We start from the raw sequence: 110,574 nt of genomic DNA, 5'->3' as shown, positions 1-110,574 counted from the left end.
TACATATCTGTAGTATACAGATTTTTTTTTTATTTGGTAGAATTTTACAATCAATTCTCATTGAGAATTATAAGTAAATTATTCTGGCGTGTTACTACAACTTGGATAATAAGTGTTTATCGTATGTTTGATTCTAGTTGAATCTAATGCTTAAATCTAAAGGGTAATGTCCTTTTAGTCTGCGGATCTGATCCGTCGTGTCAAGTAATTGGCTCACTAATGGGTTTTAGTGGATGTTAACTCTTATGTTATATCTGTTACTGAATTTGGATATTTCTTCTTTAACTGTAGGTATCTTAATTGTATACAGATGATTACAATTAAATCGACACGACGAAAAGGAAAGTAATGTTTCTACCTAATAATAGAAATCGATATTAATTTTCTCAAAAACGACCAAAACTAATTTTCTTCTTCTAATCTAACTTTGACAGGTTTGATAGCTTTGTTTTAAGTATCGACAACATACATACGATTCTTGATCGACAGTAATTTTATCCAATGTTCAAAGTCTACTGTACTGGATCCACTCTGCTATTATCGAAGCGTGTGCACCGGTAGTTTCTGATTTAAGACGACAGCGAACGCGTCGCGTCCCGCTACTTCCGGTTCGACGTCCGATAACTCGATCGTAAATTTCGCCAGCGAGTCACCCCCGCGCGAATTCGCAGCTCGTAAAGCAACACGTACGCGTGTTATAATCGTGACTGTATTGCCTGCTATGTATTCCACTCGGTTCTGTTTTGTTCTCTTCCATTCGCCGGTGTGCATCGACTTGCCCGGAAATTACTCTGTTCTCCGCGTGACGCGGCATTTCTCCCGAGGCACGTGCGAATTTATTCCGCCATTAAATATTGCAGACGCTCGTTGAATCGTGTGTCACGATTCTGTCACCGATCTGTCACCAAGTTCTATCCAAGTTTAGTCTGGTAAACTGCTCTACCACGTTAGGAGATAAACGTGGAAGTAATAAATGTGGAAGTGATAAGCGATGAACGCTGAGAGATTGATAAGACGAGAAAGGAATGTCAAAGAAAACGGTGGATACAAATTAGAAAAGACGAATTAACAGACGCGAACAGAAGGAGGGTTTGAAGACGATGGACGCTGCACGAGGCGATCGTAATTATTTTTTCAACACACAAACGAGCACGAAAGCGAACCGAAGGTACGAAAGGAAGAGGAGTGAATTATTAACGTACGGTGAGGTCAACGATGTGCATCCAACTGTCCGTTGATGCAGCTTAGTCCCTTTTCCTCTCGGTTTCTTCTCCTTTCCCCTCGCCTTTTTCAACGAACAAATGCGAAATTCTTCCAGATAGAACGTATCGTCTAGGAATCGAGGAAGAAGCAGCACGGTCGAGGGCACAGCTACTGAGATAATCATCTGATCGATGATTCTTTTTTCTCTTTCCTTTGTTTGCACATTTGTAACCACACGGTTTCCTCGACTTTGATATTTATTATATCATTGGTGTTAAGAGTATCAGAATTTCCTCCAATCGATACTACTCTCGTGTAAATGCTCTTCTAATACACCTCTTTACAACTTCGAAACCTTTTTCACATCTTACAAACAATTGCTAAAATATAATCTATTTTACTATTATACTTTTATTTTAATTGCCTATTTATGTAGTTTATATTTCTATCATTCGCGTATTAGCATAATGAATTCGTTAGCCAAGCACGATTAAAGTTAATGGTAGCGACTTTATGTAATCAGACGTTACACGCTGTCCAACAGTGAAATAATTACGTAAGCATCGACAAAATGTTTCGAAAATTTATAACGACGATCATGAGCTCGCGTATGCGGGGAAAGCTAGCGACAAAAGTACGAATTTATTGTTCCATTATGTCCAATATATATCGTCCAATTATGTCTGAAAATATATTACTATTACGCTTAACCACGTAATTACCGGGCGGACGCAAACGAAACGTAATGGGCCGTACGATTAACTTGCGTAATGCGAAGAAAAATTTGCAAAAAAAGTGAATGATTTACGCAAACTATGTAACAGTTCTGAGTTTTTCTTGGAACAACGATCGTAGAACATTTCCATGTTACCGTTTAATTCCTTATTCATCGACTTTTTATTTAGAATGAAAAACAAAAGTGGCGCCGCATAAGAGAAAATTGCTGGCAGAATTCAACACCGAGGAGTATGTTTGTCTCTGCTCAGTGAATTGGAACTTTTATGAGAACTGTTCAAAAGATTTATTATAGTGGAGATTACACCGAGTATTGGGTGTTTTAATCGCATTAAAAACCGCTTTATGATTTATATTATTTTACTGAAATTAAGGAATAATCTTGACGATAACTTCTCATACGATGATCGTATCGATTCTTCGTAGCAACATTTTCATTAAAATATCGAAGAATCAAGTTCTTCAAGATCCGAGAAACTAGAAATCATAAACAAGCGGAAGAGATCATTCATACGCCAATGCGGCGCCAGGATTAGGCGAACGAGAATACCCACAGGTGAATAGTGTTCAAGATGAAAAGGAACAGGTTCACGAAGGGGGTTGGCCGGTAATCCTGTACGTCATCGATAATAATTTTGAGTGCTCCGGAGATTATTATACACTGTACACTGTACTAGTTTCAAGGGACACTTCCAAATTACACCTCGAGATAATAAATTATGAAAGGAAAACGTAATAAAATCGCTGCCAGGATGTCTCGATGTCGTGATGTATAGAATATCGTATAAAAAAAGAGCGGAAATAATTACATAAGACATTGCAAGGATAGTAATTGAACTTCAAAATTACATAGTAATTTCGAGTAAACATATTTCAATATACTTCATTATGTAAACAATATATTTGTTTTTACGTTAAGTCGCATCTGATTCATAATAGATAATTTGTTAGAAGATTAATTGCACTTTATATATGTAAACTGCCACTTTAGAAACAAATTGTAGCATATGGAAGTTGAATTGAATTTCTATCGACGCTCTAACCTTTTGAAAGATACGAACACATATGAGAAAACCTAATACATATTCCTTCGATTCAAGCGCTATTTCAAAAAATACAAAACTGTAATATACGAGCATTACACTTTTCAGAGATTTCAAAATATGTTCCAAGTATTCTCTATCCCGTTTAATATCTGCAACTATACTCTAGATAAAAACGACCGAGAGATAAGAAACTCCTTTTAGCTTTGATGAATTCGTTCCTAAAAGAATTAAACCCTCGGAACAATAGAAATAAATGAAATAAAATAAATAAAGAACCACGAATAAAATTAGACCAAAGGAACATGAATCGTGAAATCCACCTTCTGCAATTTCCCAAAAAATTCAAATAAATTCCACAGCTTGCACCATCGCAATTCACTGAATTCAACGTAGAAACCCTACTTATTGGAAAAAAAATCCCTTCTTACGCCACTGTAATAAACACCGGCTGAATCGGGTGTCAGATGAGGTGCTGCCACCTGAGCAGGAAAATCCGCAGGTGGACGAATCGGGTGTGCATGGGACGTCGTGAAAACAAGCAGGTCCACGTAAGAGGGTTGCCGGTTGGTTCCCCCACCATGAGACCCAATTCACCATGGTGGGGGTTTCTCGACGCATGCGCACGGTGTCCTGGGTCCTGTGACCGAGAGCAGCGGCCAGTTCGGGGGCCCAAAGTCTGTTTCCATCGCGAGGGAAGGCCTCGGATCGCGCTCGTCTCGTCAGCGTCCGGTCAGTCCGTGTTTTCCCGCGTTTCTTTCGTCACGTCGCGATTTTTCACCCCGAAATTGGTCGTCGTAAACTGCTCGCGCGAGTGTACACGTGATCCAAAGGATATCAGAGAGAGACACTCACGGTGAAACTTGTTCAATACGTTTCAAAGGATCCAGAAACGATCGTTGTGTTTACCAGTGTGCCAAGTGTCATGGGGATCTAGGAACGCCGGCGAGGGTGAGTCTGTTCGCGCTACTGGAAATTTTGCGTTCTACGATAAATTCTCGGATACTCTGCAATTGAGATTGAGAATGTTTAACGAGTGATCGATATTGGTGATCGTTAATTTTATTGGAACAGGAAGACGTGTGTTTTTCTGTCATGTTGAAGGTAGATCCTTTGAGAAAAATCAGTCGTGGTACAAGTTGGTCGATGTATGTACATATATACATTAATTATAGGGATGTTCGTATCAGATAGTAGGCTGAGAGTAGGTGTTGCCGTTATGCTCGTAACAGCAGGCACCCTACGGAAACGAGTTAAGGTCTAGGAATTAATTTCATTGAGTTCCCTGCTGCAAATGAGTTGCGCTGTAACAAAGAAAGTGGCTGGCAGGAGCACTGACCGGTTATTCGAATGCACGATACGGTGATAAAGTCGACGATCTTTCGCTTCTAAACGCCCTTTGTTCAGTCTGTGTTGCATAAAAATGCAAAGTGCGTTAGATCGAACAGACTATATAGAGACGTAGAAGTCTCTTTACACGGAATGATTATAGCGTGGCTAAAAATAGACAGTCTCGTGTCATGGAAAATCTTAATTAGGGTCGTAATGTCAAACCAAACGATGCGAGTTACTGTTGCGATTAGTATTTATAAGAAAATCGGAAAGCTGTTGGAGACAATTTTCTCTCTCGCGATAGCTTTAATGATACTTCAAATCTAATAATTATCTGCATAATTACACTACGTGGTCTGATAATCGTAAGTTCCATTTAATTAGTTGTTATAGTAGGATTTTAAAAAGATCCTAACCATAAAAATTAATATCACGAAGCTCGTAAACTTAAATAATTAAAGAACATTTTTTTAAAGCAATACATAGGAATGTAACAAAAATAGGAGATGTTCTTAAACGTTACTATTTCCCCAGTAATTTAATTTAAGACGAAGGTCTATAAAATTTACTTTCAAGCTTACCGGGCGTCATCATCTGGCCTTAAATAACTGCTTATAAACCTCTCCAATGATCAACGATCCAAGACGACTCTTACTACTTCCTTAAGATTCTCAAGGACACTTGAAGTAGAATTTCAAGATATAGAACAGATGCCGAAGATCATTTCGATTACATTTTAAGATTGTTTCATTGATCTTTCCAACGTTAATGAACAAGTTCAATGACAAGTCTTTTTAAATTGATCAATGAAATTGTCCGTATTGTTCGATAAACAGCTATGACGAAGTTACGGCTTTGCATGGGTTAGGCAGACGATCGGAGGATCGGTTAGGACATTTGAAATTGTGATTCCAGGCGTGTCCGGGAAGGGGAGGTTAGGCCGAACGGACGGACGTGCTCCTTTCTACGTGCGCGTCTGTACAGATGGAGTCATGCTAGGCTAATACGCCGAACGAATGCGTCGCGGCTAGATGGTGGAATCTTAAGTGTCTTCTAAGTGTTCTGAGATCTCTTTCGTAGGATAAAGAACCCAACAGTGCATAGACTTTAGAGAAATTATCGTATGTGTGCCATGGCTAGGGGAAGCAATTACCGGAATCGGATGCTTATATCTTCTTATACTTTCTTCGATTCGCTTCATTTGTTCGAATGGGTAGAATTTTTGGACGGCGGAAACATTTACGTAATTTTCTCGTTTTGAACTCGAGAGCGTGTATATGAAATTTTTAGAGATATTTGCAAAAGTTGTATAATACTTGAACCTGTTGAATTCTTTGAGCTATTTCCGATTCAATCGCATGTTTCTATGGCTAAAATGTTTCTTTAAATTTGAAGATAAAACAGAGGAATCGTTATTGATACGTGTAATCTCACGTAATCTCTGCATAGAATGTTTTCAAAACGTTAATAGTTTTTATCTGCCGAAACAGGAGTGAGATCGAGGCTTAAAAAATTCGAGAAATACAACGCGGTTAATGACGTTGCCAATTTCCTTAGAGAAGTTTCAGTGGATTTTAGGCTAATTAAGAAAAAGCTTTTCTTGGCTATTGACAATTATACCCATTAAGTAGAGTCTACATCGATGGCAATTAGCGGGAAATCAAGATTTTCTTAAATATTGGTAATTATCTGCTTGTAAATGAATCCCAGGTACGGCGTAATTCGTTGAAAATTAAGATTTTCTTGGCTATGGTAATTATCTGTCAGAGTGAGTTGTAAGTTGTTGCTCAGTTTCTACATTATCTTTATATATCCCTATGTACAGATCTACGTGTATAGTAGATACGCGCAGTAAATTTAACTTGAATATCTTATCAGAAGGAAAGGATAATTTTCACATGGAATTGGTCGACGAGATGAATTTAAATATTCCACTTCTATAAAAGATAGGAAATATATCTTATCGTATTTGGTATCTGTGATCTTCGTAATACAGAAATCAATCAAAAATTGATCCATCTTGTCTCACTGCATGTTCCAACCACCCACTGAATATCCGTCGCACTATATCACGAGGCGATCCTGCAGAAACAAAAATTTCCTCGCCATTCACGCCGACACCATTATTCATCAATCGTGTTCCTGGCGAAATTTCGCCAGGCTTTGGACTCGAGGCCGGTCCGTGGCTCGCTCAATCGTTTCCATGTGTTTTGCATATGAGATCGAAAGTGTATACGTGGTGCACACGGAACGTGGGGAAACGCTTTGTCGTATTGGTGGCGTGCACGTGTGTGTAGAGTAGCCATGAAATGCAGTCGAACCGGCTGTAGAAGACGCGTGCATCGTGGCCCAGGCAGAGCTGTGAGCTTCGTGGGTCCAGTGTTCACGGGACACGCTGGTTGCGGATTTTTTAAAGATCTTCCTTGTTACGGATCGGAAACGGGGGTTCGAACGTAAATAAAAGATCCGCGGTTCGCCTTGATGTCTGAAATTCCATCGACCTCCACGTTAACTCGCGCGCGCGAGTTTCACATGGTGAAAAGGCTTTCGTCGAATTCATTAGGAAAAGGAAATACCCTGACGAATCTGTGGTTTGCTCACGATGTTTGCGCTTCTCCTTCTTTTCCGTTTATTCCAAGCCTTTTTAATTATTCTTCTTGGTTCCTTGAAAATGATTTTGACTCTTAAAGAAATGTCATTGAAGCAGCTTCTCGTCTTAAAAATAACCACTGTTTCCAACAAAATCTCTCGTTCGACCGATTTCTCAACTTTTCAACGAATTCTACCTCTAACGAAACACTACCGAACCAATTCTTCGAATAAAAGCTAAAAGTTTCGAACGATTCGCTTTACACACATACGTAAGACGGCTGTCTTTATGCGTTGTTTTGTAGTACGGTCGAAACGCCACGAAGCAGCAAAGAAAACGAGAAGAGAAGAGAGTGAAAAGAAAGAAAGAAAGAAAGAAAGAAAGAAGAGAACGAACCGACTAAGAAAGGCGACGTAGGAAAGTCGTTGCACTGCGAACAGCTCAAGATCCATGATGCTGCGCCACGCGGCGAACAATGGACTCTGACGTCACTTCGAGGCTACACCTGCGGCGCTACACTTGTATGTGCAACGAGCCACCGACAAACCACCCCGCGGTGCGTGCTCCGATTCACAGCGGCCTGTTCGATTTCAAAACGGCCACCGGATCGAAAATAGCTGGCTACGTGCGTATGTGCCTTGCCACGGTTATGCTTCGCTGTTTATCGAACACCGCGAGTAATACGAGCTCCGTTCTTGCCTCGAAGGAGAAAACGAGACTCGATCTCACAATTCTAGAACGTTACGATCGGTCTCTCGAGATGTTAGAAACGAGGATTTTAATTGTACGTAGATTTTTTAACGATGTAAGCGGGGAATTCAATTTTAGGTCTTTTTGATATGAGAAGTTGAAATTCTAATTACCTAAAAAGGTACTCGAACGTTAATTTTCACAAATACAATACGAATAATTCTGCAACGGGAACTGTAAATGGAAAATGTACGAAGAAACCCTTCGTATTTGCTTGTTTTCTTTCCTCGAAAATAAGCATCCATTATACCGATCCAGAACGATTTACGGTACACTTTTGCAAGTGAAGCAATCAAACTTCATTTCGTCCGTTACGTTGGCTAAAAGAGTGAACCGACTTTCGTCCGTACGCTAACGAGGAAAATGATTTCTGTGGGGACTTTCATAACGATGAAACGATTTCAACGAATATAATGATCGGTCACAATCGTGGCTCGTACCGTTCGATTATGTAAAAGTTCGTATAAAGACCGTGTCGAATTGTGATCTGTGCGCCACGGAACGTGTTCCATACGCAATACTATTTACGTAAGCACGCACATGCGACGATCAATCGCAAAAGGAACATTTATTAACATCGATGCATCTGTAAATGGAAAGCGCCATCATCCAAACGCGTTGCACGTAATGTTTTATAATAAACGTTATCACGTTTGTTATGTCATGAGATAGTCGGTTGACGTGAATTATTTGTAACTACGATAAACGTTTATTTTTCGTTAGAGATATTTCTAGTTACAAATGGTTACGGATAAATTGTAATTTAAAATAAACGATTTTCATTTATTTTATGTAATATATGCACATATATATGCATTTACAATTTCGACAATTATGTTGAGGGTATTCGATGTATAAACAGAGAAAACACGTGGATAAATTGTAAGGCAGAAAATATATTTAAATAGAAGTGTAATTATAAGTAAGAATACAATTTGAGCTGGTCCAGATCCGCACGCTAGCTATGTTACCCAATAACTGAAAATCCCGAAGCCAACGTCGCCTGTCTACCGTTTACGGTTTGTTTTCGTCGCAGTCTTTTGTCTACACGCTGTCGATGACTTCAGTGCTTGAGAAAACTAAAAAGACCAGATGTAGAGTTTTCTTAGAAGTGATGACCACTTCAACAGATTCGATAAACATCTCATTTTTTCTTTCATTTTTCACTCGAAAGACCTACATTTTTTAGTAATTTCAATCTCCTGTTCTTACAAATACTTTTTAGAAGTAGAACAGAGAATATTTTTCAGCTATTTTAATTTAAAAAGTTTAGTCTAATTTAATCTTGAAATTGTTTAAACGACCGCAATTTCTGAATCGCGCGATATTATATTTTCAACCAGGACAGGTATCTGATCTTTCGAGCTTCTTGGATACGTTCAATCCGCATTCTTCATCCTGTTCGGTATGCTGTTCGTATCCTGTTCGACAATACGCAAGTAATCAAACCGATAAACGTTTAGTCATTTATAACGCGTTACTTTATCTCGCAATTATGGCTGATTCGCATGATTTTCCTTTGAAAAAGGCAGTAAAAAGGCCCGAGCGAATAACGAAGGGCTTTCAAGTAAGACACGAATCGATTCATTGTAGTTCTAAAATATTCATCAACGATCATATGTTTTCACGTATGTGGAGAAATACCCAACGATCGAGTAAGAAGACTTTCATTTAATCTCCGATCTCGAATTCTGAAATTTTTCATTATTAATTTTGTATTGATTATTTTTAATCGATAATTTGATAGACTCATTCAAATATCGATAATATCATAATTATCTAAATACATAATTTGATACATTCAAAGTTGAGATATTCTCTATCGTTAAAAAATCTTATCCAGAACATCTTCGACCCGACAAACACGAAATGTTTTTCTGCTATTTCACAGGGAGATCCACTCAATCGGTTTCATTTTACACGTAAACCGTTGAACTCGAAAGATCGTCCTCCTTTTCTGAAAAGAGATCTTATCCGACTCGAGTTTAAGACGTCCTCTTTTTATCAAATTCTACGCAAACAACTTTTTAAAGTCAAAACGATTCCTACGTAGAAAGAAACGTCGATCCAAACGATAGATGAGCGAAGACGGTCCGAGACGTACGATCACATTTTTCGCGTATCGTTGTAGGACACGACGTTTTTCGTACGTATCGATCGAGTAAGGGGAGACTTTCACCATTTAAAATTCGTCCGGCTGGCAGAGACGAGTCATCGTTCAGCCAGTTCCACCGACCGGATCGAGAAGGAGGCCTCGCTAAATACCTTATTACTTTTGAATTAACATATCGGTACCAAGGTAACAGGACTTCTTCGAGAGCTCGGTCGCGGATTCTTCGGCGATCGTTGGACCGGCAGGAGCCGCTATTTTTTGGGTCACCAGAGAGATTCCCCTTGTTTGACGTTTACACTTTCAACACGTTGATCGCCACGTGAATTTTTGGTATATGTACATTTTGCCCTGCGAGCAAATCCAATAAATCGAAATATGCTGCAGCGTAACATTTAACTCGTGCACTCTTTTTCACGCAAAGTTACCTAAACTATTATCGAACCATCGTTGAAAATTTTTTACACGCAACAATTTCACTGTTTGAGAATATCTTCACGCGTCGTTTCATTCTGTCGTTTAACGAAATAAACGACGCGTTTGAAATGAAGTCGAAATGAAATCCACTTGAAATCGCACGAGTAAGACAAGCGATCGCTGTCAAGTCAGTGACGGAGAAAAGGTACGCGGCTGAAAAGAAATCCGCGGAAATCGGGACGAGTCGAATTGAGAACACGCGTTCCAAGAATACTCGGACACCTTCGGTATCATTAGAACAAACTGTTGTCTTCGTAGATTTAACTCGTCTCTATTTAATCAGTTACCTTACTACGGTGGGAAATTATACCTGTTGTTAATATTTCAAACTTTTGCATAAATTTCAGTGTGAAATCGTAAACGATATCCAAAGAATGGAAATTCGAAGCGATTAGATCGTGCGATATTTTCGCTAAATATTTTCAGAAAATAAAGATATTAGGGAAGATATAAAAACCTGATGCTAGGGTTCAACTTTAATTCTGAAATATTAGATATTCTCTCGATCACAGAAAAATAACAGCGGCCTGTCGAACTCACTTTCATCGAAGACACGCTAAATGGACTGAAAGAAAAATCTTGTTCCATTCCATTGTCTCATCGAGACAATGAAAAAAAAATCGGCTCGTCGAAACGAGACAAGGATAGAACGATACGCAGAAACGAATATCCATCGCGCATCACGAAACGAAACGGCAATTACCATAGTCGGATAGGGGAGACACTAAGCTGAAAAACGGCGAGTCGTACTCGAAAGTAACCAGCTGCGTTGATAGAAACTCAAATGAAAGCTGCTAAGTGAGTAATCAAGCAACAGGAGGATTTCTTCTGTCCATCCATGGGGCGCAACAGGTTTTTCTCCCGCCTAGAAATCCCCCAGTCACGAGGTCTATTCGTGATCGATCCTTTTAGTCGTGATATTCGAGAAGACAAGGGAAACGTTCGTTTTAGTTATATTGTCTATTATGAATAATTTTAAATTTTACACAGATGCCGCGTATGGAGGCTTTGCAACATATATGACAATTTACGCTCGAGAACGTTCGTTCTTTCGAAGAAGAAACGTTCGAGGATTCAGCATGATTATATTCGATGAGTTTTATCGCTTTAATTTATTTGGCAATATCGTTGAAATTGTTTAGCGTAACGAATAATCGTTTCGTTCGTATAACTTTCAATTAAATTCATTCGTAGAATTTTTCCCAAATATTTCAACTCGTACTCAAACGGTTCGACCACGTAAAGCCACAAGAACAGGTTGTGAAAGGCCGAAGGATCTCATTCCACAACCGCGACCTCCGATAACTATACAGTATAAGCAACTAGACCAGCGGACAATCGTTGTCCTCGAACGGTTCAATTAGACGAAGAGACAGTTAGGTTGCGTTGTCGGTTGATTACGATTGCATCAACATCTTCCTGTCTGTACGCGTTGTGGTGCTCTCGTTTCCATCTGGTTCCGTGACGTTCCAGTTTCCGTGGAAACGGTAATCGTTGTTCGACGCGAGGGGTGTCAGGAAGAAGACGAGAAGAAAGAAGAAAAACAAAGGGAAACGTCCTTGACGATACCGTTAGGGCAAAAAAAGGTTGATCAAGTCGCGTTCACACTTGCCACGAGTCGAAATCGGAATGTTAATGGCGGCGTTTCAGCTTCCTGTTGAGTTAGCGCTTCTAAGGAATCGTGTTTTCCGCATTCAAATCGAACGATGTAAACATAAATGGAAAAACAAACGAATAATTATATAAAACATCGGCGGTAATAAAATGTTGCCATTAAATTGATTATCGCCAATTGATCTGTACGATTCGAACATCTAATAATCACGTTTTACGCTAATATTAATCTCTTTGACGAGATAATTACCATACAATTGTCAACATTTTCAAGAGTTAACGAAACCATCAATAAGAAGCACGACACAAAAGCACGATCCCTGAGATAACATAGAACATAATTACGTGGTTTAAGTAACGAAATTATCATTAAGAGTAATTGAACAATGAAAGATACTTAGCAAGTAATGAACGTTTAATCGCCAAGGAAAAGTGATCACTGAATTTCGCTGCAAATTACTTCTGATTAATTAGAATCTGATAAGTATACCGCCAACTACGACTCTCGTCTCTAATTATACTAATCATTGAGTGACTTCCAACTCTCTCATTTCCTTCCTCTCTTAATTTTACCTGTTTGCTTGTCTAACGATCAAGAATGTCGTTGATTGTCCGACTAATCGTATCTAACCGGATCGTACGAATCGTTTGATCGAACAACAGGAAGAAATTGACCTCGATGATGTCATGGAAACTACGTAGAGAAAGATGTTCAGCTTTCCTCGCGATAATACGCGACTGTTTCTGATTAATCGACGATTTCTTGTTCTCGTATCCTTCTTCTGGCATCAATGTCGCCGTACATGATCGAACGTTTCACATAAGAAAGAGCTAATGAAATACGAGGAAAGTATAAAAATTTGGTCGTGAAATATCTACCTTATCTATTTGAAATATCTACTCTGTGAAAAATTTACCTATGTTCTACCAAACGAAAGAGAATAAAGCTGATCGAATGAATTAAATTAACCTTTCCATAGTGGAATTGTCGCGGTTACATCGATGTAGCCGTCCTTGATGATGCAGCCGAGATTCCATTAAAGGTTGAGCCGAGCTTTCTCCGAGCATAAGTCATTCCGAATTCCTGGCAATCGCGAACGAGCACGGTAACCACAACTCGAAAGTGCATTCGAATTCCTGCTTTTCCCCTTGCACGCGAAAATTATCGAGAATTTTCCTTTTACCACATAAACTGTTTCTGTTTCTTTTTCTAACGAAGAAAGTTTCGCTTTTACGTATACAGTTCCCAGGATGATTAAAATCGATCGAACTTCGTAGTTGCTTTCATGCAGAGTTACTTTCGATTATTTATTTCCTGTATTATTCATAAAAGAGAATAAAGATATCGGATAGGATACGTAAAATAATACGTTTTACGAAGCATCGATAGGTATAAGAAATTTACCATTGCGGATAATTGGCGTGAAATTTAATGGTGTAGTATTTTTAGTTGCTTTATTATCTACCCGGTGACTCTGTGTTTTCATGTGTAAATCATTTTTCTGTGGGTGAACGCCGATGGTAGCAAATAATACAACTCATTATTATTGTAAAAGAAGTTTATTAGGAAATGATTAATAAGCTAGTTAACGCCAAATTTATGAAGCGTCAAACAGCAGGCGTTGCAGAATTATAAACGGGTCACTTTGGTTTTGTCTAACACGCGATATTATCATTTTTCCCTGGCTTCATTTTTTAATTCCATTCCACCTCTTTAACGTTATATCGCGATATGTATATTTTCCATATTTTATTTTATTTATTTATCACGATGTCGCTACGCGATTCTGAAACTAGTACCGCAGAAAGCGATCTATTTAACTTTCAATTTTCAAATTAATGCAAAATACTGCGACTGTTGGAGGATTAACTTAAGAAAACGAAATTTATATCTGTTGTTGGTATAATAATTGACTTATATAAATAATTGGTCAATTTATGGGCAAAATGATAGTTATTTATTATCGTTCATTTACGTAACGGTTACGATGTTATAATTTATATATATTTTTCTTGTCACTTATTATACGGACAATCCATCACGGCTGTCTTCCTACTTTCAAAATATCTTTCTATTTTTAATTCGCGTAACTGTAATTGCCCGCATGTTCTTATTCCCCTAACAGGTCAACCGTTGATGACGGAAGTTCAACAAACGTGCACGACGCACCTAGTTATTTCGATTGTATAACCTACTCTCGTCTTTCGCGACCACCTCTCGTGCAGGCATTCAAGATCGTTCCACATATTCCCACAGGAATTCCCTCGAAATGCCATTCTTTCCTTTACAATACGTTATCACAGAAGAGACCTCGATTATAGTACCAAACCAGCCTATTCTACCCTCTTGAGGAACGCCGGATAACCAAACTGCTTTCCCAGCGATAAAACCAACGTTTCATTGCTTTCAACTCTTTACAACAGCCGACCGATATTCATCCTGGCGGGATTACCCGGATTGCTAATCTCCTTCGACGTTGGTAGATAAAATTTTATACATAGAATCCGCGTAAGAAAGCGCGGTTTAATATCGCAAAATTAATATATTCGTAAAAATTCGCATAGATGTCTCGTAGTCTAACAGCGAACATCCTAAACGTATCGAGTACAAGGATTCGCCACTTCCAAAGAAGCTGACGCGCAAAGTCCATAGACCGCCGTACCTTCCAGGCGGATCCAATTCATAGAAACCATGGTCGAAGGTGATCTTTCGCGTCTGGAACTTTTTAGTCTCTCGAATCTTGGCGCGATCTCTCCTCTTTCTCTCGACCAACGGCTCGAGCAACGTGGACAAGAGGTCCATTGTCGGATCGGCTGAGATCGTATTGTCAGTCGTGGGGAACTGAATTCTCTGGCCAGTGGAATGAAACTGTAACGCCAGCTCGGTTGTTGGACCGCATGCCTACAGCCGATCGGACATTGGCAGCATGCAAGTGAAAGTGTCGCCCGGGTCCCATTCTCTGTACGCTGAAACGCGCACGGTTCGCGTGTACACACGCCTGCCTGTTGCTAGAAATCCGCCATGCCTGTCTCTGTTGCCATAGCGAGCTAGTCGAGCACTATGATACCATCCTGTATTCCTGTTCCTGTTCTCGCGTTCCGCCCGGTATCGCGTGTCCATATGCAACCATGGTGAGAAAAGTGGACCCGGCTCGACGAAAAGGTGTTGATCTTCTCCCATAAAAGCGGTCGGGTTCGATGCACCGATGGTGTACGTGTGCTGCTTTAACCCGTAACGTAACGTACATGCAATTTTCTCCAGCCAACCAGTTGAAAATGCACAATTTTATTCTTAGCGGAATTATTTTTTGGTTAAATAATACATCAATAATAAAGAATAATGCAATACCGTAGCTTGCGTTTTCAATAGAATGGAACGCAAGCTATGAAGTGAAAGAAAGCAAGTGTTTCTATAAATACGGAAACGCTATCGTTTGTTACTACAAAGAATGGTTCGCTGCTCCTATGCGCACGTTAAAAGATTAGATAGCCTGTTGCAGGGATATTAGAGGTAGTGTATGGTTTTCGAGAATGCGATAGAAAGGATAAGAAGGTTTTGTAGGATCATAGGGCTTCTTGGACGAGGTTTTGTTTCTTCGTTTTAGGGAGCGATTTTGGTTAGATGGAATTATTGGGCGGTAGTGTAATTTTAGATCCATACTTCAGGTACGGTTCATACTTCATTTCATGGCTATTGAATATCGCGAAGGAATCCGGAGAACAGTAAAGAACAAAATTACTAGTATTCGGAATTTCCTATCGTCCCCTGCGTTAGGATGATCGATTCGTTGAAATGATCGTGTTCAAACTCGGACAATATGTTACACTAATCTATAGCAATTTCACCTCCAACTCCGTTTCACAATCTCTCCTTTCGCAATATCCATCGTATGACCACACGGTCGTACGAACCAGTTCCAGATCAACGTTTGCTTGTTCCGTCGAATACGAAAGTATTAGGATAGCTGAACGATAACGGAAGTAAAATTACTCGTACTGAAGAAGGCGCAAAATTAATTCTCTCGATCAGCGTTATACCCTACAAAGTTTGTGGAAGTAAGAGGAGAAGGGCGGCGATTCGAAAGCCTGTTCGACATCGAGTCATAAATTCTGAACGATCGCTTTCCATAATAGTAGCGCAGTTTTGCTGATCTTAGATGAATATGGCGGTAATGATAAATGATCCAATCCGAATTGCATTAAATTACTTTCTATCGAGGAAAAAATATTTTTCTTCTTATATTTGGATTTGTAGTAATTGGCAAACTACGGATGTTCGTGTATCTACGAGAAATTGGAAAATACAGAAAATGCGCGTGATACGACGTAAAAATATATAAAATATCCAAGCTACGATGTTCTTTTGTAATATTCGCTAGAGGCGGTAATTTTCTATCCAGATAATTTCCATTTTTTTTTTTTTTTTTTTTTTTTTTAACGATTCGTACAAATACGAATTTACATAATTATCTACGGTCTAGTAATTAGAAATGAAAGATATGCCGTATAAATAGCGTGGTTATCTTGCTAAATAAATGGAAATTTCTTTTACCGAAGGTTTCTTCGTCGAATTCTAACGTAGAAACTGGTTCAAAAAAAAAAAAAAAAAAAAAAAGAAAAAAAAATAAAGAACAAACGTTAAGGAAGTCGGAAATCAGTGATTCGAGTGGCAGATTTAATTCCAGACGCGACCGATGCAACTCGAATCGAATTCCAAGTGTAATCCACTTAAGAAACACCCTGCGAGACGACGTTCTCCGAGCGATTTACAGAATATGCAAGCGGCATAACGCCTACAACCGTGCTGGATTGCACGCTCACGGACGGCCTTGAAAATTGCGAAACCGCTCGAAGCGGAAACCGAAAGCGCAACCTCGAGGCTCCATAGAACGGTTTCTAAACTCTCGGCGTCGTGAGCGACTCCCTGTCTCCTACGAACGTGTTGCACTCGTCTGTTTCGTTAGGAACTATTTTATTACGACAAAAGGACGTGCAAAACGGTTAACGATCTTCGATCTGGAAGAAATAATTGGATGAGCCGGTATTATTAACGTGCAAACGTAATACTCGTGAGAGCTATTGTTTTATGTTGAGACCGGATCCCGATGGCTATTTCAGATTCTTATAATAGACTACATAATATAACGAGGTTACTGCATCGATTGATGCGGTTGCGTACAGGGCCGTATGCATTTTAGATCTTTTTCAAATTAAATTGGGAATAAAGTATCGGATTGTCCGCAATATTTGTAACGTGAGTAGCAGCAACGAAGGAAAAAAAGGAAAAATGATTAGTTCAACGATAAAAATAGTAATAGGCATGTGGAGAAGAAGTAACAAACTATGAAGACTATGAAAATGTGAAAGCACAAAAAATAAATAAATACACGACCAGCAGATTACAAAGCTATTCTCGAATGTGAACGTCCTTCGAATTCCTAGGATAATCTCAGGAAAATTGAACCAGATCACAAAGATTAGATAATGTTACTGTTATGTACGAGAATAATTATTGTAAATCAAGGCAGTGCACTCCGATGGAACGGTGCCAAGAATCTCGACACGCAGTTATAATGGAAAATTCATTGGTCGAGAGAGGAAAAGAACGAAGCTGGATCTCAGATGCGAATAGCCGATAGGAAGACAAATTGTTTCCACGTGAATCAGCCATGAATCCAATGTGGACATATGGAATCCAGTCGTGTGTAGTGCGTGTGTAAACTCTGGCACACCATTTGCAATATTCCAATACGTTTCGTTCGTAGCGTAAAATAATATATAATAATATTATCTCAATCGTGCGAAAGGTTCCAGTTTTGATTTATCTATAAAGTTGCTGGAAACTTGGTCGCAGCCAGCGTCAAGTATAGTTTCGTATTGGCGAGCAAAAGTTAGCTATCGAACTCGAGGAAGCCTTCGTTATTCATGAAGCTAGGTCGCCTTGTGCGGGCACGACGATTAATTAACACCGGTGATTACTAATTAGAGAGCACACTGTGTGCGAGATGGCGTTTAATATTAACAATGCTAACGATTCCCAACAACTCGTACACATTTAAATACAAAATCCTCTTCTGTTCGTTAAACACAAACGAATCGAACGTGAAAAACAAATTTATGCGGTACGCTGGAACATTCGCCTATTATTCTCGATGGTTGAAATTCTATGGAAAAACCATGCTCGATTCATTGAGCTTATGGTCGCTACCATTCGTAATCGAGATGGTCATGAATATTGAGTAGATAACAGGGAATTGTTTCTCGCGTGCACGCGCGTTTTAATTTCGTTCCATTTATTTATGAGCTAACTGTGTTTCGTAATAGTTTATTAGCTGAATTCGTGTATTTTGTGTTTTATATTGCCCCCGTATTTGGTAGAAATTAATTATTCTGTATAGAAATTGTTTGAGATAATATCGCGAAAATATTAATTGGGAAATTTAGATAGTAGCGCTACAAATGACGAAATTTTCTGACGATTATAGTTACGACGATATCAATTACGATTACATTTATATCAGTTACGATTTGATTTTCTCTACCAGAAACAATTTTCTTTGTCAAATCGATAAACTTTCTTCTAATAAGACTTCTTTTTATTATTATTATTTAATTTGTACTTTACAATTTGTCCAGCTGGACATTCGGTAAATTTTTCCAACTTAATTGCTAAATAACACGTGGATGGCTACTCCCAGCGGGATACCATCTTCGAGTTTGACTATTTTATTTCTTTAGTGAGGTCAGCGGGATGTTTCCTTTTTAGTCTTCTTTCTATGAGAGTAATAAGACTTGGACAGCGTAATTACAAAGAATTTACGTACAAGTACAGGTTTAAAGAAAATTCCATTACTTAGAAACGGATTTCATTACATAGAAACAGATTTCATTAGTGAATGAAGGCGTAGCGGCGATTTCAAGGCCGCTTTCACCTTCCTCAACGAAATACCATATTTTTCTACCCTCTGGTTAATGAAGAGTCGATTCAAGGTCATTAAGTAAAAGGCACTTAACAGTTCACGGTTCTTACCAACTGCACGAGGAAAATGTGACGAAGTACTGTTACACATGAATCAAACATGTTAATGGAATAGCTTTGACCGAGCCTACGGAGAATATCTGATAAATTATAAAATGGGAAGATAATTACCTAGAAGATAAATAATACTGCAATGGCAATGAACGTTTCACTCATTCGCAAACCGATTGTAAGTTTGTTTAATCGAACGTGTAACGCGATCTTTCTTTCGTACGACATTTGTGGAAGCTCGTTAATTGATACAACAAAACCACGATACACTCAACAAGGAAACTCGTAGAAAGATAGTTGAAATCCCTAGAACATTTTGTCTTAGGACACTAGAATGTCCAACAGTTAATAAACAATAAATTACGAGAGAAAGATAGCTCGACAGCTGCAATTTTTTAATTTCTACAACCGATAAATCATTAACTAAATAATTTCTCTTTATTATACCCACTTCCTTGTGAACGTACAATTGCCAAATGTATGTCACGTTTATTGATCAACGAACCTTAACCGTTTACCTATCGACATTCTGTAAGTACAAAATTAGATAGTTCAGACAGTTTTAATCCATCGTAAACTGAAATTCGCTTGACATTTTGTAGCTGTTCCGTTTTATTGTCCGCGTGTTGGCCAAGCCATTGAATTAGTCACGTTCGTTTTTAAAATACCCCTCTGTGTTCATCGGTGGTCGACTTTGGTCTAGCAGAGAGAAAGGTCAGTTCCAAGAACCGTAAATTCTATACCTAATACCAGAATCCCGAAATATATCGGTTACATAGTTTGGGAATCGCCCTAACACGTACCCTACTTCTCGTTATTGCCATGTGCTCGCCATCACAGTCTGCTTACGGTGTCACGTGTTTCTTCTACCGTGACGACGTCTTAATTTCTGGCAGGACCCTACTTTGGAGTTAGTTGGAGAAATTAAATGTTGACAGACGAAACGAGCGCTTTTTTCTTAAACGACTGTAGAAAGATACAGTTTATTTATTAGAAGTTTCCTTTGGATATATCGAAAGATGATAAGTATCGACCAACGCCGCCAGATAGAAACGCAGATTGTGATCCATCGGTGAGTCACGCGCCGGTTTAAACGAGTTAAATATCAATGCCTGTTTGTTATGAAAAGGCCGCTAGAAATGGTTAATATTTAATCGATACTGTCAAAAAAGAAAGCTTATTAAAGAACCCTATCCTTTAGCTTTTTACTCAAAATCCAGCCTGACATGTTTAACTTCTAAATAAGATCAGAATAATCTCTATGTTTCTCCTATCGCTTTCCCTATAAATATCCCTTTCAAAGTACTAAGTATCCCTGGCATCGAGGTCTTTGTTAAGTTTCACGCTAATTTTCTACGGTATTGGCATGGTAACTGTCCGTATTATCACAGAACTACCGCGATTGTATGTGGTACGCCGGTTACATAACCCTGGCATTCGTGCGATGAAAACGAAGGAAACGATGAACCGCGGCGCGGGAGAAGAAGTTAATTGAAAATGGCAAAGTACGTTCGTTCGGATTGATCGCGAGGCAGCAGGTTACGAGCCGTTTCTCATACGTCAACGAACTTCTATCGTTCATAACTTAACGGTAAATTATTAGTCCTTCGTTTCTAAAGAAGAACGAAGCGAACTGCTTGCTCTGCCGGAACAGAAGCGTGGCTAACAATAAGAAAGGTGCAGGATATTTCACGCGTCGTCATGCTACACAAAGAGCTGGAAAGATGATTAGATAAAGGAATGCGGACTATTTCTGGATTGATTGTTTCTGATGGATCGAACGCAAAACAGTATTATACGTAATAGAAGCATGATCGTCGAGAAATTTATTACAAACGAATATTATAAATAAAAAGAAAAATCAACTTAACCACGACATTTACTTCCATTCTTCTCTAACAAATAACGTTTATTCCTTTAGATAGAATATGCTTTTTTCAACCGACTCTCTCTTTCTCACGCATGAACGACCTTTCAGTGGCATTTCCACGACATTTTTCCGTGCATATTTCGCGCGTGCACTATCCAACGACGCAAGAATGTTGCATCGACGGCTATGAACGAACGCGGAAGCGTTTTCTGGAAAGTACGTCGAATCGTGTAGCGGTGTGACGAACGGTGCTCGCGTTCAATCATCGCCGGGGCAACAGGCCGCAAGAAAGATAATTCCTCGATTAGGAATCGACCGTTTGTCTCGTGTTACCTCGACCGTGAAATGGCAATTTTCAAGGCTACCATGGGTGTTCCAGTCCCGATGATACGTTCCTGGGCAAAAAGAACCCTCATGTAAATTGTGTGTCGTTCGCTTGCGGTATACCTCGAGGAACGTTGATCTCTTAATATCGACGTTGATGCACCAACAGATACAGATTTATGATGGAAAAACATGGTGGAAACGTCGTTGTTCAAATTGGTTTTTCGAACCGATGGTATACGAGAGATTCTGGAAAATTTTATAACGCGACAACTCGAAAGAAGAAGGCAACGCACATGTTTTCTTTCGGTGCCTGTGTATATATTAGAGCGTGTATATGCGCTCGAATATAGTAGATTTACGACGAGATCGCAGAGAATATACAATGGAAACGTTATTATTAAAAGCGATCTTTTTTTAACACGACGCATACGTAAAAGGTTCCAGAGAGAGTTGTACAAAGTGTCAACTTGAAAGCGTCGCGACGAAGATGATGTAAAAAATGTTTCTAACGCGCTTGAAGCGTGTAAATTCTTAAAAAAAACGCCGGTGTGAAAATCGTTCCTTTTTTTAAACGTAATGGTATCAAGCAGCTCAAAAGAGTTTCGTTACGTTTTAATTTTTAAAACCGTCACGTCGAAGACGACGTAAAAACTGTTTTCTTTTTCTTTTTTAAACGATCGGAGCGTGTAACGTGGGAACGAAAGAGTAGAAACGCGAAAGAGTCTTTACGAGTCGCTGGCTCTTCTCATTTTGCGAGAGATGAGAATAAGACGAGAACTGAATAAAGAGAGATTCTCTGTTGCGCTTAAAATATGGACTTCTCGGCGTAATTGAAGATTGTCTTTTGCATAAAACAAGCGAGAAAACGTTAGAATTAACAGTTATAACGTGTATCGTTCGTTTCAATGGATTTACCGCTTGGATCGCAACGACGATCACTTTCAAAACATTTTTCTTATTTCTTTTCGATGTTTCTTCTCGTTTTGACATTTTTATGGAATCTAAATGCGAAATGAAATTCGAAATTTTTGACGGGTTCGCATATAGAATAACGAAATGACGATTTTAAATGGCAGACGTAGTTTAAGGAGGCTTAACGAGTCGGCAGAATTTCAACGAAGCGTAATTGAACAGGAAGACTACGTTTAATTATGCCGAATATTTATCAGCTTGACGTCACAGTCGACGATATCTCTTCGCGAGTTTAGAATTATCTAAAATTAAAAATTATAAGTTGAAAAATTTGTTGTATGTTCCCGCGTAGCTATTCTCATTATTCAAACACATTTGCAATCGATAGAACGTTTAGAGCTATGCTTAACAGCTCCTATGCATTTTAAATAAGAAATCTAATGCTTTCACTATTCGAATTCCTATAGGCAAGTACCTAATGCGATTCTGAATTTCCAATTACCAGTTACGTTTCATAGAACATCGGTAAAATACAAATATATAGCCGAATGTTGAGAAACAACGGTGATATTTTTGTAATTCTTAAAAAGAATGAAATTTTTAGGACGATATAAACGTATTATTATTAAGTTTTACAATTAGTTGCAACAAATTTTTGTCACATCATTGGGTCGTAGCCTGACGCGAATATAAAATTCTGACTAACAGCTGTTCCGATATTTATGAATATTGATAAACCTTTCTCGTGAGAATTTTTTCGAAACTTCAGTAATGTGATAGGACTCTGTTCGATTAATAAGCGAAGGCGGCATTACACCTTCATCCTGAATGAAATCGAAAACGATCGTCAAGAGCCCCGCCTATCTAGCATTCGCGCGCTAGACTCGTCCAACATGTAGCAAGGTCGTTTTGTCTTTTCCTCTCTCTCTCTGCTTTAGTCAGTGTGCACTTTCATTTCGAGGCAAACCGTCGGTGTCTTTCGCGACCGTTTATGGCTATTAAATTAAATTCCACGTCCGTCAGCCAGTTGGAGTCGTAGCCGGTCGAACTGCAGAATGCAGAATGCACGTACGAAAGCGTATGCGCGCCTGGCCATTAGTCAAGTTTTATCGGAATCGCGGCTAAACTACTGTCCAGACCTCGGAAGAGAAATTCTCGGCTGTTTCGCGCGACCAGCGCGCGTTCACTTTACGTTCAGAAGCTTTATTAGGTTGTCCAAAAAGTTTCTTTCGTTTCATAAGGTGATAATAGATGAACAACAATTTCTGTTTTATACTGTTTTATTGGATTAGGTACGATCCACTTCGTTCTATTTCTATTATTACGTTCGTGCGTAATTCAATAAACTAATATAAAAGAAAAAACATTGTGCGTGTATTATTTCCTTATAAAACGAAAGAAACTTTTCAGACAACCTAATATTTTGGCTCGATAATAATTCGAACGATGGCAATCCTCTGGGATTCTGAACCGGTATCATCGGGCGATGAAATATTACAAGTTATCGATGCTAATAAATTTTCTTACACGAAAGTAGGAAGTTCGGGAATAAAGCGAGATAAAATTTCACGAGATTCGCAGATTACGAGTTACAAGTCGAACGATCGTTCTATTTAACTTAAAATTGTAAAATTGTAGAAGCTGTTTGCACGACGGAAGTTTGTAATCTACAACTTATCGTCGGTGAATTATTATTGCTAATATTAGTTAGTATAGTCTGTAATTTGTGACTGACCAATTATTACGGAGAAAGAAAGGATAGAAAATATGGGACATAAATCGGAAGAATTTATGACTTCTTTGAACAGGTTTTGGTGGCCTGTTTGAATGGAGTAGCCATGGTCGAGCATTTGGACTTTCACAAGTCGAATAATTTCATACTCGTTGCGTGATCGATTTCGCCAATATTATCTCCGAACTTTCAATAGAATGTTTTTCGTTGTCCAAACTATTCATATACAGCTTCTAAGAAACTTCAAACTTTTGCAGCTTTTTACCATCGAACGTAATATAGCGCTTTCGACTGCTATTTTACGCGTTTTAATAATATTTCTGTATTATATTAAAGATGAACAAAAGTGTCCTCGTATTTATAAGCGGCAATGTAAGTATATTTCCAGAAGAGAAGGGAATCGAACTTGGAATTGCATAGCTTATCGCAATGTTGTGACGTACAGTTGTGATTTCTCGTTGAATTATTTATTACGAAAGTTTATAGCCGCGTGTAGCGAATCTAAGGACCCAAAGTCGATTGCGCTGCATAGTTTTTTATGCAATATGCTCGCGTATTTGATATCGATCTAATTATTATTCCCATACACGCGGAAAACGCAGTATTTCTTTCGATCAACGGTGAAAGTCGTATTGTTACGAAATTTGGTCGATACGTTTGCGCAAATGAGTTTGATATTCGGAAACTGACAGGCGATAGATGGACGAAAGACTATAGAAAGGTGAGGTCGAATCCTTCGCTAGGTTAGCAATATTCGTGTTCACTCTCATTGATTCGTATCGGTTAAGTTGTTTTCTAGTTGAGCTATCAATCAAATTTCAATAAGAAAATGGATACGTTTAAACTGACATAAATGTTACGCACGAAAGAAACAACCATTTTCCGTAATTCTTATTAAATAATAATTCTACAAATAATAATTTTTGTTATCACAGACCACGGATAATATGGTCTTCAAATCTGCAATTTGATTAACAATAAATTGTGATGTATCTTTTTATAACAACGAGAAAGGTTTACATTTATCTATCTTATATGTATGCGGTGCATCTAATGTTTTAGTATCGAATAGGTTACAAAATTCTAGGCTTTAAATGTATTTCTAGAGGAACTATAGCAAGTGGTAGTTTCATCACTGCATAGTGCATATAGTGTATGATTCGGTGACAAATAGAGCTTAAATTCTAGCCGCAGTATGTTCCATCTACACTCAAACACACGCAGGACATATTTACATATCCGCTGTATCATACTGTCCGACGACGAATGGTTCTTAGATTCCAGATACGGTATACCTCTTGGGACACTCCGATGTACAATTTCTGTACATCCCTGATGCATATTGTGGAATCTAAAGATCTATGTACTTCTAAAAGTATTACATAAAGGAAAAGTATAAAAGAAATGTAAAAGGAGAACGAATAGAAATGTAAAGTGGTCGAAACCTACACGCATTAATAACAAGACAAACTTCCAATCAACTAGTACATTTATATGACATTGTATAAAATTAAATCTACCTTCAAAACTGTTTAAAGGAGAACGATCGCCCTAGAAATATCTCTATCTCTACCTATTTATCAAACAGCCCAAAGACATCTCGAGAGAAACGTACACATCTTAATGACAAAAAGATCGGAAGCAAGTGGTATTATATGTTTGAAAAACCACACCTGGTACATGACGCTTGCATATTTACTCCGCATATTACGCACCGCCATGTTATGGACGAACACGAACGCATACAAACGGGTACCCACGCGTGTTCCTGAAGCATGCAAGGGAGATCTTTGACGTGTGTGGGTTGGCAAGGCCCCTGGAGGCTGTACAACGAGCTACCGGCACTGCGAGTCTACCTGTCCCACTTTCTAATCAAACTGATCCAGCCTGGTCCAGCTTGCTCGGTTTCTGTCTACAGATCGGATGTTCTTTCGAATATCTCCCTTGGCTAAAGACTACCGAACCGCTCCAATTCTATCAGCGAATCGTATTTCCAGCTGTTTACGCTTTCCGTGTGAGAATATTCGATAAAGCGTATATTCTTGAAAGAAAGAAACGATCGATTAAAGCGAACGCGAATCAAGTTGGAAATGTACTTGAGGTGGGACTTTGATAACTTCTAAGTAACTTCGTGTCGATATCAATCTGCTCGGTAATTTGCTACTTTAAAGGCATCCTTTGAACGAAGATTCTCCGGATATATAAATTTCCGGGTGATTACGAAGAATCGGACTCACCAAGATAGATATTAGTCATTGGGATTCCTTCATGAAACAACAATTCTTATTCCTTCCGTCATGCAAGTACATACGACTGGCAGAATCATAGCAAAAGGAAACTAGCTGACTAGATTGGAATTCCCAATAAAAAGGATGGATTGTATCCTGATAATTAATTGGTGCGTAACCAACGGTTTCAAGAAACGAACGAATTACATACAAATTGCATTAGAAAATAAAAAATTTCTTGAAATAGACGCAACGTGTTTTTCTCGAATCGTTGAACAGGATATCTCTGATCGATGTAACTAATTGCCCATTTAAGTATAACTTCTTCGCATGCTGCTTCTTTATTGCAGCGGCAAACTGGGAAAATATGTTTAACAGCAAACGCAAAACATCCTCTGTGAAAAAGATCGTCCGTTATGAATTTTGTTTAAGCACGAGCGAAACGTAGGTAGCCACTTGGAATCGTCGGAACGGTGATTTACTTGCAGACAGGGAAAGAATTATTTTACAATTAATCTTTATTCTCGATTCGACTGATGAGTTTCAGGAATGTTAAAAACGGTTCCTTATTCTTTATTTGCGATTAGAAGGTAAGTTTTTATGCACTTTAATGAATTAATTTAGAATTAACGACGGTGTATCTTATAACGAATTCCAGTATGAAATTTCCTATTATGTAAGTATTTGTAATTTTGTCGCAGAAATTTAGAACACGGAAATTAACAAACGCAAGCATTTAAACATTTAGACATTCGAGAATCGAGGAATTTCAAAATTTAAAGATTCGATAAGTCAATAATTTGGAGGTCCAGAAGTATTACACAAATTCAAGCGTTTAAAAATTTAGGAACTGGAGAAATAAACATTTTGGAACTAAGAAAATAAGGACAGTTAAAAGTTAAAACTCCATAAACTAAAAATCTGCAAACTTTTACTAAACATTGACAATATGGTCAAAGTACGGTCGATATGCATGCGTTCCGACACGCCACAGCTCATAATTCTTTCCAAGGAGAAAGGAATTGGTTAACTAAACTCGCTTTCCATGTACAATGCCGACGATTTAATTAAAATTATAAACTATCGCAACTCGTTGACTTCCTGTGTACTTTACGAACACCTTTCGCGAGTTGTTAATTTTTAACTAAAAACCCATTACAACGAATCCTTGAAATAATCTACTACACCAGTTAAAAACAGATGGAGGCTGGTAAGTGAGCAGTTTGAAAATAATTTCGCTTATAGACCACTATTTCCTACTAAACAGTAATTTATCTCTCAAGCACAATTAATCGAGATATTCTTGAAGATCTTTTATGACTTTAAATTAATCGTTTCACTTCGTTATGATTAATACGAAGATAACGGATATTAAATGGACAAAATGTTCTTTGAAAATTTAAATTGAAGACATTACATTTATCGGAAGAATCTTTCCCACTGCTAATACATTCAAGATAATTAAGATATGTATTTTTTAATTTGCTCGCGGTATTACAAATTATGCACGGCTACTGAAATATCTTAAGCCGTTCGTGCCTATTTTTATCGCTCCGTGTTTCCTCGTCGATTGGCATTTCTGATTAGCGAAGAAGAATGTTTATCTTTGTACATGTGTCTCGATACTTTTCGCTCTTCGTTTCGAAAGGTTTGAATGTTTAAAATATTGGCAGGATGGATCTACGAATGCCACTTCCATCAGCGAAAAGATTATCTGCCCGGAGAGGAAAAGAATTTTGCTAAAAACAAAATAAGAACTCGTTTAAAAGAAAAATCGGAGATAGGGTTCGAGTACCGAGCCCAAAACGATCGAAGAACTTTAATGGCGAAAAATTGGCCGCAAATTAGCGTCATTTTGATATCGTGACATCGGTGTGCGTGTGCAACGAACCTAACAGAACCTAACGAAATAATGAGTATGCGCATAATTATTGATTTCAGTGAAGCAGCGAGGCTGATTCCATCAAAGAATTCAACCTTCATTACACTTAGCCACGCACATCGCTTCGAAAGTAACGCGAACAGTGTTGCAATTAGAAACGTAATTTGAAAGGGAAACTGCTATTTTGAAAACTAAAACGACACTACGAATGAGATCCCTTCGCCTCTGCATACCACTCTATGTTAAATTCGAACATTTCTATTCGCTCGAGATCGCGATACTAACATAACGGCCAAGGTAAGGGAAAATAAAGTTGTGATTCAACTTTTGACGAAGATACGAAGTTTACAAATTTCTATATTTTACAGAAAAAGTTTGATTTGGCATAATAGTTTCGTTTATCGTTGCGTAATCAATAGACCGAGGTAATTCGTCCCTAGAATTACGAACACTAATAACGATGATATTATTAATAATATATTTGGAAACGTCCATTTGTATATTAAATGTCGATTCGATAGCTGGTGTCTTTAATTGAGAAACGACCGGTTGCTACGGTAAATAACCAGGTTCAGTGATTTACTTCAGCGTTGATTCGCTATTTCCAGGATTCTAGATGAACAGAGTTACATAATTGTCCCGGCAAAGATATTTAACAACTTGGCCATTTGCGATAGCCGACAATAATAAAGAACAAGTTCTGTTACCAAGCGCCATATCGGCACAGGTTGTTCGGAACTTTTCCCTTGGCAAATATAGTTCTACTCTAGACGCGTGTGCATAACCGGCCGGAATGCGAATACCTTTTTTCTTCTTTCATTCTTTTTTATTCCATCGCAAAACGACCAACATGCCGGTGTTTTATTTATACGCTCGAAAGGCTACGCACGTCCATGCTTATGAGCAGCGTATATTGTTCATGCGTGACATGTAGGTAGACACCGACGTAGATATGTAAAAATTCAGGGCGATCATGCGTAACAATGATTCAATGTGATTTCTACCACCGTACGGATGTAAATAACGAAGATGCAGGAAATTCTATTCTCGTCCATTCCATTTCAATATATAAAATTACCCTTCTCATTAAAATTAGAGCGTAACACTCGAGAAAAAGTTGATCGTTTTAACGTGCAATTAAACGAAGGAATTTTAACGTATAATTTCATAAACTACCAGAGTATTTTAGAGTAGGCGTATGAAACGGTGCCTCGATCACTTCCTACCGCGATAACGTAACGTATCATTGTTCTTTGTCGGATTCATGGTATTCGCGCGTCAACGTTCTTTGGAGACTTCAACGCGTGGTAGACGAGTAACCAGTGATTTCAATGACGAGTTCATTACAGACCGCGACAATAGATTTTCAACGTTGTTTAATACGACGAGGAAGCTCCCATTTTTCACAACTCCAAGACATATTTATTCTCTTATTTTTGATAAAATTTGTTTCACTTCTCATATTTTTTTTTTAATGAGCGTTGCAAACACAAGTATGTACAATATTTGTATAGACAAAGAACATATAATCAGATTATTTTTCACATACATTTTGTTTGTTTCTCTATCCCCCGAACAATCGAGTGAGCGGAAGTTGCTTAATCCGATCTGAACGAACAATCGGAAATATTGTATCATACTTTATGATCAACATCGCGTAAATTTTGACATTATTTATAAGGAAATTTCATTTCTGCTTTTACTAACCAAGTTATCCACGCTGCAGTTCATTAACGCTTCGTTGTAAATTTATCCTGCAATTTAAAAGAAATTTCACCTGGACATCGCCTGCCATTGAATGCTGCGTTCAGTGTGCCATCGGTGACCCACGATACTTTCCACAAGCAAAACTTTCATCGTATGAACTCAATTTGAATTCTCCTATCCAACAGCGGAATGTAATAAAGTAAACAGAATATAACGATATAAATCATACATTATAACACAACTTCCCTAATTCTAAAGTCTTAGTCATTTTCTAGAAATATCTTACAATAACGATATTCTCATCAATAGTATTTTATAAATTCTAATGATAAATATTTTATATAATGTTCAATAACGTCTATTCAGAAGTTATAATTTTAATTTCACGCTTATCTATCTATTTATAACATGTCGATACAAAGACGTTTTCATCGCTATATACGTGGATCATTAGACGTTTCCAGAAACATTCGAAAACTATCGAGGATTTAACGCAGCTGCTAATCGAAGACAAGATTTGAACCGACTGACGAGTAAAGGCGATAAACTCGACGAGAGAGAAAATAATGTCGCTCGATGTAAATTAATCGTTCATCCATGAAGTTTACCTTGTTGATGCTGGTTTATAGATACGTAATTACGAGCAAAAGTGACCTCGTAAATTCGGATTATTTCTAGTTCGATGTTGTCGTATGCTAATTCGAAGGAGAGATTGCAATTCTGTTAGTAGACTCGATTGAATGTCATGATAGTTCGAGTTACTTTTACTCTTTGTTTGCCATTAAATTTGTCGAACGTGTATGGAGTTAGTTAAACAGGTTGCTTTTGCGTTTTATTAAATTATTGATTTAAACTTATATATCAACAATACGTCATAGAGTGATCCTATATGTTAATGTATAGAAATTTTCTGTTTTAGAATATACGAAAAATTAAGTAGCTATCGAAGCTGATGCAAATTTGATATTTGTCGCAATATCGGATAAGGGTTATTGAAATTTATTGTTGCAAAATTATTGTTGAAAATGACAACGTGAGTTCGTGCTCGTCATCCATATGCAGATGCGTTAGTTATAAGAAATAGTAACTAGAGGATGATCCTAGTTACAATCGATGGATTTAATCGATAGGCTTAAGATGCCTTTTTGTTTTTATCCCTAGTTTTTGTAAGCGCGTGCAATAAAGGTTTTTTTGGCTCAGAACGGTGTGATAGATTTATCCATTCAATAAAATAATAACTATTCTGATCTTACCTCTGAGTATAGAAATAACAACAATTATCATTTGCCATTTACTACGCATAGATATTTTTAACAGCCTTTGTGTGAATGATTTATAATCTCGGTACTCGTAGAAATCGAAGCTAAGATAATGGAATAGATAAATATTTCTTAATTTCGATTCATCACACATCGATCACTCTGAGACTCACCTCTATTCGTGTCACTCACTTTCAGTCAGCCACGATTCCCGCTTGCAGCACACGCACGGAATTTTCTCAACTTCTAAAACGAAGCAATCGTTCTTTTTAAAATTTCTTTCATTCATAAAAGAATATTTTTTAGTAAGTAATTTTTATTAAGATACATAAAATAACGATGTATAATATTAGTAATGTAGAGGTTTTAAAAAATGATATTATTTAAAATTATTGATACAAAACGAAATTGGTTTTTTTGTTTATGCTATATCATATTAATGATCTACGTTTTAATGATAAAATATTCAAGGCTGAAATCAAGTTTATCGCTATCGATAGTTCAACGTTGTTAACTCGACTCATAAAACCGGAACTTCGAGTCCTTGCATCTATCTGTTGACTGTTAGACTTGACCATGCTACGATATGTGTCATTTTATAAGAATATACATATACAAATATACATATATATACAAATATATATATATATACTCGGAATATTAAAGTTCAATAGCATGTTACTTTGCTGTAAAAATAATGTAGATTAATTATAGATTGGAGTAAATTATTGCTTGAATAACCTGATTTAATATGTTTTGCGAAGGAGAAGAACTTATTTTATTCTCATTCTATAATTAACAGCCTGTACTACTCTATAGTAATTTATAATTTAAAATGAAAATATACGATATTATAATATTGTTGCCTCGGGAAAATTCGCCGCGAGACCTGTTTTTATTTACACGGTGTTACTTTAACAGCGTATAACACAAATAAGTAGATAATACAATGCGCATCCACACTCGTCGGTGGTTGGACAGCGCCTCTCTTTTTAAATATTCGCGGACGTTGATAAAATGCATGATAACTTCATATCGTCGTAACAATATGTTGGAAAATTTTCTATTTTTCTACAATATGTCGCTGCTGTTCGTTTATAGGCACGATTTGATTATGTCATTGAGGCGAAACTTTATACTGATCCGTCCTCTTGCAAACCAGATGATACAGATTATTCGAGTATTATTACATCGGACGTATCCAACTGCGTTTTACGAAAAACATATTTGTATTGAAAGAACGAAAAATAATTGCATCGGAGTACTTAGTTGGAGCTTCAATTTTGTGCTTTTCTTCGTTTTCTATAATTTCATACGTGCCAGATTCTAGGCATCGATTAAAACCAAAATATCTACTTGAAATTTTAACCAAAATTAGGTCCTATTTTCTACGATGACAGCCCCAAGCAACAATAATGCTGCTTCGATCACGAGCACGATATTAATTCTGAAATTGCTAAACGGTACCAAACATCTGGTAGATTAAAGTTCCCCAGAAAATGAACCGCGATCTCGGTCAGAGAGCAATTCCATTGCACAGAGACAGGTACACGAGCACGTTGCGTGGGTGTACGTATTGTCTCGCGAGGAATGTAGAAAGTAAAGTATCTTGGGTAACACAAGACCCCTTCCTTCTTTGTAGAAGCAAGAGTATAGGTTGTCGAGTGGCGAGGATGCGCCTTGCAGAGTCCAACACTATCATCATCATCATCATCATCATCATCCAGGCTGTCGACCGGCTTCGTGCGGTAGAAAGGTCATTCGGAACGGCTGACTGCGAGCACAGCCGGTGCATTCATTAGAAAACAACATTTACTTAGGCTAATTCCAAATTTTCTTACGTTTATTATGAAAATTTTGAGAAATGTTGTATTTTTTTGTGAGAGAGTCACGTGTATGCGTGAGAGAGAGAGAGAGAGAGAGAGAGAAGTGGTTTTTGATGTAGGAAGTGGAAGAAATGTCAGAGGGCAAAATCGAATAATTTTATGATCGCTGTTCTTTGTAGATTAATGTTACGAAAGTGTCTGTATATCAGATATGGATACTTTCGTTTAACAATCCATTGTAAAAATTAGTCTGAAACCTGAGCGTGTCTAGAAATTAAATTTCGACATTTTTCTAACAATTCCAGTTTGCCAGTTAAAAATAAAACTAGAGCCAAAGGATAATCATTGGCTAACATTGAAGACGATCCAACAGTAGACGTCTTGTTTTATTTAAGGACTTCAACATACATGCTTTAACAAAAATAAAATTAAAATGGCGAAACGTAATTTGCAAGTCTATAATTAACTGGAATTCACGAAGAAAACAGATTCAACTGAAAATTAAATTTCAACAATGTAGTATCAGTGTCTTGGACATAAATATACCTATAGTTCGAAGGAACTTATCATTTAAAATTAGAAACGACCCAACAGTGGATATCGTAAAATATTTGAAGAAAATCAAAGATTTAATTTCACTTTAATACAAATAATTTGGAGACGACATATATATTCAAATTGCAAAATGTAATACTCTCGTTGAATTAATAATATACCACAGAATGTACTATAGACGAAATAAATTTCAAGTAGAAAATATAAAATTAGTCGGTGATTTTGAGGAAGATCGGATCGATGCGCTGTAAAGTAAACCTCTGACATTTAGGAAATCCTAGAGAGCACCGTTGCACAATACATGCATCGACAAGCGCATAGAATGTTACTCTGTCTTTTGTGGCACGTGTAATTTATGCGTGCGCAGACTAGTTTTTAACACGTTCTTTCTTTTTCCAAAGTTTCACTCGTAGCCAAACTTCCATGGCACTGTGCATCGAATCTATTAGAATGACTGTTATTTACAAGCTTTCACCGCTTTTACTTTCCTCCTATGCATCGAAATCGTCGATTAAAAATCGATATTCTTACCATCGTGAAATTATATTCAACCATCAATCGAAAATGCTAAAACTTTTTTACTACGTTATATTACATTAGAATTCTGCGCTTCATCAGGCTGTCAATCTTTTCCCAAAATTTATGCGAAAAATGTAGCCTCTCTCTTTCTCTGTCTCTCTGTCTCTCTCAAATAATTATCTCGACAGCCAATTTGAAACCGGTAGAACACCTTTTTGAGACCTTGGCTATCCCCGAATCTTTTATTTCGATTTTATTCCTAGACTGCGTATATTTATGCAAATATATATTTGTATGAACACAACTAAAGAAATAGAATCTATGGAGAGATTCGCTTCATCCATTAAATATCATGGTAAGTATTATACTTTGGATATTCGATCAAAGATCGAGAATAATAAATTTTTGAGGAAATAAAATTCGGAAATTTGTCAAATTTGACCAATCGTAATTTTTTTATTCCTCGTTTTCTCTTTTTAAGCTCTGGAGTGTCTCTCTGGCTTCGCTTATTAGGCTGTATGTTTTTACACGTTTAAATTTCTGATAATTACATAAAAGTCCGCATCCATTGTCGAATAATACGATATCGCAACAACGAATAATAAATAAATAGTTACAAATATAAAGAAAAGTAGGGAAAGAGTGGGCAATTATAAACGTTCGTTGTTTAAACGGTGGAAAATTGCATTTAAAAGTTAATTACCGGTTGGTCTAGGCAGCTCGTTAAGCAATGATTACCGTGCAGTCGCGTGTAATTAAAAAGCACGACTGTTGGCACACTTTTGACGCACACCTCGAAAAATAGCCAGTTTTTCATTGTTATCCTCGTTCGAGGGTAACGTACAATAGGGTGGTTATGTTATCGGGAACCATGAAATTGAACGGTTACGACGGTTGTAATTAAGCATACAATAGTTTGTAACCGGTCGTTCGTTTGCCTTTCAGACACTATGAAATTTTGCGCTTGAACAATGCCAGTAATTATGGATTCCTAGGGATTTTCTTCCTGCGTTTATCCGTCTGAGATCGGTTAAACTGACGAACAGCTTTGATATTATCTTTCGAGAGGATATCGTGGTTTATAATTTTAGGATCGAACGATTATTTTTGATAAAAATATTTTCACTGATTGGTTACCAGGTATTTTATCAACGGAGAAATTGTCGAACGATGATATTATTTTATAGAAATTTCTACAAAGATAAATTTAATATTCACAAACGCCTAATAATATAACTTTTTATTTTGTCACTTCGCTTTCACTCTCTATGTAGCGGTGATATTTACCATGCAAAATTAAATACGTTCGAATCTACCGATCGCTGTTGACCCAGTCACCGTACTTCACAGTCCGTATTCCAAGGATAAAAAAATCGCTACGATCGTATCAAAATGGCGCGAGTGACGGGGAGCACCGGTTCCGGCTGTTTTCTCACTGTCCAGATTCCTTCGAAATCAGTAGAACGTTGCAGGCGCCTGAAACAACCGTCTAAAACAAAATCTTCTTGGAATCGTTTCCAATCTCCGAGGAACGTTTTGCACGCGGCTTGTACCAAAAGACGGATCGTGTAATTGCGTGTGAAACGATCGTAGGAACTCGCATGGAAGTAAAGGAACTTGGAACGGTGGGCGTGCGGCCAGGAAAAGGGTGGATAGTTACAGTCGCGTTTCAACGTTTCTCTAATGGTCATTCTCTACGGTACTGGCTTTGTCTAATAATACCGACGCTGGTGTATAGATTCACGTAAGATAATATCCTCTTCTCGAATGACGAGAATTCCACCCGAGGAAAACTCGTCGAGATCACGGAATCCGCTGTAATGAAACGTTCGCTTCGCCAAGCCGGAATCGCGCTCGCTTTCCTCCCACTTTGCTTCCTATTCTTTTTTCTCTTTCGTTTACATACAGTGACCGACACGAATATTTCGACGATTACTATAAAATCTTTCGTGCGTACTCTGCCGATCATAATCTTCAAATTCTCCATTCGCGATCTTCATCCTCCGGTTACTTCTGACTGTTCGTGAAAAAAAAGTCAGCTGACAGACAGTAATTATGTCAAAACTAATATTGTACTTTTAACGTGTTTACTTCGGTAATATTTCTGAAATTTCGAAAAACTTGTTACCAAACGTCGGAAAATTCTGCCATTGCCGTAATAACAAGCCATCGTTATTTTAACAATTATCGCTATTAAATTTCCAGACAAAAGGCTGGTTTCACGAAAATATCTCGTTTTAGTAGTTTCACTCATCTGCATGCCAGTTTCTTTCGTTTCACTTGCGATGAAGTCCAGGCTCGTACATAGATCGTTCGCATTCGAGTAATTATTAGCAGTCGATCGACTCGCGATCTTTCAGGTACGTCGAGATCTCAGTTTCTCTCTTTGCCTCGGGCGTACTCGCACGCGAGACAATACGGCCCAGCATTTTTGCACGCGCGTGCTTGTGCGACGCTCGAACGCCTTCGCGCTTTCTTTCGTCGCGCTCCTCGTTACGTCATTGCTCGTCGCTTAACATCGCTAGGATTCCTCTTCTATGAGGCGTGTCTCCTATTCACTCGCCATTTACAACGTCGGCCGTAAAAAAAAAGAAGGAAAAGTAGGATGAATATTTTAAGAATTCGCTAGGAGAATGCGAAGGTTTCAAAGGAATTATTAGATATTAAAAACTTATTGATATAATCAAGATAAGAAATTTAAGTAACCTACGATCTAAAAAAAAAAAAAAAAAAGAGAGATAAAAAAGCTAATATGAAAGAGTTCCTGAAATACGTTCGATATTCGTAATTATTCGATAATAACTACGAAACAAAAGATTGTGCGAATGTATAACAATTAGAATTACCAAAAGAAACGATCATAATGGAAACGAACTGGTTTCTAAAGGAAACCATTATCCTCGACTAACGATTTCCAAGTTCCAGAAACGGTTTCGAGATTCGTCGTTAAAGGACATTCTCCGAGTGGACATTGATTACAATTTACGAGGTTCGCCTGCTGATAATGTTTCGCTCTGGCGAGTCCGAAGACTTTCACCTTGATCGTAATCGACAGGAAACCTTGCGCAACATTTCTGCATTATCTATGCATACCAACCGTCCGATCAAAAACGAAATTCAACCACGCTCTATTAGCACACCCTCTCTGTCTGCTGTACGATAGAGTTCGGTATTTTTCACGCGTCGATCGTTCGCGGAAATTCGGCGCGTTTCGACAGGCGATCGCTCGTGCGTGCAGCGAATTCACGAATAGTTACGTCGATTCGTTTTCTTCTTATTTCATTCGTGTTTTGTAGTTTGCCAGATTCGAATACAACGTACACACACACATATCTATATATCTATATATACAACAGTATCGAGAGATTCGAAAGAATCACATTCTCCATCAACGACATAACCTACCTAACCGACCGAAATAACAAACCAAGATTTCGATTTCTCTTTTCACAAGCTTCTTCCATCAGAAACTCACAAAACATATCCAGCTGTGGGACTTGGCCGGACCTCTAACCCGTGGAATCGTGATCCGCGATTACGTTACCAATTACGATGAGCCGGCAGTTAAATGGAAAACGGCGACCAAACCAGTGGGATTATGTCACTTGAGAAGAGCGGAGCTTTGGCGAAGTCGACCTGGGTGGACGCTGAACGCGAGCTCTCCGAGGAGAGGACTCCACTCTGGCCCCGGGGTGAATCAGTCCTTTGTGCTTGCCTCTCTCAGGGTCAACCGCTTTCGGTGCAGTATATGCCTGCAACGTTTACACGTACACGCGCGAACACGACCGTCCGTCTGACCGTAGTATATAGGGTGTCCCGTAAGTTCTAATCAAAATTTCTACCCCTCAGAGGTGAAGAAATTTCAATTTAAATTCTTGCCACTGGAAGATTTAATTCATCGAAATGCCTATCTACGAGACATAACAGAGTTGCGATTTTACTCGAGTAATCGGTGAATTTTAAATTTCGCCGTGTATATAGTACTTCGTGCTCGGTAACATTGATCCTACGCTTTCTTCTGTGTCTCGCCACTTTCGATATCGTTTTTTAAGTTCCGAGGCGGAACTCGAACCTTTCGTCGGAGGATGAAAAAGATATATATATTATATTCCGAAGAACCTTTATGTATCTTCCAGCTAAAGATACTATCACCTGAGATTGAGTGAGTAATTTAACGAAAATAAAATAGCAATGTAGCTTTTTAGGCTTGTGCTGTGTACTAGGTTGTCCGAAAAGTATCTTTCTATCGCAAACGTGGTTTCTACAACAGCGCACCTTCGTACAAACGTGAAAGCAAGTCTGTGAAATGTCGCGGTGTTTATCTCAACAGAACAAAATAGATCGAACGTAATTCGACAAAATAATATAAAACAAAAAACGTTGTGCGTCTACTGTTTCCTCATAAAACGAAAGAAACTTCTCGGACAACCTAATACATCCTAGTGGCAAGGATTTTTCATCCTTCCCTTATCGCCGGAGGAAGTACCAGCGTCGTAGCGCTTTTTTCGCTCAACACAAAGGGCTTCTGCGTTGTTGGATTAAATTTGATCCAGACTACACGAAATAGCTAACAGCAAACCATTATACTGTAGAATTTTCAGCTGCAGTTATATAGCTTCTCTTTAAAGATGGCAGGGTAATATGTACTTTTTTGTAAGTGTAGCTTAAATCAATTGTATGAGTTTCTTTCTTAGATTGGTTTGTATCAAATTATGAGGTTTAATTCTTGGTGATTTTCAAATTGTCATAATGAAAGGGTTCCCGACAGAGACAAAGATCGTGCCGCTCGAGAGCGGCTTTTTAGGAGCCGTAACTTATTCTGCTCCCTTTTTTGTCTCGAGCCTTTTCGTTGGCGCGACGTTTCAGCAAAATCGAGGGAAAAAAAAGACCAGAGGAGACCGTGACTCCCGCTAAAGGGCGCTGGGAGGTTCGCAGGAAACGAAACAGTGGCGAAGAAGGAATACCGAGAGCTTAGACGAGGAACCGATACGGTGTATTCTTAAAAATATCGCAAATTTTCAAATTACAATTTTTAGTTCGGGCTACAAGGAATTCCAAATTTTCTGCTTGAAAATTTTTATTTCAAATTGTTTTGTTTCAAATCTTCCATTCAAAATTGAAAGTCGTTTAATATTCCCGAATGAAACGTAAAAAGCGAAAGACATATTTGATACGGGAAGAAAAAAATGTAATTCGACCTTGAAACAAGATTTTACTTTTACCACAAAAAGTCTCTCGGTCTTCTTGCAACGAAAAGACGAGATTATACAAATTATAAGGAATCGTGGAAAGATAAATCCTATTGAAAAACGAAGTCGTCTAGAAGATAAGGATATGTAGAGTGTAAGACGCAAGAAACGTGTGGACAGGATGTCTCACGGTTCTCACGTCCGTCTCGTTCATCTTGCGCGAAGTTTTGAAAATTGCTTCACCACTGACGTCATCACACCGGACTGACGTTAGCGTCTGCAAGCATTTGGCGTGTTTCTTGCGCGGATGCAATTTGATGCACTTTAACCCTTTGCGACCAGAATTTTCTTTGATTATGGGAAAAAGGAATCACAATTCGAAAAGAAATCAGAAAACAGTTGCTCTCGTAAGGAACGAACTATTGAAATCAAAACTCGCGATCGTTTCAACTGGTTGGGATTGTAAGTATACGTAATAGTTTTCTTAATTTTATATTATGAAATATATATTTGATATATATATATATATGAAATTCACAATGTGTTACACTCTGATTATTTACAATATTTTAATCTCAGGTAAAAGTGTATCCTAATTATTCGTTCGTCTAAGATCTATTTCTGTTACATAATTCTAAAGTCATCAATTAAGACAATTACACGTGCACTGATTACCATATTGCAATTACTACCAAACATCTAGAATATTTTTGCATAATATCGTTATAATTATGCGAATACAAAGAACTTGAACATAATTCCCGAAGCAAACCTAACCTCAAGTGGTCTTATCCCTTAACGATTCCCTCTTCTAACGCGATGGCTGATAAACAAGCGCCTGTCCGTAGTTAGAAAGCCCTATCCGCCGCGATCGCAATATATATATAGAGAAGAAAAGAATTATAGGATTTAATTAAACTGCAGTACAGACACCGTGACCATTATATGACGGTGTAATTGGTATCACGTCCAGGTTGATAGGAGCAGCAGTTGCGAGCCTGCGATAATAATAAACGCGATTCTACGATCCGCCTAAGGCCACCTAGCGATAACTCGAAAACACGTTGATCGATGTTGTATATATAAAATTAAAAATTAAACAAAAAGAGAAACGATTAAATATTAATGGAACGATAAAAAGTGTCTCTCTCAACCATGTAACCGTAGGCCGCGTCGATAAAATAGGAAGTTAACAAGTAAACAGAACGGCGGATGATATTACAGAATGTTTCTCTTTTAATTGAAAAGTTTAATCGTAAGATCGATGCATCGAGTAACTGAAACGCTTGTGAATCTGAAAAATTTCGGTCACTGTAGTTCGTTGTTTATTGAATTTAGTGAATTTTCAAGTAACAACTTAAATAGACGACCGCATTAATGAATGGCGTATAAAGTGGAAAATAAACGAGCGAACAATCGGAGAATGATGAATAATGCTGGAGAATATATTCTTTTTAATTGAAAGTTGAAAGGAATTTATTGTGAGATTTAACATTTTCAATCGCATTGAGCAATCGAAACGCAACGAACGTGGAAAATTCGGTCTCTTTCTTTCATCGACTGTACATTGAATTTCGTCAGCAAAAAAGATCGGATCGACTTACGCCCAGTTTCTCCGACGATAAATTACACACCACAATCCGAAATCGGTCATCGAGAAGCTGCTTACTCAACGAAGAGACGGAAACTACGAAATGCGTTTCCGATATCGATTACAATGCTCGTTGAAGGGCGCAGCGATTTTTCTGCGTGAAGTGACATGGCAGATTATTTTTTAAGAGAATTTAACAGCGAACAAAAAAGATTTCGCTATTAAAATATTTAAATTAAAAAAATTGTATAGCATATTATCTATTTGATATTATGCAAATTGCAGAATATTATTTGGTATATTATAATATAAATAATCGTATATCATAAATTTTAAGATACTTGATTAATATTAATAGCTATGCTTTAGCGAACACGTGAGTCAACAGTTTTTAATGATACCAGTTAAAAGATTGTATCACCTTGACATAAAAAGAGAAATTAATTGAAATCAAAACAGAAATCTCATTACAACTCGAAAATAAAATAAATAATTTACCACTGGCTCTGTACGTTTTCCAGCAACTGCACTTCATTCTCCATCTTTCAAAACGGAACACTCTACATCACTGCCATTCCCTAATGGATTTCCTTATGTAACTCGATTTCTTTCTATGCATCATCAGCAGATCCGAAAAAAATCAACTCAATCAGATGAAACAGACATTTTTCACATATAACGCAGCATCAATCTTCTTCTTCGACCGTACCTTAACTAAAACAGTCTGACAATGCTACAATAAAATCTCCAAACTCTTTTAGATACAAAGGTCAAGAAACGTTTTAACTACTATACACGATGGAGCAGTGATCATAATAATAACCGGGCAGAAGGTGATTCCACGTGAAGAAATAAATAAAAAAAGTGGAATAAAATTCTTCCGTTCAAGGTCTCATTTTCAAGAAAACAAAGTTTAAACCTGTCTAACTACGAACTGGTTTGGTACATACCTCCATGCGCATGATACATTTTCGAATTTATTTTTCTCGAAAATAGGACCATCTTACGAAAACGTAGTATATTAAATTTTTTACTTATTTTCATATTGATAATTTTTTACTCTTGTTCATCGGTCCGGAATTTGCCAAATTGAAGTTTGCTCGTCAAATCTGCAAAGTCGAGCTTTCAGAATACGGAACCTCGGATGAAACAAACGTTACATCGAACCTTTTTCTTATATTTTCACGTGGAATCACCCTCTGCCCGATTGTTCCACGATTACGATCCCATCCTGTATATGCAAGAAAGCTTGTTCTTCAAGTCTTTTGTTTTACGCGTTTGACAATTAAGAAGTAAAAACAAATTTGCTATCATTTTGCAGAATACTTATATTTACGATATAACGTTGACAATGCAGATTCTCGTCAAGTATGAAATATAAATGGTCAAAAATTTGCTGTACTCGACTATTCTCGTCTTTCAACGGCATTCTTATTTCTTGAAATTTTTCTATTTTACAGAATCGAGACGCATGAGAGTCGATACCGGGTGATCGTGATCACCTGAGGGCCCAGCAGTTTTCGGCGAGGCATATCACGAGATGGCGGACGATGGTATAGATAATCCGGCGTTCGCCAACGAGGATGATTGCGCGACCGATTTGAAACAGGACAATGACCAACATCAAGTGACCTTGGACCAGGATCACAAGACGGAGGACGGTCCTGTGGAGAATGGGCATCATCGGACGCAATTTGTGTCGCAGCAATACGTGGAGGCCGGAAGGACCAGCCCTGATTCACATTACAGAACCGAGACAAAGATCGAGCTGCCCGACAGCAACGACAAGACCGTCGTCGAGCCGAAGATGAACGGCGTTCATGGGAATGGAAATAACAATGACGCTAGTTTCTTGAATAACAGCGCGACCAGCGTGCAGATCAATGGTAAGTTTCTTATTAATAATTGTTAATTGTTCCCAGATTTCCTTACATGTTAATTTACTAATAATATTAGCGAACAGATTTTTATATTTGTACAATTGCATCGTTGAATATATCTTAAATCTTCGATTGGATCGAGGTTCGGTATGAAACGTTTTAATGTGAAATGTTAGAATTTCATTATTATCTGAAACCTACTGAAAAACAAACTCGATACTTCATCCAATTCACACGGAAAAACTAATCGACGATGAAAAGCCTGCTAAACGATCGTTGCCACGGTTCGTTCAATTCCATTTTCTTTTTTTATCCACTTCTGCAACATGTTTCAAGAGAGATCGTTTAAGAAGCAACAAAACGAGAGAAGGGAAAAGAACGAAAAAGGTGCGGACTTTACGTAAGCGGAGACCGCAGGCTCTACGTCCAACACGGAGAAAATTCTTCGCGACAAAAAGCGAACACGTGGCGACCTGCGTTGCATTTTTCCTCTCGTTTTGCACGCAGAAAGAGCCGCGTGCAATCCCCGTGACGCAAAGCGTAACCGCGATCGACCGCTTTTCTACGACCAAGTTCTGTCCACGATTAGGAAAACGATCGTTCGAGAATCACATAAATTTCATTTACATGCGTTCGATGAATAAAACATTAGCTGGAAGTGAACGATGAGACATAGATAACAATTGTTAGACTGCAACTTAGTCGCTTCGATTGAACCAGAATTATTTATTCTAAGCACGAAATTTTACATTTTAAGACTAGAATTATTTAATACGATTGCAGTAAGTTGATTAATTGAATTTCTTTACGAAAGTTTGAACGTATCGTCTCTGCAATTTATTACGTTTAAGTTATTCTAAGTCTATTGAACGAATTAAGAAATTTGGATTTTATTCCTCAAGTAAAATTCAACGTTAAAATGATACATATAATGATCAGTATGATATGAATGGAATATTAGGCCGAGCAAAAAGTTCTCTGACTGTCTTTGAGAAAATTTGTAATCTCACGTGTAAGTATAAAAAATACTTTATTGTATAATAAATGGAATATTCTTTAGTAATTTCTATTTGAAGGACGTATAATTCATATAAAAATAAATCAGTTGTTGGGAATTTTGTAATATCTGTAGAAAATGATAAAATTTTTCTTTATCAGATCGAATAGCAATATCTATTTCAAGTTTCAAACATGCATGAAACTTGAAAGCAAAGAAGAACGTTATAGAAATGGTGGTCGCTGTTACTGAAATTTGCGTTGATCGCTCGATTTTACCAGATATGATCAGGACGAGCCGAACTTTCGATCGTTAATTACTACCACCACCACCACCACCAACAATACGGACAGTTCTCGAAGAAAAAGTTGTTCGAGGTCGGTGAAACGCAGAAAGTATATGAAAGGTCTCCTACATAATTGCTAAAGCTTGTAAAATACGTAAAATAATTGTAAAAAATGTACATTTACGTTTGAGACAATGGGTCCCTAAATCGTTTGTTAAAAATGGCTCGATAAAGTAGCATGGCAAACAAAGGAATTGTTATCTGTGATGAAAATCTTCCAAACATTGTCATAGATTTAGAACCTTCTCGAATTAACTTTCACTCGATAAATGAATTATTGTATTCTATGTAATATTTGTCTTGAAACGTGAAACAAGCCGCTAAAACCAACTTTTCCATTATATAATTGTTAGTATAAAAAGTTAAAGGATATGTCAACTATTCCCAGGATATGTCAATTATTTTCCGCCCATATAATGCAACATACTTTCTTTGCTACGCAAAGTTATGATCGAAGGACGTTACTCAATAAAAGTATATTGACTTTTGAACTACGTCCGAGTAAACATGTAATTAACCAACTTTTTTCTCTATAAACAACGACTTTGCAGCACGCGAGGTTCCGCCCCATAAATAAATACTTTAATACCACGTGTAATTTCCACACCTGTAAATTACATAACCCCTAAGGCACTATAACGCATGCATGTGATTGAGTATAAGTTTGAGATCACTATACTCACAGTTGTACTAAAAAAAAAAAGAAGAAATCTATTTGAAAAATGACTGATAGCCATGAATGTGTAATATATTATTACTTATTAATTACATAAAATAATGTCTAGTTAGGTTACATAAATGATACTTCATGTCTTGGAACTGTGACTTAACGATCATTTTATAACACCATTAAATAATGGTTAATAGCTCTTAAATACTAAAGTTCCACAAATCTAATAATGAAACGGGGTTTTCCGGTCTTCTTCACCGATTTTTCCCTGATATATGAGGAAGAGTAGAATATTTACATGGATAAAGGCTCGCTTTTTTTGTTGCATTAGAATATATTTCTTCACTTTGAATTCTTTGGTACACCTGAACACCTTGAAATTTGACAAGTCACCGATTGAAATTTCTTTCAATGAAAATTCGACGCTGATCTCAATTTCTACAATCGACATTTTAATAATTTCCTATTATCGATAGACACTGGAAAAAAGGAGCAAATCGAAGCCGTAAACTTGGAACTGGTCTCGATGAGGCCTTACGCGGGCAACAATCTACAGACAAAGGGTCAAGAGGCTTGCGAGGTGCCAGCTGATCCCTACGAAGAGTACTTCGTTCCAGTAAACGAGCATCGAAAGTACATCAGGTAACGAACGGCTGAAAAATATTCTTCTACTCTCTGTGTTCTCTTCCTGGCTACTGTTTAACATTCGATCGTGTTCACCAGTCCGGGGCGTTGCGAGATCGCTCGATTTTTTTAACGAAGAAATATGATAAACGAATATCAAGAAGATTGAGCAGAATAGAATAACCAAGCGGATGCATTAATTTTTTTTGAAAATAATCCTCTAGTTCGCATAAACATGAAACCTGATTTCGTTGGCATTTTAATATTCATCTCGTGTCTTTTACGCGTCCTCCATTTCTCCGTCTGCCGCACACGTTAATGTATTACTAGATTTTACGCGTTTACAGTGGAATCTAAATTAAGCAAGCCCGAATTTAAAGCGTTTCGGAAACAAGCTCCTCAAATAAGAATTTACAAAGCTCGTTAATGTTTCAACAATCGAGAAGTAGCACCATTAATTTTCCGTATTGATAAATACCAATAGAATTAAACAATTAGTATTCTCGTAATTAGTAAAATACACGATAGAACAAACCATAAACAGAAATCGATAATTATTTTAATATCGCACAATTCATTCCAAATAAAAAAATGATTCAAATAATTGCGAATATATAGTAATAAAGAAAATGCAAATTAAAATGAAACAAAAATATTGCGGATACTGGCGGAGCGAACAAAGGTCCTCGGATGTTGCGGATTACATTCACCGATGAAGGAGTTTGCGAAACGAACGTGTCACAATGTTTCATAGCAGAACGCAGGAGTGACCGTCTTTCGTCAGAAATAGAACTATGCATTGACCACGAATTATTTTATACTCCATTATGAATAATTTTTATTCCGATTACCTTAGTGATAACAACAATGATAATAATTTTTGGCGATGTTCCCATGGCGGCAACAAAAATAAAAAGATTTATGTTATAAGAAGGCAACCACAAAACTATTCACAGTATAACGAAACATCAAATATTTCCGTCTCTTTGTGTCTGACACTAAGACCATTTTGCGCGATTAAAGTAACGTTATTAATGAAATATTGCAAGTTATCGATATTGGTACATTTTCTTGTATATGCAACAAATTTTGATAATGAAAGAAATAAAATTTTACAAATTCCGGGTTGTATAATTATCCTATACGACGTAAAATTGTAAAATTATGAGAAAGAATGTGAAATACAAGAAATTTTTACGCCGGAGATATAAATGTTTCTTAAATTGTTCATTCTGAATTCTTCGTCATTTTATTACACAATTTTTTAAACAATATTTTAGTCTGCAAGAACTGAGTAGTGTTGCGTAGTTGTTCCTTTCTTTCTTTGTTTTTTATTGCTTGCTTCTCGTTTGAGATTAGCGTCGAGATGATTTAAAAAGCATATGCATTTCAAAGATCTTTTTAGAAAAAGTTACAACAAGTTGATTTATGCTGTTTGCCCGTTTAGCACGGTCATATGAAATACCTTCGCGAGGCTACGAGTTATATGCGAATGTTATCAACTTGCTAGAAGAGCAAGTAGTGTGTTCGTAAGAGAGAAGTGCACGGAGAAATAGTTGGAACATTATTTTTCGTACGGAGCATATACGAACAATGTTTATTAATTGTGATTTTCATAAATAACTTTTCACTTTTGATAGTCTTTCTATCATCTTCCTTTCTCATAGTGCATTGCATCATTAGAGATGAATGAACCAGAATCAATATAAAAATGATCCGAGATAAAAGCATTATGTAGGATATCTAATTTATCTTGAGGAAGAATAGTACAAATACTTTTGTTTATAATAGCGATAACATCTAATGTTATAGTAATAACATCTAATACAAATTTTTGTCACTTATATCACTCCCCCTGTGACGTTCTCAAATATGAATATCAAATCTCACAATATCACTTATGCAAAATCCCAGCTCACAAAACCCGATAAAAGGACAAAAACCAAAGATGGAATTTCTCTTACAACAATACCTTCGCCCATTAATGCACATCAAAATTAATCAAAATTTCTGTCAATAAATCAGGGTTAACGATAAAAGATGATGAAAGATATAGAGAAACAAAGTCTTCGAACCTGCATCTGATCGCACAAACCATGAAACAGAGTACATGCTCCATGCGAGATCGTTCGCCTAGCGGCCTAGCGTAACGTTAGAGCCACAGCATTCAGCTTCACCGCCGCTGACCGCGAGGTTACAGCTCACACGAAACAAACACATACATATATACACAGATACAGGCACACAGAGACATACGTACATATACGTATAACATAGAGGCCAGCAGCAAGCTGAGTAGAGAGTTAGAGACGGTGTTTTCTGTTGTCACGATACCTAGCAGGGGTCCCGAGGCCGAGGTTGAAACAACCGTGGCTGGAGTGCGTTTTGATTTGGGCCCCGGCGTCGGCCGTGAGGGACTCAGCCTGAGAGACCCTGCCGCCGGACTGGTCGACTATTCCCACTGGCTGACAGCCCTCAGGTACATTGAAGGATGCTTACGAGGATGAGGAACGGGGCAGAGAGAAGCTGCTGATCGATGAACGAAATGGTGGATGCGCACGATTCGCGAACTAACCCGCTTACACCCCTGCTACTCGCCCTATTTTTCTTGTATTTTTCCCTTTTTTTAATCAACGATAGCAATGGCTGAGCCTGACGATACATGTATATGTATAAGCGACAGAATGCCACAAGCAATTCACAAATTTCCACCTTGCAAAATGCACCGGGATGATATACTAGAAAACAGCTACGATGGATAGGCTGAAGAATGTCAGTCTGTTATACTTTTCTTTCTTTTCTTTTTTTTTTTTTTTTTGTATGCCTGTGACAGGTGCTTCAGGATTCACGAATCTTGTAATTGCTACACATAGCATCATCATCATCATCATCATCATCATCATCATCATCATCATCATCAAAGAGTCGATACACTCTAATAGACATTTATTCGCAAAGAAACGATTACAACACTACCTCAGAAGCAGACTCCCCACGCGTGGACACTGACCGCTAATATTCGATCGTCGCGATAAAACGGACTTCGATTGATTCGAAAACCGAAAATGATTTTTGAATCAAAGTTTAAGAGTCGAGAGGGTTGAAAGAACACGATGGATTATGGGTATGGAAGAACTTTAGTTCCGGAATAAAGATTAGATGATCGCGATGAGTCATTTAGAATATGGTGTCTGTTCGTCTAGGGAAGCTTCTAATACCATGGTCGCTGAAGAAGGTCTCGGAACACTGACAAGCACAGTGCTGTATAAAATACGCTTCTTTTGGGTCTAGGATGGGGGTGAATTGATAAAGTTCGTAACTATTGTTGTTAACTATGGGTGAAACTGTGTTACAGAGGCGAGAAACTTTATGTAACGAAGGACAAGAGATCAAGGAGTTCGTACTGGAGAAGGATGGCTTGCTGGGGATGTGGACTGATGGTTCTACTGGTAGCGGTCATCATTGCCATTTTGGCCGCAAGTAAGAGTCTTTTGAAGCATATAGTTTCTCTAAACTCTTTTAAATTATTCATTTTTGAAGATGCGAAATGTAATATATAGTTAGAAAAAATTTTTTTAAGTTTTGAAATCCTACATAACTAAATAAAGGATTGATTCTTCCCTAGCTGGAGTGATCCTAACGCAAGAAGCATCAGAACCCTTGGAAAATCTCCAGCAAACCAATTCCCGGCAATTTGGTGACGTACGAACCGCAGGAAGTCAAGAGTACGTGAAAGATCCGCCATCGAGTCCGCCACCTGCGACTTCAAGCTTCCCACCCTGGCCAACTACCGATGAAACCATTTACAACACCGTTCCAAGTGCCTTAGACGGTATATTAAAACTAGACGACTTCCATTGGGACAATGATTTCAGCAATCCAAAGTCGAGAGTGTACAGACAAGTCAGTTCAGAGATAGAAGAAAATTTGAGGAATATGTTACAACAGCCCCCAAACAATACAACAGTCATCAAGGTATACGACATAAACAGGGATGGTGAAGTGAGGTTTAGGATAAGCTATCCGTCACGTTCAATGCCCGAAGAAATGCAACAGCTGATCGAGCAAACGCTACAGAAGAGTGGCAACATAATTGGACAATATCATTTGAATAGTTTAAGAGTGAATAAATTGGTTGATCAGTGTCAGAGTGGAAATCTCCAGTGTTCAGAAAGGTGCGAATACGATTACTCTAAAGGTCTGTTTGTTTGCTCCTGTGGAGTTGGAAAGGTATTGGACAGTGATGAAAAGAACTGCATTGATGAAAATGATTTGAGTAATGTAGAAATGGATGATGAGATACCGGAATCTAATACGGAAGTGGTGCACGATTATGTTCAGGGAAGGAGTAGAGGCCCTGGTACTGTATTTGAACCTAGAAGGCCTGATAATTGGGATCATTTGGACTTCACTACCGAGTCAACGCATAATAGACATGCCTCACCGCAAGGTAATGAACATGAGTTTCATGTACAACCACATGATTCTTCGCCGGGACCAGAGCCTACACAGATGACTACGACAGAACAGAATCGTGAGTTTAATGGGGAATCTGATCCAATAAACTGGATGCATGATCATTCATCACATGGTCACTCGACTCCTGACCATTCAACACATGATCAATCAAATCATGATCATTCAGCACATGAGCATTCGGAATACGATTATTCTACTCATGATCATTCAGCACATGACCACTCGATACATGACCAATCAGAAGATGACCATTCGATGCGCGAATATTCGAGTGAGTACCCTACCGAACCAAAAATTGAACCAGAATCTAGTTCTAAACCGGAACCATCTGTAGAACCAGAACCTTCTGCGGAACCAGAACCTTCTGCGGAACCAGAACCATCTGCGGAACCTGAACCTTCTGCGGAACCTGAACCTTCTGCGGAACCAGAACCTTCTGCGGAACCAGAACCTTCTGCGGAACCAGAACCTTCTGCGGAACCAAAACCTTCTGCGGAACCAGAACCTTCTGCGAAACCAGAACCTTCTGCGAAACCAGAACCTTCTGCGGAACCTGAACCTTCTGCGGAACCAGAACCTTCTGCGGAACCAGAACCTTCTGCGGAACCAGAACCTTCTGCGGAACCAGAACCTTCTGCGGAACCAGAACCATCTGCGGAACCAGAACCTTCTGCGGAACCAGAACCTTCTGCGGAACCAGAACCTTCTGCGGAACCAGAACCTTCTGCGGAACCAGAACCTTCTGCGGAACCAGAACCTTCTGCGGAACCAGAACCTTCTGCGGAACCAGAACCTTCTGCGGAACCAGAATCTTCTGCGGAACCAGAACCTTCTGCGGAACCAGAACCTTCTGCGGAACCTGAACCTTCTACGGAACCTGAACCTTCTGCGGAACCTGAACCATCTGCTGAGCCTGAACCTTCTGCTGAGCTAAAGCCAAATGTTGAACCCGAATTTCCTGTTGAGCCAGAGCCTTCTACAGAGCCAGAACCATCTGCAGAGCCAGAGCCTTCTGTACAGCCAGAATCTACCTCCCAACCAGAATCTCCTGCAGAGGCAGAGCCTTCTTCTCAATCAGGGTCTCCTGCAGAACCAAAGTTTTCTTCTGAATCAGAGTCTTCTACGGAACCAATGCCTTCTTCTCAACCAGAGTCTCCTGCAGAAGCAGAACTTCCTTCTCAATCAGAGCCTCCTACAGAGCCAGAGCCTGCTGCAGAGCCAGAGTCCTCTTCTCAACCAGAGCCTGCTGCAGAGTCAGAGCCCTCTTCTCAACCAGAACCTTCTGCAGAACCAGAGCCCTCTTCTCAACCAGAACTTTCTGCAGAACCAGTCCTTTCTTCTGAACCAGAGTCTCCTGCGGTGACAGAATCTACTTCTCAAACAGAACCTCCCACTAAACCAAAGTCTACAACTAAATTAGAAGTAAACAATATGGAATCTCCTAACACAGAAACTATGGCCAATATTGAACCAGAGTCTTCTGCTGAATCCAAACCTTCAATTGAAGTGGAATCTTCCCTTAAACATCAGTCATCAGCTGAAGCAGAATCTTCAACTGAAGTAACACCAATTGCTGAACCAAACCCTACTAATGACTCAGAATCGTCAACAAAATCTGCAGTAACTGAACATCCTGTATTATCTTCTCAGCCAGATTTTACTGCCAGACCTGAAAAACTTGGAACTGAGACTGCTATTGAACATGAATCACCAATTTCATCATCCACAGAACCCGAATTTCCCATCGATGAAAAGTCTCATCAAAATGTACCTATTATAGAACATTCTACCGAAATACAAAACACAATGAGGCCAATAGAGTCCGCAGAAGAAACTCCTGGTAAAACAGAATCCTCTACTGAATCTGCGACTATGAATAAAATGTCTGTTGAAACAATTACCGAATCAACTTACACTGAATTACCTAGTATGACGAAGGAAGCAGAATCTCCAGTTGAATTTTCGACTACAATATCTATGATCGAGAAAGAAATGGTAAATACTTTTACACCTAACGCTCCTATAAATATAGGGTCAGAAACTACAATATCAATGATGCCTGAAGTGACCACATTGCCAAGTAATGAGAAATCTGTCGATGAAATAGCAAGTAATGATACACCCTTACCAGTGATACCTTTGATGCCTGATACCGAAGAGGCTGTAATGTCAAATCATTCCGAGGATCACTTTGAATCAACTGTTACGACAATGGATACGACAATGGTGAAGGATGATAATAAAGATAAAATAACAACAATGACCTCTATTAAGATGGATATAGAAGAAACAGCGAAGGTTGAACACGGCACTGAGACTAACATGTCACAGGATGAAGCAACTGAAGCTACTACAATGAATATAAGTAAGGAGGAGTCTGAAATTATGAACTCTTCGTCCGAATCTAATTCCGTCTCCCTGTCTAGCACACAGTCCTCAGTTTCTGAGGAATTCACTCTAAAACCTGAAACGACTCCTCTTGTAGTAGATAACAAATCAGAAAACGTTACTGAAATAAATACCATCGTAGAGAACAGTACTACAGAAGCAAGTAACGAAGTACCTAAATCAATATTATCTGGCGAATCTTCAGTTGTGCCAGAATCACTTATGCATGAAACCAACGAAACTAACATCATTGAGCACATGCCAACGACTGTCTTTCCTAAATTACCAAAAAATTTTGGTCACAATGTAGAACCTTTGTTAGAACCTCTTAAAAACAATACAGGAGAGGAACACATTATGTTAATTCCAAAAACTGAATATACAGCAGAAATACATGATCCTCATGCGATAATTCCTCAACTAATTCCTGAACAAAGCGTCCAATCTTCTAATACATCCTCAAGCGGTGTTCCTGAAGGTTCAATTGTAGAAAATAAAATTCAATCTTCTACAGAAGCTATTCAAACAGTTCTACACCGTTCCACGATTCATCCTGAACAGAATGTAGTTTCTTCAGGCGATCCCCTTCGTTATGAAGACAATTTAGATCATTCAACCAATCATCCTCTGCATCCAGCAATGTTCCCTGAAAATGCAATCGAACAAACTACAGAGAAATTTGATCCAGCTTATGATAAACACGTAGATGATATGTCTCCCTTCTTGCCAGATATTCAAAAGGAAAAAGAAGTGAAGAAAGCCCCCAGATTGGATAAAGATGAGCAGGATGTACCCAATCCTTTCGAAGGACACGTCGAAGATGTTGTTACTTACAAATCCACGGAACAAAGTATGAATGACACTAACGTGAAGGATTCTCTAAATGATGTTCACGTAGAAACACATGATGTCAAAATACCTGAAGAACAGGAAGAGGAAAAGAATAGTGTGAAAAATGTGATGACTGGAAATGAAGTGGGTCGTGGTTTCAAGAGTGATGGTTTGGACGTTGTTGAAATTAATAACACGGAGTCTGGAATTCAAAATGGACTACATAATTATGATATTAATAAGCCAACTGAGGATGAAGAGTATGCTATAAATGAGAAGGAGAGTAGAGAAGGTTCCGAGGAAGATGAAGAGGCGTTAAGAGTAATACCATTGGAGGAACAGTTCAAGGAAACTGAAACCGCTGTGAATAATGCAGATAAGAATAAATCAGGAACCACAACAGAATCTAACGTAGTTACCACTATTCCAACGGAAGAAAACGAAAAACAATCAAAAGATTCTATGAATAATGTTACTGCTTCTGAGAAACCTGAAGAAAACGCAGTAGAAGATCAATATAACGATATAAACGATGATACTTTGTCTAAAGGGTATCAACAGGATGACTCGGAGATACGAGGGAAAGTTAAGGATGAATCTGATAAATTAGTAACAAATGATGACGAGAAATCGTCCAAGATGACAGATATACCTTACACAAACGATAACGTGAACGTTACCACGAATGATACTGAAAGTGTCCCAGATAACCATACAGAGGATGCTAAATTAACCACACAAATACCAGTGTTACCATTGGAGATACAGCAAGAAATGTCTACAACTGAAAAAATCGAAAGCACAACTGTAACTGAAGAGAATCCTCGAAAAGACAATAATACAGAACATGAGAATAGCGTTCAGGTTAGTATGGAGGATACCACGACAGTTCAGGTACCGACAACTCACATGATGCCATTAGAAACCAAAACCACTGCTCAGGTACCAATATTGCCAGAAGAACTGCAAACTACTGAAAGTGACGTATTGTTAACCACCTCCACAATGAAGCCAGACGCTGAAGTGAAAACTAGTGATTTAGAAAATGTACGTTCTAATAATACGGAAGTTGAACAGACGGACTCTTCAAAACCCAATACTGATGAGATGAATAATAATTCGGCTGAAGATTTGGTAACTAGTGGTGATGAAAAAGTGAATGCTCAGAATGGCACTGCAGTCGATCTGATGACCAGTGCAGTGGAACATGTAAACAACACAAGTATTAATAACACATTGTTAGAACCAAATATTTCAGTACTAGATAATACAAGTGAGGAAAATGTGACTACAATGAACGCAGAGAAAAATATGCAGAAGAATTTAACAGAAGATTCAACGGAAGTACATAAACAGACGTCTGAGAGTTCCAGTACGACAGAGGATATTAGACCAGTTACCGAGATATTGGAAGATGACACCGAACCTATAGGATTCGATTATAAAATACATTTTATCACCACTACACCTAAGACTATGTTACCCAACTTGGATGCGGACGAATTGTCGGAAGAAAGCTTAAGAGTGATTCCATTGGAGAAGAGTTTGGAAGTGAAGAAGAAGTCAGTGGACAAGAAAGTTATTGATAAATACAAACACAAGAAAGAGAAGGAATTAAATTTGGAAGAGGACGAGGGTGAAAATATATCAACAGAGATTCCAGAATCGGCTACGGTATTCTCTACTGAAATACCACAAATATTTGCTGAAAAGGAAAAAGCTCAAGAAGAGAACCATACTGCGACTAATACAGACATCCACGTAGAAGAAAATTCTGCACCTGTTCCACAATTGAAGATCATCGAAACGACCAGCGGATCAAACCAAATAAATGTACAAACGTCCGAAACCTCTTCTAATGAAAAAGAGAGTCTGAATGACAAAACAAGCATAACAGTCCCAGACAGTTCAAAGAAGTATCCTAGCTTCATACCGGTTTCGGAGAAGATAGAAGAGCCAGAACCGGTTACAGAGCCATTCGTAGTTCTCCGAAACTTCAATTTCCATCGATCAGGCGTAGATTTTACAACAGAAAATCCAGTCATCAATGGACCATCTAACGAAGGCCATACAGCTATAGAACCAGGACAAGTGATTGAAATAAATGGAGAACCGAACCAGACAGGTTCACAGTCTTCAGTATTTCCTTCGAATCAATCGTCAATAGTGTCGACTGCACAGGAAGCAAATCACGTTGCGAAAGAGAGCATCGACACGACAGTTCCACCGTCCACGCAAACTAAATTACCGGATGCAGTTGTGGAAAGTACTAGCCATATCGATGTTTCTTTCCTCAATATCCCTCCAAGTACTGTTTTCTCAAAATGTACAACTGGCCAGTTCCAATGTGTCAATGGAACATCCAGGGATGGCGCATACTGCGTGAAACTATCAGCGAAATGCGACTCTGAGAATGATTGTTCCGATGGTTCGGATGAATTAAATTGTAAGGAGGAAGGTTGTCCAGGAAACTTTCAGTGCGCAAGCGGTCAATGTCTAAAGCGAGACCTGGTGTGCAATAAAATTGTCGACTGTGATGATGGAAGTGATGAAAAGAATTGCGAAGAATGGAAGTGTCAATTCGATGAATTTAGATGTCCCAGTGGTAAGTTTTTGGAATGTATACTATCAGTCATAAATACACTGTGTGTACTCGAATGAAGTACTGAAGTACTGAAACGACTTCCTAACTAGAAAATAAAAGTAATGGAAAACACACAATTTATGCTAAATATCAATAACTATCTTAATACTTGTGGACCGTGATATTTTTATATGAAGGATCATTAAATGCAAATTAGAAGGACAATTATCGGTGGAAAAAAGTGAAAGGAAAAACTTGGTATAATATACGATCGACTTAATGGCTTCTCGTTTAATATTCAATACAGGTTTCGTAATAATTTGAACGAAGAATGTTCTAATATCGGACGAGATGTTTCTTTCCTAGCACGGGTTATCGGTGTCACTAGTTATCATTCGAGCAAATTGCTTCATCTTTTAGAGTATTTGGAACTACCGGATGCTTCTCGAAATTGTAAAAATAGATTGAAAGAAGCTCTGTCTGTTCTGTAATAAATTGTGGCTATTTGTTTTATCTACTCGACTGACAACCCATTTAATTTGTTTCGCAAGTATCGTGTTTACTCTGAGATATATTTTTAAATCTACGGTAGACTAATCTAGGACAAAAGTTGTTCTTATTTAATGTAGGATCAAATTCATCGTCAATTTCACCTTCAAAATTAATTTGTCATTTTTATTCCTGAATTATATAGAACTTGACATTAAGTTGAATCATCAAAAAATAACAAATAAATAATAATACAATAATAATAATACAATAGAACACGAATTTTTTACAACTTATGTAGTATCGTAAATATAATAATTAGTTTATTAATAATAAATGGATTAAACAGAAAACAATGGTTATTCAACATGAACTAATCGTAACAATGTATTATAATTAATTAACAACTCTCGTCAACACAGATTCAACTCTCTTTCGACAACGCTAACAACACTATCTCGACAATGCAATCCGCACTCTCTGGCTTCTCAACTCATACTGCCGTTAATTCGTTTATATCCCTTAGCAACCCTTTGTCTTTTGTCTTAGCCTCGTATCTTTTGTTTAAACCCCATCATGCACATGCTCGGCAACCGCTTGTTTATAATTCGCACGACACCCCCCCCAGGCCCCTCGTCCACGATACTACACTTATATTATAATTATTTCTAATTTTAGGAAGATGCATCCCAGGCATCTGGCAATGCGATGGTCGACCAGACTGCGAGGATCACCGAGATGAATACAATTGTGCCGAAAGTTGTGGAAACAACGAGTATCTTTGCCCAACAGAAAAATGGTGCATACCATTAACGTGGCACTGCAACGGGATTAGAGAATGTGCTAATGGAGAGGACGAAAAATTATGCGATTGCGCTCTTGATCAGTTCAAGTGTCAAACAGGCGGATGTGTGCCTGAAAATCAAGTCTGTGATGGGATAGAACATTGTCCTGATCATTCTGACGAATGGAATTGTTTAATGACAAATATGACTATGGAGAAAAAGTCATCAGATGGACAAGGAGAAGATAACATCGAGAATAGTGGTGTTCAAGAATTTGGTGGAAGTTCTTTATTAAAAATAAGGTAAAAAAAATGTTGAAATTGAAATTACAAATCTTGGATTAAAAATCGAATAATCAAAAAAAAAAAAATCCGAAGAATTTTTAATTGAGACTGGAATTCATTACTTTCTTGTTGAGAAAGTATAGAAATGGCATAGTGATCTTTTTAATATTCTAACGTATTTTATTCCGTTTCAATATTAGAAGTAATCTGTTGTAGCCGAACAAGACCAGATCAGCTCCTCTCTTCACGTTTCAAACCATTCCATTCATAAAGTATATCTAGCCTTATCAAATATCAGTGTTTAACTAACTCCAAGGGCAGTCTGTGAATTTTTAATCTACCGCTATCGACAAGTAAAACATTTAGCTTAATGAAATCTCATTTCACAATTCTATTCCAAGGCTTAATTCAATAATTTTAAATTTAATTAGATTTCTAATCATCTGATTAAACAAATAATATTTATCCATCTGTATCAGTTAAACTTAAAAAGCTATTATTGTTAATTAAATTAAGAAAATTTCTAATCATCTGATTAAACAAATAATATTTATCCATCTGTATCAGTTGAACTTAAGAAGCTATTATTGTTAATTAAATTAAGAAAATAACAAATCAAGTAGGACGTTGTATTTTTCCAGACAATACAACGATGAGTATCGTCTTGTGTGCTCCGACGGATGGAGCGAAGAATTTAGCAACTCTTACTGCCGATCTCTAGGATTTGCTGGTTCTGAGAGCACAGAGCTCCAGACATGGGATAAAATCCAGAAGATACTCAGACTAAAGTTGAATCCTAACCATCGTGCGCCATTAGTCACAAATTTGGAACAAGTGGAATTCTGCATCTCCGACAAGGTCGTGCAGATATCTTGCCAAGAATTTTCTTGCGGTTCTGACTATGGCGAAGGACCAACTGCCAGATTGGTTGGCGGAACACCAGCCAGCGAAGGACAATGGTCCAGCGTGGCCTTGCTAAAGGAACCTAAACACGGTGCTGCTTGCACGGCAAGCATATTGGGACCTATGCATGTGCTTGCCAGTTATTCCTGTATTCACAGGTAAATCATTCGATTAAGAGATTCATAATCTAAAAAAAAAAAAAAAGAAAACAAAAATTCAAGGAAATCATTTCTTTTTTATTGTCAACACTAGCAATAATAATAATAAGTCTTTTCGAATAATTTGATATAACACATTTTTCAATTTTTAAAAGTACAAATTGAAGATTTGGAAAATTTACAGTTAATTCCATTAACTGTTATTTCGAAGATTTCTTGCTTCAATGGTTTAACAGAAAGTGGATTAAATACAGAATTTTTCTCCGAAGATGGACTAGATTATCGATCCGAATTCGAATCTCGAACGGAATTTAATTACAAAGATATATTTTTTATTTTGTTTAGATATAAGCAAAGTAGTGGGTGGCAACTTTTCACCGGTGAAAACCTATTAAAAGCACATCCCGTGAGGAACATCATTCCCTACCCGCAAGTGAAATACAATCAATTTTTATACAACAATGATATCGCGTTAGTTGAGCTCGAGAAGCCTCTAACTTTCTCAAGGAACGTCAGCGCCGTTTGTCTTCCGAAACATCCTATTCAAGTTCGTATTACGAATATTTGGTATCAAGAATATATTTGAAAATAGGTAAAGTGTTTAAAATATATGTGCATTTTTTATTAATTTTAGCCGAGACAGATATGCGTCATGGCAGGATGGGGATTCTCTGCGAATGGCGAAGTGGATTTACAAAAATATTTGAACTTCCTACCATTGCCAACGTTAGACTCTGAGAAGTGCAATGCAACTAGCCATTATGCAGGGTTCATCACAAAGGACAATATATGTGCTGGATTTACTGATACGAATAAAGGACCTTGCTACGTAAGATTTCTAATTTTCTCATATTAAAAAGAGTGTAACGAAAATAACAATATCTATCAGCCTATGAAGTTTCTTTTAAATTATTAACCCAAGTGTCTTGTACTTTCCTAACTTGCATTTTCTAACTCTATCTTTCAACAAACTGAATAATTCATTTATGTTGATATCTATATTCTTATTTTGTTTTTCTCTCAGAACGACGAAGGAGCACCTCTAATGTGTGAAACTGGCGGAGGATCGGTCAGATGGGAAATTCAAGGGCTACTGAGTCACCATAGCAGATGTTCGAGAGGTCATCCGGCAATTTACTCTAGCGTGGAACCAGCATTATCTTGGTTGCGAAACTCCGTACCCGCTTTGCAAACGCAAAGTTAAAGTGCTATAAACGTGATTACGTTCTTTTCACGAGGATGCGCGAGCATTAGATGAATTTTAATTTGATTTAAAACGAATCGACGACAACGATACACTGGAACGAACGAACAGTAGAAGCGAAATAAAGAAATTCATTGGAAGGGGAACTATCCGGTAGAATGTCGAAGTTCCTGTTAAAATTCACGAGACATAAAAACTATGTACTTAATTTGTATCCGTCTGTATTTTCCAAACGGTATGTTCCTATTTAAATGCAAAGAACGCGTTCAACAGATAATAATACAATCGCGGCCATAATTGATTCTACATGAGAAAAAAGTGTTCTGAATCGTGATCTTTTTTCCTGTCTCTATAATACCGATTAATAGGTAGTGCAATATTCCGTGGCGAGTTTTTGCGCTATATATAAGAAATAAAATTTATGACGGAGGTACATATAATTGGCGATACATGATATTTACAATTAAGACGTTTGTAAATACTGTATAAAGTGACTGTTTAATATGCTTAACGTTGTAAGAGATTTTTTTACAAGTTAGCGAAATAGGTCTCCTAAGAATGCTGTTCTATACATATGAAAAGATGTGGAACGTTTAATACACTCGTTTACTCTGCTGAATAATCAACAGGTTTCATGTAACAACTATTTCTAATGAATTCTTGCTGACATACACTTTGCAGTTTATTATGTCAGAGAGATATTAACAAAGGTCTAGTGTTACTAATTAGTGTAATGTCCATCCTCTTATTAGATTCAAAAGAGTAACAGCAATATTTATTGGAAACGAGAGACCATCAGATAAATACACCCAGTTATTCAATCAACAGTTTGTCTCAGAGATCCTAAAGAAGGATTCCTGAAATGAACGACGGTATAGGTTAAGAAATAGATAGGGTTATATAAATGTATATAATATATAAGTGTTTTAATAAAATACATTGTTATGAAGAGATACAATAATAAAATATGTTTATGTATGCATAGTCATTGATGAATGCGTAAGTATTTTTACATGCTAAGATAAAAATAAATGTATTTTAAATGAATACAAAGCTGTTTTATTTTAAATATAAATAATTTTATTCGTGAAATAATAAATAACAATTTTTCTTATGAATTATTTATGCAATCCTTTCTTAATCTAATTGTTTTTTGGGTATTTTTGCTATTTCAGCTGCTGTCACAATAGCATCTATAGTAATCAATGATTTTGAAATACTAGTTATCACTTCATTGTACTTGGAAAAAACTTCATTTATATGATTATTTAATCCTTGAGTATCTTCATATAATTTAAGATATGATAGATTCAAATCGTTGAGTTTATTTGTCAATTCTGGAACATTTTTTAAACGATCAGTTTCTAACACGGGCACTAGTTCTTGCACCTGTTTCAACATTTCATAATTTTGCTTGATTTCTGGTGCCATTGCTAGTAACAATTGAACTTTAGCCTCTATTGGTATTTCAGAACTTTCAATTATCGGATCTAGATAATTATTTAATTCTGGTAATCGTTTTATCATTAGATTTGCTTTTTCTCGTCCCGACATTGCAGATGAGATCAGCGTATTCACATGTAAAATATTATCGACTACGGGATTCTCCAATGAAATATCATTAGTTTCATTTTTCTTTGCAAGTCCATATATCTGTTTTTCTAATTCCATAACCCTATCCTCGAGCAACTCGATGGTTGTCATTCTAAATGTCAAACAAAAAATCATTATGAATTGCTTATGCATATATTTCCATTAATGATCCATGAATTAATAAATAAATACAAGGTTAACATAATGGACTATAAATTTCTAAAAAATACTTATCTGTATGTGTCTTGTCAGAAAAATAGAAAGAATAAAATAGAATCAAGAGTGAAACTTTGTACTCATAACTATTTTCATTGTATTTTTAGCTATAATAATTAATATATAAGCAACAATTAAATCGAATATTGCTTCAGATATTTATTAACACGTCACCAACGTACAACTTCCTAATTAATTTAAAAAAGTTTGCAATAAATATTATAATTTTATATAACAAAATACTTACTTGTAAAAATTTAAGAGTTCCAAAAATATAACCAATTTACACAACAAACTTGTATGATGTGACAGTAACTCAAGATAGAAATTTTGACAGATGAAATTAGGTTATAACAGATTATAGGCTAAGTATGTAAGTATATACTCGACTACAATCTGAAGTGATGCAATATGTAGTCGCTTCCATTTGTATTGCAACTTACTTCACAGTGATCGAAAAAAGGCGCTAAGCTGATGTATTGATAATTTTGAATTTTTATGTAATTAAACCCTATTAACCTCATTACCGTCTAATATTATTTAAACATAATAAACGATCAAATGTATATTATAGCTTTCATATAAATAATATATACAACGCCCAAATTTCTTTAAAATCAAACATCGATATGATCATTTCACCGCGCAGATACCAACAATTTCTTACAAATAAATTCGGATAAAAACTATCATACATTCAATATGTAAAGAATAAAACATACATATATCTTAATTTTCTCTATAGAAAGGAGATATTCATAAAAAAAAACAATCATAATCATTAACGTTTCCGAAAATGACCATTCATAGCACGCAGCTGTGAAACTTACCCGAAACCCTCGATGCAAAAAGACAAAAGATATTGCTTTAAATAGATGCACGATGGTAGAGTGCATAAGTATGCGTATATAGGTGGCTGCAGCCGTGTACACTCGGTAAGTTCGCACTTTTAAATAAACTCACGATCTCCCCTCTTCACTTAGAGAAACTGTTACAGACGAATACCAGACAATGTCCATAAGAGAATCGCGGCGGGGCGACGCGACGATTGTATGACGAAGGCGCGTGGTAGGGATACGGAGTATCTGTCATGGCCGACGTTCTCTGGGAGAGTAGTTTTGGTCAGGCCGCATCGGCGAGCGGTACGCGGTGTGTTTAGTGGTGAAAAAAAACATGGGGCGCGATAATGGGCAGACGGTCAAGCGAAGAAGGCGTTAGCGTACTCTCGGTCCTGGTAAAGGACGATTTATGCGAGAGGTCCGCGACGATGGAGTCACGAGCACGGAGGACTCGGTTACGTAGCGTTGTAGGGATATGTTTGTTTCTCGCGCTCACGGGCATCATTTATCTCGGCTACTTCTGCCCCGATCACGTCTGTGCTCTCACGAGCCGCGAGATCAAGGAGTCCGTGAGATTGTCCGAGGGTCTGTCCGCTGGTCCCGGCTCCGGTTTGTCTTCCGTTTCCGTCGAATTCGACAAAAATGGCCTGCTCTCGGTACATCCTGCCTTTAGATTGCAGAGTATTCAAGGGAGCCTTGGTTACGACGATGTGTTTACCAATGATACCTTTCAGTTTGACATCAACGGTCACGATGTCATCGTTTTCTTGCACATTCAGAAAACTGGTAAGTTGGGTTTGCATTGTTGTTTAATTCATCTCTTTTTTTTGTCTTAGCTGTCCATGTGTGTCAGTCCTCCCCATTTTATTTTTGTTGAATGCAGTTTATGAAAAAAGTGTAATTAATATTTTTATGACAATAAAATTTTGTTATATGTAAAAATATTTATTTCTGTCAAGATATAAATTTCTTTTTCCATGACTGTTATGTTTATTTATATGTTTAACAAAGTTTGATTATCTGCAAATTTGCTGATAACAGAAAAATTGGATACAATTACATAGACCAGCTACTGCAGAGATTATAGACTGCATAAACATATTTTTGATTGATTTTTCACTTTTCTTCGGACTAATCCTATGGTAACCAATCCTATGGCTTAATAAAAACAATGCAACATCCCTTCTGACCATTGTACAACTGAATCTTTGCATTATTCATTAGACACTGTGAAACCTTCAAGCTGTATCTTAGAAGGAGAAAGAACAATTCAGGGATGTTGCCCTGTTTAATATGCTATGCATGCATATCTGTGTTTCCTTTTTGTTTTCCATGTGCATACCTCCCATAAGCTTCTCTTTATCAACATACAGAATAATAGAATATGCATGTCATGAACGTTTGTTTAAATTATTAATATATATATATATATATATATATATATATATAAAGTAATAAGAGTACTAAGAAAGTTAAAATATTTGAAAATTATATTTGTTAATTTTTTAATGTTTCTTTATGTTACAGGAGGTACATTGTTTGGAAAACATTTAGTTAGAGATTTAGATCTGCAAAGACCATGTTCTTGTCAAAGAAGACGCAAGCGTTGTTTTTGTTTCCGTCCAAATCGCAATGAAAATTGGCTTTTTTCACGATATTCTACCGGTTGGAAGTGTGGTCTACATGCTGACTGGACAGAATTGACTAGCTGTGTTGATACAGAATTAAATAAAATTGAAGGGGATGGCATAAAACGTAGATACTTTTATATAACTATAATAAGGGATCCTGTTGCACGGTATCTGTCTGAGTTTAGACACGTACAAAGGGGTGCAACATGGAGAGGAGCTCGTCATTGGTGTGGAGGAACTCAAGCAAATATACCACAGTGTTATCCTGGATCTAGTTGGCAAGGGGTATCTTTGGAACAGGTAATATTATATTTATTGATTTTATTGATATTTGGTAATCTGTAAGCATTTTATATATTAGTATTCTTATGAATTCATCATAGTGATCTCTTTCATAAGTAAAACATTAAGTATGTTATCTGAAAGGCTTTCACATTTAGAAACACATTAAGATAAAGTATTTCTCCTTATCTTTATTTTTCTTTCTCTAAATAGATACAATTTTTCCTTCTTGTATAGATATGTTCTCTGCTATAAAAGCAGTAATTATTTCATTGATATAATATTGTAAAACATAAGAATTTATTTACATTGGTTCTGGATAATAAATATCATAAACATAAAAAAGCTATATAATGATAATAGGACAAAATTTTATTTAAAATTTAAACCTTTTTGACAACATTTATGTAGTTTATGGCGTGTCCATATAATTTGGCAAGTAACCGTCAAACAAGAATGTTGGCTGATCTATCAATTGTTGGTTGTTACAATTCTACGCTCAGCAGCTTGGAGAGAGATCGTCTCATGTTGGCTAGTGCTAAGCACAATTTGCAATTCATGCCTTTCTTCATGTTGACTGAATACCAGAAAGTAAGAACTAATTTTTTTGTTAATAATTAAATGCATGTTCATATATGTTGTACTGCCTGTATGTTTATATATTCTAGCATTGCCATTTTGTTAGTACTGTAATAATCTTTATAAATATCGCTAAGAAATTATCTTTAATTTTAGTTGTCATTTTGCAATATAAGAAAATTTAAACCAATCTATTGATTAAAATTTTTTTAATATTTTATTGTATCATATTAACACTTATTTTATTGTTTTTAATTTATTCGTAAATTTTTGTTTGTCAACTATTTAAATTTTGGAAGTTATTATTTTGGCTACTAAGTTGCTTGGACCGCCTGTATTAATAAGACATTTTATGTTTTACCTAACAATTATCTCTTGGAAAGTAGCTCTTAATGTAAATATTTATCTTACCTACCCGTACATGGACGATAAATATGCTTGTAAATATTCCACGCTTTTAACGTTCCGGTCTTAAAAAGATCTTTCCTCATTTAAAATGCATGTTGACGAAAATTATATTTTTATATCATTGTTATTTAATGCATCTAACATATTCATAATATTTGATAAAAAAAAGTAATAGAAAGTATAAAAAGTAAAAAAAAAAAAAAAGAAAAAGTATAGAAAGATTCTGAAAATCGACTTAATACGAAAAATACGAAACGAAGCGATTATATAAGTTCTGCTTTATGTAAGTTAATACGTTTTTACCACTGTTTGTACTATCAAACTCTGATCTTCTAATACGTCGTAGTTCATAAATTGTCACGCTATTGATAACTTAATGCTAACTAATATGTATGCATTTTATTAAAACGCATTTAAATTGCATTAGATTATTACGCTACTACTTAATAGGAGAAAATTGTATGTCACAGATTTTTGCTTATCATACAAAAAGAATAATGTTTTATTAAAAAAAAACATTTAAAAATGTTTTATTTGTATATGCTTCCCTTAACAAAAAAAATTAAAAATTAGTACAACTGTTAAACTACGCGAAAATCTTTAAAATCCTCTTTAATTTTTTAAACTTAGTTATTCCAATGTATATATATTTCTAGAAATGACTTTTGAAAAAGTTAAAAAATTTAAAAGAAATTATTATCGATTTGCTTTTATACGAGTTGAAATTTTCAATTTCCTCGCGAAATTTGCGCGCTATATAAAAAATTCATTTAGTCGATTTTCATTTTATACGTTTATCTACGTGCGTACATGTTATAAAATTAACTTAAAACTGAATAGGTGGGACAGTATTCCTTTGAAGAAACATTCGGAATGAGATTTGCCGTTGCGTTTGAACAACATAACGCGACGTTAAGCGCTGCCACAATGGCTACCCTAAGCACGGAGCAGTTAGATGCTGTGCGTAGATTAAACAGACTGGATCTAGAACTGTATGATTTCGCAAAAAATCTTGCGTTCCAAAGGTTCAAACGACTTAGAGATCGCGATCCATACTTCGTACAACGATTTCAACACCTTGGAGAATTACCTTCTAGGCAAAGTGCAACGGAATTCAATTGGGATTCTGTCATAGAAGATACTACAGATGTTGAATGATATGTAAGTATGTTACTGATAGATAATATCGATGCTTTGCATTCATGGCCGAGCGAGAAAAATGTTGCTCTGAATCTGAGTATCTCAGGGAATCATCCTTGAAAGAAAAAAGAAATTTTACATAGAATTATTATATGCGGCGGTGGTCTGCATAGAACTTACCAAAAGTGTTTATAGAAAATAATGTGGATAAGACCAAAGAGAGCCCAGAGAGGATCTTGGAATAAATCCTTGGAATCCTCTTTCGGTAGCTATATATGAAATGAAATATATAATCACACAAATTTTATGATTTATATAATGTTCATAATTTTTTTTAAAGAGTTCTTCCATTTAATGCAATTTTTGCTTAAAATATATCACATTTAAACTTTGACTTTGTTAATGTTTTTACTTCGTATAAGATAAAAGCTTGCAAACAGATTTTTTTAATGTGTATTACGAAGTCAATTCTAGGGAAAAGATACTATAATTATTTCTTGAATGCATACTTACTACTTACATGAAAAAATCTAATAGGATTAGGAAAAAATGTTAACTTTAATATGTTTTGCAAAAATATAAATGTCTAGTATTTCATATGATACTCAATATTTTATATGTATCTGTTTTAATATTCTTCAAAAGTGATAAAAATTAGTTCTATAATTTAGTAATAAAAATTGAAGCCGTGAATTCCAAAATAGCACCAGTCTATCAATCAATATTTCGAGAAAATCAATCTTCTTTTGTTTATTTTTCTTAATTCATTATCGATTTTGTTGATTTTTTGTTGTAAGTATCAATTGTACGTACATTTTCATTATATATATGTATATATATATATATCTTTTTTAATCGTTATTAAATAATCATGTTCTTTGTAAGAAGTTTCGTAAAACCGTAAACTTGTGCTGTTTTGGAAATTATCGAATAATTTATTATTGTACTTTCAGCCAACTTATTAAAAAAATGGTATTTAACAAAAAAACATGTTTATTCACCGACCCAAATTTTACTGCATGAGTCATCATTCTAGATTTCTCAGTGAATCTATATTTCTGTAATAAGTTTTCGAAGCATGTGCGATGATTTGAGTTCACCGGCTGGCACTCTGCAAGTTTTAATGACATCTTATCTTTATAAGCATTCTGCGCGCTAAAAGTTGAAACTGGTGTTTTCTTTAAATTAGAATAACTGCGTGATTAGTTGCTCATCGATATGTCGTCGTTGAAAATTGTCGTGCAGGATGGCATATTTTCATTGTTTAAAAATGTTATTATACAGATTTGAGTAAACTAAAAACAATTATGTCAATGACTCATATAATGTCAAACAGTGGACTTATGCTGCTTTGGAATTCATGGCTTCAATTACTAATATGAATTGATACATAATCTTCTTGCTTTATTTTTTCGTTTCTACGATTAAATTTACTTTCAACACATACCGTATATGATGTAAATTCTACAATAGTGGTATCTTTAATCGTTATTCTATAGCAAATTAAAAGTATCATTTAAGAAATGTAATTATGCCTGCTTCTGTTTAAAAAGAATTAAAAAAAAATGAAATATTTCTTGCTTTAAAATTACATCTGAGGTTATAAATTAGATTACGATCGATATTCCTAATTAACACGTGAAAGAGATAATAAAAGTGACATAATATACAGCATGTATAAAAATCTCTATTTATAGCGGTTTTCAATGGAAGGATAAATATTACAAATTAATTTTGTAAATATATCTAAAAGTCTATATTTTTTAATAGAATCATTTGCAGTGTTATTTGAATAAAGTGGTAATAGGATTAATAAAAGCGATTTATATAGCTTAAGTGATAAACTGTTCGTGTGAATGTTGGAATGAATGATCATTGGATAAACGTGTTTAATATTAGATGCTGATTATTTGTCAGTGTAACTGTTCACAAAGATCATGTTGTTTTAGCACACATTCCTTTCAGTTAAATTGTTTTAATTTGTTACTTACATGCAAACATTGAAAGAGTCGTATTTACAGCTTAATCAATCTTTCGTTCAAAGGTAATAATTATTGCATTACAAAATTAAGTAAATCGCGTTAAGTTGAAAAGATCATGTACTTGTTTAATGTGTTAGAATCACACGTGCAATAAGACTCAATGGGTTACCATTATAAATATTTCATCCAGTCATCAAATAAATGTAATATATTCTATGTACATTAGATATATTTAGATAACTAGCATTAAATCATTACGAAGCAAGATGCAAAAGCTCTCTTTAGCAGCGTATTCGTCGATTACGTAAGTGATCCACGAACGTTTCCAAACTTCTTCAGCGATTAATAGAAATGCGTGGCACACGTAAACTTTCACAAATGTTCAGAAACGTTCGTGAGCGTTGCTGATGTCGTCGTATAATTACATTTCAAATGAAATTCGTTATCATTTGTGTCTAGTGCAAAAAAAGAGAACATCATCGACGAAAAATGTTCACGGATGTTGTTGTTGTTCGTTAGCATTTATGTGGACCAGTGTTCATCATAAATGCTATGTAATATAATGCTTATGTAATATCTCCAAATGCTCACAAACATTTATGAACATTGTATGCGTCCGGTGAATACGTGGGTTTTAACGTGTACCATTAGTCTTCTGTATGATTACCACGTTTATATTGTAAGTTGAATCATAAAATGAGTGCCATGAGTGATATAAAACAAATGGATCTGTTCTTTTAGCTTTGCTATTAGAAATGATTTATATTAACTGGAAAAGTATATCGTCTTTTCTAACGTTCTTAAATTTCAGGCTTTCTATGGCCTATGTTAAATGTGTTTCTTTTTTGTTGACTTGTGGTTGATAGTAGTATCAATTTAATTTTTGACAAAACGAAGTATAATGTTTTTGGAGTATTATTTAAAAGTGTAGACAAGAATTAATTTGGTACTATTATCATTCAGACGTGAACAACTTATGGGCAATCTATTTATAAATATATATATAATATTAAGTATGTAATATGATTAACGATAATGATCATTTAAAAGTAACGTTAAGGACCAAAGATTTAATAAGTTTTTACAAAAATGCAGAGAGCTTGTTAAAAGCAATTGTAAAAAGGAAACTTTTATATGTTCTTAAACAGAGTGATCATTATAATTGCAATAAGTGAAAAGATGTATTTCAAGATCTTTCCACTTGATATATAGGTACAATAATATAATTAGAAGGTATCTACTTGGATGAAAACACAAATGATTGTTTAAGCAACTGATGCACAGGAACAGATTTTTAGCAATATATCGCTATTTTCGCATACTTGCCTTCGCTATACGCTAACATCTTTGAAATAATTTAGAAATGATCGAACTTAAATTACACAGGGTGTGCAGTATTTTAAAATTAACATCACACATTTAGGAACGTCGTGTATATTATTTTATCGAATCTTTTAAGTTTCACTAATTACATGTATCTCTGCCATTTTTTCATCGTGTTAGTATGTTTATCTCATTACGTGTGCAACAGGATGCTTGTGACTATAACATTTATGGGGTTGATAGTTACTTGCATTATCAGCATTGTAAAAATGAACTCATACTCGTCAGATTAGCGTGAATGAAAGGCTAGCTTTAATATGTAATATGAAATTTTTAGCATGAATTTAAGTTGTAATAAAAAAAAAAGAATAATGAGGACAAAAATCCATGACAGTAGCCTAATAAAGCAAAATATAGGCCTAAGCCAATGGTACCTTATGTAAGCCAGCCAGTGTACATACCATACCATTAAATCATTAAGGAACAATAAATTGTTGTGTACACAATATTATATACAATCTTATACAGACATATATATATATATATATTATATAAAAATATTATATGTAAGTTGTACACATATTTAAAATTATGTTATTTGATTATTAAACAATTATACAAAAACTATATATATGTAGTTATATTAAAATATACCAAATTCAAATTAGCCTAAGTTACATTTGTTAATATTATTCATTATAGTATTATAAGCATTAATTCTTATAGATATTATTCTATAGGAATAATAAAAAAGAAAGATAAAGGCAAGATATAAATTAAAATGTTTATTTTGCAATTGTTAATTAAATATATTTGTACATTATTAAGAGAAATATTTCTTATTCATAATGCTATATTTTAAGGATTTCTGTCTAGATAAGAATAATTTTTGATTCCATATTTTAATGTTAGACAGATATAGGATGGACATATAATGCTTTGAGTGCCAAGGTATAAAGAGATTGACACTTATAATAGGTAGGAATGTCTTTGCTAGAGTAATGATTGCTCTAGCATAATTTTTTCAAAACCTGTGGGTGGGGGATGAGTAAAGTTATCCAAAATTAAGTCTAAAATGGCCCCATCATCCACTATAAAGGAAGATTATTTTTTTTTAAACTTGTTAAAACATTACTATATTCTTTTAGTTTGAAAATAATTACCATAGAGTACTGGATACACGGTTCCCTTTATACCCATTACTGGAGCACCTATCGGTTTTCCATTTAAGTAGAAATTAAGTTCTATGTGGTCATAAGACACACCCTGATGAACAAAAGGTTATTAATTTATGAACTGATATATCCTCCAGTAATTTATACTTACGATAATATCTCCTTCTTGGACTGGACTTTGAATCTTATGTATTTCTTGCTGATTATGCCTTACAATAGAATCAAAATTAAGAGCCCAACTTTCTTTATCATTTCCTCCAGTTGTAACGTTCAGATCTGTAGATCTAGTGGCTAATCCAATGGCCCATATACCACCTTGTTGTATTTTAATTTCAAAATAACTTTTACTTTGGACAAGAGGAGCATTTGTTAAGGCACCACCACGACCACACACTCTTAGACCATTTTTTACTATCACAACTTCATGTCCTACACCAATTGGGTAATATTTTGCTTAAGCACTGCTATTTCTCGTAAAATTTCTTATCGTTAATATAGATTACGTAAAAACAGAACTCTCGTTATGACCGGAATACATAAATATCATCAGTGACACTAAGTGCATATCCTTATCTTGCGGAACGGTTAAAAACGTAAATTTTATGCAAATACAATGATATGAATACTATTAACATTCTCAAACACTATTATTAACGTTATTTCAGTAATAGAAGGTAAAAATTACCCATGTAGGATGTATCTAAAGATATAGGATTTGGTCCTCTCTTCTGTGTTTGAGTTGCGGCGAAGCCAAGGCCGTCAAAACAGTTTCTCAAACAGCAAAACATCATCTTTGTCTCCTTTCCTTTTTGGTTTGTTTAGATGAACGCACAAAACATTGTGACACTGTTAGGAGAAAAACCCCTTTTTTCTCCCGTATAATGAAACGAACGGATCGCGTTATTTACTTCGATTACGCCGAAAATATTACACACCATACAGCGCGTAGATATGATAGTCAGTTAGTGCTGTGTGTATTTCAACGTAGAGATTGCACTTTAAGCTTCAGTGTGTAGGTAGATGCGTAGATGACAGAAAATGGCTTCCTCCCAAATTTATGCAATCAATATTAATTTTTTATTTACGTTTTACAGGTATGTTTCATTTTTTATTTAATATAATATCAGGAACTGCTTTTAATTTTAAATATTGTCGCATTAACTAAAATATACTACATATATTACATGTATGAAATTTAAGGTTATATTTAACCATCTTATAATTTACAACTCTGTTGGAATCAAATTCAAGCGTTAAGTTTTTAGATTAAAGCGTAATTACAATTGAAACTTGATTTAATATTAAAATTGAATAGGTTTAACATTTATGAAATATCTTAGACAGTAATAAAAAATAAACGAGAAAACAAGAAAAGAGAGAAAAACATTACATTTAGTACCAAACGGTTATTTATTTACTTATTTTATACAACAGAAAAATGTATTTATATCCGACTGGGGTACAGCATCTGTAATAAAATAACAATATTAGCAAATTCATACTTATATATTACTTAACTAGGTGAATCATTAAACAATTTACAATTCTGATACGGTGGCCCATAGCTTTAGCTGGCAGATTCTTCTTAAACTTAGCACGTACTGAACCACTGGTTCCATGTGGCCGGGTTACTTTACCCCAAATAGCCCTAACTTTTGTTTTCCTGCTTTTCTTGCCAGGAACAGGTGTCTTATTTTTTGCCTATGAACGATTAACATATCACGATTACAACATTGCTCGACTTATATCCATGACTATATATCAATTCATATTCTCACGTACCACAGTATGAAATTGAAATAAAAGAATTAATGGAAACGTAATAGAAGTTACCTTATATACATAAACACATCGTTTTCCTACATAAAAATCTGAATCCCCTTTAGTCCTAGCTCCTTCAACTTTAAGTAACGCTGTGTGTTCATGTTGATTACGAAGCCCTCGTTTATATCCTGTGAAAATGGCCTTTGCATAAAGACGTCCGTGTCTTTTGAAAGGTCTCTTTTTCAAAGGAGGAGGCTCTACTGGCTTCTCCTTTGGTTTCTTGACTGCTTTTGTTTTCGCCTTTGATTCAGCAGGTGTATCTGCCATTTCTAACAGAAGAAATCACATTTGTAAAATTCGGAATTATATTGCAATAATAAATTTTATTGCGCAAAAAATCCATCTTTGATTAAAATAATCACACGGTATGACATAATTACTAAATAAGATCTAAAATTAATGCACTGTTGTAGGTTATGTTAAAGTAATATTTAAATTCTAGACAAGAAACAAAACAAAATTTCACTTTAGTATTAAAACAAAATGTTTGTAACACGAACTTTTTATAGAATTCAAAAAAAAAGAAAAATTCAGAAAAAGTATCTAGCGTTAAAATATTGGAATTTCACAGCTTTTGTTGTTATACGGCTAGAAAAACCATGCAGAGATAGAGTCTTAATCCATTGAGATCAATACGAAATAAGTCGAATATGACACTGAGAATAATTATACGGCGTTACGAAACAATTAACAACAATTTGTAACTATTATTAATCTGTCAATTTCATTAATTGTATATATTTTAAATAATAAATACGAGAGTCTGACATTACGAAACGTACCGTACGTATATCGTGAACTAAAAGAAACAGGAAACTGTAGCCCTCTTACGACAAGAATATAAAATACTCTGCTCGATTATATAGCATGTGATATTATCAATCGAGTACTAGTTTTGTGCAAAAACAGCAGATACCGTTGAGTGTTTCATAACGTGGCAAACGGTGTAAATTAATAAAGATTTAAATCGGATTTAATCATGATTTAATACTCGATTATTGTTTGAAATTATATAGTAATTATAACAGACGAGAATGGGATTGTTCATCAATTAAGAAACAGCCACGATGTAGGTAAACATTCAAGTTTGTGTGAAATTAAGAACGTAGAAAATCTTCATATATTATTATTTTAGTAAGTAATAACCTATAAATTTTGAAATTTTATTACAAGCTATACATTTAGGGACTTTTTGAATATTTTTCTCTTAACTTGTTTCGCAGTTCAACAATTTATTATTTGTTGAATTATAGTTGATTATACGTACGTATATGATACATTATATACAATATATTATATCATGAATGGAACGAATACGTACATAAAATTTTACAAGACACCAGATTTGTACTACATGTACGTCGTTGGTACGATTACTATACGAGTTTAATAATTTAAGTTTTAATTCTGAATATTAACGATTTATGTTAAGAATGATGATTTATATTACATATCTAACAAGCTCTAGTCATACTCGGTATTTTATGAAAATAATAAGCATTTCAATGCATATATATATATAATCATATATAAAAAGATCGATCATCCATTGTTTGAACTCGTCTTTATTTAAATCGGCATGCTTACGCGATATTTCTTATATTTTTTCTAAATCATGCTAATATTTTTTAGAATAGAAGATATTTCAATTCTTCACATCTACCTAGAATTTCCGATTCGATCAAGAAATTAAAATTCAGGGTTCACTTGGAAGTAAGTGTTTTGGAATTAATGGTTAATATCTTGCAACGTGCATAGAGTATGTCTAAAATATACGAATAGAATTTAGACGTTTGCTTTATAATATATCCAAGGTATGTTAAAACGATGCAGAAGATCACAGATGAAGTTCTTCACCGCGGCAATGCGAATATTATTCCTTCCATAACCATTTGAAAATTCCTCTTTTGTAGTTTCCATGTTTTTCGTTGAATTCTCGCGTCGCTTCGCCAAGCACAAAGCGCAAATGAGATATCGCACGACGCTCTTTGCGCGCATTTTTCTACGTGATTAAAGTCAAGAATATTGTGTACACTCCAAATAACGGACGCTTTGTTCCGCGAAATTAGCACGTACTGGCGAGCCAATTCAGCGACATGGACGCGTCCCGCGGAAACCGGGGAGAGAATGGTATGAAAGCAACGATTCATCGATTTTATAGTACAACCCTTTTTGCCCTCGCTGAGATCGAATATATCGCAGCGCAAGTAACTGGTTTGTTATTTCGTAATACGTAGTACGCAGTCCCGAGCGATACCAAAATCACAATGAGAAACGAGGGAGGCTAAATTTCGTGAAAATCCGCAGTTCGTTGTAAAAATCGTTGCAAGGCTACAAATCTCTAATTAACCACTGAGAAGAGAAGCTCTCGAACTTTATCCCATCTTACGGGAATCATTAAACTAAAGCAAACTACTCGACACTTTCCAAACATTCGCACAAACCTCGCTCCGAAACAACGAAAAATTCCACTTTGCCTTCGCCAGCCGATGGAAAAAAGCGCGAAGAACAAGAACAACATGAAAACGGAGAATATTTCGTTTCCAATGAGAGTCCGCTCTTTACGATTCGCATTGTTCGCAGACGTGCTCGAGCGTTTTACGCCGATGGAGCGTACTTAAAACCACCGATATAAAGGCGTACGTTTATTTTTTGCGTTAAATCTGGCAGCTGAGCCCTTCGACAGTCCTGCGAACCCGTCCAATTCAATTCACGCTCCTTCCTTTCGATTCCTTTCGTTACGTCTTTTCGATCTTAGGGTGGGATCTCTCGTAAGCGCGAGCGTCTAGACGCTTACATTCGCTGCTTTCGATTCGACGCAGCGTTCTTGGCAGAAGAGAATTTTTTAACGTAAACATCCAAAGATCGATTAATGCATATGCGCGTAACAATTTGTATATTCGATTACTTCGACGTGTTCGTATTCGGAACGACAGTTCATCGGAACACGTATACACTGTAACGGTAACGCATAGACAAACGCGTCTGACGTTTATGAGAAATCCTAGCTTTATTTCTTCGCGACGACAGTTTCTTCGCGTCGCGACAGCCTAACCCCCTCAGATATAATATTTTAGGATAAAAGCCGGCCAGGGAAGAAGTAAAATCGCAGAACAACGCTAGGTCGGTGGATTTATGTCGTTCGTGCGCGGGTCAAGAACAAGATTTACGATCGAAGGGCCGCCCATTGCGGCGATCTCGAGGATGGCATTCAGAATCGCGAGAATCATCGGGGAATGTTCATCATGCTCACCGTTTCTCTAAATTTCTTTGATACATAAGACAGCATTCTATGAACTTCGTGGTTCACCGAGGAGGAGAAATAGTTTTGGTGAAGTAAGTTTGGAACTCGGATTTTTGTCGAGCATCTTGCGATCTCTGAATTACTTCCGGTTGGTTACGTCGTTGCATTGTGGTTAAAAGCGGGTTGCACGTGTTCGAAATGGTGGAAGTAGCTTAAGAAGATACATACGTTGAAGGCACGTATGTGTAAGTAATGGTGCTGGTAATGGGAATTTGTTGTGTAATATAGTTGCGTGGGTGTATGGAAGAATGGAAGCGTAGAACGTGATAGTTTGGGTGAAAGACGAAGGTTGATGTATTAAGGCCTACTTTGTTACTACTGTGAGATCCAAACTTGGTTTACATGGAAATAATTTTCAGTTACGATATATCTTATCTTAAATGGGTTATTCGTTTATTACATATTGTTATAAATTATATATTAACAATTATATCATCGTCGTGATATAATCTGCTATTATTAAAATATTACGAGCTATAAATTATCTTTGGTCCGTCGTTTGAGAAATTGTTCATTTATTTTTGTCACCGATACATATAATTTTCATCTGTACGTGTAACATCAACTCTTTCTTTTAATTTATATATCTTTAATTCGTTTTACGATAATTTACCATCTATTCGTAAATTAAAAAACGATCGTTTCGCAATCTACGTACGCGTGGCGTGCCAAAAATCTCCTAAAACTCACATCTCACAAACCGAAAACCCAGGAGAATCGTTTAAAAACATCTCTCAAAATAAAAGAATCGGCAATAACGAAAAAAATCCAGATATTTCTATTACTTATATTTACAGTCAACACCAATATTCCATTCTATTTCGCGAACAATTTTAAACTGTAATCACTACCATAGACACCCTGTGAATTACATTCATAAGTTATTCAGTTCAATGTCCAATACTGTCAATATTCCCGATTCATCGCGAAACCTGTACACTAAACAGAAAGCCAGCTAGCTCAAACGACCTGATACAATAGCGCTTCTATTACGATTAAACAATATAAGCGCATCTTTCTCTGCTCCAAGACTGCGCTGCGATGGCAGCCTTCAATTTCACGCGTCGAACGTGTCAACGTTTGGATCGATCAATACAATCGCTGGCGATCTCGTTCCATCGGCAGGCATATCGAAGTCTCGCGTGAACGTCGCGGGAGCGGCGAACTGTTTGCTGAAGTTCTCGTTTCTCGTCAGGCTGAATCAAAGAGTGAGAAATATATACAGGGTGTCGCATATTCGTGGCTCTTCGGCTTTCCAAGGGACAGGTGAAAAAGCGAACTGAAGCGTTTACGAAAGGTCGGAACAAGATGCTACTGACAATACGATTGAAATTCGAAGAATCGCAAACATATAAACGTTGATTACAGACAAAAGTGTTCTGCGCCTATTTTGCGACAACCTGTAGAGAGAGAAAGAGAGAGAGAGAGAGAAGAGCATCAAGACGCGGATACACACGTATCAGATTCGGCGCTCGTTTTATGCGTTACACAGTGGCGAATAATCGGAGCGGAAATTCAGCAGGCATTGTTTCTGCTGGCGCAGTTCACTCGACGCCGCAGACTCTGTCATTCGAGCCGGTCGTTCCTGCTCGTCATCGTCATTATCATTGTTATCAACCCCCTCCGCTCGACATCGTCGTCGTCTGCGCCCGCTAGATACGCGACAAATGACGATTTCACCGGCTGAAACAGAGAGAACCTATTTTATTTTTCTTCTGGCGGTTGTTCTCTTCTTCTTTCGGTTTCTATCTCCCTGCGGTGATCGTTTTCTCCTCGATATCTCGTCTTCCCGTCGATCGTCTTTATCTCGCTCGCCGCAAGAGAACTTTTTGCGGTTGCTCTTGGATCACACGTCGTTAAGTTAAGGTTTAAGCACGATCCTCGCTGATTTTCGGCTGATTTTCAAAGTCGATTTTCGGTTGATTCGAAAGCCATTTCTGATTGCCAGAGGAACGAGTTCGTAGGTACAGTTGTATCTCGTGTTTCGAGGGATCGCGCGGTAATTCGGCGAAAGAAGGAGTAGAATGATCGTGAATCGTAGGAATTTTTATTCCGCTTTTCTCGGTGAAAGTTAAGGACAGGATTATCGCGCGATCCCGACACTAAAAATGTAAAATTTGTAAAAGTAGACCTTAGTACGAGGCAATGTAATTCTACACGATCCTATTCAACTATAGGAAACTAATCTAGTTACTGTTATGTAACAATTACCGTGCACTCGCATCTTCCATTTAATTAGCGAACACACGCTCTTACGTTGTCTCCGAACATTTGACCTAAAATTATCATTAAATTATTACGTCCCATAGCCATCGTAAATGTTTCAAATCTAAAAGGTACACCGCCTTTCAAAGTATGCAACCATTTCGATCTTCGAATTCACGTTCTAAATTCTCCTTGCTTCTAACACCATCGGCACCCTCGTTCTCCCACAATCGTAGTTCAGCCCTGTTCGATTCATTGAACCTGTCTTCGTCGCTCTTCGATCGTCCCGTCTCCGTTGGGATGCTTTTGTGCGTCTCCGTCCCACCCTCTCGAGGGACGCAGGAAACAATGTCATCTATCTTCCGCTGTGATCCACGTCCGGTGCATCGTGGCGAAATTACCGGTACTAATACACAGTACCGTGGTGTCGCCGGGCCACGTGCATTCACGGCATTCACACACGTAGCCGGCCCAACTGGTCCAGATGTACCTACTTATCTGCGTGTATCCTCCCCCGGCGCCGCTTTTCCGGAACCACGAGGTGACGCCAGCAGGACGCCATGTTGTCGCGAGACACCTGATAGTGTTGCATTTCCGCGGAGACGTACCTGTGGTTCTGGATCGCGTCTCTTTTTCTCTTTTTCGTCGATGCGACGTTGTGGTCGCGCGATTGTTTGCGATCCCAGAGTGATTTATGGTGGTTGATAGAGGAGGGAGGAGAGGTGAAAGGAACGTCATGAGATAGGGACAGAAGTTTGGTTACAGGATATTGGGTTTGTCCGTACATCGAGTTGAAGTATTTTAGTTGGAATTCGTAGTTGAAGTTTGAAATTAAATGCACGCGCTGTACACAATAATATGCGATACACGTGTTTCGTTTATTTCAGTCGAATGAAAATTTATAGCCAATAAATTCGATGATTCTTCGATATAGTCGATCAATTTCGACCATACGATTCGTTGATGATTCTTCGATGTTTCGGTGTGATTTATCACGTTCAATGAGAGGATGAGAGGAATTTGCAAGGAAAAAGAGATGGATCGAATATCGGTAAACGATTTGAAAATCTGAGCAAATTGCAGTCCGCTGTATATCGTATTGAAATATTTCGTATACACGAGTTCGCATGATATTAGCATCCACGCAACTTTTAAATAACTTGTCTCACGCAAAGTTTCGAGAATGTAGTTTTTCGAGCAGAAGCGCCCTAAAAGTAACTAACTGCGCGCTCTAAAAGGAACTAACCTAATTTCTGCTTTGAAGAGGCAGGAGTAGAATTCTTTAGGCACTCCTGTTGAATTTATCGTCGAATGTAATGTCCTGGCATTATATATACGGCACGGAAGGGCTTCGTACGTTCACAATTTTATCTATCCATCTTTATGGGCACTTCTCCTTGTCTTAAAAGCACCTGAGAGAAGTTCGTAAAGGCCGTGCACGTAAAGTTTCCACTAAGATAATGGCCATGATACGACTTTATCATGAAGTAGTTGTGTTACTTAAAAATTCTCATATTGCGGACAAGTGTTTCCTTGCTGTTGTCATGGCCTAACGTCTCCTGATTGCGGCTATTTCGACAAGAATTCGCGAAAGAATATTATCGTCTAAATAGTTCACGCAGGAGAAATAGAATTTCCTTAAATTTGACTAAACTTGAGGAATTTTACTAAACAGTCTTAGTAGTAAACTTAGAATAAAAATCGAAAGAAGACGAAACGATAGTATTTTATAATCAACCGTTAAGCAGCGACAGTCTTCTGAAAGTTCTCTTTTAGTAGCTCGAAGTATAGAGTCGAGAATAATAATTGTTAATGGGTTGTTTTATGCAGGTGCTTAATTTCCTGTAGCAACTTTCTCGACTAACTTTGCTGTCGTTATAATTTTTAATTTAATTAATCAGAAACTTCTTGCACGAAACGCGAGTAATGCTCTTTTGATTTTTCGAAGAACCGTAACCTGAAATTAGAGATGCCAAGAAACAGTCATAGTTATCATTAATGCGAACCTCGAAACTTAATATTTATCGAAAAAGAGAAATAGTCATCTTATCCATATGATTTGACCAAATACCCTGCTTTACTAATACAGCGTATAATCGACTGTTCAAACTTTGTAAGCTTCCAGTACAGTCAAAAGAAAATAAATCTACGTCTCTTTAGCTGCAGTCACGTTTCAGGGATGAAATTACAGTGTCAAAGGATCAAACATCGATAACGAACGTTCGTACGATAAATATCCTACCAAAACCATAGCCATTTCGCGTTCAATTCTACAAACGGCATCCAGAAACGAGTCGCATCGCGATAAAACGTATATACTTAAAAGCAAAGGGAAAGGGATAAAGATATAAATCGGTCGGCAGTATGTACAACCGACGATGCCAGCCAAGATAGATTCAAGGGACGAATCCCTCTAACCTTGCATTTCCGCTCGCCTGCTCCTTGTGGACAGTTCGAACCGGGATCCATCAGCCAGATCACAGCCAGGATCGATAATACCATCGGCGGATACATGGACGAGCTGTCATAAACTTAAAAAGAGTATGTCGGGCACGTATGACGAGAACCATCGGGATCCATATGCGGCTATACTTCTTCGTACGTGCCACGAGGTAGATGGTAGCGTGTAGGGCGGAAGTGGAAGGCACCGCAGGCCTCGAGAAAGCTCGAAAAAGAAAATGCGAGTTACATTTCTTTTCTGTGCCCCCGAGAGATTCAATATTTCACCCCTTAGCGTCGGTAAAAGATCCTTACGCTCCAACTTTCTACGAGAAATTCACCCTTTCCCACCTCAGTTTCTTCGTGTCCGCCCTTCCGGTTCTCGCGTACATGCACACGTACGTTCGCACATGTGTGCACGTTTGTAGCGATCGGAAGTTTGAACAGAAGTCTCGTTCGCGCTAGTAACTTCCGTTTGATTCGTTTCGTGACCCAGATAGGCGCGAGACGATGATTTAATTTCTACGTTCGAACGGTACTCGCGTGCTTTTCGAAGAATTTGGGAATTACGACGGTGGTCTTAGGAGATTGGTCAGGCGTTTCTTCATCTTACGTAGCGTTTAAACGGTTCCTTTTCCCGTAAGTTGATAAAAAAGTTCGGTAATTCTACTTGTATATAATTCAACGAAGGGTAAAAATTCACGCACACGTTCTTACTACGCTGCAAACACGAAAGAACGAAGGAAACTTCGCCAAACGTTTCCACCGTCTGAACAACGATTCATGAATACTCCCACTTACTCGTTCAACCCCAACAAAACAACACGCGAAGCAACATTTCACTCCCATAAACTGAAACTTCTTCCCGGTATATACCGTGTATCTATATCGCTTTGCAGCACCATTTTGCTCACCGTAATCGTTACAGGTTGATTTATCGACACGTGGCTTCAAATGCGATTATATCGCCGTTCAACTCTTCCGGTTGTAAGAAACGTTCTACAGCGGTACGAGGAAACGGATGAACCTAGTGCCACGTATTCCGGTCTCGTGCAACCGTTTAACGTTCTTACCACACTAGGTGCAGGCTACAGTTGTAGTTTGCTTATTCGGCTAGGAATTATAGGAATTTCGGCGCACCCTTTCGCCCTGTGTTCCCTGCCATTCATTCGCAGTCAGTCCATTGGCGAATAAGTACGAGTTTCCAACAACCAGCTCTCACGGTTCAACGTCGAAATTAATAGTGGACCGTTGTTAAAAGTAGAGGGGCGAGCATGCGATCAATTCTAGAGTTCCACTGATAAGAATAACGTTCGCGAGCATCTGTAATCGTGTTATACGGCCGATCCTCTGATTTTTCAGGATTTTGAGGATATCGCGTGTACAGGCTTATCGTGTTGCAATTTGTCGTTGTTCGTTAGGGGAGTTTCGTTGAAAGAGATTTTTATACAGCGTGAGTATCGGTCGAGAGATTCGCATCTACGAACGAAATAATGTTTTCTAAGTTACAAATAATAAATAATAATATTTACCTTAAATCCTGATTATCTGTTATTCTTTCATGTATTTCTATGGACGTTTCGTAAAAATTGATACCACGACCATAGATAAAAGTTACTGTATTCCCTGGATATACCGTGATCTATGGCGAACTTTTTGGAACTACGACCTCCGCAACGCGAGGTTAAAGCATATTGTTGTAGGGTAATGTTTCTTTTTAAGAGAAGGGAAGTAGTTCTTGGCAAACGGAGACATCGCGAGGCAAAAGCAAGTGTCTGGCTCGGATCGAGTTAAGAGGAGGATAGACTCGTTGGTTGCTCCAGGCATGACATTATAAAGGAACGATAAAACGTCGCTGAAATAGGTAGATATGTTTCCAGCCGACTCGTATGCTTTATTAAACGAAAGGACGATCTTTTTTGCTTCTTACTGTTCGAGTATAGGACACCTCTTAAGATTATCCTCTCTGAATTTGCTCGAAAGAATCGAAAATAGCATGTTACAAGCATTTCACGATCTCATTCACGATCGTTTCAACTTCATCAACTTAATTTTTTAACGCTCGACTTGCGTCAAGGTCTGCTTTATTTCTTTTCTGTTGTTCAAACGATCGAAATGTAAGTAGTTCGCTAGTTCGCTGTGTTTCAACTCCCACTCTTTACACGCTTCATAGTGATTTCAATCGATCAGACAGCGTTGTCCAAGTCGTCGTCCAAGTACTGGTTCGCTTCCTGGATGCTCAAAGAGCCGTTCGAATAACACGATACTCCGATTCCGCCGCGGGAAATGGAACATATTGTCGTTGCAGGCATAATATTTGGCGTGGTAGCCATAATAAGATCAGAACACGCTACCCCGAGGACATCGAGGGCAACTTGCGCCTTCCGTTGCTACCTTACATAATAGCGAACCTCTACGTTCTGACGTAATTAGCGCAGTAACAGTGGCAATTGAAACGGGCTCGTTTAAAACGGAATATTCTAAAGATTATGAGACGAACGAAGATATTCGATATGTTCGAAGGATTAAACGAAAAGAATTTGGACTTTCGTGGATCTTCGATGAGAATTTTCGCGCGGTACTGTCGAACTCTGAACTCTGAACGTCGATCGACGATTCATTAATTTCTCCCGTTCGTTCTTTTCTCCTGATAAATCGAATGTCTTTCTTTTTAACAGTTACACTTACCTTTGAGCTCGTCTTTTTTTATTTTTTTCTCTATGCTCGTTCTCTCAACTCGTTCATATCCTCGTTGCTAGACAGTGTGTTCCTTTCTCCGTAAATCCTTTTCTTCTTTTTTCTTCTTACGGTTCTATCGTTTGTTCTCGTCTTTTTTCTTTTTTTTTTAATTCGAAAGCATAGCGGAGGTTGGCCACGGAATAAAAAAAGATGGCTGGTAATTTACGACGGTTCTGCCGTGACACTTTACGCGCGTAGCATTGCTCGTCCGTTCTATTTATAAAGCGAATATCATACATCACGATTTCTTCAATTACCGAGCGGATTTTATGGCTGCCGCGCTGCTTTGTGGCGATTCGAACCACCGGATGTTCGTGCAGCTTTCATGGCCACGCGATGTTCCACGACACCGCCCGAAAAATCTTTGAAATCCTTCGAAGGGTTACAGTGCGCCGTACGTCATACTTTCGAAAGATTGATGATTTCCTGCAAACTATCTAGTTTATCCGGTTTCCGGACGATGTTACAATTAGTTACGATACTAAGATCGCGTGTATCGGGAAAAATCGACGCCTTGAGAAATTATTCTCCCTCCGTTGTTTTATCTTCGGAACTTGGATTCTCAAAAATCTGTAAAACCTACAAAGAATTTTCCTTTTTAACATTCTCCGTCCCCTCGGAAGACGATAGACGTAAAACGAAGTACGAAAGAAAAGAATTGTTTTGTCGGGCATTCTACCTTTCTTTTGTTTTTTGACATCTTTTGTCGGGTGTCTGGACTTTTTCTAAAACACCTTGATCTTATCTATATTCCTGCAACTTCGAACTGTCCTCTTCCGAAATGCAGGATTTCAGCCTCGAGTTTCCGAGATCGTAACTTACGAGCTGCGACAGTAGTCAGGGATCGCGTCAACGCTAGTTACAAGCATAAAAGCAACTTCCTCGCTAGTAACGCGAACAGGTTGTCGCGTGGCGAAATCTGAGGAACGAGCGTGCCGGTTCTGCGTCCAAACTCTCAACGAAAATGCCATAACGGACGAAGAAACGGGTATGCTCGATGCACATTGTTTCGACGGCGTGTGAAACGCGTCGAGGTATGTTTTCGACGTGGGGGGGGGGGAAACTCGGTTCAGGGACCGGTAACATTGATAAAATTCTGCCCTGTGATCATCGTTGTTCGTGGCGACGACGGCTGGCTATTTTGCATATGCAGCTCGCTCGCGTTTTACGACTCGGCCCGAATTACGTCTGACAATGTGTCTCCTGGAGTGGAACGATGTCGTCGTGACGTTGTTCGTGTAATTTGCAGATGTGTTGCCGCGTTACACCAACAATGGAGAACGGCTGGTTATGGTGGCAAGTAGTTTCGAAGAAGAACGAACCGGTTGCTCGTGTGCATTCCATTTTCCTTCGAAATTACTATTGTTAGTCCCTTGGCTTACAAATATTTTTCTCCGTATTCAACGTACCGAATTGTTATGTTTTATCGATTGACATAATCTAACATCTGTTCAGTGACGGTGTATCTTCGAAGGTTTTCAAGTTTCTTTTTTAATTTTTGCAAAGAAGGAAGCAAGAAGACTAAATAAATTCATAGATATTTACGATCTTTTTCCTTTCAAGACATAACTCGTGGTTTCAGAAAGCTCTATCCCAAAAGGTCAAGCTTTTAAGCTTTTGTACAATTTATGAGTCTTGTTAGCTTGAGCGTGACCAGAGAGAATGCTTGTAAGGACCAGATACCAGAATCGCTTGTATCGTAGCTTTAGAGGATGAAATTGGTCTTTTCCGAGGAATTCGTCCAGATTCTTTTCGTGGGATTTTGTTTGATCTTGTATGGAGACAATGTTTCATTGATTTTTAACATAAGACGTGTAAGTTCGTTCTGTCACCACCGTCGTACCATTTACAAAATAACGTTTTGTATCGATCGAAGATCAAGCTTCTCCTCGATTTTTATCGTCATAAATTTTTCTCTTGTCAAAAGGTTACCGTATGACAATCGTCTTTTCTTTGAATTTAAAAAATCAAGCCCTTGAATTTTCATCGACTTTGTCATACTTTTTATTTCGTTACATTTTTCTCTTAACGCGAAAGTTCCGCTGCAAGATCTTTTTCTGCTTTAAATTAAAAAATATGAAATCCTTGAATTCTCGCTATAACTCAAAGTAATCGCGTGAAATGGTATTTCAAGCTTCGAGCCGTCAAACAAACAATCCAGATCGCGGTGAACAAAAATCACTGGAGGGTAAAGGAAACAGGTTGAAGTGTGACGCGCCTCGACCAAGCATGCTAAACCATTTTTCCCGTTGAGTTATCGTTGCATCGCGTCGAGTGACGGTCATGATTGTTGTTCGGGGGGACAATATGTTACCGCGTGTCCATTTGTAACGATATTTTCCAGGTCTCGGCCGCGTGACATTTCTCTCAACGCGTCCACGCGAGCATTTTTAGCATAGAGAACCAGTAGGCTATCCGTCGTTCCTTCGAGACTCTTCTCGAAAATTTAATTTTTTGTTAGAATCTTTCTGTTGGAGACTTAGGTAACTATATGTATAAGAAGAAATATTTATTCGTTTATACGATTAAAATTCTCCATTTGATGAACGTTCATCGATTCAAAGACGTAGAATCATCCTATGACAGTCGTGACACGTCATTTTTATACACATAGGACATTTATATTAGGTTGTCCGAAAAGTATCTTTCTTTTACAGACACGTCTTTTACAACGATGCATCTGTGTACAAACATGAAACCTAATCTGTGGAACGTTGTGATCTTTATTCCGATAGAACAAAATGGATCGCACGTAATTCGATAAAATAATATAAAACGAAAAATGTTGTGCATCTATTATTTCCTTATAAAACGAAAGAAACTTTTCGGACGACCTAATAGTAACGTTCGAGAACATTTACTTTGATCGACGAATATTACAGTTTGAAGTAAATTTAATTGGAGAATATTTTGTAGCGCGGTATTATATTGCATCGATAATGCTAAATCGATATCAGTAAATAAATCAGACAAATCAATAGTAAGGAGGATTTTTTGATTTCTAATTTATTGACTTTTTGCGAATTTACAAGTTTGCAATGTTTCGTGACTGTTGATTCATTTTGATTGACAAATATTATAATTTCACGTAGAACTGTTTGGAGAATATTCTGCGATATAATATTATATTTCAATATTATTTGAAGTGTTCTTTGATTTTCAATGTGTTGATAAGCTATGCAACTGATTTCAATTTGATCGAGGAATATTGTAATTCGACATGAAATTATTTGGACAATATTCTGTACAATATTATATTGCAGTAATTATTCGAAGTTTTCTTTGCATTTTTGATTGATCGATATTTTCAGGGCTTATTGATTTAGGATGTTTCACGATTTAGAAATATTAATATTCAGTTAAATAAGCAACTAGGGAGGAATTTATGTTTTAAAATTTATCTTTAATCGCGCGGAGAAAAAAATTGGCATTGAACAATTTTTCTGTTACTTTTGTTCCAGTTTGCCAGAATTTTACGCAGAAGCTCGTTACAAGAAGATTTAATACCGCGATTACCTCAAGAACTTATCTGGAACGGTGTTATCTTCTTTACTGCAACTGGTAAGAGCAATAATAAAATGATCCTCCTTTTTCCTTATATATCTACTCTACTAACAAAGAATTTGGAATCACCTTCTCTATCCAAATGCAATTAACCGAAATTACTGGTATTAACGATATTAATTAATCATTCAAAGTTGATACTACAGATATGGAAATACTAATTTCTCTTGGAAAATGATATTAACGTTATCACTCGTTAATTCGAAATTAAAGCAGATATTAATAGCAATTCCCTGAAATTGGCTAAATTCGTGGTTGCTTGTTCTTAAAAACTCGTTTCTCAAATAGATCTTGTCGAAGTAATTACTTCAAGAAAAACTCTACATTTTTATTTTTAGCTAGAAAAGTTCATCGAACGTCCAGCTGGACAAATTGTAAAGTACAAATTAAATAATAAAAAAAAAATCTTTATTTTTGTATATCCGTGACCTGGAGACAGATGTTACAAAAAGAATAGAATTTAGTGAAATACTTCAAAATAAACAGATGCGCATATTATGGTTGCCCTTGAATATAAATTTTGTTTTGGGTTACAAGGTCTACAAACAAAAGAGCTATAAGTAGATTTCTATTGCTGTTTCTTATAGCCTTTAGCTAGAGCTACACACCAAGGTTAACTTTCTGGTAATGTCCTTTGCTGTAAATATATGAACGTGCTCCCTATCATACTTCTATTGTATTGTAACACTGAAAGAGTGAGGATCTGGATCAGCGTATACTATACCTGTACTTATACTTATCCTATACTTGTTTCAATATATTTTTCTATTATTCGTTTCTCTATCAGTCAACTTCGACAGATCTAAAGGTTTTCTAACCGCAATTATTTATATATTTATATATAAAAGATACGCATTGAAAACCGATTGTTCTATCGTTGATGAAAAATGCTGCATCGTTAAAATATTAGTGTGTCTCGCTATTCTGCTGTCGATTTTTTAAAATTCTCTGGTTACGAAATAATTCGATAGCTCGTTATCGACGTAACGAAGAATCTGCATTAATAAATAAACGCACACAGTCGCAAAATTGCACGAAATCGCCAGGAACGAAGGGGCATCAATTAGGATTCAATGAAACTAATTGTCCAGCTTCAGTTTCGTCCTTGATTTTTCGCGTTTTCCATCGGCTATCGACTTTCTCGAGAGCGGTCGCTCATTCCTAACCGATCACGATGTGGATTAACAAGACGAACGTGATGAATGGAGAGCTTTATTCGTTACGGGCAGCGAAACTTTTTTTCCCCCTTTGCCGCCTGCGAATCGATTTGTCGACCGGCACAGACATCGTCACCACGAAACTAGATTTATTGCAGCTTCCTGTCGGTTGCGTTTGTTTCTCGTCTTCTTCCTCATTCTGGTTTTTTAATACTCTTTCTTTGTCACCAATCGATGGTGAAAATGGTTCGGGGACAACGGCTATAATGTCCCTACTGATTTACAAGTTTTTTGAAATTACGCCTCACAGATCGCTCGAATGCGAAATTGCGATTAATGGGATATCGTGCAACGTGTAAATACTAATTTCTGTTTGTGTGCATATTTCGGACACTAAGGCCAGGCGGCGGTAACGTGTATAGAGAAAAATTGCGCGGAATGATAATATATTTCATAATGTTAGGTTGTCTGAAAAGTTTCTTTCGTTTCATAAGGTGATAGTAGATAAACAACAATTTCTGTTTTATACTATTTTATTGAATTAGGTTCGTGCATAATTCAATAAAGTAATATAAAACAGAAAACATTGTGCGTCTACTATTTTCTTATAAAAGGAAAGAAACTTTTCGGACAACCTAATAAATTTGAAGGTCGTGAAAATGGGCGAGGTGTAACCCGATGTAAATAATCAGCATAAAATACACTAATAACATTAATGATTGAATCTGTAACTCGTAAAATTCTAAAGACTGTTAACGCAACTAAAATTTTACAACTTACAACTTGCTACTGATCGCTTTGCTACTGTTATTTTGTCGTTAAATTATGGCGTAGTAGAGTACAGCTAATAGAGAAAATTAAATATACCAACAAGATAACACGTTTGAAGTACATTGTAGAAAACAAAGGAATAAGAAATTCCGGTAGTCTTTGTTTTCTTGAAATAATGGAACATCCTGTTGCATTTATTTGGTAAATTGTTGCAGTTTCGTATTTTTCATCCGTGCATCTCGACGTCTCCGTTTTATTGTACACGCGAAGAAAAAAAAATCTGTATCTTCTTGAATAGAGGAACCGTCCTCCGGCGCGATACACAGTTTTTACGAGTCCTGAACGGAATAAAAATAAAATTTAACGAAGAAGCGACGTAGGTTATTAATTGAACAGCATTTTTCCCTTGTTCTCTGGTAGTGAGCAATATTTCCTGAACCGAATAACCAGTACAATAAAAAAAATTGGTTTAATAAAAAATGGCAGGAAGAGCAAATCGAGAAAGAATTATTCGTTGTCTCTGTTGGTAATAAAGGCGAAATTTAATATCGTATGCAACAAACATACAACAGGCAAGGCAAACATAGTTATTAATTGAAATATTTTATTTCGTTTTGTAAATCGACTATTGTATTTTCGGCGCAACAAACTTCGAACACCCTTGTCATTCGTAACATTAGGTCAAGAGCGAAAAGTGGCACGAGTTCCTTAAACGATTTAAATAAAAACTTGTCAATTGTAAAAAACGTTGCCTTGTAAATATTTCTTCGGTCTATCAGCGGAAATAATTGAGATCGTTTATCCCTTCGAGAGAAAAATTTCCAAATGGAGTTTCACCTTTGAGTATCTTCGAACGAAGCATTTAATTTTTATCGAAACAACTTTGATACACCGGAAATAAAGAAAAAGAATTTTTCGAAAGCTTGAGACGATAAGAAATTCGCCCTTGGAACGGGTGATTCAGTTTGCCTGCGAAAAGTTGCGATAAAGAAGGACTAGCAGTGGAAATATCTGCGACATGTCTTTCGCAAGATGTACATTTTACCTATAAGCTTTTTATCCGCGATCTTGAATCCATAAAGACGACAGGATAAAATAAGCTGTTAAGGTAAACTTTCGTAGCTTGATATGGCAGCTTGAAAATGGCTAATATAATCTATCAAATGTGACAAAGATCTACAGCTACAGGAAAGGATAGTCGAGGAGGTAAAGGAGAAAAATAAATTGACGAAACGTAGTTGAAATTTTAACCGCGAGGTGAAAGTGTGCTTGAAATTGAAAATTGTTGACCTGTCTTGCAACGCGCGTGCTTATTCTGTTTCCCTTTTCGACCTTTTTCACGCGGAACGTGCACCCTGGACAGCTCGAAAAGCCATCGTCGTCGTATCTTCGACGTTACGCTCGTTGGAAACTCGTTTGACGAGAGGTAGGTCGAAACAAAAATGAAGCGTTGTTCCAGGATAGAAGATTTTCAGACGCTTTGTTCCTCGATAGTAGGACTTTTCACAGAAGCGCTGCGAACACTTTTTTCCCATGGTATACATCGACTCGTTCGTTGTTAAAAATTCGAGACAGATAGCGGCGAATAACCGAGAAAATATTTCTAACGCGAAGATAGACATCTGCATCGAGCTATTTTCTTTTATTCATCTCACGTACCTTGATTCCATTAATCGCGACTGTCTCGTAAATCCAATCAACCAACGAAGAAACAATTTTACCGCGACAAAATTTATCAAAGCACGGATATCTCTACGTATAACGATACCCCAAAACAATTAATTCGGAATGCGAACCAAAACCGTACAGTGGCAAGAGCAACAAGAACCTAACCCTTTACCTTAAACATGGAATCCCAACTTTCTTCTTGAAGCGTAAAACACGATGGCGCAGCTTCGATGTAGTCGCGTTTGCAGCCGCGACAGAGATGAATATCGTCGTCTTATCGGTGCAGCGGGACACGTGTATCATCCCTGAGCAAGCTCGGAGTGGTCGCGATGCCTGCAGATGGCCCGGCATGATAAGTGACCCTAGTGTCGCGGGACCTGGGCTACTTATTTTCCCCGGAGGGGATGACATTACAACGACTACGGCTACGACGAAACGAACGAGGCCGCGGCCAGAGGGGCTTGCAACCTGCCGAGAAACAGAGAGAGAGAGAGAGAGAGGGTGTCGGTGGAAAAAGCGTGGGAAGAAAAAGGGGAAGTTGAAAAGAGGAAGGGAAAAAGAGGCGCGCCGATGTTTCCGTACGAATGGAAACGGGCACGCGATAGAAAAGGCCGGGTCTCTCCAATTTGCTGAGAGCTCTCCATCTCCCCGTGGCTCGTTCTCTGTTTCACTCTTCACTCTGGATTCTCCTCGAGTTTCTCTTTCTCTCTCGCGTTTGTTCGTTCGTTCGTTCGTTCGTTCTTTCTTTCGCCTACTTCGGCCCACGTTCACCTTTCTTTCGTTCGTGTGCGTTCACACTTCATCTCCTCGGCTATCTTATTACGCCTGTACCACCACCTTGCCTCCTCCAGGATTTCTCTTCGGTTTTTCGTTTTCTTGCGCACCGTTCGACCGAGTTGGCAAACTAAATACTCCGACCGGTTCACTGGCGCCTGCTGACACGTTTGCGAGATACTTCGTTCGAACTATTTCGTCGAGCATAGCCCGTGATTACGACGTGTTTCGAAGATCCGCGGACGAGCAGTATGGGATACTTTTCGTAAATACGACAGATAGTACTCAGCATTGCTCGAATATCGCAGTTAGTATTGCGGATACTTTGTAACGTTGGTGCCACCCGTGCGCAGGATTGCAGGATTTCTGTGGCGAATGGCAGAGTGATTGTTAGGATACTGCGGATATTTATACAAATTCTTATTTTTATAAAAGTAATTGAAAGAATCAAACTGAAATTGAGATTCGTTCGTTTCACCTACTAAGTATCGTAACACGTGATTTACGATAGATATTTCGTATATCTTTCGATGAATATTGCGCGTGTCCTACAAATTTTTCTATCTTCGCCATAAATGCATAAATATCGGCAGTGTGATTATCAGCAAAAATTAGATCTCGATTTATTTTTGGAAAATTTGTAGATTTAAGAAATCTCAACTGTGTTAACCGACCGAGGAAAGATCTCAAATAAGACGCAGTCTTAACGAAACGTTGTTTTTTAATGGGATAAAAGAAACTATTTTTTATTAAATTTTCACGATCTTCCAGGTCGTAGTGTTTCGTTGAATCTCCTCTAACGCGGTTGAAGCTTTAATTCACGGAGAGCTTCTACTAACAAGCAAAACATGCTTGATGACGCCAGGCAATAAAATTTAACGTCGTCCAGGTGTCGACGCGAATAGTAGCTCGAATTACTTAAATTGCTAAATTACGTCCGAAGATAGGAACAATAAAGATCTACAACAATAAGAATCTAATTCCGTTTTAACGGCTCGAATTATGCAATTTGTGTTCGACTAACTATGTTGAAGCGTTCGTGCAAGATTACGTCGACGATACAAGGTGTCTTCTATCCATTTTGTCGCTTCTATCGCGTGTTAGATGTTACAACGGATAGGAAGGGATCGCCAATAAGGTTTATCGGAGTTTGATTCGGCCTTTTTCGTCCGGCCTGATATCCAAGCGCTCGTCTATATCACAAAACACGAGGTGGAGAGACCATGAACGAAGCAAATCCCATTTCTGACGACTAGGCCGAGAGGAGAATAGATCGTGAGGTTTATTGAACCAAGATTCGAAGGTTTGTCCGTCGTTTGTTCGACGACTCCATTTTTAGATCGGTTGATAGAGTTGTTTAGACAGTTGGATATCTTTTTTCTTCTTATTTCGGTATATGAGTGATTGATTTCTTGAACACGTTGACTGCCACGCGTGTTTTTAAAGAAATCTCCGTCAGGCCACGCGTACAGCAGTACCAAGCGTTCTCTGCTAGGTGCTCCCATCGATATTTTAGTAACGCGAATCGCTCAGGTGGTGGTCTCGAGAATGATCTTTCGTTTCGTTTGTTCGCAACGTTAAAACCACTAGCTGTTGTCGAATATAACGAAGGAAAGCGTGGTATAGATTATTCCGACCAAATGGTTTCTTATGCCACCACAATTAGAAAAGGAATCAAATGGTACAGAAAACTTGGCGTTCGATTCTTTCTGGGAATTTCCGTTGTAAACGCTTTGACGGTTTACGAAATTGCAACAAGAAAAAATATAAATATTAGAATATTTAGACGATTATTAGTTGCAAAATTATTAGGGTTGTCTGAAAATACGAAAAGTCCTTGTCTTCGACGGAGTCGGCGTAATATCGCCGTTCGGAAAAACGATTCCGGAAGAAGCATTAGACGCGCGTGCAAACTATGTTATGCAAATAAAAGACGTCGAATGGACCGAACAAAGGCAGAAAAGAATTTGAAGAAAACAACGACTTATTGTCCAAATTGTCCCGACCAACCTCAACTATGTATAGAATGCTTTAAAGTTTTATATTCTAAATAATTTTTTTAATAAACCATTTTCGTATTTTTATTTTATAACAATTCAACTATTACTACAATTAATTATTAATCAACAATTTATTATTATGGAATATCTTTTCAAATACCTACGACGATCCTTCGCAAGTAGTCAAATAAGCGACGCCCGAATATGGGTTACGTGGTCTGACCAGAAACTTTGCTGACACCCGAATACGGGTGTCGTGGCGGTCAACGTGTTAATATCGTCGACTCTATGGTCTGTAGGTGTTTTTGTGCCCTTCATAGCGTTCGGAATTTTGAGTGGGCGTTCGTTTATGGCTTGGATTCCTTCTTTAGGAAATTCCGAATTACATGTCCTCCTCGAGTTGTAAATCTAATGACTCCGAGGTCAGATAAAAACCCCCGGGAACAGCCCAGCCGGAAAGACACGATGGACAGACGAAACCCAACGGCTGGTAGGGAGAATCAGCAACGTAGGAGGACAGTTCATCAACAGACATCGTACCGTGCGGGTGAAATATTTCACTCTCAACAAGATCTTACCACCACCGTGTTCAGAACATCACACTTTACTTTTATACAACAAGTGCAAATACAGTGCTAGATTACTCTAACATTCGATCTATTAAACCTCCTCCAGCTCGAGCGTTAATTCATTCGAGGTACGCGATATCGACCGATCGGTTTGACCTGACCGGTTGCTCTTTAGTCTAGAATTCGCAACACATAGAATATTTTGAAGCTCTCTATCTTGAAACTTTTTTTTTTATGAAGAAATACCTCGATATCGCGGATAATTTGAATAGCCATTGGTACAGTTGAAATGTGTTACGAATGTGAATTTAAATGGAATTAAAATTTGATCGTATACGTTGAATTTTCGTAACGCTGCGTTAAATTTGTAGAAAAATGCAAGGTTTTAGATTCTCAGAAGCAGATAGGCGGTCGTTTTATCGGATATTGCTTAGAGACGTGGTCCGTGGGTAGCATAAGCGAGATAACAATAGCGTTGGTTTTAAGCGCGTTCCTTAGAATCTCGCGAGGACGAGGAAAGAAGCCGGGGTTCGGCAGAAATTTCTGTAAAAGCCACTCAAGCCGCCGGAAGTGAAGCACGTTAAGCGATGTTTCCTCACGATTCTTCAATTTTCCCCTTGTTTTTCATCGAGTGCTCTCGAAAAGGCACGGAACGTGGATGGAAAATTAAGTTGCGATTTTACAATCGATAAAACGATTCGGTGGGACGCGTGACTGAAAGATTTTCCAATTTTCCTCTCCTTTCAATTTTTTCCTTTATCTTGTTGCTTTTATCAGTTTGATTTACCGATAAATAAATCCAGTTTGGATTTAATATTAACGTAATTATCGTTTTTCTCACAATGGAGTTTGAATGGAAGGCTCGAGTTACATCGAAAATTGAAATCGAAAGAAGAAAGATCTTAAAGGACGACCAGAGCGGAAAAGTCACGTTTGCGCTTTTAACGCGAGAACAACTTTCAAATTCTGAATATCTAAATAAGATCGGGAAAACGTCAAAGAATCGTTGCAACCATCGCCATCCTAATCCCTGTGGCGTTGCTTCGTGCCACTTGCCTTATTTAAAAGCTCTCTTCTCCCGGTGAAACCAGTTCACGAAAGCTACCCTTATTCCATTCCTTTTCTCGATTCAAGCTGTTCCTCCCGGGAGACGAACAGTTAATTTGTAAATCTCCGCTAAGTGCACGATCGAATGGCTCCGTTCGTCTGGCGAGACTCGAGACGATCGTCTCTCCCTTTTGAGGGCGAACGGAAGCCTCTCTTTGCCGTGATTTCACCGTATCAATAGGCAGTAACTACGAAGTTCGTCCTTTGACCATCAGTTTCGTCTCGTTACGGGCGAAATTCGAGCTGGTCAAGCGACTTGTTTTGAGAAATCCTCGAGGAAAACGAAGCAGTTGCCTTGCCCCGGCCAACTAGAGTCATCGAATTTTCAATTACGTGGCTGGTTTGCGTAGTTGCAAACGATTAGCAATACGCGTCAGTGAAGCTTCGTATAACAAAACTTTGTTAAACAGAATTTTGTAAAGGGAGAATCAAGAATTTAATCCGCTGCTGTACGAAACTATTTCAGACTTATGAGTACGATGGTAATATCTTTTTTAATGTTGGATAAATTCAAGCTTGTTTCGGCGAGACACTGTTCGTCGTATGATTTACAATTAAATTTGATGGAAATAAACAATCAGAAGCGAACAGAGTTTTATTTGAACGAAACGGTTACACAATTCGTTGGGAATTCAAAGGGCACGTTTCCTGTTTTTCTCGCTCATTCATTGGTTTGGCTTCAAAGTGAAAAGGTAGCTCTTGCGACGACAAAGTATTTCAGAAAATTTCAATGAAATTTACAATGCGAACTTTGAAGCACCGTTGTCAAGAAATATCGCGAATAAAGCGAAATCTTAATAAAAAATATTTTCTACGTCATCGAATAACAACGTGACTGTACTGTAACAAAAGAGGAAGAAACTGAACGATCTTTACCATAGTTCACTCGCTCTATTATCCTGAAAATTGTTCTTGCTTCCTTTTAATATTATTAAATATCATTATTAAGTATAATGAGAAATTTTTAATTTAAAGAAAGTCTACTACACCTACCTGTAAATCGAAAACGAAATTATCTCGATTCACCGAAATTGACCTGAAAATATCCTATACTTCTTTATCCTGAAACGTTGCACCAAAATTATAATTAAATAACAATCAGCCGAGCAAGGATTAGATTCAGCCAGAAGAGCGACCGACTTAATTGATTAATTCCGTACCGCATCCATCCATTCTAAAGATTCTAGTTTCGCCCATAACGTTCTCTTGTTCGAGTGGAAACTTCTCGACGTTGTGTAAGAAGTCGTTCATCATCCTGACACATAATTGACCTTTCACCTAAAGAATTATAGCTCGATGTCGGCTATAGTTACAATCGAGATTGGTCGCGGTTACATCGAACCTCCATTTTTACGATCTAATCTAGCGATTCCAATCCAGAGTTTCCGCCTATTTTTATCATACGTTTGCTAATTTTTAATTTTTGGTTAAGAGACGACCCTTGAAGATTCAACCACTCGTTTAATCCAGAAAATAATAACGAAACAATAAAGTCCAAAGCAAAAATTCCTTTCTACGCCTCGTTTACGGTCGCGAAACGTTGCACCGTATAATCACAGAGGACGTCCGCGAGCTTCTGATTTCCAGCGAACCAACGTTCGAAGGGAGAAAGAAACTGCGAGTTAAAAGGAGAAAGTGACCTCGTAAAGAGAAACTGTTATCATAGTCATGGAGATGCTGCATCACAACCTTTTCCAACATCTTTTGCACCTGTAACGAATGCAATCGCTGCGCTTTCTATGCGTTGATACGGGCTGGCGTAAGACAAACACACGGCCGGGATCCGGAGGTAAGAAAATTGAGAACGACGCGACGTCCTCGAGGAAAGAAGCTCGTCTCGCCAACGTCTGCATACGCTTACGGATGGTTACGCTGTGTTTACTCGAGACCGTGTCCCCCGGGAATACAGGATATGAGGAGTCGCGGTTCAGCCTGCCAACGATTTCTATATCGATTCCGCCCTCCTCTTCCAGCCAACGTATACCTGTTTCGCAGCTGAAAGAGAGAAGTTTGCATGGAGATGGCGAAGAGGCAAAGGTGGATCGCGCGGAGCGGAAACTTCGCTGTTCTGCCCTTCGAATGGAATATCTTTTGAGGGGTTGTGGGCTGGCGCGCACCATGTTCAAGTAGCTGATCGATGGAAGTTGGAATTTTATGGGTATACTGGGTGATTGATAGGTATCGGTTAGCAAAAGAAAAAAAAAAAAGAAAAACGCGCGAAAAACATGCGTTGGACAAAAGTTCATTAGTTTTGAACGGGGAAGCAATTAGTGTAATCGAGGGTTTGATAACTACAGTATACGCATGATCTTCCTTTACGAGGTGGTATCGTTCTGTATCTTTTAAATAGTGTCACGGGTATTCCTCTGTCGGTACTCTCGTAACGTGTAACGATTCATTGGTTGCGTCATTCTCATTAAGATTTCGATAAAGAAGATCGTTTTATCAGCAACGGTAACAAGAAAAATAGAAGTAACAGGAAAACCAAAAGAGTCCGTGACACTCTCTGTGACTATCTCTAGGCGCCGTCGGGCGGAAGGAATTAAATTGAAAAATCACGGCCGCGGGGTTGGCTCGCTTTGTCAGGTCAGATTACGCGGCTGTCTGGTCGAGATTATTCCCTCGATACGAGAGAGAAAGAGAGGAGACGGAGCGTTGCCTCGTTCACGAGGAATAAACCAAGCTCGATTAAGAAGATCGGAACGGAATTGCACTCTTCCGATGCAACGTCCTGGAGAAGGTCGTCGAGTTGACGCGGTGAAGTGGCTTTCCTAGGGGGGGAAACAGGAAGGTCAGGTTTTATCTTCGCTTGGAATTCCATCGCTTCGCCGCCCTTATCCATTCCGTAGCCACCCTTTCGTTCGAATTCTCGTTCTTCGGAGTACGTAGGCGAACGGTTTTTCCCTTCGAAATTCGGTCGGCGCTCCGCAATCTCGAATTTGCATCTCGTTCCAGCGACGCGGTCGGATCTGAGAATCGGCCGGGGGAATACGACGAGCTCTTTTCCGCGGATCGACGCACAGAGGGGGTGGTTAGAGGGGCGAAAGTTGACGGAAAGAAGGAGATTAGAATTGGAGCGGGCCAACGGGGCTCGATCGAACTGTATAAGAAATAGAGTTTTATTATCAGTTTTACTAAAAGGTAAGGAGATTTGGTGGCGCGGAAATTTTCAAAAAGTGTAGCTTAACCGAAAGTGACGTAGCTTATCGACGATTAAAAAATACCAGTCTATGATAGAAAAGACGTTTAAGAAATTAGGATAAACGATAGTTGCAATAGGCTACTTTATCTTTTTAGATTTTTACCAGCTTTTTTATTCGTATATCATCTTTCATCGTTTAGTTATTGCATTAAGTATTGCATTAAGTTGTATCGTGTAAACTTAGCAAATGAGTTTTTTTTTTAACGTTCTCTCCTTTTTCTAATTTTTCACAAATACATAGTGCACGCACAATTTCTGCGCGGTTAAATAGCGTATAAGTAACGATGATTTTCTTGCGAGGAAGTTGATAGAAATTTTTATCGCGCACCGTCTTAAAAGAGCTGAGCTAAGAGTCTTAAATGTATGTAGTCTTTAAGACTGAATAATATAGTGAGTTAAATTTGCACTTTGTCATCTACTTCTGAGGCTTATTACGATGCCAGGTGATAAAACGCAGCTTTTCTTGATTAATTAGAAGATTTGCAGTTATTAAATGTGCAGATCCACGAACAGATCCACGAGTTCTTAAGTATGAAGTATTTCTGCTGTAGAAGTAATTGCATTAAAGTTTATTCCGCGATTTTTCTTCGATATCTTACACAGGAGAAACGTATACTTGAATATATTCTAAATTGTAAATATACTTCAATTATTACTCAACCAATAAATCGTCTGAATCATTATCGAACGTAAAACGAAACGCTCGAGAATCTTGCTTTTAATCGTTACTCATCACGATTAGTTTCTTCCAATAATTTTACAAACTATAAATATTCGCAATCATATTAATTAATAATTTTTTTACGAATAAATAAATATATTTTATAAATAATCGTAAACGATCGCGACTTTGACTAGTATTTTGTTAAATAATATTTCAATTTTCATAACTCTTCATACCAACATCTCATCGATCAAAATTTTATTTAACTGTATCCTTTCGTTTCGTCCCGAAAACGGAAGACCGTGGTTCTTAGTTCGATGCACGTCATGAAATTCACAACGGAACGCGGAGTGGCACACCGGCATGAAAATATTTCAAACTATGCGAAACATTTCTCAATAACAGGCCGCCTTTGCCAGCACGCGAGTCGAGTGTTCTCGTGTCCAGGCTGGTTTCGCCTGTATGATAATCGTACGACGTGGAACACGAAGGAAACATAGCGCTTGTTTCGTGTGTCGTTCTTCAGGTACTTTTCTTACGAGTGCATACACGTCTTTGTGACGATATTACGTTAGGGACGACGTGGATGTAATGAAAAATTTTGGTAATTTATGATAATAGAAATATCTAAAGTGTCATTGGTTAAAAGTTTCCATTTATTTAGTAACAAGTTCTTGACAGGTATGTGCATGTAAGTAAATAAATAAGCAATTAAAGTATTTTTGACACCAACTACGGCGTAGACTGACTTTTTATCGAAGTTAATGTACGTATTATATTTTAAATTACGTATAAAAAAATACTCTTAAACACAAAACTAAATCTACCTTTTGTTTTATAAATAAGATATTGTACTCTGATGCAGTACAATTTTATTTAAAATCAATATTGATCTGAACCTGATAAATATTTTGAGAGTTTATAACAAATATGAAATTAAGAAATAGAGTTATTTCGTAGGTTTGAGAAAATACCATTTTTAGAATTCTAGTTAATCTGATTGTGACGTAGATTGATCTTGAGATAGGACGAAGAGGTAACGAGGTTCAATTTACCACCGATCAAGATTCAGCTAGGATCTAATTTGGAATTAACTTGATTCTTGTGTAGATTTAAGCAAGGACCAATTCCGATGATAGTAGAATAGCCGAATCGTCATAATCGAAATTCTGCGACTCCTGAATCAACATATTAGGTGAAGTAAAAAGTTCTGAGCGCTTTTTCGCTTTATTTCGACGATGAAATTAACATAGTCAAGATTATTCGATTTAGATTAAATATGCGCCGTTTTGTTCGATTACTTTTGTCCATTTTGAAGGCAATTTCATAATTCCGCGGTTGAAGAAGTCCTCGTCCCTATTGGTAAAAAACTTGACCAGCTCATTTTCACAAGCCTCTCTTGAGGCCAGTTTTGTACCATCAAGAAAATTTTGCAAAAACTTAAAAAGGTGATAATCGCTTGGTGCCAGGTCTGGACTGTACGGCGGATGCGATAGAACCTCCCAGCCAAGCTCTCGGAGCTTCTGACGCGTCGTTAAAGATGTGTGCGGCCTGGCGTTGTCTTGATGGAACACAACACCTTTCCTATTGGCCAATTCTGGCCGCTTCTGGTCGATCGCCTGCTTCAGTCTGGTCAGTTGTTGACAATAGAGGTCCGAATTAAGTGTTTGCCCCGATGGGAGCAGCTCATAATGGATGATTCCCTTCCAATCCCACCAAACACACAATAAAACCTTCTTGGCCGTTAATCCACGCTTGGCGATCGTTTGGGCCGGCCCACCGCGATTGGACCACGATCTTTTTCGGCTGTTGTTCTCGTATGTGACCCATTTTTCATCGCCAGTCACCATCCGCTTCAAAAATGGGTCGATTTCGTTACGTCTCAACAAAGAATCGCAGGCATCAATTCGGTCCAAAAGGTTCTTTTGCGTCAATTCATGTGGCACCCATACGTCGAGCTTCTTCTTGAGACCAGCCTTATGCAAATGGTTCCAAACGGTTTTCTGGCTAATCTTCAGTTCCTGGGCAATGGAATAAGTGCTCACATGCCGGTCCGACTCGACGATTTCCATGATTTTATCCACATTTTCGACGATTGGCCTACCAGAGCGTGCCTCATCTTCGACGTCCATATTACCAGAACGGAATCGTTGGAACCACCGCTTTGCTGTTGCATTCGATACTGTACTGGGTCCATAAACAGCACAAATTTTTTTGGCCGCCTGCTCCGCCTTTTCACCTTGGTCGTAGTGGTACTGAAGAATGTATCGAATTTTCTCTTTTTTTATCTCCATTTTCGAACGCTGTAACACACAACTGGCTTCACCGAACACAAAACTGACAAAGAACCTTTTTGATGCGTAATATCACCTTGAAATCGGTGTATACTATGACTCGATGCGATGTGCACATCGTGAGATATGGCTCACTAAAGACATCTAGCGAAAAACGCTCAGAACTTTTTACTTAACCTAATAATTACGATCCCACTCAAACGTAACGAAATTCTAATCTAAACAGAGATCCAACCCAGGTCTAATTCGTGTTTAATACTTCGATCGAAATCTTGATCGTAACTTCGCGAAGTTGAGTTTAGACCAAGTCTGAGCGTGCCTGGGAATTTAATCCAATTTTCACGTTTCACTAATTCGAATCTGCTTTAAATTCATTAAACACAGAGTGAACTCCATAATATGACATATCGGTAGATCTTCTGTTTCCATAAGTATGATTAATTAATAATAATAATAATAATATTATCGTTATTAATATTAGTTTATGATCGCTGATATTTTCATTGAAATATCCTTTAAAATTAAACATTTCAAGCAAGGCTATCAATTAATAAATATATTTCGCGCGATATAAAAGAATTATTTGGCAATTAGGTAGATTCACTGTAATTTGAAGAGTCTGTTTCAGTGAGTAAATATGAACATGAATTTGTTGTTTCCATATTATTTAATGTCTTTATCCGGTATAACAGCATTTTCTCATGACATCGTCGCGAGTGCTTTCGATATACGGCTTATCCGTGAAATGTTTGCCTTTCATCTTGGCCTTGCCGCAACAAGCCTGGATCTTTTAACACGAAATTAATCCACGTTAGCATATCGATCGGTAATTTTCACGATGTCAATATTTTAATATTATTACACGTTATAAATTTTGTTGAAATAGATCGTTCGAGTGATCGAAAATTTCTCGACGAGACAAATTTTATTTGCTAACATTTTACTTTATTTTACGCTGTACAGCATCTCGATTTTTGAAAATGCCTATAATTTATCCGGAACTCGTCTTCACTCGGACTAATTAGCAGAATTACCAGGTTACGCGGCTGTGTAATTAAATTAAATTAATCGCCAGTGAATATTATAACCTCGTTGAACGTACCAGTAGATTTGAAAACCTGTTTGCCAACTTATCGCTTATCTGCTATCAAATCGTTTAATGCTGTTTCGGTAAATGACGGACACTGATCCAGAAGGATACGTTTATGCACACAGTTGTTTGATTAGGAAACGAGATTTTTTTTTCAAAGTTTGTACTCTCACGATTTCATCTGTATTTTATTCTATCGCGTGAATTTTCTCTTCTATTTCCAACAACTGTGATTTTGCACAAAATCCGTCGTTATATATAAGATTTAATTAATTTTTACTATTAAACAGCTTTTCGAATGATCTCTCTCGCGTCATAAAGTTTTATATAAGGAATGACTCTTTTTGTCTTTGTCCTATTTCTGCTGTACGCTGTAATAATAATGTATACGTTATAAAAACATAATTATTTTCAAATTACTCGTGGTGTACAAGCTGGATGATTATTAAAAAGTGGCGTTTCTAGTCTGTGACGTTTAATCGGTGCAGCAAAGTAGCCCTGGAACCTTGTCTCTGCGAAATATATTGCATAACGTATTTCGTAGGTTGCATATTTTGCATAATTTGCGTTTTGCATATTCCACTTAGATGCTGTATGCACGAATGATATCGCATATTTCGGACGATGTTAAGCATATGCATCTCGCGGAATCAGTTTTGTCGTTCATCTCCAACGCGATAACACGCGTCCACCATTAACCGCGTAACGGGTGTTCCGCAACTATCGATTCAGGAATATCCTGAAAAGTAGTAGAGGAATTGATGAAAATTTCACAGAAATCAAATTATTTTGATTCTCTCTTTGGTCTTCTTCTGTATCCTTCAAACATAATATTTTTCGATGAGAATAGTACCTGCGCCGTTTTTAATTAATTTTTAGTAGCTTTTCAACTATTTGCAATTTAATCGTGAACAGGAGAACGTTCTATTTGCTATATGTTAGATATGTAAATTAATTTGGTGTTTCCAGACTAATTTTACATAATTTTTCACATAAGTCAGTGGTTGCGTTTAATTTAAACATTTCCTCGTCCTATGACAGTTTTGCCATAATTCGGCTTACAGTAATAGAAATGATTGATATTATTAACTTTTAGTTGTTATTTCTATTTTTCACTTAATATTCCGTGACCTATAAAACTTGAATTTCCTTTTATATATTTAATAAGAAACAGTAGATCGTTTGAAATTGTTACAGGCAATCCAAAAGCATATTAAATTTAATATTTCACATTTACGTGTGACATATAACTGAGTATTACATTTGCTTCTTTTTTTTTTACAAATTGATAACTAAGTTACGAAAATACTGGAAATATTCAGTTAGGAGAAATTGTTACAATTTTTGGGACAAATCTATGCGACATACGATGAAACAACACCCGAAACCAAAGAAAGGCACAGGCTTCATTGCGTAGTCAGTTTTGGCCTATCACAGATGTGGAGTTCGACAATTAGTCCCTGTTATTCGCATTCGCGTCGAATGATCGTTTTAACGGGCATTTCGATAAAATCGCCAGGGCGATCCTTTTGATTAGAGAGACGCCATTCAATGCGACATAACCGTCGAATTTCCTGGCTCTGTCTACAATTTTAGCGCGGTCAGGGAATTACAGAGGCCGCGGACGCGTGTTAAATTAACAAAGGCCGCGTCATAACGAAGTGACAGTGCCGCCATGCAGGAAACAATCGGCAAATTGTGTGGTTCAAAATGTTTCATCGGACCCAGGAAAACATTCTGAGGGCAGCAAGATGAATATCCCATAGCACCAAGTCACGACAATGTATAATAATTTTGGTAAGCTTCGTCGTGCAGCGGATAACTCGGATGAAAGGGATGCTTCCATATTTGTTACGATATTTACATAGCAAGTCAAACAAATTTCTCTCTATCTATTCATTTTTTCATTTTCATTCTATTTCGTAATAACACGAATATGCGTAAATGTATCCGCGATATAACATTCTAACAATAATCACGTTCTAATAACAATATCGTCCCTTCGAATTTCTTCAAAACAACCTTCACATCGTTCCAAATTAATCGAATAATAAGTCAAACCGATAGGAAATCGGCAATTCATCGATCGACAAGTCATGTCACATTATTGGCCCGTATCCAGCGAAAGTCACGCGTGCAAGGCCGACACACGCACGAAAGGGGTGGGAGGTGGGGTTAACGGGATCGATATCGAACTTTCCGCAACGTGACGGCAACGCGTAACGAGGCCCGACGTAACACGACTACGACGACCAACGACGACGGGACGACGACGGCAAAGTGGATTGTCCGTGATTCATGCATTGATGATTGGCGCAATTGTCATGTCAACGAGCAGCCCCGTGGCCGCTTTGATTCACTCATCGCGACCGTTCCACGTGAAACTACGGAATTCCATTAACGACGTCGCTTGTCACCATTTCGTCATGGCCAGTCTGACCCACTCCAAGCGGCCTGGCCTGTCCACTTGTTTTACGTCGTTGTAAAACAATTTCCTCGCAGTTTCTATCTTTTATTATTCTTCGAACGAACGAGTTTCTTTACTTTTCGCTTCCTTTTTATTCAATTCCGTTGTATCGTTCTATCTACATCCAGGTCATTAACGACGAGCTTGACTCGGTTTTCTTTAGTCAGACTTTGCCTGTAGCTTGTACGACGTTGAGTACTCGTACGCTATGAGCTACAGATTTTTTAAGCTGAAGAGAAACCGCACGCTGAATAAATTTGAATATTTTTGGTATCGAACGCATATATGCGTCCGTAGTTGAAATCGAATGATTTTGTAAAACTACATATACGCGAAAATTCTCTTCGATCAATTTATGCGAAACTTGGATATTATATGATATTTACATTTACGATTCTATTTACCTAAATCCAAGGAACCTGAATTCTCCGCGATCCCTTTGAGACTGTAGCAATATTTCGTTCGGTATATTTGTCCACTGCAGCTAGAATAACCAATATTTTAATAAAGCGATATTCCTCGGAACGTACTTACCATGGAAAGGTAAAGAACTGCTGAATCTGATACGAGTCTATCGTTATCGTTGATATTAACAAAAATTCTTGATTTCACTTCCCAGGTCAGGAAAAAGGAATTTAACCTTATCATTGTCTGTCTGTAATTATAGAATTAATATAAATAGGGAACAGGTAACTGAACTTATTTAGCAACTATCGTGCGAAATAAATAATCGAAAGCGAATATAAAGCGAACGCGAAAGATATATTCTTAAATTCTTTATTATACAAAATCATGAAAACACGAAACTGGCTTACGGAGGGTAGATCGTTGAAAGTTCAGGAGTTCAACAAGTTCTACGAGCAACGTGTTCACAGATAACAAGTTAAAAGCAACAAGATTTGCGTATAGGATATGCAGAAAAATTGAGAAATTGCCTATGCCTTGCAGCTTGTCTAAACTTTTCTGAAAATTTGTAACGACGTTCCTGTCAAGAGTGAATCATTAAAATGTTTAAAGCGATTAAAATTAAGATTTCCTTAAGAGATCGAATCTTACAAATAGTATCATCTATGTGGAAATTCAGTGTTTTACGTAAGCTTAATATCAGACGGTAATCCATTATATTCTTTTTATTCAAATTATTCGTTATTCAAAATACGTTTGAAGTAAAAATAAAATGTTTTCAAAGAGACATTTTATAACGGACTCGTGTCTTTTAAAAGTGCCAATATCTTTAACATTTTAAAGCAATCTTTGTATCGTTTAATGGAAATATATATAGGTAAATTTTCCTATAGTCTATTCGATAGAACGATGACTATCTGGCAATTGTAAAAAGAATTTCCCTCGAAGCGTGAGACAACACATTCCTAAATAACAACTAGTTGGGATCTAACTCTGACAATGAAGTAATTCTATCGAAACATGGCAATGATCAGCCTGTAATATGTTCACTTGTGAAATGTTTAAATTTACTACAATAAATTTTGTCTCTGTTGAAAATGACAACGTGAGTTCGTGCTTGCCATCTATATGCAGATGCGTTAGTTATAAGAAATAGTAACTAGAAGATAGTCCTAGTTACAAACGATAGGTTTAATCGATAGGCTTAAAAGATGCCTTTTTGTTTGTATCCCTTTTTTTTTTTTGCAAGAGCGTGCAATAAAGGTTTTTTTTAGCTCAGAACGGTGTGATAGATTTATCCATTCGATAAAATAATTACTATTGTGATCCTACCTCTGAGTATAGAAATAACGACAGTTTCAAACACTCTTTGAAATGACAAATATTCAGGAATTCATTCTGATAAGGAAATAATTTTGTACTCGCGTTTTTACGTCACGAATTACTCCACAATACAGGCTGAACCACGCAACCGAGCCGGGTTAGTAGTTGCGATTTCGTCGAAGATAAAAAAAGATCAGAGAAAATTGAAATATCTTTCAAACCAAGCATTTCTCGACCAAGTACCTTAATACCTTTTTGCAGAGAATTTTGTAGAAAGAGAAAAATGCATTGTTAGTGCGTGGTTAATAAAAAATGATAAAGTTCCGCTTAAAAAAGAAGTGGAATTACATCTTTTCGATGCATCGATGTACACTAAAGAAAAATAAAAAGAGTACCTGCGAACATAGACTTTACGCGCCATTCAATTTTTCTTTCCACGATTTTTCTCTATCTTCGACGAAATCGAAGCTACAGCCGAGCCCACTTGTTCGGTTCACCCTATATATTCAACGAATTCTTTAACTTCATAATCCTTCCGATCTCAAATTTACTTAAACGCGACTTTATCGAAAAGATCGATAAAAATTCTCGAGTCCTGGATTACCAATTTTCTCCTTCTGTCAAAGAGAGAACTACGCTCGTCTATATCTCTGCTTCACAAATTTTTAATCTCAGATTTTTCTGAAAATTTTTCTTCGCCCTCTCCCACCACCTGTTCACATAGAAATCAAGCTGCATTCCGAAATCCATAGCTTTTTACCCATACACTTGTCGCGCGGCTCAGAATCCAACATCCAAATCGCATCCGCATCGTTCTTAAGCGACCATCGCGCTCCATTATACTCGCGATGCCCGACGAAGATTGCTTCAAGCGGTCTCGTCATCGGTCCTGGAGCTCTTCTAATAGCTTCTCCCTCTGCTGAATCTCGTTCGGGGGATTACTCGAGTCGTTGGTGCCGGAAGATTCGACGGTTTCTCGAACGCCGTATTTCCGGCCTTGGCTCGATTTCTTCGATCCTGCAATCATCGGGAAAACAGCGCGCGATCGACTTTGTTAAGGACCCGTATACACGTGTATAACACGTGTCTAGAGTCGTTTTGTGCAGTCGATCCTCTAGATTTTTATAGTTGATAAAAAGATCAAAGGATTATTTAATGTAATGATTTATCGTTGTTTATAAATTCTTTGGGCATGAATTTATCAAAGTTGGAAAATGGTAACTTTTTCTTTTATCGTATTTTTTTACACATATAATAAACGCGACAAATAAGACAAATTTACCACTTTTCGGTTAAGATGTCGAATCTAGTAAAGCTGAAGCGTCGATTTGTCGAAGTGTCCATTGCGGAAGTAATTTCGAAACGACGATTTGTAATAAACATAAGACAAAGAAACTCAGAGTAATAGTTTCGGTATATTGCCACGATGGATACTGGTATCACAGTGTTGCGATACTATAGCATTGTAGTATTGTGCCATTAGATTGTAACAGTATTGTAGCATTATGGCGTTATGGCATTGTACCATTGTGGCGTTATACCATGTAGAAGGCCACGTCCATAATCCTTGTACTACCATGTTTAGATCATAATATTGAAGGCTTTAGATATATGCTATGAATATAATCGCATGAACCACAATTTCGGTAAATTGTAGCAAAATATCTCTCTAAATAGAGATATAATATCCATTAAAATCAAACGTGGTACGTCTTATCTAGCAATATTCTGTATTCTTAAAGATAAAATGGAAATTGAGGTGAAATTTATCAAGTCGCTATAATGTAGTCATCGACGAACGAATACGAGAAACATTCTTTCTGTGTTTTCAAAATTGAATAAAAGAATCGAACAAATAATTAAAATTAAAAATGTACTTCGATATTCTCCATCTTTCAAACTTAACTCTCCATCCGCATATTCGGTTGCTTCTCATCGGTAACTTTAAGTAATTTTTCATTTTTTCCATATTCTTTTTAAATGTCGCTTTGCTTCGACAAATTAAGGCAACGTGTAGCATAGAAAAACGATTGGATGATATTCTAGAAACTCGAAAGAGTATTTAAGAATTTTGGAGGAATTTTCTAAAACGCAAATATCTAAAATAGAACTGCATGAATTTAAACGACTCGGTGTACGGACGACGTCGCGAAAAAATAAGGTTGCAGACGGTGGATTAAAAAGGAAACGAATAAAATTTGACACGTTACAATATTTTAATCATAAATATCCATCCTACTTACTAAAAATACTATTCATATAGTGTAATTTGATTATTTGCCAGTAGTATGTCTGAATGATACAAAAAATAATGTTGTCCATCGTGTATAATACTGTCGTACGAATAAATACATACAGACGGCATGCGGCATTCGAGCATCGTTATTCCTCTGTGCTGCAAAACCGACGCGACGTGTTCCATTTGTTTTCGTGCACGTGAGTTACCTACAAACTTTCGATATTATCGGATATATTGTTTATGCCAGAATTGATCGGTAGAAGTTGCGTTTAAATCGTCGGTTAAAAGATTCCGAGTTCCCTCCATATACGAGGAATCTTTTTCATAACTCTTCATATATGAAAACTTACTACTGCACTTTGTAATATCGCAAAATTTGAGATTCACCAGTTGCACGGTATTTTTAATATCTGATATTCATCGTTGAAAATTTTTAGTAACTTTTTATTTATCACTTATGTATTTTATAATATGGCAAAATTAACAATTTACAATTTTCATGTTATTAACGCTTTTTAACATGTGGATTTTACTGTGCAAAATGTTTAATAAGTCTTTGTTTTTTCTTTATTATGTCACAATGTTGCGACATTTAATTTACAACTTCCACATTATTTTTATGAATTACATGTATTGCAATTGTTGAACATTTTTATTCACTCTTTATTTATCTAAGCCTGTGTTATGTTACGATGATATAAAATATGAAATCCGCGATTTTTCGTATTATCGTTACTGTGTGAATTTTTGATTTTGAACGCTCTATTATGTTTTGCGAAATTTCTTTGATTTTGGAAATTTTGTGAACGTTATAGTATCGAATAAAATGGAAGAACTATCTAAAGTATAAACGGGTTTAGAGAGGATTTAATGCCTTGCAATCGCTGTTAATTACTGTTATCGAATTGACAGAATAATTTACAGTAATCTAAGTCTAGTCCCAATTCCCCTGACGCATGGCTGCGTATCTGTTATCACGCTAAGATATCGGCAAAACCAAAATCCTTTTGTGATTTGTGATCCATGATCTTGTCGTTCGATAAGTAGTTTGCAACCGTTGATAATTATTACGAAAAATTATTTAGTAAAACCCCTTGTTCCTGTGTAGTTGCTGTTCCGATGTTTTACAATTCGATGAATTTATTTCCTACAGTCGAGAAAATACCTCCAGGTCGAATTGCATTTCTCTGTTGCTATAATGTCCATCTAACGTTATTATACATTCTCGTTTCTTTAGAATTGGTAAAGAAATGATATTTCTCTGTGTCGTAATCGATATTCGATATTGTCCAATATTCTGAAAAATTCTTCCGAAAAAAATGAGCGAGATGTGTAACAGGTGTTTTCATATTATGATAAATATTCGATATTTTTAAAAATCTCTTCTGTTTCTAATAATAGCGAAAGAATCATTATTTTTCTTCTTTAAAAAAAAAAAGAAAAAAAGAAAGAAGGTAAAGCAATAGAAAAAATTAAGACAGTAAATATTTTAATAAATACAATATTGTTGAATATTTTTCTATTTAAAAAGTGAGTAATTAAAAATCTTACGACAACAAGACATCTTCGGTTTATGGGTTTCTCAACGAATAAAAAAAATGTCTTAATTTTGGCGAGGAACCAAACGAGGAGCCTGGATAGAGGTTTCTGTTCCAGCTTGAATCCTGCATTTCCTAACTTTTAAAACGCTCCGTCCTGTGTGCGCTATCTCGATGAATCCATTGTCTAACGCTTTCAAGCTTCCCGTGTAAACAATCGTTGTTTACTTCCGGAACTTTGGAAACTAGAATCCCGGGCTGGTTGGCATTTAAACTTCGCAAAGACAGATTGAAAGTTGCTGTCGATCTATGAGCTTACGTGCACTTCGATCTACATACTCGATACGAGAGCCATCTAATGCACAGCCTGTTAAAGATCAGATTTAATATAATCGTTATTTTAAAAGTTTATTATAATCGCGAAAAATTATAAAAAAGAGCTCAATATATTTTTTATCTTCTTGATTTCAATTTTTTAATTCAATGTTACGTCGACTGGTGTTCTCTTTTTTTTTTTGCTAAAGTGGATAATGTGAAAGTTTTATTTTCATTAATACAAAATAGAGAAAGAAATATGATTATCGACGATAAAAGAAGTTTTGTTCATCGAAACATGACGCGTAACAATCTCCTATTTCGGTAGATTATATGAGATTTGCTTCCTAATTTTAATATCGATTATTACGTGGACTAATGTGTGCAGAAAAAGACTTGTCAGAAATTGTATGGAAAACAGGGAGGATACGAAAGTCTTTTGCTTAAAATGCTGAAACAGGTACTCGATAAAGCAGGATCGAAAGCAGTCAAGCGAAATTTATATCTAGTCTCCTGAATCGATTCAATCGAGTCATGAATGTCAATTTCTCTGTAAAATTCCAGCGTAAGGGCTGCTTAAGCGATATAGCTACTTCTATTTTTCGTGTCTCGTATCAGGGTATACTATCCATTCTCCGATATTAC

The 110,574-nt window shown here is 37.2% G+C and overlaps 5 protein-coding genes across 8 annotated transcripts; 2 read left to right on the top strand and 3 right to left on the bottom strand.

Annotated features, from left to right (window-relative positions):
* The first annotated feature begins 3,670 nt into the window (after window positions 1–3,670).
* On the top strand, window positions 3,671–60,054 carry LOC117207969 (microtubule-associated protein futsch-like). Of its 2 annotated transcripts, XM_033448719.1 has the most exons (11): window positions 3,671–3,932; window positions 41,942–42,367; window positions 44,851–45,016; window positions 47,337–47,477; window positions 48,354–48,478; window positions 48,624–55,301; window positions 56,448–56,856; window positions 57,480–57,899; window positions 58,245–58,446; window positions 58,534–58,728; window positions 58,924–60,054. In XM_033448719.1, the coding sequence occupies exons 2-11, from the start codon at window positions 42,022–42,024 to the stop codon at window positions 59,101–59,103; spliced, it is 8,862 nt and encodes a 2,953-aa protein (XP_033304610.1). In that variant the 5' UTR covers window positions 3,671–3,932; window positions 41,942–42,021; the 3' UTR covers window positions 59,104–60,054. The 2 variants fall into 2 exon arrangements, with proteins under 2 accessions (XP_033304610.1, XP_033304611.1); XM_033448720.1 differs by lacking the exon at window positions 47,337–47,477.
* Window positions 60,055–60,160: 106 nt separating this feature from the next.
* LOC117207981 lies at window positions 60,161–61,942 on the bottom strand. 2 transcript variants are annotated; one of them, XM_033448735.1, is made up of 2 exons: window positions 61,743–61,942; window positions 60,161–60,808 (listed from the first exon to the last, which is right to left on the bottom strand). In XM_033448735.1, exon 2 carries the CDS (start codon window positions 60,805–60,807, stop codon window positions 60,241–60,243), a length of 567 nt encoding a protein of 188 aa, XP_033304626.1. In that variant the 5' UTR covers window position 60,808; window positions 61,743–61,942; the 3' UTR covers window positions 60,161–60,240. The 2 variants fall into 2 exon arrangements, with proteins under 2 accessions (XP_033304626.1, XP_033304625.1); XM_033448734.1 differs by lacking the exon at window positions 61,743–61,942 and adding an exon at window positions 61,160–61,331.
* A 31-nt stretch (window positions 61,943–61,973) lies between these two features.
* On the top strand, window positions 61,974–66,306 carry LOC117207972 (heparan-sulfate 6-O-sulfotransferase 1-B). Of its 2 annotated transcripts, XM_033448724.1 has the most exons (4): window positions 61,981–62,537; window positions 63,279–63,682; window positions 64,076–64,255; window positions 65,492–66,306. In XM_033448724.1, the coding sequence occupies exons 1-4, from the start codon at window positions 62,099–62,101 to the stop codon at window positions 65,807–65,809; spliced, it is 1,341 nt and encodes a 446-aa protein (XP_033304615.1). In that variant the 5' UTR covers window positions 61,981–62,098; the 3' UTR covers window positions 65,810–66,306. The 2 variants fall into 2 exon arrangements, with proteins under 2 accessions (XP_033304616.1, XP_033304615.1); XM_033448725.1 differs by lacking the exon at window positions 64,076–64,255 and having other exon boundaries at window positions 61,974–62,537.
* Window positions 66,307–69,870: 3,564 nt separating this feature from the next.
* On the bottom strand, window positions 69,871–71,302 carry LOC117207980 (SPRY domain-containing protein 7). Its single transcript, XM_033448732.1, has 4 exons — window positions 70,957–71,302; window positions 70,423–70,700; window positions 70,260–70,362; window positions 69,871–70,187 (listed from the first exon to the last, which is right to left on the bottom strand). Exons 1-4 carry the CDS (start codon window positions 71,060–71,062, stop codon window positions 70,090–70,092), a joined length of 585 nt encoding a protein of 194 aa, XP_033304623.1. The 5' UTR covers window positions 71,063–71,302; the 3' UTR covers window positions 69,871–70,089.
* A 359-nt stretch (window positions 71,303–71,661) lies between these two features.
* LOC117207982 (60S ribosomal protein L35a) lies at window positions 71,662–72,945 on the bottom strand. The gene is made up of 4 exons (XM_033448736.1): window positions 72,878–72,945; window positions 72,105–72,364; window positions 71,814–71,972; window positions 71,662–71,739 (listed from the first exon to the last, which is right to left on the bottom strand). Exons 2-4 carry the CDS (start codon window positions 72,360–72,362, stop codon window positions 71,716–71,718), a joined length of 441 nt encoding a protein of 146 aa, XP_033304627.1. The 5' UTR covers window positions 72,363–72,364; window positions 72,878–72,945; the 3' UTR covers window positions 71,662–71,715.
* Between the last annotated feature and the right edge of the window lie 37,629 nt (window positions 72,946–110,574).

This window comes from Bombus bifarius, unplaced genomic scaffold, assembly GCF_011952205.1.
Source record: "Bombus bifarius isolate JDL3187 unplaced genomic scaffold, Bbif_JDL3187 scf7180000008047, whole genome shotgun sequence".
Taxonomy (NCBI): domain Eukaryota; kingdom Metazoa; phylum Arthropoda; class Insecta; order Hymenoptera; family Apidae; genus Bombus; species Bombus bifarius.
This window is presented reverse-complemented; position numbering and strand designations above follow the sequence as displayed.

Bases quoted from the DNA above. Each gene is read 5' to 3' on its own strand.
- LOC117207969 (XM_033448719.1), top strand. From the start codon at position 42,022: ATGGCGGACGATGGTATAGATAATCCGGCGTTCGCCAACGAGGATGAT. The intron at 48,479-48,623 runs GTAAGAGTCTTT...ATTCTTCCCTAG, and splicing joins CATTGCCATTTTGGCCGCAA to CTGGAGTGATCCTAACGCAA. The intron at 57,900-58,244 runs GTAAATCATTCG...TATTTTGTTTAG, and splicing joins AGTTATTCCTGTATTCACAG to ATATAAGCAAAGTAGTGGGT.
- LOC117207981 (XM_033448735.1), bottom strand. From the start codon at position 60,807: ATGACAACCATCGAGTTGCTCGAGGATAGGGTTATGGAATTAGAAAAA.
- LOC117207972 (XM_033448724.1), top strand. From the start codon at position 62,099: ATGGGCAGACGGTCAAGCGAAGAAGGCGTTAGCGTACTCTCGGTCCTG. The intron at 62,538-63,278 runs GTAAGTTGGGTT...TTTATGTTACAG, and splicing joins CTTGCACATTCAGAAAACTG to GAGGTACATTGTTTGGAAAA. The intron at 64,256-65,491 runs GTAAGAACTAAT...AAAACTGAATAG, and splicing joins TGTTGACTGAATACCAGAAA to GTGGGACAGTATTCCTTTGA.
- LOC117207980 (XM_033448732.1), bottom strand. From the start codon at position 71,062: ATGATGTTTTGCTGTTTGAGAAACTGTTTTGACGGCCTTGGCTTCGCC. The intron at 70,701-70,956 runs GTAATTTTTACC...CAATTGGTGTAG, and splicing joins TTTAGATACATCCTACATGG to GACATGAAGTTGTGATAGTA. The intron at 70,363-70,422 runs GTAAGTATAAAT...TTTGTTCATCAG, and splicing joins TCCAAGAAGGAGATATTATC to GGTGTGTCTTATGACCACAT.
- LOC117207982 (XM_033448736.1), bottom strand. From the start codon at position 72,362: ATGGCAGATACACCTGCTGAATCAAAGGCGAAAACAAAAGCAGTCAAG. The intron at 71,973-72,104 runs GTAACTTCTATT...AATCGTTCATAG, and splicing joins GATGTGTTTATGTATATAAG to GCAAAAAATAAGACACCTGT. The intron at 71,740-71,813 runs GTAAATTGTTTA...ATTTTATTACAG, and splicing joins TGGGCCACCGTATCAGAATT to ATGCTGTACCCCAGTCGGAT.